We start from the raw sequence: 122971 nt of genomic DNA, 5'->3' as shown, positions 1-122971 counted from the left end.
CCCGCGTGGGAAACCCGGAAGAGGCTCCTGGCTTCGGATCGGCATAGTATCGGCCCGTTGCGCTCACTTGGGGAGTGAATCATCGGATGGAAGATCTTCCTCTCTGTCTCTCCTCTCTGTATATCCGCCTTTCCAATGAAAAAATAATAAAAATAAATCTTTAAAAAAAAAAAAAACCCCTAGGCATGGATTTGAACTTTTTTTAACCAAAATAAGCCTATCTCTAAATTCCAAGTGGTCTGCTTCCAGATAGAAGACAGAGGGCAGAATTAATAATACCACCTTAGTGAGGAGCTATAAGCAGGGAGCAGGCATTTGGCCTTGTCTGCCACATTGCAGAGCCTGGGTTTGCTTCCCAGCTTCTCACCAGAACAGACCCTGGGGGACAGTGGTAATGGCTGTGAGGAACCGCGATTGTGTTTCCAGCTCCTGGTTCTGGCCCCAGCTCAGCTCTGGCCTTTGTAGGCACTTGGGGACTGAACCTGTTGGTGGAAAACCTCTCTCTCTCTCTATCTCTCTCTGTCCTTCTTCCTCCCGCCCACATTTAAAAATATTGAAAAATTAAGAAAATAACTAGGTACATTTATCAAAGACTTTCCCTTTTAGATGAAGTAAAAAAAAAATCTGTGGTGATTATGCAGTTAAACACATAAAAGAGGAGAACTATCTGTGGAACGCTCCTTTACGATCTATGTCCTGAATCCTTTGTAATATCTACTGTCTACTTACAAAGGAAGAGCCTGGGATTTTTCTTTGCTAACAGTTGCACTTTCATTTCCTCTAGGAAAGAAAGTGTCAGCATGAGTGAAGCGAGGCTGTCTCCATCTGTTTAAAATTAGTGATTGTAACAGTGATTAGTTCTCAAAGCATTTGTTGTCTCCTCAAATATTTAGCTACAGGGCTTGGCCAGGCCTCCCAGAGATGCCAAGAGCAGTTAGTTCCCTCTGTTTTAAAACAGTGAACATGCAGTAATAAGCGGTAGTGTTTAATGGACACAGAGAAAGCAAATTTACTTTCTCTTGCATAGAGCCCATTCTGAATGCCTGCAGGTTCTCAGTATTTCCAAATGATTCCATGTATTATTGTCAGTATACTAATATTCTATAATGTAGTGCATTTTCTCAATGGCTGCAGTGAGAGGACATGAAAGAAAACCTACCCATTCACGCCAATCGCTTTGGATTCTGGATAAAAGGCTCAGTAGGTATATAGTATTGACTAGAATGGGACGTGGGCATTAGCTCTGAAATTCCTTCCCTGATGTAATGGAAATGGGGACCAGGATGGATGTGACATGTTGGCAGTGTTTACCTTACAGTATTTTTTGAGAGACTAACAACACACTGTCCCTCTTTAAGCCAAGTCTGTGACATTTAGGACCCTTTGCATCACATATGAGCACTGTTTGCATCTTTAAAAAGATGTATTAATGCATTTATTTGAAAGGAAAAGTAGCCAAAAGAGACAAGATGCACAGAGAGAGAGAAAGAGAGAGAGAGAGAGAGAGAGAGAGAGATTGTCCATTTATGGGTTCCCTAAGTGGCTGGAATAACCAGGGTTGAGCCAGGATGAAGCCAGGAGCCAGGAATTCCATCCGGGTCTCCCACATAGGTGGCTGGGATTCAATACTTGACCTATCATCTGCCACTTCCCAGGGACACTAGCAAGGAGCTGGATCCAAAGCAAAGCAACCAGGACTCAAATTGACACTCCAATAGGGATGCCAGCATTGCAAGCAGTGGCTTAATCCACTGTACCACACCATTGGTCCATAAGTATTCACTGTTAATTAGTGATAATGACACATTATATGACAAATGGACACTTTTGCCACCTGGTAGACTTGGTTCAAGTCTTGGGGCCTTGCTATTATATAGTAGTGTGGCTCCTGGTGAGTCACTGAGCATTTCTCTGAGCTTCAGTTTTCTCAAGTATGATATGAAATCATGATAATGGCAGCTGTGTGTCATGAAGGTTTTATTTACATCTGAGGTGGGCATCTGGCACAGCAGTCAAGATGCTGCTTTGTATACCCACATCTCATGTTGGAGTATCTGGGTTCAAGTCCCAACTTTGCTCTCCATTCCAGCTTTCCTACTAGTTTGTACCCTAGGGACACTAGGTGATGGCTCAAATACTTCAGTCCCTGCTACCCATGTAGGATACATGGATAGCCTATCCAAGCCTCAGGATTTGTGGGAGGTGAATCAGGAGACGTAAAATTCTCTCTCTCACTCTGTTTCAACTAAATAAAAAATTAATGAAACTTTCAATAAATTGAAGGCATACTGTAATGGAAGAGACACAGTCACCTGGGTTCAGAGACCAGCTCTGCTGCTTACTGGCTGTGCTCTAGAGCCATTTCAGTCTTTATGGCTGGTTAGGTGCCAGGCAGCAGAGTCTATGCTGCCTAACAGTGACTGACAGACAGCATATAGCTGAAGATACTCCTACGGACAGAGAGAGGACGCAAGCAGGAGCAGGCAGAGCGGGAAGTTGGGTTGCAGTGCAATTCCACTGAAAGTCCCCAGCTGAGCCCCACAGGGAACTCTGGAACTAGAATGGTCCTTCATGGTGATTGCAGATTGGAAACTGCAGCTTGGGCTGGACATGTGCTCACTGGATGCCCTTGCTCAGAGGAAGCATGACCCACAGGGAGGTGATTTTCTTCATCAGAATCAATGTTCAAAGAGGGCTGATGATGGAAGGCCATCACCTGGTAGCCCATCCCATAGGTGGGAGTAAATGTTTGATTCTTGAATGGGGGTTTGAGTGACATATCACCATGTCTATCACTATCTACCTTAGTACAATCATCTGCAAAATGGATATAATAACGTTAAATAGTTGTGATGAGGATTAACGTGCCTAAAATAGCACTTGGTGCCAAGCACTGACTGACTGTTGCAATTTAATGCAGTGAAACTCAATACTGGCAGATGTTCAATGAAGAATAGTTGTGGAGCCCTGGTCAAAATCACAGATTTGTTAGATGTTACTAATGGAAAATGTCTTTGAAACTGTTAGTCTCTCTTCCCTTTCAGATATGGGGGAAGCCAGTGAGAGTAAGTGATTTGCTGAAGTCAATGGTGGAATAACTTTAGGGGAAATCAGAGACACATGGCAACTTGCCTAGAACTAGTGAGCCCTAAAAATGCCAGGTGTGACTGGCTTAGGTACTCAACAAATATGGATTTCAGTTCCTTTACCTCTAAACTCTCAGCTTTTACTCCACTTTGTCTGTGATAAGGATCAGGCAAGAACTAGAGGGATCTGATTCACGTTGTTCCCAAATTACCAGTGTCCCTTTGATATTTAGAATTTGAGCAAAGCAGGCAGCCTAAGTATTTTATGGGAAAGCTCTTGGCTGACTTATGAAGACTAACTGCTTTAACCTCTTGCTGTCATTCCAAGGGTTCTACGCCAGGCAGTGGGCAGGATTTACTTTGCAGGCACCGAGACTGCCACACATTGGAGCGGCTACATGGAGGGGGCTGTGGAGGCTGGAGAGAGAGCTGCCCGGGAGGTAGGGCTCGGGTCCTGGGCCGGGAGTCAACCCATTGGTATATGCTGAGCTGATCAAAGCTGTTTGAGAGCCTGGAGGCCAGCTCCACCATTAACTACCTTCTGAAGATACTAAACACCCATTTCCCCGCATAAGTTCCAGATGGAGCAAGCATATTAACCCAAAAGTAATGGCAAAAATATCTCCCCCAAGGTAAAAAGAACCCATGGGGCAAAAGATCACTCTGGCTCTCCTTGGGCAATATCCTAGACCCAGCATCACAAAATCAAACGTGCATTTGTGATCTTTCAGGAAAATTCCTTTGCTCTCATGCCTACAAAGGCATGCTCCTAACTTAGAAAACTTACTGTGACCCTAGTAGTTGAACCTTGTGAAAGCATAGACAGAAACCATTTTGGTCCTTTTGCAAGGTGGAGTGGACTTTTCTAGACTTCAGCTGGATGTTTTGGGTGGATAGCCCGAGACATTTACTTAGTCTCTTATAGAGCAGTTTGGGAGAAGTGATCGTGATCCCTTTTGCTCCTCACAAAGAGGCTCTTTCATTTGCAGATCCTGCATGCTGTGGGGAAGATTCCGGAGGATGAAATCTGGCAGCCAGAACCAGAATCTGTGGTAGGCTTTATTTTATTTCAAGAATTTAGATGGTTTTTTGTTTCCTGTACAAATAATGACTTGCAAGAACGAATGTGTATATCTGTTCATTCAGTCCATGTTTGAAATAGCATTATGGGTTAGGACAGAGGTGGAAAATTTAGATGAATTTCGATAAATTCGTACGTGCCACATCCATGGGGGATTATTAGGAAGAAAATATGATTTTTTAAAAGATGTGCTTATTTATTTGAAAGCAAGAGTTACAGAGACAAAGAGAGAGCAGAGAGACACAGAAAGAGAGATCTTCCACCTGTGGTTCACTCCCCAAATGGCCACAGTGGCTAGAGCTGGACCCATCCAAAGCCTAGAGCCAGGAGCTTGTTCCAGATCTCCCAAGTGGGTTCACACACGGGAGCCATCCTCTGCTGTCTTCCCAGGTGAATTAGCAGGGAACTAGATTGAAAGTGGAGCAACTGGGACTCAAACCAGTGCCTATATGGGATGCTTTATCCCTATGCTACAGCCCCAGCCCCTGAAAATATTTTTTGATGGGAGACATTTTTAAGTTCTACATATACTAAGAAAACAATAAATGTTTGTTAAATAAATGCCTAACGTGGTGATTTTCAACAAGAGTTAGGAAAAAAAAAAAAACAACGAAAGAAAGTGTGTTGACATTCCATGTCCAGGGGCAAGCAAGTAGAAGGAATTAGAGCATATTTAGATTAATAATTCAATTTCAGTATACTTATAACTTTTGTAATTCAGCCCCTTAAGTTTTCCTGGGCAAAAGGAAGGCCACAGAAATGATGAAGTAGAAACATATTGTAAAAGCCAGTGTTATGACCCAGTGGATTAATCTACCACTTGCTATGTCAGCATCCCATTTGAGCACCTGTTTAGGTGCCAGCTGCTTCTCTTCCAATCCTGTCCCCCACTAATGCTCCTAAGACTGCAACAGAGGATGGTCCAAGTATTTGGGCACCTGCCCTGCATGTAGGAGACCCAGATGGAGTTCTACGCTCCTGGATTTGGTCTGGTCCTGCCCCATCCATTTTGGGGGAGAGAACCACTAGATGGAAGATCTTTCCCCCTACCCCCTCAGCCTCCCTCTGTAACTATGCCTTTCAACTAAATCAATAAATCTTTTCAATGAAAACACACTGTAGAGGACAAGGTATGAAAAGGTCAGAGGTATTCTCTGTGAAGCCCTCCTACAAATGCATCTGCTAAAGGTGGGATTGTAGGGTGCAGGGAAGGACCATGATCCACCCACGGCATAAATATTTACAGCCCACATGTTGTTCATGGACCATTGGAGTAAAGACGCAGCAATGCTTTTGTGGAGCTTAGAGTCTTGGGTGGGGAGACTGATATGATAACCAAAAAGGAAGAGTGTGACGAAGAAGGCATGCTGGGGGAATATGTAAAATGAAAGGCTGGATGCTCAGGAAAGGCTCCCTGAGGAGGGCAGTTCAGTGACATGTTCGCTGGGGAAGAGGAAGGGAACCATGTGTGTGGAGGCAATGTCCCATTTCATGACCTAGAGATTTGCAAACAGGAGTGGTGTTTAGAGCCTTGGAGGAGAGCAGACTTTGTAGAATGCAGTGCACGGGCTTTGTACTAACGGCTGCTATTCTCTCCACTCAGGACGTCCCTGCTCGGCCCATCACCACAACCTTCCTGGAGCGGAACTTGCCCTCGGTGCCTGGCCTGCTGAGGCTGATGGGACTCACCACTGTGTTTTCAGCCATGGCTCTTGGCTTCCTGGCCTACAAAAGGGGATTGCTTGTGCGGGTCTGAAAAGAGGGCATCTTTGTAACCACACCTCTTCTTAACTCTCTGTAGGTTGTAGGTTTGGGGAAGGGGCTGGGATGAAGATCCATCAATACAGAAAGAACGCATAGCATGGAGAGGAGCATAAAGCGAAGTCAGAGCATGAGCACAGGCAACCCACTACCTCTGTCTCCATTTAGGCCCCTAGTTAGTGACTCGGCACGCTATCCCATCCATCTTCAAGATTATCGCCTTTGTACTTAATTAGCCTTGTTGAAGGTCCTGCCTGTCCCACAGCATACCTTGCCCATGTACAATCAGTTTGCCCCTGCCACCTTTATTGCTCTGTGCTTAACCCTCCTACTTGTAACACCCTCGTTTTTCCAAGAATTCTATGTTTGTCTTTAGGAGCCTAGACTGTTATAGCTGGGGAATCTAGCCCTCACTTTCTGTTTTAGAATTGAGCCAACTGAAAGTGACAGAAGTGGAACTTAAGCAGTCACTGGTATTTGGCAGGCTACAACACAAGTACAGGCCTTTCCCCATTTCCCAAGATGTGCAACCACTTCCCTCCACTCCCTGCTGTGATTACAAATGTTGCGTCCTTGGATGGGGTTGTTCTGAACTAGGTGATCTTATGCTGTCCAAATGCTACTCAGTGTATCTCTCTACATCTTGTTGTCTTGTGCAGCGTGCCTCCAGATGAGTTTAATTGTTTGAAGTGTAGGAATCCTGGCTTTCCTTCTTTTTCTGTCCTCCACTATATCTCAACACGAAGGTCAAAACATGCTTAGTAATTAAAAATAAAATTGATTGGCTAGATGTCTGCTGTCTTTTCTTTGGATGTAATGACTTTCAAGGTTTTGACAGACCAAATAAAGATCCAGTGTGAGGCACAGAACTGTGACTTTAGAGTGTTTAGTCAAAATTTTCTTGAAGACTGGATGATGCATGCATTTTGAATGCATAATCCATCACGGATAACACACATGTGAACACTTAATAAATGATTTATAATGATATGGGAAGGGTGCTAAATGCTGCAATCCTTTGCTTTTGCTTCCCTAAATCTGTCAAAATAATTGACATATTGATAAGTGAGATACTAAAATTATTAAAATAATTACAGTATTTCAGTTGACCTTTCCTATTCCTTTTCCAGTGCAAAGCTTTTTACTAGATACACTCATTAATTTAAAACCACAGTGTTATGGTCCATTAAATCCTATTTGATCTACTTTTTAAATGAGATCATCATTTGAGAGCATGCATGCCTCCCAACTTCCAAGGTCAGATTTTATCAGGATGTATTTTAAATCCATGAATGACTGTTCTCACACACTCCTTTAGAAAAAGAAGCTGATTACTCTCAATATAAGTGAAATTCAAGAAACCCATAGGATCAATAAATAATAACATAATGTTTCTCATTTTACAGTGACATTTACATGCATGAATTCAGATTGCAGATTCAGATTACAGTTGTAATACTTAATCACAATTTCAGATTAAATGGGAAAATCAAAGAAGATGGTAAAACTTGTTTTTCTAACATTTTTTAAAATCTGTTTAAAAATGCAGAATACTTGGTTTAAGAATCTCTTCTTTCTAAAAAATTCCCCTAAAATGTTGTTACTGTTGCGGGGTGCCAGAGAGATTATGCCAGACATACATGTAAAATGTACTAAGAAGTCTTTATTAACTAAGCTTGCTGATAGCACTGCCTATTACTGCAGGAACCACCGACATGTTCAGAGTCCCACCTTCCTAATTACTAGCTGCAGGTACTAGGCAACCATTCATCTGGTGATAACAGAAATTAGCAAATGAAAAGTCACAGTGGCAATCCAGTCTGAATCGAAACCCTGAGAGGAAGAAATGGTCATTACTGTGATATCTGCTCATTAAACTGAAGACCTATGTTCCAGAAGAGAAGTACAGGGAAGAATCTGGATACACATACAAAATTGCAAACATTTACCTTTTCCTGGCTTCTCTGTCCACATTCCTTTAATACTAGACTTCACCTCTCCTGGATCTCTTGAAAGTACAAAAATTAGTAATGCAATGCATCTTAACATCTTCGCTGACTCGCCCAAACAGTGAACAGAAGGTGAGGAACACAGACATGCAGGGACCATGCTCAGAGCTACCTTTGTCCTCAGAGTCTATCCAATGGAAACCGGCGAGCAAGCAGGTACTCGGGAATCCTAGACTCAGTGCCAGAGTGATGAAAGTACAGGACCGACAGACTGAGCCCCCTCCCCATCATGGGCCTTTACGGGGGCTTGAAAGCAGAGTGGTCACACAGCAACACAATACCGCTCCCTCCTCAGGTTCCAGGTGATCATAGGTGAGCATCATTTGATTCACAGGTGGGTAGAAAGGATTACAGGGATAGGAGAGGCATGGCTTCTAAGTTCATGACCCTGAAACTGATTGTCCAAAACCATAATAGTTACATTACTAACTCCACCACATCCATTAAGAAAGAGTGAAATAAGAAATTTCTCTCTAGGAGTGGGGTTGTTGCACTGTGGGTCAAGCCACTGCTTGGGATGCCTACATGTGATAACAAAGGGGCCTGTTTTGAGTCTTAAGGTACTCTGTGCTTCTAATCCAGCTTTCTGCTAATGAGCCTAAGAGGCAGTGGATCATGGCCCAAGAGGAGTGAGACTGGTAGTAGAAGACCCCAATGAAGTCCTGGTTCCCTGCTTTCACCTGGCCTAGGCTTGGGACCTTGCACCTGCATGGGAGACATGGAAGAGGCTCCTGGCTTTGGATTGGCTCAGCTCTGCCTGCTGCAGCCATTTGGGGAGTGAACCAGCATATGGAAAATCTTTCTGTCTCTCCTCCTCTATGTCAATCTTTGAATAAAAATAAATCTTTAAAAAATGCTGTGCCCTCTTGCAGAAATGCAATTTTCATTTTTCCTCATATCAATTTTAAATATTTATTCTTATTCATTTGAGAGAGAGAGAGAGAGCGTGCGCGCACATCTGCTGGCTCCTGCCTCAAATGCTCACCATAGCTGGGACAGGGCTAGGCCTAAGCAAGGAGTGCAGAGCTCAGGCTGGCTCTCCTATGTAGGTGGTCGAGACTCTGATACTTCAGTCTTCATTCATTGCCTCCCAGAGTATACGCTAGCAGGAAGCTGGATTGGAAGCAGAGGTAGTCCTTGGTCCCAGGCCCGCTAATATGTGATGCTGGCAGCTCACCATACCACAGTGCTGGGCCCCTCATGCTCATGTTTAAATGGCCAGTTGTTGTACTTTGCTCAAATACTTTTTAAACTGTCAGTAGTAGTTGGAATAGTGTAGCCCTGGCAAAATAGTCAAAAGCAAATGAGATGTAGCAAGTGCTAGAAACGAATTTGCTTTCTATACCATTGAACAAATTACCACAAACCCAGCAGCTTAAAATCACATATATTTTTTAATGGGGGGGTTGTCATTTTTACTATGTTTTATTTGAGGCAGCACTAATAACTAGCTAGGTACAGTATCAGAATGGCTGCTTGAGGAAGACACTGATGTCAGCGTGCACCTCTGTTTGCTGTAGCAAAGGCTGCAGTGAGAGGGTGCAGTAATGTGCAAGAGGTGTTGCACATAGGGGAAATACACAACTCAAAGGAGTTCTATTGAGAGAAACTGTTGGAACTTCATTTTGCTTCTTTCTTTTCTTCCCTTCCAATTCATGCCCCCCTCACCGCTCCTCCCACACATCCAAGGTAAACCCTTACAGGCAAGGTTCATGCTGGAAAGTTGTATAAGACACTGAGGGCTCACCTTACCTGTGGTTTCCTGTTTTCAAAACGTGGTGGGGAATAGATCTTTGCCAAAAAGTTAGCTGTCTTTTTTTTTTTTTTTTTTTTTTTAAGGAACTACAGAAACACGGAAGTAGACAGAGAGGGGTGAGAGAGTGAGGGACTTCTACACTGGTTCACTCCCCAAATGCTTACCGTGGTCAGAGCTGCGCTGCTCTAAAGCTGGAAGCCAGGAGCCTCTTTTGGATCTCCCACATGGGTTCAGGGGTCCAAAGACCTGAGTTTTCCTTTGTTGCGTTTTCAAGCCACCAACAGTTAGCTGGATCAGAAGTGGAGCAGGGCCCAGTGCGGTGGCCTAGTGGCTAAAATCCTTACCTTGAATGTGCTGGGATCCCATATGGGTGTCGGTTCTAATCCCAGCAGCCCTGCTTCCTATCCAGCTCCCTGCTTGTGGCCTGGGAAAGCAGTCGAGGATAGCCCAAAGCCTTGGAACCCTACACCCATGTGGGAGACCCAGAAGAGCTCCTGGCTCTTGGCTTCAGATAGGTGCAACATTGGCTGTTGCAGTCACTTGGTGAGTGAATCATCGGACGGAAGATCTTCCTCTCTCTCTCTCCTTCTCTGTCTATATATCTGACTTTGCAATAAAAATAAAAATAAATCTTTAAAAAAAAAAAAGAAGTGGAGCAGCTGGGACTTGATTTGATGCTCAAATGGGAAGCTGGCACCACAGGAGGAGGATTAGTCTGATACACTTCTATACCAGTCCTGCCATCTAATTTTTTTGATCCTCCTACCTTGGCCACAACCAAGTGCTTGGGTCTTAATGTCTGAACCAATGCACTCTGTGGGTGTCCCATGATTCAAAGCCTCTTAGTGATAGCTGTGAAGACAGAGCGAGCTCTAGAAGAGAGGAGGTTAGTCACTGGTACAGAGGAATAATGGCCAAATCTGAGAGCTTGACAGTAGAGTGAGTGTTATGTCACTTGACCTACTGAGGCATCTCAACAGCTATGGACAATGCTCTAGGATGTCATGTGACTTGACTCAGACCTGCCTGCCTGCCTGCCTGCCTGCCTGCCTATCTGCTTCTTGCCCACTTTGGGGCTGCCTGTCCCTAATTACCAGCTCCTCTGACACTGAATATTCTTAGAAACTTCTCCCTTGGCCAGTCTGTTTGGATGCTCTTATTTCCTTCTTAGCCTTGGCTATAAACCAAGGAATACAGATCCCATATGAAAGCAAGGATGCTTTTTCTCACTCACTCCTCACTTCAGTAATGGGATAAACATTAGAGACAAATGGAATGATGTAGAATGTTCTTGACATCAGAAGGATAATAACTTGGTGAAATGGGCTGGTGGATTTTGGTGGTTTTTCGTTTGCTTACACTTATGTTTAGCTAAGTGCAGAAGAGGACTCTTATGAGTTGAAAACTCTCCTAGTGAGTAAGCCTGATGACATTTCAGCCTGCCAACACTGAAGCCATGCTCCCGTATTGCAAATAACAGAGTTAAAAAGATCCTGAACTTACCCTGCACTGATGCTTTCTGATATAGTTGCTCTTGCCATTTCTGCTGTGACCCCGTGAGGGGTCACTATCAAGTCATATGCCCACACTGCAGTGGGATGACACTTCAGCCCCTGGCTGCCTGATCTCACTGACCTCTTCTTTCACATTTCTTTACATCTCTAAGTCCCAGCCATTTCTTCCCTAAGCATCCTGGTACTGTTTCTTGTCCTTGAAACGCCATTTGCCTAAAAGGCAAAATGCTGACAGCACTGAGGATTTTGAGTTGAATATCTGACTGTCTCACCTCTAGGCCATTGCATGACACTACAGTTTCTTTCCCTTAACTTGCTGCCAAAACCTTTTCAATGACCAAATCTTCCCTGCATTATAGCAAATGGGGGAGCAAACCCTACAGTTGGGTGTGGGGCAGTGGAAAGACAGAGTGCTTCAGAAAAGAATGAAGACTGGCTTGGGCCATATGTCCTTCATTCCCACAGCCATCCTTGTTCTCTGACATGTGTTGTTCTTTATCTGATCTCTTCTTCTACCTTCTGTGCTGCCAAATACTCGGATCCTTAGTCCACTGTACAGAGCTGGCTTTGGATAAATGGAATTGCTTCTAGATTCTGAGACTCAGTGAGGCTGTTGCCCCTTTGGTCTATCTGTATATCTTGATGTTTTGGAAGCACTCTGAAGACAGGATTGTGTTCAGAACTGCATGTTCTAAAAGCTGCTTGTTAACTAAGCACATAGTTATGAGACCTTGAGGAATATAAAAGCCTCCTTGCCAACTCCCTATAGGCCCTGTCTATGTATCTGGAGCCCATGTCCCTTTAGGTCTCCAATGCCATGGGTACTGATTAAGCAAAGAAAATATAACTGATGAAACCTGCAATACAAAGGAGTGCTACAGAAACATGGCTCACAGAGATAGAACTCGATATTACACTGAACAATAGAGGTAAGATTCAAACCCAGATGAGAGTTGCTATAAACCTGGAAATACTCTGTCTACTCCCTGATCTAACCTTTGAAGACCACATATCCAAAATGCCCAGGATTTGATCATTCTGAATTATGAATGCCTCCAAGGCTTAGGTTTTTTGTTTGTTTGTTTTGCTTGAAAGAGGTATTATTTATTTATTTGAAGAGTTACAGAGTGGGGAAGGGAGGAGAGAGAGAATGATCTTCCATCCACTGGTTCCCTAACAGTGACTGGGCAATAAAGGAATATAAAGAACCATCCCAGCTCCAGCTGAAGCCCTTAATTACAATTGTCTCTGCCTTCAACTTCACCCTCTGCACAACTTTGCTTCCTTCACTCCTCCGCAGGTGTTGATCCCAAGGCACCCTTCTGTCGACTTTCTGTATGCCAATCTCCATCTCAGAGCACACTTCTTGGAGAGCACAGGCTAGGGCACATGTTGTGATATGGAGCTCAGACTGCTGTAAGAATGGAAGCAGGAAAGTCCTTGCCTTGAATGAGCCAGGATCCCATATGGTCACTGGTTCTAATCCCAGCGGCCCTGCTTCCCTTCCAGCTCCCAGCCAGTGGCCTGGGAAACCAGTCCAGGATGACCTAAAGCCTTGGGACCCTGCACCCATGTGGGAGACCCGAAGGAAGTTCCTGGCTCCTGACTTCAGGTTGGCTCAGCTCCAGCCATTGCGGCCGCTTGGGAAGTGAATCATTGGATGGAAGATCTTCCTCTCTGTCTCTCCTCCTCTCTGTATATCTGCCTTTCCAATGAAAATAAATAAATAAATAAAGAGAATCATGCTCTTGGGGTCGGTGCTGTGGCTGTACGAGGTTAAGCCTCTGCCTGCAGCACTGGCATCCCTTGGGGACATTGGTTCAAAATAAATAAATAAATAAAAATAAAACAAAAAGGAAGCAGGAGGCTACTTAGGAAGCTAGAGCAGTTAGTCAGTCATGCCAGAGACTCCAGTGGAATAAATGAGATCTTTCAGACATCCGTGGGCATCCAAGTGAAGACACCAGGCTGTTGACTGTAAGTGTTGGAGTTCAGGGGAGAGATGGGAGCTGGTGATGAACTTGAGGTAGAGAAGGGGTTGAGTATAATGGAGAAAAGTTCTGAGGATGAGCCCTTGGACCCCCAAATTAGATGCAAAGTGTTCCATATACAGAGAATCTGTGGGTTCCATATCCATGGATTCAACCAATTCTGATCAAGAATATTTAAAAATTTTTTCATCTCTTCTGAACACATATAGGTTTTTTTTCCTTGTCCTAATTTCTTAAACAATGCAGTGTTACAACTATTTATATATCATTTACAATGTGTTAGGCATCATCAGTAATCCGGAGATGAGTTAAAATGTTTAGAAGGATGCGTGTTGCTTCTATGCAAATATTGTGCTATTTTATACCAGGGAATCTTAGTATCCATGGGGATTCTTGGAACCAATCGCCCCATAGATAATGAGGGACAATTATGTTGCTCAATTACAAACCACTGTGATCCCCAAACGAGACATTTATCTAAGAGCTATCATAACTTGTGTACTCAGATGATGGTGATTTTTCATTGTAATCATTCATTACAAACCCCCATTATTACAGCTTTTCAATGATTCTAATAACCTGCTATTAAAATGCAAATAATTACTTTAGAAATCTTTTAGAAATGTTTCTGTTATATATATATATTTCTGGTGCTGAGGCACCTAGTTAAACAATTTGCTGTTGTATTTATGTGATTTGCTTCTTGTCTGCTACCTCCCAGGGGATTTGAGACAACACCCAGTAATACATGTAAAAATAAAGGTAACAAAAACCAAACAAAAGGAGATAGCATGTGAGCAGTAAGTAGATGAGAAGGAAGACGAACCACTGAGCTCAGGGAAGGCCAACTGCTACCTAGGTTGAAAATAAAGGGACTCCAGCAAGGACTCCAGAGAAGAATGATGCAATTGGTGTGTTTCATTTTTTGCAGTGTCATCACATTAGAAAGCTGCTTGGGTTGGATTGTCTCAAAATGCACATTTGTGCAGTTGGAGCTGTGGCGTGTGGATAAAGCTACCTTCTGCAACATCTGCTGCCAGAGACCAGCTCCAGCTGAGTTCAGAGCTCAAAGAAGGGTGTGTGGGATCGGTGAGAGAAGAAAGACAAGAAAGACATGGACCACTACAATGTAGAACTCATAATGGACAACTCAAAAAACTGCCTTCTTTATTCATGCAGAAATCATCACAAGCTTTTGTGCAAACATTCAATTGTTTCATTTTTACTTCATGGGTAAAAGAATGATTACAAAAACAATTCTAAAAAACATTATTATCATTGACTTCAAAGAAATATTCTCAGCAAGCCATTACTCATTCAGACCTGCAGTCACCTGGCTGAGGCCAGGAACTCCATGGTTGGCAAGACATGTGGTTACATAGTGACAGGTGATTCCTGTATATTCAAAGTCAATTTTCACTAAACTTAAACTAATATTACTCAGAACATCAATAATACAAAACTAAAAAGAACGCTTATAAATGAATTTATACAAACATGTATCATAGATTCTTATTAAGTCGTAATCATACACTAACTACCATTACCTTCACCTAGTACTGATTCAGTTGTTTTTTGTTCTTTTGTTAAAGGGCAGTGAGAAGGATCAGGGCAGCTTGGCCTTTCTATGAATGGAGGGCCTTCATAAGAAACTTCTTTTTATCTTTTCAAACTATTTTCTTTCCCTAAATGTAAGTGCCAATATAAGGTAGAAGTTTCAAACCATTTTCCTGTAGGGGCTCACGATATTTATCTCCCTTTTAGAAGATGCCCCACATACTTTCTGCTTTTTGTGGTGGGAAGCCAAAATGACTGCATCATTCCATGTATTGCAGCAGTTCAAGGCTGTGCAGTAAATAAACTCTTTGTACCTCCATAATTGCCATCTGTTTCTAAGATATTATCAAGCCATTTCTTAAGGAGAACATTACACATCTTAGGGTAAGTTCCAGGACAAAGGTGGGCACATAATAAGACGTTTGGGAACAATATAGGCTCAATTGTACTATTGTATGCTTTTAGCTGTGTCTCATTGTCTTAAGTTGCTAAAGACCCTTTTACCATAACATGATTGATAAAATCAATTTCACAAATTACATCAGTTACAGAAATCACCTCACATTTGCAGAAACAAAATCACCCTCAAGAGAATTTCCAAATACCAAATACCAAAGAGGTGATTGAGTGTCCGTACAATGAGGTGATTAGAAAATCATTCCACCAGGCATTGCCACTCAGCCAGAAACTCCTCATACCCTTGCAAACAGGGGAGCTGTCCTCCTTACATCTTTGAGCCATTTGCCCCCAACTGCACGGCTCCCCATAATCAGCATTTCATATCAGCACCAGTTTCAGTCACAGCTGCTCTACTTCTGATCCAACTCCCTGTTAATGTGCCTGGGAAAGCAGTGGAAGATGACCCAAGTTGGGCTGCTGTTCCCACATGAGAGTCTCAGAAGAAGCTCCTGGCTCCTGGCTTCAGATTAGCCTAGTTTCAATTGCTGTGGTCCTTTGGGGAGTGAACCAGTGAATGGATGACTCTCTCTAACTCTATAGCCACCGTTTCCTTGGACTGTGATCAATGGATGAAATCACCTGCTGTGAGCTTAAAAGCATACAGGCAATACCAAACAAGCCTCCTGTTGTTCTACTACCCTCTGCGTGCTTCACCTAACCAGAAATGTCTTCTACAGCCTCACATGGGGAGTTCTCAAGAGGTGCTGGGGATAGAGGAGAAGGCTGGTTCAACTCTGACCAGCCAGTGTTCAGTATCAGTCCCAGCCCTTGTAGAGAGCTGTGGACAGAGTAGGCTTTCTCCTCTTTTGTGCTTCATTTCGTATTTCAACCAGACATGTAGCTTCCCCTAGAGAATGAGCATGTCATGAATGATCGAATGAAATAAATAATGAATGAATGCTTCTCTCTTGGATTCCAATTTAAATCCAAGGAGCCCTGGAGAGATCTGAGGACTAGTCCTGTCAGTTATTTCTTCCAGACTGACCTCCGGTTACTAATTGGCTCATTTAAATTCCTTCTTTTGAGAGCATGTTACAATGGCAGTAGAATAATTAAAGAGCAGCAAACTTGCATTTGTTGTTGGATCTGTTTGAAGTTATATCTTTACCGTTATGATACTGGGGACCATATGAAATTGTGGTCCTGAAAAATGGTAGGGTTTTAATTTTTTTTCTCATGCAAGTGATGTTTCATAGAAAATCCTGAATATTAATAGTGATCCTTAATCCTTGCTTGACCATATCTCTATTTGAACCAAAAATACCAGCTTAAGGCATTGCTTACCAACAGTTCTCATATCATAGCCTACAGGGAGAAGAAGTATTGCATTTGTAGAGTGCACTGGGTAAAGGGATAAAATTACTGCATGCCTGGAAGTGAGCCATGGGGGAGGGGCGGCATGTTCGCGTAGGGGAGGAAATGCGGCCACCTAAGACTCTGCCCCTTTGCCTGAATCTGCACACACATAACCCACTTGTAGTAGGGCCTACCTATCATTTGAGGAAACACTGAGCAGTCATTTCAGGGGCAGGCATTTGGCTTGAGAGGGACCTGCATCCCATGTCAGAATAACTGGGCTTCATACCCAGCTCTGATCCCGACTCCAGCTACCTGCTAATGCACAGTCTAAGAGGCAGCACTGATGTGTGAAGTGATTGGGTTCCTGCTTCCCACATGAGGGACTTGGAATGAGTCCATTGGAATGACTTCCATTTTGGGCATCTAGGGAGCGAACCAGCAGATGAGAGTTCCCTATATGTATCTCTCTGCCTGTCAATAAATAAGAACTTTTTTAAAAAAAATTCCAATTGTTTCAACAAAAAGGTAATATTAAATCTTATTATTTTAATTAAATCTATATATGGGGTACAAGTGTAATAATTTGACACATGTGCTTAAGATGTGATCACAGATTAGTTAGCATTTTCTTCTTGTTCAACATTTGAAAGACATTTTTCATTAACATAATTTAGTGATTTATATATTTATGGAGCAGCATCTGATATTTCATTAATTCTGTGAAATGTGTACTGATCAAGTCTGGTAATTCACAGTTCCCTCTCCTGTCGCTACTTTATGTTTGGAGGCTTCAAGCTCCTCTCTGTTACTTAATCATGAAATATATTGTTATGAACTAGAATCACCCCACTGTGCTAGGGAACAATCCTATGTATCTGCTTGTGTGTTGGTACTCATTATATAACCTGCCTTTATATGTCTGCCTCTCCCCTTGCACTCTCTTTCCTGCTTCTTGTAATCACCATTCTAAGTTCAGATCAACTTTGTGGAAGCAAAGTAAAAGTAGTGGGACCTAGCATGGTAGCCTCATTCCTAAAGTCCTTCCCTTGCATGCACTTTCATCTAGGCAGTGGTTCTAATCCCAGCAGCCCTGCTTCCCATCCAGCTCCCTGGTTGTGGCCTGGGAAAGCAGCCAAGGACGGCCCAAAGCCTTGGGACCCTGCACCTGTGTGGGAGACCTAGAAGAGGATCCTGGTTCTTGGCTTCAGAACATCTCAACTCTGGCCATTGTGGCCGCTTAGAGAGTGAATCAACAGATGAAAGATCTTCCTCTCTGTCTTTCCTCCTCTGTGCATATCTCACTTTCCAATAAAAACAAATACATCTTCAAAGAAAAATAAACAGTGGTAAGAGATCATGATGGAGAATTAAGCATGGGGGAAGAATTATCAGGAAATGTGTCTCCAAGGAAGCAGCATTTCACTAGAGGCCAATAGGATTTAGACAAGGAAGGAATGGAGAGAAGAACCTTCTGGAAGAAGGACACTGAAACAGAAAAAAAAAACATGGGATATGTCTAAGGAGTTATGAGACAAGCTAAATAGATGGCTGGAAGTTTCTGAGGGAGAGATGAATGAAGAGCTTGAGGCCAAGCAAGGAATAGAGCACGTAAGGCATTGGGAGCCATGGTGTGCCATATCCAAAACACAATGAACAGCCAATAACAAGAACAGATTTATTTTAAAATAATTTTAAAAACTTACCTGAGAGGCAGAGAGACAGAGAAACAACAGCAAGCTCTTGCATGCACTGCTAAAAGTAGGGCTGGACCAATCTGAAGCCAGGAACCAGGAACTCAGTTCAGAACTCTCACTTGGATGGTAGGGACCTAATATTTGGTGCTTCTTGGGAACTGAATTAGCAGGAAGCTGGAGTCAGAGCCAGAGACTGGGACCAAACCCACAAATGCTTGATGTGGAACACAGGTGTCCTCACTGGTGCCTTAAAAACCCCAAAGGCAAACACCTGCCCCCAGATTGAGCTTTCAAATGTCACTGGAGATGCTGTAATGGTGTTGATAATAGGAAAACCAGAGTATTTTTGGCAAGAGATGACTCCACCAAAGACATAGTAGTATTGGAGAGAAGTAAATTCATGATGTATTTTAGAAATGAGAATCGTAGTGGACCATGCAGTGTTCTTAAGTTCTCAATTTTCTGATTTTATATACTCATTTGAAAGGCAGAGACAGGTCTTTCATCTTCTGGTTCACTACCCAGATGGTTTCAATGGTTCGGCCAATGCCAGGAGCCTGTAATTCCGTCTGGGTCTCCCACCTGTGTGACTGGAATCCCCAGATGGATGTTTTCGGGATAATGGAATTCACAGTCCCAGATAACCAAGGGTGCTCTAGAAACTCTAGGTTGGTCCCAGCACAATGCTTCATTTTCTGTTCTTTCTGAAACAGTTTTTCACTCCCCAAACGTGATGAATTACATAGGTATCTAGTGTGCCATACAACTGCCAGCCAAGTTTGTCTTCCTCCCCTCCTTCCTTTCTGGCTCTGTAGCTCATCAAGGCAGATTCTGCAAACCTCTTCTTTTCCCCAGCTCTGCACCTGCACAACCCCAGGTAGGTTTTCTCAAGTTGGTTTAAAACTGTCTTCTACCCACAGAACTCTTTGGTGCCCTTTAAGAGGCCATGCACTATTATATGTAGGCTTTTGATGTTACAGTCATCCTGCTTTCCCACACGACTTCCCTACCATAGGAAAGCAATCCATGCCTCTCAATGTCCTTTAACCTTTCTTTCTGCTGGATGGACAACAGAGACTGAGGAAGCTGAGAGTGCAAACATCTTTCCAAGAGGCTGGGGCAGAGGAAGAGCTTTGAATATAATATACTAAATTGTTTGATCCATGTCAAGACTGAAAAGAAAGCACACTTGGAGGAATCATTTTCCCAAGAAGGCAATATCCGAATACTTTAGGATTTCCATTGGACGGAAACAATAATGTTTGGCCAGAAGATGGCACTCTTTTAAAATAAATTCTCCAGTGCAGCGAACTGGGAGAAAGTGAATCACAGTTGATAAAGATCTACAAGTGAAAGGACTGGGTAGACAGTGACAGAAAGACCCATGGGATACAGTATTGCCAGTGGGGCCTAATGTTTAGCACTTAATTGATGTCGTCTGTTGTCGTTTATCACTATTCCAGGCGATCCTTTTCCTTTTTACTTTCTTACTCTCTCCTATGCCGGGTCCTTACTGTCTGCCCAAACAGACATGTTTATTGGGGGTTTGAGAACACATCCACTAAACTGCCCATGAATCTCATTTCAGCTGTATGTATGCTGTGCTTTTCTGTAATGTAATTTCTGACCAAAGCCTCAGTTCATGAATTGCTTGGCATCTGTGCTCAAGTATGTTCCTTCAAGTGGACTCCTATCTAGCTCATAATCAGTGCCTAATAAGGCAATAATTTTCAAACAATGCAAACAGTGCACTCTTTGCATCTGTTCTAAAAGGATGATGGGTAATAGCTAGTACTTGTTTAGTTGCTTGCTTCATGAAGCCCTTACCTGCATTATCTCACTTTTTTTATCAACTCTATAAGGCAGATGATTTAACTCACAGCTTTCTAGGGACATGTGAGCAATAGATGACGCAAGATTTTTTTGAGGGGGGTGGCTCTAATTCACCCTGGTCATACCAATCCATCAAGATTATCATTTGGGGGTCTTGCGCAGTGGCCTAGTGGCTAAAGTCCTCACCTTGAACGTGCCAGCATCCCACTAGGCGCCGGTTCTAATCCAGGAAGCTCCACTTCCCATCCAGCTCCCTGCCAGTGGCCTCGGAAACTAGTCAAAAATGGCCCAAAGCCTTGGGACCCTGCACCAATGTGGAGTTTCAGATTGGCTCAGTTCTGGCTGTTGCAGTCACTTGGGGAGTGAATCACCGGACAGAAGAACTTCTCTCTGTCTCTCCTCCTCTCTGTATATCTGCCTTTCCAATGAAACAAATAAATCTTTTTAAAGAAAGATTGTCATTTGGTGTGCTAACTCATGGTATTTCAAGCATCCCATATTGTCTTTTCCTTTCCTCCACCCCACTACATCTCATCTGCGGATCTCAGTGGTTTGTGGAAAAATATCCAAGGACCATAAATAGGATAACCTGGTTCCCCCTGAGGTGTGAGGCTTTTTTTTTTAATTGGCATCATTATTTTTCATGATACAGTTCTGTAGGTAAAAGCTGCCATGGCTGAGGGAAGCATTATTTCTTAATGAATAGTTCTGGTCTAAGAGGGCTTTTTTCTATCCTTGTTTTCTATCTTTTTGCCCTTGTGGACTTATATTACCTGCTTCATGTAGTTTTACAACAGTTGTCAGTATTGATACTAATTTCTCAGAAAATAAAAGGCATCCAAAAAGAATTTGTCATTTAATTGCTACAAAAGCAAGCTTTGCATTTATCAGAGACTTGAGGACAATTTGGACATGTGAGCCAACCTAAGCCAAGTGTGTTTTGATTGGTCAGCAGCCTTTCAAAGGAATTTCAATATAAGTGTTCTTCAGAAGAGTACATCGTTCCTTCCTAGGTCAGCTGTGGTCTTCCCTAGTCTCTAGTGGCTCATGCCTGCTGCCACTCATTTTTAGCTAATTGAATCCTGAAGACATTTTGGACTCGTGTTTGTGAATGCATTTTTCCTTTTGAGATTTCTGTAAGTAATCTGTAGCTGGGGCTCATTTGTTAAGACAGGTATTGAATCACTTCCAGTGTTCCTCCCAACTCTGATTTTTTTTATGCCATGTAAAATACGGTATAAAATATGGTACAGAAATAAAACCTTCTAAATTAAGAAGCTGACTTATCTAAAGGGGTAGGTTCTCAGAGATAGCTTCATTATATCCATAAAAGCAAAACTAAAACCAATGTTATCTCATATGTGACAAGGTAATTTTCTATTTTGTGTGAAGGATAGAGAGGAAACAGGCAAAATACTACAGTTCTCAGCTGCAAGGAGTAAATGTTAATCTCAATTTACAGCAGAAATTGCTCTTGGACCTCCCTTTCCCAAGGACCATCCTCACAGATGATATGTGATGAAGGGACACAAAGGCCACCTCCTTCCCTCACAGGGCCTTCCGCACTCCTCATTAGGATCTGCTGAGGCCTCTCTAGCAGCTGCATATAGCAGCTGATCTTCCCCCCACCCCATCCGCATCCTGTTTGGCTCTCTTAGGTGTATTTCCTGAGAGTTTTCTCCAATAAGCTTTCTGCCTCAACTCTGCATCGCAGAGTCTGTTTCCAGAGAAACCAGAAAGAAAGAATGGGCCAAGAAAGAGAAAGGTTGCATGTCTTGCCTCTGCCTTATCAATAGGCAGAAAAAAAATCCCTGACAATTTAATGCATAAAGCACATAATGCAACCAAGGAAAGAACCCTTAGAAATCATCTCAGATGGGGAGATTAAGACAGAGAACCCAACTGAAACACTCAAGGCATCAGGAACTAATTGGGTGAGAAATCTTGAATCAGAATCCACCTCTTTAGTCCAGTTAGGCAAAGCACAGTATTGTAGAATTCATTCAGTTTCCAGGAAAGTTCATCAATACATGAGAGTCAAATTCACCTCTGCAAATTGGAAGTCAATACCAACACGGTTTTTAATAAGCCTCATGTGGTGATCTGCTATAAGCCACTGGACCTTCCCAATGCAACCATCATCTGTAGAGAAAAGCCGGGTCTGAATCAGGAGTGGTAGTGTACTTTATTAACAAACAAAAGAGTACCACACAAGCAAATTGCACTTCAATGACAAAACACACATATAGGCATAGTCCCACATGTAGCACGGGGGGGTAAATTTTAGACATGGAACAGTAGGTACCAAGTTCATAAACAAAACAGGGTTTACAATCCTTCAACATATTCTTCTTCAGTGGAGTATAAGATCTTATTTAGCAGTCAATTGTGACAAACATGAAATTTCCAAATCCAATTCTCAACCTAACTCTAGAATGAAGCCAACTTCAGCTTTCAGAACTGTGAGGGGCATGCCTTACAGGGCAATACCCTATCAGCCATCTTAAACTGTTGTTTGTCTCTTGGTTTGGAGAAAATACCAATGTTATCTTCATGATGGATGACCTCACATATGGTGGGAGTTCCTAGGTCCAATTTCACGTCTAGGCATATCTGGACTGGCAATCATTTTAAGACCCAAATCTAGAGCTTAACAGGACTGGCTAAAATAGGATCAATCAACTGGCTTTCTAAAAAGTGGAGAAGAATGTAAATGGTACACTCAAGAGTTCTTCAACATGCAAGACTTTAATGTTATCTATTTGATTACTGTTAAAACTGTTGCTAGTTCAGAAGTTTAAGTCAGCAATTCCCAAAAGGTGTGTCAGGACTAGGTTAACCATTAAGTGAACAGAAAAACTGCTTGAGATTTGAGGTGAGATTTCTCAAAGCAGTTTGATATAATGTGCAGTAATGCTTGATGGTACTGGAACATATCCAAGATGTTGTCGAAACTCCTAAGTTAGCTAAAATGCTTTTGAATCACAAGATAAAGAGTGGCAGAAAAAATCCAGCTCTTTGCTCTTAGGATAAAAAAACCTTTGGAGGACCTTGAATCTTCATACCAGGGTCCAGAGACTACGTTTATATTTCTGATAAGGTTAATAGAGTAATAAACTTGGTACGGCTGGTTTCTTTTGGCACTCTTTAACTCTCCTTAAATAAAAAATATATTTGTAGTTTTTAAAAAGAAAGCTTTTATAATTGAAATATTTGGCAGGAGCTTTAAAAAAATCTGGCAGTTTTAAAAATGGCCAAGGTAAGTGGTGGGCACCAGTCTGAGCCCACTTTATAAGAGAACTCAGTTTTCAGATATAAAATCAGTCAATTTTGTTTCTGTTACAAAATTTAGAAATGAGGTTATCATATAGAGCCCTAATTTCCTTTCTTTGTTGACAGTTTCAACAAGTAATAATCAGAAATTTATCATACATATTTCAGCATAAATTGGCATGCAAATACTTATGCAAAATAGCTACATTTAAGATATATGAGTTAAAAGATACACTTCTAAGGTTATAAGAATAAAGAAAAATATATGCCTCTAAGAGCCTTCAGATATGTGGGGGCTACCTGAAAAAAAAAATGCAACAAAGCTTTCCTGAAATCTTTATGGAATGAAATCACTGACTGTCCAGCCACCTTCCACGCAGAAAAGATGCCCACTGGAACTGGGCTCATAGGGAACTAGTCAGGGAGGCCTCATCAGGGACAGTCCTGCTGTTCTCTTCTGCTGCTCATTTGAGGAGGTGCACACAAGTCCCAACAAATCCATTTCAGCATTCTAACTCAGTAAGTGCTCATCTCGGGAAGAAGTGAAGGAGCAAAACATGCTGGAGTGCTGAACCTAGGTAGCTAAGTCATAGGAATCTGCTTAGGGGATTCCTGTGAATTAGACAAGCAGCCCACAAGATGCCCCCACCCTAAACCAAGAGTCCACACGTCCCACTCCACTGTGTCTCATTTAGCATTTGCTGATCCAATGTAGGAAGTGCTCACCTCAGGAAGCTAAGAAGCCTCTGGGCTCTGCACTAACACATCACAATTGTTTAAGTGGAAAAGTTCAGCCACAGGCTGGATCTTAACCTATTGCATACTGACAAAAATTTGAACTCATTACTTTTGAAATTATCAGATACTTCGCTTTAAAGAAAGAAAAACAAGGACACAAAAATTGTTTCTGAGGAGCACTTCAACTTTAACGTTTTGAAATTAAGAGGCAATCACAAGATTTTATCAACACGAGCTAGTCTACATAAACAAAGTAGTATAGAATGTTACTAAAATGAATTGATTGGTTCTTTGGGTGGGTTTTATATTAGCACAGACTAAAACTACATTGCAAATGGTTAAATCAAGTGCACTTAAAACTGGCCCGATACACAGCTTACAAATGGCCAACTTTTTTTTTATAGGTTTGGGGTAGGACTAAGTAGAATGCATGAGGCTGAAACTTTAGGGACGTGGCAGCAGCTTCAACTTGTACAGGATAAAACACAGAGCAGTTACTGATGTAGACACCCCGATAATCTTCATGAGGCCAGGAACAGATGGCAGATTTCTTTCCAGGAAGGTAGGTGTGATTTCCAATGATGGAACATCCTAGATGAGTGAACAGAGATCATTAGCAGAAAATCCTTGTACTTCCCAGGAGGAACAAAAGATATGTGTAAAATCAGTGCATGGGTATGCCCTAGACAGACACATTTTTAATAAACCAGGGGCCAGAAGAAGAGAGATATGAGTTTTATGGTAAACTCACCTCTGACTCTGGTTCTGGAACCCATATGTCTTTCTTGGCCACTTTCCCCAGGGCATTCAAAATCTGAAAAGAAAAAGTGACCTTAACGTTACAAAATAAAGTTGTAAAGATTCAATAGAGCCAAAGCCCTGCAGGCCATGGATGATACCAACGCAGAGAGAGAAGCAGAGAAGTAGACATACATATTCTATCAGTGTGAAGAACTAAACAAATAAGTGGATAAAGAAAATGTGGTAATGTGTATATAATAGGATACTTTCAGGCATCCAAAGGGATGAAATACTGTCATTTGTGGCAGCATGGATAAGTCTGAAGAATGCTATGTGAAGTGAAATACGCCAGTTATATAAAGACAAATACCATATGTCCTTCCTTATATGCTGGAACTAAAAAGTTGATGTCATAGAAGTTAAGGGTAGAAAAGGCCACCAAAGCCAGGGAAGGGTAGAAAGTGAGGGGATTTGAGAGGATGGGTAATGGCTACCAAATACAGTTAGATGCAAGGAATAAGTTCTAGTGTTCGACAGTGGTGCATGGTGACTACAGTTAACAATAATTTGTTGTATGTTTCAGGATAACAAGATGAGGATATTTTCAAAGTTCTCAAAGAGGTGATAAGTGTTTCAGGTAATGGAAATGCCACATTGCTTAAAGTATTGAAGTATCACCTGGTACTCTACAAATATGTACAATTTTTATGTGTCAGTTTTTTTAGAAAGCAAAGATTCAGCTTCACATATGTCATCAATGCATCATACAAAGGAAAAGAAGAGCCAGAAATATCAGATGGCAAGAACACTGCTCTGCCTGAGGAGGGCAAGTGCCCAGCTTCCTCCCTTACCTCTCGAGCAGCCCTTTCCCCGGCCTCCACTGCGCCTTCCATGTAACCGCTCCATTGGGTGGCTGTTTCTGTACCAGCAAAGTAAATCCTGCCCACAGGCTGACGAATCACCCTTCAAGGAACAAAAAGCCACACAGAGTTACTCGGGAAGGCTCTGAAGGAAAATGAGCAAATTGCTGCCCTCATTTTATTTCACTGAAGATAGGAAAACTCTAATTGTGGGGAAAAAAAAAAAACCAGCCAGGGTGACACCACCCCAGGTGACAGGCTGCTCTTTGTTTCATGGTGGCCTGCACACAAGGATCTAGACAAGCCAGGGAGGACAGGGCTGTCAGGTCATTCATTACCAAAAGCAATGCTGACCTTTTCCAAGTCAGCTAGAGTTGGAATTGAGAACATGCATCCAATCCACAATCAGTCACGCTTGATGTATGCCCTGTTTGCGGTCCATTTTACTGGCATACATTGTCTTTCTGAGCTCTCACAGCGTTACAGAGCCCAGCCAGTCTTGTGGGCACTTTCAGTGTCTCAGGAGGAAATACAGTGGTGTGTGCTTAGATAGGAATACTCATGGTCATTTCTGGCAAGGGGAGACTGGAAGGATTACGTAGATGTGCCCCCTTGAAAGACAGCCTTTATATAGCTGATTTCTATTGATTTTCTAGGGACTGCCTAGAGGCCAAGGAAATGGGTCTCCCCTTTCAAACAGGGCTTGCCAATGAGAAAAGAGGAAGGGTTGGGCCAAATGGACAACTCTTCCTTCCATCTATTTGGGTGTGGACTACTATTACATCTGCAGGCACCATCATGAACTCTCCCAAACTGCACCCTACGCCCCCACCCCAAAGGCCTTCACTGAAGCCCACTGGTATTTCTTTTTCTAATTTAGGACCACTGGAATTCATTAATTCCTAATCCTACTTCTATTTTCTTTCTCCTTTGACTCCAGAACTAATCCAGTTCATCAATCCTGCTCACTAACAAAGAATATTTGATTCGATTAAGTGGGGGGGGGGGGGAAGACAAGTAAAATTCTCCTGAAGGAAAGAGCTAATAAACAACTCTTCCTTCTTGGTGAACAAATGTGACTTTGCATTAATTTCCTAGCTCTGTCCCTTGGAAAGCAGATGTAGGTGTAATTCTACATATGTGACCAGACAACACTGCTTATGCTAAAAATGCCTCTTTCCACTCCTACCTTGATAAACGGCATTGAGGCTTGGAAAACTGCCAAAGATTCCTTCTAGGAGGCTATCCCTTTGGGCTTTCCTGGCTACTGTATTCCTGTAACTGAACAATTGATCCTGGACACTATGCCTATAATGCAAAATATCTCCAGCTTCTAAAGTTAAGGTGAACTTCTATAGTCCTCCAACCCAGGTTCTCACACTTTAACTGCACACAGTAAGAACTGCTCCCTCTGAAGAACTGATGCTGTGTTGGAAACATGGCTGCACTGGATGAACACACCCAATGTCCCTTTGTGTAGACTAGTGCCAAGGAGTCCAGCATAAACTATGTGACACTATATGTTGATCTGAGCTCCGGAAGGCCCCTTGGCAGGCACTGCATCTTCCCTCACTCCCACAAGCACTGCCAACATCTTAAGTCCCCTGTCCCTACCTCAGTGCTTTCCTATTGCTCTATGTGCCAGCAGCCATAGTTCCATTTAATAGCTTCCTTATTTTCCTATGGACATCTAGAATTATGCAAATTGACTATCTAGAATATTAGCAATAGGAATGCTCATTCTATTTCCAGACTTCCCACTAAACTTTGTACATGTCTTGTATTAGTTGGTATGGTGCTTAGGTAGTACCTTCCGTATTGACTCATGATGCCAGGTGGGAAATAGGCTGTGTAGCAGCCTCCGGAGTACTGTTCTTCACACCAGTTCTTCTCTTCATAATGCACCGGCTGCAGTTTAGTGGAGAAACAATTGTAAAGTGAAAACAAAGCAGAAATGCTGCCAGACAACAACAAAACCACTTGTGTGTTTTACTTCATTAAAATTTTTATATTAAAGAAAGATGACCCCGCTGTTCTAACTTATTAAAAGGGAAATATCAGGCCCAGCATTATAATACAATGGTTAATACTGCTTGGGACGCCTGTATCCCATATCAAAGTCCCAGGTTTTGAATCATGGCTCTATTTCTGGCTCTGGAAGGCAATGGTGACAACTCAAGTACCCAGGACCCTGTAAACTGAGTGGGAGACCTCGATGGTGTCAGCATGGCTCCACCCTAGGTGTTGAAAGCATTTGGGGAATAAATTAGAGGATGAGAAATCTTTTTCTCTGTATCCTTCAAATAAAAAAGACCTTTTACAAACAGAGGAAAATATGATAGCAACAAAATATATACACTTTGATTTTCCCAATATCTTGATTAGAGTTAAAGTTTTTAGACCAAAGTCCACAGAAAACCCCACAATAAATCAGCTTATAGGATGGTCTGCTTGAAGCTTTTCTAACTCCTTCTCTAACATGAATGATGGGAATACTGCTTTGAATGGAACAGTTAAGATGAAATTGTTCCCCAAGGGACATGAGAGAATCTTCTCTGATTTTCTTAAGACTAACATTCTGAAAGTTTATTATTTGAGCAGTTCAGATATAACCTCCTAAAAGGGCCTCCAGGTATTGGCAAGTTCTTCAGAAACAATTTCATTCTCCTAATCACTTTTGGTGGTGAACTGAAAGCTGAATGTCCTAAATGACCTGTGAATTGAGTCTATACATGGGAAAATAAATTAGTATGACTTGGAACTTGCGCAGATAGTCCAGGGTTAGTGAATCTTGTCATGTAAATACCACTGTTCCTTCACGAACAAATGATGACATACATGTGGGGTTTTGTTTTGCAGCAGGCAGTTGACACTAACAACAGGATAGGACCTGTGTCCTGGGAACCACTTTCACCCACCCTTGACATAATAATTGTGTCTCCTGGCTCTGATCATAATTGGCTGCCAGTTATTCAGTGAGTACCTAAACAGTCTAAGGAGCTGCTATGTCAGAAACTCCATGCACCTGACACCAACTTTTAATGGCCTTTTGTGCTTGTTGAAGTTAATCTTCCAAGTTAAGCATAACCCTTTATACACTCTTCGTAAGACTGTCAGGAAAGCAGAATCTGATTTGCTTTGCCACTTAGAATAAACAGAGCTGAACATGCTAGGAATTTATGCCAGGGATTTCTTACATGTAAAGCTTCTTCTGATCCCAGCACTTTGGCATATAGCTCACAAATTTTCCTCTTCCTATAAAACAAGAACCAAAAATGTTATGGAAGTATTATGCTGATGGATATAAAATATATATATTTACAGAGAGAGAGTCAGTTCTAGGGCTCTTGCCAGTAAATCAAATGGAGTACAGAAAAAAATCAAATCAATGGCTTTATGTACTGACACAAAATGAAAAAGCTCAATAATGAATCTCTGTATTCATTCAATTTTCTAAGCCTCAGCATAGCCATTTGATTGCAAGATTGAAGAAAATTCACTTTCTTTTAACATTTTTTGCCTTCCATATCTAATTCTGCATCAATTTGAGTTGGAAATAGATAAAATAATTATTAATTAAATTTAGTTCAGTCTTAGGAACTGTTTCTGTATCATTTTTCTGGAACTCTATAATGAATCTTTTTATATCCATATAGTACATTTGATAATGTCTTGCAACTTATCCTGTATCTCTTTCAAATAGCTACAAACCTACAAAGCTGATTTAATCTTTTGAATGTCACGTAAGAGATAGTTTAAATGTATAAAACTGCTCCAAACTCTGTTAAAGTTTAACAAGTAATATTTCTTTTAAAAAATATAGCAAATGTAATACAAATCTGTTTAAGACAAGCATAAAAAGCAAATGGCCACAAACATACAGGAGTTGGGGTGGGAGAGTAGAAATCATGCTTACTGATAATAAAAGAAATAGAAGTACATACAGGAAATTTTATGTCATCAATTACATTAGAAATTATTTTTTAAATATTTCCCTATTTTTTCTGAATACTGTGCGACAAAATATAATCAGAGAAATGGGTCTAAATCTTTAATTTACATAATTTGTATAGCTTTCAGAACTTCTATAACATGGGTATAAAGTCTAAAAGAAGAGGTAGAATTAGAAACATGGGTTATTGCTACTATTTTCTCATGGAAGGTTTTAGGGAGAGACATATGCAACTCTTGAGACCATGTCACATAGCATCAGGTAGATGTTTAAATTCCTGTTCAAACCACACATCAAAAAAATCATAAATAAAACGGGCAGGCATTCAGCTCAGCTATTAAGCAGCCAGCTGCAATGCCTGCCTCCCATACAGGAATGTCTGGCTTTGAGTCCTGACTTGATTCCCAGTTCCAGGTTCCTGCTAATATACATCATGATAGCACAAGTAGCTGGGTTTCTTTATGGGTGATAGCTCAAGTACTTGGGCCTTTACCACCCATGTGGGAGATGTGGGCTGAATTCCTGTTTTTGTTTGTTTGTTTTTGTGTGTGTTTTTTTCCTAGTCCAGCAAGAGATATAATGGATATTTATGGAGTGAATCAGCAGATGTGAGAGCTGTCTCTGTGACTTGCTCTCTCTATATCTCTAACTTTTCAAATTAAATCGATAAATACATACAATTTTTAAAAGAAAGAAACATCCACTATGGAGTTTCGATACAATTAGTCCTGGAAAATCTCTGTTTTTGTCAATAACATATTCAGTAAGGGTCTTGCTTTCTCAGATATTTTGAGACATTTAGCCACCATGTACAATCATAACCAAATGTCTACCTCCAGGCTGCTATTTATTGTATTATTAATAAGAAGAGCAAGCAGGAAATCCAAAAGAAAATGTCAAGCTTAGTGGGTATAATGAAAAAACTATATGTAATATGCTATTTCTGGTTTCTATAGTTGGAAAAGTACATGTCCCTTCCAAAATTCTTATGCTGGAACTTAAGAAGAAATATAATGGCTTAATGAGACAAGGCCTTTTAGGAAGTGATCAAGTCACAAAGATTTCCCCCATTCAGCTTATCTTTTCTATTGTTTTTCTCTATTCCTCTTACAGATAAAGTCTACCTTTCAACTACTATAAATGAATACTAATATGTAAACTCATTGTGGGGTTTTGAGAGTATCTGTAAAGTATTTTTTCCCGATGGTATTCTATTGTTGTCAGTGAGACAAACAAAATATGAAACTGACCTTTCATCTCTTTTTCAAATGATACAGTCTTACCTGATTTCTTTATGAAGCTTGGCAAGCCGATCAGCTTTACGGGCAAGAATGAAGCTAGAGAGAGAGGTTACATTTGAATGATTAGGTCACTACCCTTCTTTTGAAATTGTTTATATCTCTATGCACTCAGAATTAAAGAACTCTCCTAGACCTCGTCCTCTCTCAGAGGAAATGTCATGTGGCCTTTTGTTGTCTGCTGTGTCCAAAATCTCTGGTAGACTGTGGGCTCCTAAATGACAGGTTATCTCCACCTCAATATTTGATGCTCAACCCATAACAGTTTTGGGCACACAATGTGCTGGCTGAATTAATAATGTTGTGCTACATGAAGACTTATTTGCTGCCAAATTCTTGATCAAAGCTGGGAAAACACATAGAAGTATATGTATGCAGTCAATGTCATGGCTGGGTCCTCATGTCTCTCTGTAGGACCGTTAACTCACTTAACAGAGACCTGCTTGGCTCCAGCTCTTAACCTTTCCAGAGGCAACTGATATCCAGTGACCTTGGGTCAGTTTAGGACAAATCTGAGACCCAGGGTTTCCCATAGGCTGAGGCCTTTGCTGGGACCACATTAAAGCTGAACTTCTCCCTCTGTCTAGTCCTGATTCCTTCTGCTGCCATAGGTAACAATCCCCAGTCCACTTCCCAGTAAACCTCTTGCTCTCAAGTCTTCATCTCCAAGGCAGTTTCCTGGGAAAATGATCTAGCATAGTCCCTACATAAAGTATCTCTATTAAAAACTCAGTCATAATCTGTCTGCTTCCCTTTAATCAAATAGATTCTATTTATTATACTGGCATTACTAATTGCCTACATATTTTAAAGAATTGAGTTGTGACATAAATTCCTTAGTTATACTATTATTAGAAAGCTTTCAAAAATCCAAATGAGCTAAAGGACAATGAACTTATTTATCCAACAGAAAATAGTTTTAAAACTGTATTTCTTTTGTTCTAGATCCAAAAGACAAATAGATCAGGGCTAAAAATGCAAGGGCTGGAAGCAGATATTTCCTCATCTCTCCACCCTGAAATTAAACTGTTCCTCAATTTGATTGACAATGCTTTTAGAACTGTTATTTAAGACCATCCTGGGAAACAGAGACACAAAATGTGTTAACCCCAAAAATAGCTATCTCAAAAGGATCTACGGAATATTTAAGAAATCCAAACAACTTAACATTATGGAATAATCATAATTTGATTGATTTAACACTTCAAGTCATGGCTTGCTATGAGTGATTTCAAATTTCAGGTATATACAAGAATCACTCAATATAGATGTATGTAGTATTTAAAAGATAACAACTAGTATTTGATGAAAGGTTTAAATGATTTATATAAAAGCTTTTTAATCCTAGCTATTTTTGTAAAATTTCAAGTCATCAATTAAATAACCTCTTTGACCTCATTATAAAAACAGACGAATATCCTTTTACTTTCTTTGGTTTTTTATTGTGGAAATTTTAAGAGCTGGCTGGCTTTGTGTTGGGGATATCTCACAGCTATAAAGCACAAGGTCCTTTCCAGTTCCCAAAAGGTGCTGGTTATTACATAGCACAGGCCAATTACCACTCCTATCTGTGAGGTTCTCATGGCCAAGAGCAAACAGTAGAATGGGATCACGTCTCTACAAAGCTTTCATTATCAAGAGCAAAGAGCAGGGTAGAGGCAATTGTCTTGATAAAACTGGAGAGGTTACTCAACCAGTATGAAGGGGAAAAAAATAAACGTTTCCCTCATCCCCAATAAATCCCTCATAAATACAGGTTTCTGTAGCAAAAGACAGGTTAACAAGAGAAAGGTGGCTAAGACATGCAGTGCGTATCACTGGGGAGAAACCTGAATGAATACTAACTCAAGGCAGTGGCTTAGGAGTGTTGCCTGATATAGGACACCTAACAAAGAACCATAAATTCTAGATAAGTGATCAAAAAAAATAAAAGCAGTCCCAGGTTTCTAAAGGCAGGAAACAGTGAGAATGTAAATATCTGGAAAGGCACTGATGGAGTAAATTCTTCTCCACTTCTTTGAGCTGATAAAGGGTTGTCTCCAATAAGGGAGAATTTACATCCTACATCCTGTCTAAAGATGGGAAATGGGGGAGAAAAAGACCTTTCCTCTTTATAAATCTCTCTCTTGCTTTTAGAGGAGAAGGAAGACAGTCTCCACCCCCCTCCCCATCTTAACTAGCTTCAGCTCAGCAATCCTTATTTTGGGGAGGTAGTTCTAGTTTCCCTCAGGTACAGAGTTAAAGTTAGGAGCAATAAGTTTTGGTGATCTCCTACAAAGCAGGGTAATTAGTTGATACAAATATAGTTTATATTTCAAACTATCTAAAATGGAGGACTTTACATGTCCTCATTAAAAAGAAATGATAAATATTTGAGATGATAGGAATCCTAATCAGGCTGATTTGATCACTCTACAATGTATACGTATATTGAGATATCACATTACACTCTATATACTTTTCTTACAATTATTATTTATCAATTTCAAAGAAAACTAATGAATTAATAAATACAGGTGCCAATGCTGTGGCATAGTAAGTAAAGCCACTCCCTGTGGTGCCAGCATCCCATATGAGTGGTGGTTCAAATACAAAACAACTTATGTCCTTCCTTTCTCAATGCAGCTAGAGATAAAGGGATGTATTATTCTTATAGTCATTACTCTGTAAGCACTTGCCCTTCTCAGGGATGCTGGTACTATTTCTCATAGCTACAGTTAGTGAAATGGTCATAAAATGTCTTGCCAGAAGTCCAGTAGCTCAGCCTGCTTTCTAACTGCCTTGGGATGTTGATTTGCTCCTTTGGACCCTGTAGATTTCCTTCAATGATATGATATACATGAGCTCACCTCTCCTTCTGGCAGGAGGCATGTATTCCCAGGAGCAAACGGGGAAGATACTGGTGTCTAAAAGTCACTGGACTGCTGAGGCTGCATTCTTTTATGAAAATGTGGCAGAAAAAAATAATTTGTTTGTATTGTTTTTGACTGACTAAAGAGCATGCAGCTGGGAGGTTAGGGTGCTGCTTAGGAGGGTCTTTGTAACAGGCTTACTTCTCTCTCTGGAACCCTAGCCTTCTACAGGCAGGGGAACCATGTGTTGGGATGAAAGGAAATGGGAAGGACTCCCTCCTGTACACATAATCATCCTGCACCATTCTTGTACTTCCACAGGTGGAGGAAGTATCGTTGGTGAAAGATAACTATGGAAAATCTGACAGAAAATTCAAGCCATCCACTCAAGGCCCAGCTCTAGTTCAATCTACCCTTCCTAATTGGACAGCCATCCTTGATCCCAGTGTAACAAACTAACATTTATTCGAAGCAGATGTTTTCGATGGAGAAAAAGTTAAAGCTTTAAAGCTCAAAAACTTGAATATGATAGGTTTTATAGGGTAAGATGTTTACATTCCACAATGGGTACAGACCTGCTATCTCTAGGCAAAGCTGGCTACCATATCATCTGTGTAGCTGTTCTTTCCATTTCTACCTCAGCATATACATTTTATGGGAGGGAAAAAAATGGGCACAAGTTCAAATGGTGTTAAATTTGGAAAGATGTCCCAGTGTTCTCGTACCAAACTCAGATATTACTATAATGTTTTAATCCGTGGAAACATGATACAATTTTGTAGGGATACTTATCATTGCCCTAACTCAATTCCAAAACAATATACTTGGCCAAGGTCTACACTAACCTACCAATATAATATGGAAAATGCAAAACTCCCAGTTCTAACTTACCCCATTATGGCAGGTACCGATCCATCTGGCTTGGTGTCATCCAGGGTTATTGCAATTGGAGCATCTTCATCTTCGATGAGCATGCAACCACAGTAATCTTAACCAGGAAAAATTAATAGGAGATTGACACCAACCTCATCACAGACATTGATACACATATAAAATACATATGAATTATTTTTGTAAGAGGAAGGTAAAACTTATCTATTATTCTTTGATCTAAGCCTAGAAGCTACTTCCTGTTGAATATACACATTGGCTATACAAGGATGTCTATTTACCCCCACATATGGAAAACAATATACCTCTATCACCTTTAACACAGAGGGTTTATGACCAATACACAGCATAAACAAACAAACATGGCCCTGGATCCTAAAATATACAGGAGGAAAGCAGAGATATTATTAGAGGGAATCACCCCATCTAAAATCAGTCCTGAAGAAATGGTGAAAAGGAATACCGTATGAGCAGAAGGCTTTTCAACAGGAGCTGCCACATCCAAGAATTATATCCAGAACACCCTAACAGTAGGGATTACTGTTTGCACTTTATATTTAAAGGACCAATGCTGGTAAGCAAGTGAAACCCAGGGATATCTGACCTCAAAGCAATGATCTTTCTATAGTGTCCCTTGGCATTAATTTGCAAATGAAGAGAAAGTAGCAAGACAAAGACCAGAAGCCAGGGTAGTGGTGGCCTTACAACTGGTATGGTCTTTTCCTTTCCTCTCACTGCCAACAAGTGCCTCTGGGGTCACTTTGTGTTGCCAGAGCTGTGGTCAAGTTGGTAGAATAATATTTCTGAAACTTTCATTACCATTTAAAAACAGTAATTTTTGTTATTGTTTTTAGAGCATTTTGCTCAATATTTCTAAGAGATCACTGTTCTTTCATTTAATTCAGCTAAAATCTGAATAAGAACCACCTACCCTTCTTCTTCCAGAAGGCCTCCTTGTAATACATCATGCACTTAATGACAGCTCCCATGGGAAGACGTTGAATTAACTGGTTTCTTTCTGATGGAAGCTCCGGTTTGAAGTGAATTTTAGCAGTCAAGATTGGAGGGATGGCACTAATCACATATTTGCACTAAAACACACGTAAACAAAATATCACATTAAACATGAGCTGCAGTTCTTGCTGTCAGCATGAAACATCTTTAATATTTTGAATGACACCAAGAAATAACAACATACAAAATGAGGCCACAAAACAGACTTAGGTCAATCAATGCTAGTAATTAGGGAAACTGAGGCAGAAATATGTCAGCATTAATTATGCCACTTCTTGGATTATTTCATCAGAAACTGCAGAAGACACAAGGCCTATTTTATACATATATATATTTCCATATGTGTGTATATATATATATATATACACATTCGTATTGAAATCAGTTACCTCATAGGTTTCATGATTCACTGTCTCAACTATGATGTTGTCATTAGTTTGATCAACATAGGTGACAGGACGATTGAGTTTCACTCGGTCTCCAAGAAGTTCCATTATCTTCTCACTTATTTGGCCAGATCCACCAAGAAACTTGCGTTCCTACAAAAGTCAGTAAGAAAGGGAAAGTTTAAAAATCCAAAGGAAGGAAAATCATACTGGCACCAATTAATTAACCTCCAGAAAGTCACAAGTTACAACTTCAGCCTCTGCACACTTGACTGCTGGGAGAGCTCACAAAGACAAAAACAACATGTGTCAAGATTCTTCAATTATTCTACACACAGCTTCCAGCAGTGAAAAACTGTTATTAGTTTACAAAATCATAGAATCAGAAGAAATTTTCACCTAACATCAGTGATGCTCTGATCAAATGAAAACATTTTAGCAAGTCTTTGGACCACAAATGTCCCAAGAGTGTGATGCATAGAAGGAGCCCTGGAAAAAGGAGGGTCTCACACTTTTCCCACAGGATGTGGTTTCTAACTGTACTTGGCTGTTCCCAGTCCTAGGTTATGATTATCTAGGAAGGCAAAATGTAGGCAATGCACTTAGAGTGTCCTACCTGTCATTATCAGATGAGGTTCTCAGAATAGGAATCTTGGATCCTGAGTACCTTTATACAAAACTGTCTGGAAGTTTGACAGCAGAGGCAGAGGGACTAAGGATAAGCACCTTATTTGTGTCTTCAGTACTATGTCCACTGCCATCTGCTATGCTTACCATGGAAACTGGTCCAGCTTTATCTGAGAAGGTAAGTCCTCAGTACAGTACATTTGGTAAGAACCAGGATGATGCTTTTACCTTGCCAGAGAAGATCTTTTCAGTGGTTAGAAAAAGCACATCCCAAAATTTGAAAATTAAATACTCCAATCATAAACACACAGTGATTTTTTGCACTATCATAACTGGCTACTCCTTTAATGATACCACTAAAGCTCTTCATAAAAATATTCTGTTAGTTATTCAGATATAAATTCATAATTTGTCCAAGAAAACTAGCATCATTTGATGTGTATTCTGACTTACATTTTCTACGAGTTTCTTGAAGTTTAATATAGTGGAAAGACCATGAGTTATCTCTATCTTGTTCATGTTTACTCCTTCATGCTTAGTATTTGGTGAATTATATTACTAAAGGACAAAGTTAAGTTCTTCAACAAAGCTATTATGTTAATAGATTGACATTCATAAGCTGAATCTTACTTTCCCAAAGGTCAAGTAGAGTTTGGCTTTAAGTATTGTAGCTTCTCTGAATGTAGAATACAAATATCAAATATCAATCAAGATAACTCAGAAAGTAAAACATGGGTTAGAAGGAGTGGTGTGCAATTTCTGCCTGGTAAGTACAGACATAAAATGAAACTGCTTTACATTTGTCAAAGATAAGGATCAAATGGGCAATAATTTTGGTGTCATAGAACAGCTTAGGGATTTCCTGAGGAAAGCGATAATTCATGTGCATAGAAAGTCTTCACATTTCATACTGGCATTCAGAATTTAGGGAATCAGAGAACAGAGCATAAGTTATAAGTGAATTGCTACTGGTTAAGCTCATCTCATCTAAGCACAGCATTCTTAGAAATGTTATCCATTTACTCTGGACAAGGAGGAGCCTATAAACAAAGAATCGCAGAGTCTGAAAAATCAAGGGATTAGGATTCTGGTTTTGCCACCAGTTTGCTGTAGATCCAGTCAATGAATCGAGAGTTCCTTTGTTAATAATGGGAATGTGATGGAAGCTGGACAAATGCAAGTGGGTAGCTAAAATGAAGAATTTAAAATACAGAATTTGCTCTTGCCTACAGTAGCCATAAATTACTTTTGTGACTAGAAGGTAGAAAAATCACTTTCATTCTATCACAGTTAACCCAAAATATCTGAGAGGAACAGGCAGGTCAAAAACTTTGTTTGACTTTTCCAGTACAATGATTTTGTAAATTGAATTTATTTCATTCTAGGAATTTAGCTTCCTACATTTAGCCTATTTTTCCTATCTAAATATGTAAAGAACTTGTTTTCCAAAACCTACTAGTTCAAAAGGAAATAGCTGTTAGCTGTGAACTTTTCAAGAATGACAAAACAAATAGAAAAATTTTCAGAAAAATTTTTTAGATCATTTCATGCTGCTAATTGTTCATATTTCAAAATACTGCTATGGGTGAAAGTGAAACCACACAGGAAGTTAGAGTCTCAAAACAGACATGGCATACCTGGCCTCCGTTGGTAACTGAGAAAATCCGAGTGGTGCCACCACACTGCTTTACATACCACAAGAACCATAGGGCAGATACCTCGTGGGGCTCGGAGGTCACATTGATGTTAACAAAAAGATAGGCGAAGTGTCTGGCAGTCCTGCTCACAGAACAAGAGTGTAAGTCAGCAGTTTACATATACATGAGCCAAAGAATTATAAATTTTGAAAATATAAGGTATTTAGAAAGTAATTTCATTGCTTTTGAAAAAAAATCTCAGGGCTCATCTGAAGGAATCATTTTTTGTAGCTCTTGAGGGGTGGAACAAGGTATTCTTCTGTTTTTAAAGATTTAATTTTAAGAATTTTAAGAAATTACAGTTTAGGTCCAAATGTTTAGAATCCAGTCTGTCTAAATTGTCACTATGTTTGCCAGTAATCAAGAGGGACACTTCTCATCTGTTATAACAACCATCCTTTCTTCTCCCTCTAGCTGCTTCACCCTGCTCCCAGGTTACCATGTTCCCTCATTTTGGTTACACCAGTGGTGGATACTATTTGATCATCTTCTATTCATTCCCTCGTGAATTCTTTTCCATACTTTATAAAATAATCAATGAGGTCTAAAAGTGCAAACTCAAAAATCTCTCTGCCTAAAACCCTTCCACAGCTTAAAATGGAGAAAGGCCAAATCACAAATGCCTACAATGTATCGTGTAACACTGGCTGCTACAGAAATACTGCAACTTTCTCTAATACTGCACACTCTTGCCATTCTGTGATCCTGGCATACAGAGCACTCAGTTGCTACAGCCTATCAGTCTGTAGCAGGAATCACAGGAGGTTGGTTCAACAATCGCAGCAAACTCACAGAACTGTTTCAACAATCATTCTGCCCTAGAACATACCATTCACTCAAAGTCCCTGTGAGCCATTCCTAAAGGACACCCCTGAATACTATCCACCTTGCCAGTCTGGGCCCTATTCTTTGTGTCAAATATCATCTCCATTACAATAGTCACCTACCCTCCCAGTTCCCCTCACTTCTCCTTCCTGTACCATGTGGGTGATTTCTGAAAGATACTACTCTCTCTCAATTAGCTACCCACTCCTGCTACCCATTACCCAGGTAGGTCATTCCTGAAAGATAGCATCTTGTCAACAACACTAAGTATCTTTCTCATTGCTTGGAGATATCCCCTTACATTATAAGTTTATTTTTATTCTCCCAGAAAAAAATGAATTGTTCCTAGAAGATACAATTGCTTCCAAAACATCCACATTTCCTGATGCTCATCTGATCCTGTGGATCATTCGCAGCTCTAACTATTCCTGCCTCTTCTCAACCTGGCTCATTCATGGAAGGTACCTGTCCTCAACATCATCCATTGACTGTCTCCTCCCAGCCAAAATGGGTCATTCCTGGAAGATGACCTCAGTTTTGCCATCCTCAGTGGCTCATTCTCCAGATAGCAGTCCTTCAAACCCATTCACCCTTCCTTGTTTCATCCCAGCCCAGAAACTATTCCCACTTATCAATAATCACCTTCCTAATTCCCCCTGCAACTCTGGAATATCCTTGGAAGATACCATACCGATTAAATCAATATTTCCCTCCTCCTCCAGGTTAACTGATTTATTCTTGGAAGACACCACTCTCCAAGATACTATCCTACCAATTTCTTTTACCCACCCTTTCTCCCCTGACTGGGTGGGTCATTTCTGGATGATACCATCCCACTATATACACTTTGCCTAACTCCCCTTATCGAACTATGGTTCAATCCTGAAAGATGCCATTTCCACACATACCACTTATCTGTCTTATCAGTGCCTCTGTGGTTCATTCCACAATGCACTATGACTCAGACATCATCCCAGATTCCCTGTCTTGCATTAGCCATTCAGGTCATTCCTGGGAGATATCATTTTCTTTTCTCTAAACTACACAGTGGATTAGTTGCAAAAGATACTATTCTGCCACAGTATTTACCCTTCCTGTTTCTTCCATCATACAGGTTATTCTTAGATGATATTATTCCCCCAAAGCATTCATCCTCTGTGTCTCCCTTGACCCCTGAGGTGCATTCTTAGTTGAGGCAATAACCATAATTTCAATTTTAAAATAATGCATTATTGAATGTTTTCTTTTATCCTCAGACAAGGTAAGCTCCTCCTGTTGCAGGCACTATTCTACTGTTAGGTCATTATGTGGTCACTGTGAGTACTTCTTGCTAAAGGAATGTGAACTTCATGAAACTAGTTATAATTTCTATTTAGTTTACCACCATTCCTCAATGCCTGGTATAGTGTCTTCGCATATTAGGCCTCTAACACATATCTCAAATAATTATATAAATATTATACACACTAATACATAAGCAAGTACAGCCAGGCACTGAAAAACGGTGTTTTCGTCAATGAGGGACTATATGTATGATGATAGCCTCAAAAGAATACAACACCTAGGGATGCTATAGATGTCCTTGTTCATGTGAATTACATTCTATGATGCCTACCCAATGGCAAAAGTGCCTAGTGAAGTACATACTGTCTTGTTAAGCAAGGAGAACTATATTACTGAAATGTAAGTAATTACATTATTAGTACAGATTTGAACACATATAGTTTATATTTTCTATTTATACAGGACTAGCCATCTATGTGGACTTACTTTAAACTTTTACAAATTGCTTTTGTGGCCAATCTTTATAAAGTGTAAAACACAATTATTGGTTTTATTAAGCTCACAACACTTTTACTAAAAGAAATTCTACCTCATTTACTTATTTTTTTAGGGCACAGATTTATTTCCCATTGAAATCTGCTCTGAAATGTCTAAAGTGGTCTCAAAGTTGCTACTGACTGAAAGAATATTAGGATTCTTCTCAACAAACTTCCTGTAAATTATTAAGAAAAGCAATATGGCACAAAACATAGTAGAAAACACAGGAATGGAAGATATAAAAGCAAATTTAAAATGGTCAAGTTTACTTTGTCCAGCATATTTTATCGATAAGTTCTTTCATGGTCATCTTGTCCCACTCATCAGCATGAGGTGCTTGCCAAGGAGCATCTGCTGGAATCTGCAGTGAAAAGAGATCCCAAGTAATGGTCAGTGTCATGGCCCAGCTGAGAGGCCCACCTGAGAAACTTTGAAAACTGGTCTCCTGGTCTCCTGGTCTCTATTGGAATGTGTGACTGGCACAGAATTGTACATGGAGATCAGGGAGGAAAAGAGCTGTTTGGATTCTGTGCCTTAATGCTACTGCCAAAACAATAATATTTATAGTATTTATATTTTGCTAGCTATAATATTTATATTGATTAATGCATGATTTTGTATGTAATTGGATTATTATGACAATGATCATTATCAATGTTTACTATTATTGAGGATTAATACCCATTTGGGGATGCTAAATTACATTTCAGAGTGTGAAATTATGGAGCCTGTGGCCAAGAAAAAAAATCGTTGGGGCAGCAACTCTTTTTCTCCTTTACTAACTATAGAAGCATGAGACAATGGTAATCAACTAGCAAATGAAACTTAAAGAGTAGCAATGGAAAAATGAAGGCTCTGTGACTGTCAAACAATTCTCAATACTGGATTGTGTATTTTATATGTGTGAATTCTATTTAAAGTAACATGTATTGCTCCTATAAAATTATTTAAACTACATCTCTGTAATCTAGAGCTCACTGAGAAGGCAGTGTGTTGGTAGCCCTTGATATATATCAGTTTAATTAATTCATAAATATTTTATGATATTTTTCATGGGTACCCAGGTAAGTTTGTAAATAAAATGTTTTATACAGGAAACACAGGTACCAAAAATTAGTTTGAAAGACATATGTATGCCTTGATTCAGTTGACTCTCTCTGATTCTTAGCTGCTAAACTGGAGTATACATATATCAAAAGTCATTATTGTACACCACATATAGATATAACTTTTACTTGTCAATTATTTCTCAGTAAAGCTGGTAAAATGAAAAGGCTAGTTTAAATGGAAAAAAGTCGAGATATATAAGAAAAAAAATATGTCATTTAAATGCTCAGTTACTTAAAGGCCCACAGGCATCAGTATCAGAGAGAGGGTATTTGAATCCTGGTTTCTATACTGTGTAGTCTTAGATATAACATAACTTTTGGTCACTCATTTTCATCATTTGTCAAAAAAGAAATACTACCAGATTCCACAGTTCTTATGGGTTAGAAAAAAAATGCATCAATATACAGTGCAATGTTCCCTGTACTACTTTGGATGGATATTATACAGTTGCCATTGCATGGGGTTCCCCTGCTGGACCACCAGTCCCACTGGAGAGCACGAGTTGGGATGCGGACAGAACAGGCCAGGTAGGACTACAGTAACATCTGTTGGCCTCATGTGAGCTGGATCAGGGAAAAGTCAGGTTGGGTTGACTGTTCCTACTGGTGCATGCACAAGCCAGAGTGAGTGTGGGTTGGTTGGGCAGCATCAGTTGGCAGATGCTGGCATGGGTTGGGGGGAGAGAGGGCAGGGAATTCTGTCAAGTCAAACTACAGAACCACCTGGAGAGTGAAAAATCCAGGGGTGGAGTGGGCCCAGTAGGGAAATAGTGGGCACCTCCCTCTTGGGTTGCCACTCCAACTGGTGAGCATAAAAACCAGGACTGGGGCAGGCATGGCTAGACAGAGAGTAGCACCCACCAGCATGTGTGTGGGCTGGATAGTGGGGCTGGTTGTATTGAACTAGGCTTCAATGCCCATTGACATGTATAAGAAATGAATGGGATGTGGGACAGACTGTACATACTGGCAAGCACGGGAACCAGGGCAGAGGGCATGATGAGGGTTATTGAGGGTCACTCTAACTAGGCTGCAGCTCCCACTGCTTTGCGTGAGGGCCAAGTGTATGGTGGGCAGAATTGGGCTGGGCTCCAGCACCCATTGGTTTGTGTAGAAGACAGGGCTGAGGGTAGAACTGACCCATCAATTGTAACCATCAATGTGTGCATAAGCTGATTGAGGCGATGGACTGTGCTGGACCCTGTACTGGCAAACACACACAATCATCAGGTCTGGAATCACCTCAGATGAAATTTCTATGGGGATCCCTCAAACTAAACTGCTGGAATCAGAACCCCAACCATGAAAGTTCTATGGTCTGATCATGGAGTGCATGTATCAGAGCTGAGCCTCCTCAGTGGCTCAGATGGAGCAGTGGACAGCATATCCAGGTGCACATGGAAGATATGGCAGTACATTAGAGCCTGCAGAGGACACTGGTACCATGGCAGAGGACAGAACAAATTGATCAACTACCCCAGCCAAGTGTTGGCAGTGAAAATTTGAGTAAACGGAAACTCTAAGGTGGACTATAGCAGCCAGTGGATTCTGAAGAGATTTCATTGTGTTTGGAATGGCAAGACTGGCAGCAATTCAGAACTGTTGAACTATTGAAACCACTTGAGCAGTGCCCTCGGAGCATGCCCCATATCGGGGACCCTGGGATGGTTGGGAGGTGGGTGTGGCTTCTCCCTTTATCTCCCCACTTCCCTCAGATATAGGAAAGAAAAAAGAGAATGTGGAAACAATGGTCTTACCCACTTTCCTGTAGCCCTTGACTCTTTGTGCTCTAATAACTATGTAAAGATCATCAAAATAAAATAATAATATTTTTTTAAGTTGCCATTTTATTTCAGTAATGGGCCATGTGCAAAGTCAACAGATACTTTTACCTCCTTTCCCATGTTGTCCATGGTGCGCCACAGGTTGTTGTAATCTAGGTAGGCGATGGGATTCCATACTGGAGGAAAGGCACCACGAAATGGATAAGTTTTCCCCTGGTACATAAAAGGAAGAGTAAGCAATTGAAAAGCAGTAGAAACTAAGAAGCATTCCAAAAACAAAACGAAACAAAATAACCAGTTTAAGTCAGCCATTTTTTTTAAAGATTTATTTTTATTATTTTTTCATTGGAAAGGCGGATATACAGAGAGGAGAGACAGAGAGGAAGATCTTCCGTCCAATGATTCACTCCCCAAGTGAGCGCAACGGGCCGATACTATGCTGATCCAAAGCCAGGAGCCTCTTCCGGGTCTCCCACGCGGGTGCAGGGTCCCCAAAGCTTTGGGCCGTCCTCGACTGCTTTCCCAGGCCACAGGCAGGGAGCTGGAAGGGAAGCAGGGCTGCCGGGATTAGAACCGGCGCCCATATGGGATCCCGGGCGCACAAGGTGAGGACCTTTAACCACTTGCGCCACTGCGCTGGGCCCAAGTCAGCCATTTTCAAAGTGACAATATCCTCTGTGGCAAAAGGATTTCCTTAAATGTAGCGAATATAATTTAGCTATATAGGCCTCAATTACAGTGAGATTAGCAAAAGTTTTCCCATTGCTGTGTGACCCTGGAATAGTCTCCCAGATATAGAAGACAGAAGGGTCTGTGGTTTCTCTTTTCCTGTGGCAGTGTGCTAGGAGATGCTCCTTGCTAGAATGACTACAGTGCCTGCTCCTGCCTCTAACTTGCCAGACCTCTCCTGCTCTCTGCTCATCCTCCAGTTTCATGTCAGTTCTGTAGGGTCTCTCACAGTCTTTCAGTAGATTACTTCCTGTCACCCCAACTTGGATTCCATGGCTTGGTACAAAGACCTCTAACATGAAGATGTTTCATTATTGGCAATTATTTCATTTTACTGTGTGACAGGCCCTGTTTTAAGTAAAAAAACAGAGTGAGTGGAATGTGAATACTTATAAAAAGAAGAGCAGGTCAAGGTAGCTTCTGTGATCTTCTCTGCTAATTTAATTCCTTCTACTTCTAAAAAAAAAAATGTCTTGGGGAGAATATCCGGTCCAGTAGTTTAGATGTCCGCATTCCTAATCAGCTTCACTCCAGATTGCAACTTCCTGCTTATCTGTGCTCTGGGAAGCAGCAGCTCGGGTATTCAGGTCCCTATCACTCATGTGGGAGACCCACCCAGATGGGGTTTCTGCATCTTGCCTTTGACCTGGCCTGCAAAAACTTGCAGGCACTGGAGAATGAATCAACAGATTGAAAATCTTTCTGTGTGTCTCTCTTTCTACCTTTCAAAGAAAACGAAAATTAACAAACTAAATAAATGTCTTCTAAATATTCATAAGGTCAAGATTATGTTTACTATGATAATTTTGTAAAAAAATATGATTATTAGTCAAAAAAGTATTTATAGAAGCCCTTTTGTGTGTATTGCATGATATTAAAAGTTGCATTTTTTAAAAGCACATAAAAAAACTCTAAATCACCACAAGGTATAACAACACACACACACACACATTGTCCAGCTGAGTAAGAATGTATGGCAGCCATTAATTGACAAAAGAAGTAATTTTCCCTTGCACATAACAAAAATCAAATAACCTCAGCAGATTGTGCGATCTGATTTCTATCAGAAAATGTCATGTTGTAATGCTGCAGTACAACTTTTCAAGACACCAAATCCTTTATCATCATCGCCACCATCATCACTAACATTTATTGAGTTTTTTTTCCCATGCCTGACACCAGCTAAAACTCCTCATATGCGTTATCTCATGTAATGCACATTCCAGTCCTGTGGAGGCAAGCACTACTGATGTTTTTATTTTATAAATGAGGAAACTAAAGCCCAGTGACAGTAGCTAGTAAATAGCAGAACGGAAATTTCCTGCTCCCAAAGCCTAAGCTCATAAAACATGCTTTCCTGACTTCTATATGGTTGATGGAATGGGGAGATAGCTTTGTTCTAGAGATATTTTAAGCTTCTCATCTGAAAGAAAGAGAAACTTTGAAATGTGAAACTTTTATGTCTTCCACATGCATGTTTCCCATTTCTAGGAAGTAAAAATAGAAACTAAAATTCCCTAGGGATGTAAGTTGACTGCTGAAGAAAGAGGGCCAATTTTGGAAAAGGCTAACGTGTGTTCTGAGAAAAATGGGTAGAGACATTTTACATAGAACACAAAAATAGTTATGGGGAGGACAGAAGCTGTGCTAAGTAATGGCTTGGGCAGTCTTCAGAATAGCTGGTTCTTGTTATAATTCTTCCCTTAAGAGAAATCTGAAAAAAGTATGTATTTTCCTGGGTAGAATGTACATTTTATACTCAAAGAATATCTTCCTACAAAACTGGTTGCTTCAAAAGTCTTATTAAAAACTTTCATGTTCTCAGTCACTAGGAACATTAGGAAAAGCATTACAGTTTAACAAAATGTATTCCACATTCCTAATGCAGTTCTTTACAGAACAATGCCAACTTGAACATAATTCCATGAAAGGTCTTTATGATTCCATGATCTGAGCCTTCATAACAAAAAGGTGGCAGAAGTGCAAGCAAAGAAGAGAAGGTAGTCTGGTAATCTTTCTAGGAACAGGTGCCATGGAATTTTTTTTTAAAAGATCACAAAAGCCCCACTCTAAGAAAGCTCGACAGAGGCACCAAGTAGATAAAGGATTTCGTTCTCTAGTTTTGCAACTATCCATTTCTGAATTCTTATTTCACAGAAAATCCAAACCTGCTAAAGAAATGTCATGTGTATGGGGTGCCGGCAACCACACAACACTGCCTCTGTCTTACAAAGTGTCCAGAAGGGCTCCTTGTTCCCATTGCCTACTCCTATATTAGACAATTTGAGACTACTTTGTGTGCGTGAGTGTGTGTGTGTGTGTGTGTGTGTGTGTGTGTGTGTGAGAGAGAGAGAGAGAGAGAGAGAGAGAGAGAATCCTTAAAGTAGTTGAGAGAGAGAGAGAATATACATAATGTAGTTTAGAACCAAGGCCAGGGGATGTCTCTTAGCTGAATGAGAACTACCTTTACCAAGATGTCAGCCAGTTTTCAATCTCTAGCCACTTTTCAGCAAGAAAAGTTTCTGTGACCTAAGGGTATGCATGGCAGAAGCTCTTGAACACTACTTGCAAATGATCACTGCTCTTCAGTAACAAACTTGACTATTACTCCAGAGTTTTTATCTCCTTATGTTTTATGCCTATACTCCGAAATCTTACTATCTTTCCAAAGTGCCTTAGAACTGACATAGTAGAAATGGCTGATGTTTAGCAGAACACAATGTCCTTGGAATTGTGCCCCAAATACTTAAGTCCTCTTGAGAAACCAGTTTCTTCTACCAGTGTTCATAATAATAGAAGTTGTTACCAGGAGATGACAATTTACGGCTCACACAAAACTTTTTATTATTTGTCCTATAAGAAAAGACAAATTTGTAGTATAAAGTAGCATTTACTGATTGGCACATTACAGAACTGCATCTGTATTCTTACATTTTTCTTTAAGCAAAAGGGAATATTATTAAAGTATCAAAGGTCACTGGGAAAGCTGCCAAATATCTTTGTTTAATCATCTTGAAAATAAACAGATGCTTTATTTCTGGATTGTTTTAGGAATATGCCTGTCTAGCCCATATGAATTGTTTGGGACCAGAATAGTCCCACTGCATTAGACATAATTGGTAAGAGATCTTTTAAAAACTTATTTATTTGAAAAGTAGAGTTACAGAGAGAGAGAAAAAGAGAAGGGAAGTAGGGAGGAAGAGAGGGAGGCAGAGGGAGGAATGGAGGGAAGGAGGGAAAGAGAGAGACAGCTTCCATCCACTGGTTTGCTTCCCAAATGGACACAACAGATGAAATTCCATTTGGGTCTCTCACAAGCGTGTAGGGGACCAAGCACTTGGGCCATCTTCTGCTGTTTTCCCAGGTGTATTAGAAGGGAGTTGAATTCAAAGTACAGCAGCTGGGACTTGCAGAGGCACCCATACAATATGCCAGCATTATTGGTGGTAGCTTAATTTGCTATACCACAATGATGGCCCCAAGGGGAATTTCAAAAAACATATATTTCTATATTATTTATATATTTGAAGGTCAGGAGCATATAGAGAGAGGAAGAGAAAGAGAAGTTTTCCATCTGTTGGTTCATTATCAAAATGGCCCAATGGCCAAGGGCTGGGTCAGATTGAAGCAAGAAGGTTTATCCAGTACTGGGGCCCAAGTACCTGAGTCATCTTCTATTGCTTTCCCAGACACAACAGCAAGGAGTTGGATCAGAAATATGGCAGCCTGGACTTGAACCAGTGCCCACAAGGGATGCCAGTACTGCAGATGGCAGTTTAACATGATGTACCATAGCACTGACCACCATCCCTCTCCACAGAGTGATCTTTTGAGGTTTCTTTTCTGTAGTCCTTAACAATGCTTTAAATAAAGCAAGCACTTAGGGTGCTGGTGTTGTAGCACATTGGCTAAGCTGCTGTCCATAAGGGTATCAATTCATGTCTTGGCTGTTACACTTCAGATCCAGCACCCTGTTAATACACCTGGGAAAGCAGTGGAAGTTGGCTCAAGTACCTGGATCCTGTCACTCATAAGGGAGACCCAGACGGAGTTCTAATGTTTCCAGTGAGCTCCATTTAGCCATAACTGAAGGGACATAGCCATCCCATTAATATTTGGCTTCATCTGACACACCCCAGCAGATGGTGTTGGTTTTCCCTTCACCCATCTACCAAAGCCTCCAGGGTAGAATCCACACTCATTTCCTCTTTCTCCATCCACTCATTTCCTATTTCCCCAAAGAACTTCAGCTGCCATCTGTTTGTTATTATTATATTTGCACTATATTGTGGTTTATATTTTTCTACCTCTACTCCCTCTATATTTATTATTACCAAACTGTTATCCAAACTCTCACACATTCAAAGACTGATAACACATTCCTGCATGCTTGCTCATGACCTGATATTTTATCACATTCTCAGCTCCTTTCTAAAGACTTGCATGGTTGCCAGCCAACACAGTGGCACCTGAATCTTGCAGTTCCATTTCTGGAAAAGGGGAACTATTGCCCTCCAGAAATAGAAGAGGCCATGAGCATAAAGAAAGAATGGTTTGAGGGACCTGTGTGGTAGCACAGTAAGCTAGTTCTCTCAGGTACTGGGTCAGGGAATGACAGAGAGATTTAAATGTTGGCATCCTATATGGGCACCAATTTGTGTTCATGCTGCTCCACTCCTGATCCAGCTCTATGCTTATAATCTCGGGAAGCAGCAAAGGATGGCCCAAGCCCTTGGTTTCCAGAACCCATGTGAGAGACTCAGAAGAAGCTCCTGGTGCCTGGTTTCAGATCACTCAGCTCTGGTCATTGTGGCCATCTGGGGAGTAAACCAGTGGATGGGAGGTCTTTTTCTCTCTGTCTCTCCTTCTCTCACTGTAAAATCTGCCTATCAAATAAAAATTTTTTTTAAAAAATTTAAAGAATGGTTTGGGCCTGGCAAGGTAGCTTAGCAGCTAAAGTCCTCGCCTTGCACGCACCAGAATCCCATACAGGCACCAGTTCTAGCCCTGGCAGTCCTGCTTCCCATCCAGCTCCCTGCTTGTGGCCTGGGAAAGCAGTCAAGGATGGTCCAAAGCCTTGGGCCCCTGCACCCACATGGGAGACCCGGAAGAGGCTCTAGGCTCCTGGCTTGGCATTAGTTCAGCTCTGGCCATTGTGGTCACTTGGGAAGTGAATCAATGGACAGAAGATCTTCCTCTCTGTCTCTCCTCCTCTCTGTATATCTGAGTTTCCAATAAAAATCAATAAATCTTTAAAAAGGATGGTTTTTAAAAGAATAAGCATGGTATCTTTCTCAAGGAATTCAAGTAAAGCAAGCAAGGAAATTAAGCTAGAAACAATACAAATTGTTCTGGAAGCTCTTGGGTAATTACAGGAAATTAAAGGTTTTTTTAATATTTGTTCCTTTTTCGCAAATATCACTAACAGTAGAAATAGGCAGGTAAAATATTAAAATGTTATACTGTGAGGATAGATGGCTGCTTAACTGCATTATTAACATATCATATATTTATATATAATTCATTGATTTAAAATGTACAGTTCAATGGAATTTAGTATATTCTCTCTGTAACCATCGTCTCAGCTAATTTTAAAGCCTTTTTATCACTTCAAGTAGAAGCTTACTCATTTGTAATCGCTTTTACTCCCCACACCATTTGACAGAGCTGCCAAGTTCTTTTTCAAAGCAGCTGCCTATTTCATAATCCTATCAGCAATTGTCACTCATGGCCCTAACTATTCTCACTACCGTAATGAACTGATTTGTGAATATGCCTTATTTCTCTATCCACCTCAATGTACTTTGGAACAGGGACTATGCTTCCTGTGTATTTATATCTCCAATGCTGACTTGTGAGTAGTAGAGTTACAAGAAGTATCTGCTAAGTGAAAAGATGAAGTAGGGAAAATGAAATGTTTGCTTTCATACCCATCCTGTATCACATTTATTCCCCTATGTCACGGATTGGGTCTAGTCATCTTCTACACAAATGACTTCCTCTCTTTGCTAAATGGAATGCCAGTTTAGCATTAATATCAGTTCCATATATAATCCTTTCCAAAAATGGTCAAAATAATCATTACCATCAAATTCACTAGAATTCACTATATACTAGCTGTTGCAAGCAACAGAGAAAGATGGAATTCCTCAATCTTTAGGAAACCTAAATCTCCAATGCAACTTCTCTTACATTAGTATCTCTCACTACGATATTTATGGACACTATATGCAAATGTTTCCATTTGCTGGGCCTTATAAAACTTCTAATTTGCTAAGGGAATCTTGACTTGCAAAGTCAGGGACAGAATAGAGAACACTTGTAAATTTTGTGTAACTAGTAAACCTCCTCTCCTGCAAGGCATTTTGAGATTAATGCTGTTTAGAAAACACTATTCACCTACGCATTCTTTCTTCACATTCTGGTTTGTACTAGCAAAGTCTTGAAATAACACAGGAAAATAAGAGATGAAAGTAAAGCTGTGATAAGTAGAATATTTACTTTTCAAACACTACCCATGGGAAAATACTTTCTTGTATTCTTCCTGGACAATAGGATGTATAATCTCACCACACTAAATCAAACAGGAATGAGCTGGCATTTGTCTGCATACCTACTAAAACTGTGAATATATCCTGGGCTCTGTGCTGTATTTGCTCTGGATCCTTTCTCCCTGTAACAGCGCAGTCTAGTGAAAAAGTGTCAGAGCAGGTGGAGAGGACTGAGGGCCAAGAAGTACCTCTTACCAGGTAGGCTACTAACGGTATCCCTCTCTTGGATAAAGTTATTGTCGTGATGCCTCTGCGGGGAGTAGGAGGTAGCATGGACTATAAGCCAGCACTCTCAGAACAATCTTCCCAGAATTTGCACATCAGAAAAGCATTTTTAAAACATTTACAGATAAGAAAAAGTCATAGATACTCAGGACTACTCTGGTGGTGCATGTGCAAATTATTATATGGATTTTGCTGGCCAGCAAGTGAGAGCCACAGTGATTTCCTCCCATTGTCTCTGAAGTCTGATTTTTTTGTTGTTCAGAGAAATTTATATGGCTGTAGAACTAGGTCACTGGATACTTTGCAAACACACAAAATTAAATTTTAGCTCAAAGTTCATTATATATCATTTAACTCTGACAAATTATAGGCAAGCTCCGGGAATGAAAGGAAATGGATGACTTCAGTAATCATTCCTTTTGTTTGAAAGGGAATAACATGAGGAAAATCTTTTAAGCAAAAAGGATTCAGTCCTGCAGCCCCAAGATCAAAGCATTAACCACACTGAACCATAATTAACACTCAATTTTTTCCCTAATTCCATTTAAAAGTTTCTTGTTGTGGTTGTATGAAATCTAAACTCGAAGCAAAACAGAAATGACATGTTACAAAAATAAAACTGGAGTGTTTATATATAAAATATTGACATTATTGCAATGTGTTATTTCAAAGTAGGGATAATTAACTGAAATTTTTAAAATATCATCTAGGTTTTCTGTGTCGCTAAATTTGCCACAGAAATAAAAAAGCTGAGTTCACATTAGAGAAATAGGGCTACATAGCAGCACTAATCCTGCTACATGGTAGGACAATGCAATGACAAAAGGACTTTCTAGCTGGTCAATGTGCATTCATGGGGCAGCTAAACTTCTCTTCTTCTGGAAGAACCAGCTGATGAAAGATCTCTCCTTTCTCTGTAATTCTGCCTTTCCAATAAAAATAAATACATCTTCAAAAAAATTAAATGCCCCTATGCAAAAAAGCATTCTGAAGTAAAGGGTCAAATCTGCTAAGCATTAAGACAAACTAACACAAAACAACAGCTTTTACCTTTTTACACAATCTACTGGCTAAATCAAGAACAGTGCTTAGCAACAGTGACAAAACACTTAGTATTCCAGAACACACTCACTCTCAAAAGCCCTTCATTTCAGCTGTTGGCATAGAAACCTGGAGTACATGGCTGTAGGAAGAGCAGGATCAACAGCAGGAAAAATTGCTTACTGAACGGTTACTATCTGGAGAGCTTATGTATTTTTAAAGTAAATATCGCATCATTCTTTAAAAAAGAATATGTGGTATAAAATTTATAGTTTCAAAGTTTATTTACAGAAGATGTGAAAAACAAGGAGAAAGTGAGAATGTTAATTTATTTTCAAAGTAGCTGTTGTGAAATGTCTTGCTCCATTCCTAGCTAAGTGCCCCCTTTCCACATCCCTAACACTACCTGTATTATGATCTAGATTAGGAAAATCCAAGGAAAGCATAAAAAGGAATCAAGCAATTCCCCTTCCTCTGCAAGAACTGGCACTGTAAAAATTTACAAAAGGTGTCCACAACTCAATGACATTCACTGATAAAACAAACTCAAGGGCAAATCTTTTTTAGTAATTAATCTAATAGGGGATTCAGGACCAGTTCCATCTCCACTATCCAAAGAGCAAGAATTTATAGAGAATATTTTTAAACATATATAGCTGGGATCATTTAAAAATCTACCTTTTAGATTCAAAACAATACTATTTATATCCATTTCACAGGATATAGTCTCAAAAATCACTTCAAACTCACAATATTCATAAAAACGTTTACACTATATAAATGGGTCAGGAATTTACTGCACAAGAATCAGAATCTAGGGATAGGCATTTGATGCAGTAGTTAAAATGCCACTTGGGACATCTACATCTCATCAGAAGACCTAGGTTACAGTCCTAGCTCTGCTTCCAATTTCCTTCTAATGTGCTCCCTGGGAGGTAGCAGGCGATTGTTCAAATACTTGGGTCCCTTATATACCCATGTGGGAGACCTTAGACTAAGTTCCCAGATCCTGGTTTTTCTTGCCCAGCCCTGTCTGTTGTTGGCACTTGAGGAGGCAACCAGAAGATGCAAGACTTTTTCTCTGTCTCTCTCTGTCTGCCTTTGAAATAATAATAATGAAAAATGGCAGAGCAAGGGCTGAAGCTGGTGCTGCCTGGAGTCCAGGCTGCACCCTATGTGTACATGCCAGGCTGTTGGCAAACCAGGGGCCAAAGTTAGTAGCATCACCAGAGTTCTAAGCTGCACCTGCAGTGCATACACCAGGCTGAGGAGGGGGCCCACAGATGATCTTGGCATCAGCAAGGAATCTGTGCTTTGATGTCCTGTTAGCCTCAGATGTATCAGGATCTCTGATCTCTGGGACTGGAGTAAGTGTGTGTGTGTGAGCGCGTGCACATGCATGCATGTACACATGCGTGCCCTGGCCTTGGCACACATGTTGTATGTTAATACCACCTGTGTTTTGACCCCTGTGAAAAGGAAAGGAACATACCCAGGAGTACACAAAAGATAAGTAGTTTACACGTGTGAAGCAACCAAAGCCCTCAGATACCTCTTAGACAAAAGGCAAAAAGATAAGTCTTTGCTTTCACCATACCAAGGCTATGGCACTTAAAGCAGGCACATTTTTTTCTACTTCTCTTGATCTTTTATGGCAGCTGCTATTAGTAGGAAAATTCCTTAGTGAGTTCTTCTAATATAATATTAGAAGATACTGGTATGCCATATGAAGCTAGTAAAAAAAGAAACAACCTTTGCTTTAGGTAATTTGGCTTACTTTTCAGTTCAACTTTACAACAAGTACCCAAGTCTGTGGACACTTTGTCCCAAGTTTAAGCAAGGACAACTGACAGGCCTGAGAATATGTAAATCTATAGAACAAGGATCAGCCTGTGTAGTGATTAATGGAATCTGTAACCTCTACTCTAAAAGTAGTCTGTTCACTGAAAGGGACATTAAAAGTCTCTATGCTCAAGCTAGATGGTTTTACAATGCACACAAGGACAATCTATCATCATCCAGAACTTGGGAAATAATAAAATGTGAGCTTCCCTTCTCAAAGAGTACTCCACCTGTAGCTTGTTTCCTTCCAATTTTGCTCATGCTTATTAATAAAATTGTCTATTTCAGAAGCCAACAACTTCTCAGTATAATAAGGATGATGCAGAGGACACAGCTACTGGCACTCACTGGAAATTCTTGGACTTGTGAGATGAATCCATTAGATGACATTAGGAGATTTCTTCACCTAAATAGACAAGCCCCATACCCCTAAGTCAGTAGCAAGTAGCTATGGGAGGTATGATGAATCTGCATCCCTACACATCCTTCTGCATCCCTCTTATTCTTAAGAATAAGGGCTGAAAATCTTTGGGGTGGAGTGCAATGGGACAGAAAGCTTGCTAGCTTAGGGTCACAAGTGGGATGCCACGCTTCTCCCACTCTATTTAATTCCATCTGCCCACCTTTTGTTTACCATTGTATCTGTAGCTTGGAACATCAGGTTCAAAGTAAATATTTATTGAACTGATGGATGAGTTTAAAATAATGATGTGAACCTTTGATGAACAAAGTAGATAGGCATAGTCTCCTCAGGAAGGGAGAAGGTGGGGAAAGCATCACTAAAAAATATGCTATCCCCAGTGCTCAGCTAAGATGCTTGCACTTGGATCTGCACATTGTCATATCAAAACTCATACTGTAAATCAATTTTTACCAAATATGAAGAATAGTTATTTGGCAAATACTAAAAGTCATCCTTGTGTGGGTTGAAGCTACATGCACTACAGACTGCTGACATAAGAAATAATTTTGACATTCTTTAAGGTTGCACAATGGGCAGATTTAAGAACTGAAGAAATCTGGATCATAAAGAATGTGGCTTGGATTATCTTGACAATGACAACCTTTCTGTGATTTGCTCACTTCATTTCAGTGTTATTTACAGAAATGAACACATTATATTAGATTGTGGTGATGCAGAGTGTCAGAAAGACAATTTGCATTAGTAACTGCATACATTAACATGTTGGGAAAAGTTCATTTTTTTTCACTAGAACTGAAGAGAATAGTGAGAACTCAGATGCATTTAAATAGAGTGATTTTTCACCAGAAAAGCCTTCATGAACAATCTTATTTGGAATAACAGAATGAGCATCTTCCTGTTTATTCCTCATATAGCCTTCTCTGTTTACAGTTTCACAATCTTCATAAAAATACCCACTATACCGACTACTATTCTAATATCATAACAGGTAATTATACTGCTCTTTCAGGCTTCTAAGACAAAGAATACACCAAAATGATTGCCGGCGCTGCATGTGGGGAAGAGAGCTGCCACAAAAGCCCAGGACAAGTACAAACTCTACTGGAGCCTCCTGGAGTCCACAGTTCATGACACTCTGGCATAGTAAGAGACTATACAGAAAAAATCCAAACACCTTGACCTAAATTTACTCACTTGGCATGTTATTTGACCACTGAACTATGATATGGTACTACAGGTCCTAACTTAGGATCCTGATAAGGGTGACAATCCTGGCACAGGGCCTGGAACAGAGTTCAATAAAGAAGAGCCATCCTTATCATTACTATGGGAATGATGCTGACCTTCAGAGATCGACTATTGAGGCTACAATTTTAATGTGTGCTATTTGTTGTGCAAAGTAAAAGTAAAGCATGAGTCTTATCACCAAACCTGACACATGCTGCAAGTTCAGTAATGAAAACCTCATCTAGGGACTGGTATGGCGTAGTAAGTTAAGCCTCCATTTGCAGTGTCAGTATTGTATATGGGTTCAAATACCAGCTATTCTAGTTCCAATCTAGCTCCCTGCTGGTGGCCTGGGAAAGTGGCCAAAGTCAGCCTAAGTTCTTGGGCCCCTGAACCCATGTGGGAGACCCAAAAGAAGTCCCAGACTCCTGTGTTCAAATCAACCAAGCTCTGGCCATTGTGGCCATTTTGGGAGTGGGCTGGTGGATGGAAGATCTCTGTTTCTCTTCTTTCTGTTAATGTGCCTTTCAAATAAAAGAAATCCTTAAAAAAATGTAACTCTTATACTAATGTGCATGGCTATGTGATAGCAAACCACCAAAAGTTAAGAATTATATGATTGAAAGCAGCCTCAGGCTATCAAGACCAGTGCCCTAACAAGATGCCTTTTTCTACCAGGTTATGTAAGTAATAGCTCAGCCACATCTACTGTTTTGTAGAGGAAAGTATAGTGGAAGTTGAGCAGCTAGCTCCCACCTCCAGAAAGCTGAGGCTGTGCTTCTTAGTAGGAACAGGCTTTAGGGACAGTGGTGACCTAGCCTTAAATAAGCACTAAACAGCAGCAACAATGAAAGTGACTCAGCACTCCCTTTAAATTCTTGCTACTTAATTATGAATTCAATGTACTATGTAGCATTTCCTGAGGTCTTCCCATGAGACCATCCTCTACTGCAGTTTGCAGCAGCCGCTCTTTAAGCAGAATGGTCACACCTGGAGCTCTAGAAGCAGGGTTCCTTGCGAAGTCCAGAAATTAGACAGATATTAGAAAGCCCTAAACGTCACTAAAGATAATTAGTGTGTAAGATCATATCAGAAAAACTGCACAGCAGGCTATGATTTGTTAATAACTTTCAGGTAAAGCAAAAATTTTTGAAACAGCACTTTCTTATTTTAATCTTACCTTCATCAAGAACAATGAGGAGCTGAATTAGAAAAGTTAAAATCTTACCTTGGCACCATGTTTTAGTGTGGGCAGAGCGGGGAGCTATGCAGACACCTAGTTTGAGGACATACCTATAGTGCAGTTTTCCCCAGTTTTAAAATATGTACTTAAACTAGCAGAGACAGTAGTCTTTCAATAACTGCATCTACTCATTGTGTGACACACATTTGAGTGAAGTGGATGGTGAGATGCTTTACAACAGCCATATGTTCTGTCAAACACTGAAGGCTCAGCACACTGTTAAGAACCCTCAACTTCACACAGAAGGGAAAAAGAAACAACTGAAGCAGGTGTCCCACCCAACTTCCTCCATACCCCAACCCTCCCACCCTGTCAGAGGCACACACGGGAGTGCCTTCCTCTCAAAGACGAAAGTAATATTAAAAAGAAAATAGTAATTTTTAAAAGAACTCAATTTTATTTTCTGGATCAGAAATAGTTGGTGCTATGCATTCGCAGGTTCTGCACCCACATATTCAGCCAACCATGGTTCAAAGAAATTGCGTATGTAATTTACTCCTTGTCCTTATTCCCTAAACAGTACAGTAAACATTTATCTGGCATTTACATTATATGTATTAGGTTTACTGAACAGTTTAGAGATGATGTGATGTAAAGTATGCAAGAGGATGTAAACAAGGTCTATGCAAATACTATGCCACATAAGGAACTCGAACACCTGTGGATTTTTATATCGTGTAGCAATGGTGGCAACAGGCGGGGGAGTGTCCCAGAAGCAGTCCCTGAAGGTTACCAAGACACAATTGTATTGGGATAATGAAAAGCATGCAATCAAAGCTTAGTAAGCAGCTAGTAGTTCTATTGCCTTGTCATGTCGCTTAGATCTTTGAACTTGAGCTTTCTCACCTGTCTAGCAGGGTGGGCATAATGACTTTATGCACAGAAAGAACTTAGTTGTTGCTGGGTTTTGGGTTTTTTTTTTTTTTTTTTTTGCAGCCTCTAGTAAACAGAAATATCTAAGTACCTGATTCTTCAGGAGAAAGAGACTATATGCATGAGTTGCCAAGATTCCAGGAGAATCATAACTTTCAACTCCCTTCCAGCCGGAAGGCTAGTGAATTTACAAGATAACTTAATTGCTAGGAAAGCATTTGGCCTCCCTCCTCATATTAAATGTAAATAACGTAAAAGGGCTCAATAAATGTCAGCTGCTATCACTTTTACTCTTCTTATTTACTAATAGTTTTCCTTTGTGACCTTGGACTAGTGATACCAATGATCCTAAACATTTGTACAATTATTAAAACATATTTATTTTTATTGGAAAGTCAGATATACAGAGAGGAGGAGAGAGAGAGGAAGATCCTTTGTACACTGATTCATGCCCCAAGCAGCCGCAGCGAACAGAGCTGAGCTGATCTGAAGACAAGAGCCAGAAGCTTCTTCCAGGTCTCTTACGTGGGTACGGGGGGTTCCCAAGGCTTTGGGCTCTCATCAACTGCTTTCCCAGGCCACTAGCAGGAAGTTGGATTGTATGGGAAGCACGGATGCCAGGGTTAGAATTGGCACCCATATAGGATCCTGATGCTTGTAAGGTGAGGACTTTAGCTGCTAGGCTACTGCGCCAGGCCCAACATTTGTAAAATTATTTATACCTTCCTCATTCCTTCCCTAACCTCTGAACCCACAGTTTTCCTAAGGATATGGGTTTTTTTTCTCACATGTGTCACTGACAGATTCTCCCAAACATTCCAAATCATGTGGCTATCAAAGTTTGCCAAGATTTCTGATTTCCTGAATGGGCATCCTTTGCGCATACAAGTATCCTTAACTCAGCAGGTGTTTAGCCTGTCTATCAAGATGCCAGTTAAGACAGCCATCCATTTCCCAGATCACATTAACTGGATTCAATACGAGGCTCCAGCTCTTGATCGCAGCTTGCTGCTAATGCAGACCCTGGGAGGCCTGGAGTGTGTTACCCAAGTACCTGGGTTTCTGTCACCCACATAGGAGATCTGGATCAAATTTCTGGCTCGTGACTTCAGAATGGCCCAGTTCTAGGTTTTGCAAGTATTTGAGGAGGTAGTAGACAAAAGTCCTTTCTGTCTGTGTGTCTTTCAATTTCTCTGCCTCTTGTCAACCAAATCAAAACAAAATTATTATTTTTAACTCCAGGGACATTCTCAAAGCTCTACAGCTTCCAGACCAACAGTGCTTGCCTGAGGCTAAGTGAGGTGGAGATAAGTGCCTGCTTAGAAGTGATGTGATCACTGCTGTGGAAATCCTGACCTTAGAAGGAATAAATGATCCCTGCCATAGTAATACTAATGGCAGGAAGTGGGCTGCAGTCAGACTGGAAACTTGATTTCTCAAGGCAAGTTTTCAGACCCCAGTCACTTGCTCCTTGTTTGGTTTTAGTAAGAAAAAAATGACACTGGCAACAGCTGCTAGTTCTTGGGTGGATGTCAGCAGCTAGAGTTTAAACAGTCTTTTGTTTAAACAGTAGGAAGCTGCACAAATGAGTTAGACTTCCCAAGAGTCAAAGCCTGGTACAGAGGAAATAAACAAAGTGTTAAAGACCTGTTAGATAAGAATGAGGTTGAATAACTAGTTCAAAAGCTAAAGGAAGTAGCCTCAAAGGACTGCGTTCCTTGGGGACTTAGAGTAGCCTCCTAGGTGACTTAGGGCTCAGGGGTTGCTTAGGGCTAGGGGTTTGTACGTGTATTCATGCGATATATATCATAAATTTCCCTCTCCTGTGCCCTTTGGCTGCATCAGGAGGGAGTTAAGAGCCTTCCGTGCCTATTCCAGTAGGGAGGCTGTGAGGACCACGGTGGGGGACGAAGTATGCTCTCCCACCATGATTTCAGGAGTCCTTAGGGCTTTTTGAAAAAGAAAAAGGTAGGTAGAATACAATTTTAAGGCCAAGAAGTCTATTGCTATGCTTTGAATAAAAACAAAACAAAACAAGTAAAATCAGATATTTTCTCAAACAAAATGCTCCATCATTAGTCATTTGCATGAAAAGTCAGGCTTACCTTGACATATTGAACAAGACGCTCACTGATGTTCACTTTGTATGTTTCTATACCCAGTTCCTTTGATAAGCGTAAGATTCTGTTCTGAGTCGGTCCCACATAAGCTCCACCAACATCCACATAATTGACTTGTTCATTCTGCACAAAGAAATAAAGGGATCAGAAGTGCAATTAAAACCTAAGAGAAAAATGCCTTTATATGTCACGAAAAATGAACTCCACTGCTCTTTCACATTTAAGTAGGCTGCATATCTCTCTTAGAAAATGCTATTGGGGCCTGGCACAGTGGCCTAGCTGCTAAAGTCCTCACCTTGAACGCGCCGGGATCCCATATGGGCGCCGGTTCTAATTCCGGCAGCTCCACTTCCCATCCAGCTCCCTGCTTGTGGCCTGGGAAAGCAGTCGAGGACAGCCCAAAGCCTTGGGACCCTGCACCCGTGTGGGATACCTGGAAGAAGTTCCTGGATCCTGGCTTCGGATCGGCATAGCATCGGCCGTTGTGCTCACTTGGGGAGTGAATCATCGGACAGAGAGGAAGACCTTCCTCTCTGTCTCTCCTCCTCTCTGTATATCTGACTTTCCAATAAATAAATAAATCTTTTTTAAAAATGCTATTAAAAACAGCCATAACTTCTCCTCCATTCAAGAACTGGAGCACAGCCCTGTTGTCACTCTTAATAAGGCATTTTCACCAGAGCTAACAGGGAGGCCCATTCAGCAACGTAATGAATAATTATGTATGTCCTGCCGGTCTAGATTCTTTCCAAAACATCTAAGTCACTATGTATACTCTTCTCTGGGGTTACTGCTGGAGAAGCTACCCTGAAATTTACCTTGTTTTGTACTCTGATTTTCACTAGATGAAATTTTAAGTCAGCCCACCATGATGGGCTCTTGGTACTATGCTAAAATAATTCCAAGAAAGAATTCATAACAGAGGACATAAAAGGTACTAAAATACTCATATGCCTACTAAATTATTTATGCATAATGCAAGCTCTCTCTATTAGACTAAAATTATTTACTTTCCCCTGTTAAACATGGTTTTTCACTTTTTTAGGCCATTCAGTATTTACCAATGATTTAATTTAAAAATTCAACATTGCTGAGGTATAATTCCTCTTTGTTTTTGTGATAGCTTCTTAATGATCTACTTCTATACTATGGCTTGTACTAGTTCTCATGTGTATTTTCTTTTATCTTTGCTGCCTGATTGTTTTTTGTTGTGTATAATTCATTACACTTGAAAAAAAATTGAAAAAGTAATTTGAATCCTAAGAGATGACAAAGAAAATTTATGCTTACTTTTGTCTAGCCTCCGTGACTCTAATAGTACTGCATAAGTTTATTCCATCTTTAATGCCTGGCATGATTTGAAGCTCCACTGAAGTGTATATGTGGTGTAGTCTTTGCAACTCTGTTAGATCGAGCAAAGAGTTGATCAACACCTCCCCGTCCTGTCATGCACGAACATTTTGCTGGGCTCGACTTGATCTTATGTAAACTCAGCTTTGTAAGAATCAGTCTACCAGCAGCTTCGTCAGTGGCTGGCAATTCTACCTTACCATCTACAGAAAAGTAGGTCAATCCATTCCAGTGTTGTTCCAGAGAATCTTTGCTATCTTGTCGATGCTTTACCTATCTGCTGCTTTGAAAGTTGTATATGTGTTTCTGTATATTACAGTTTGTCTAGTATGTACTTTATACAACCTGTCTCATTTATTACCTCGAGGAAAAAAGCATTCCTGACAGAAGAGCGAGCTAGCACAGAGACTTAAAGGTAGAAATGTGCACACTATATTGAAGAAACAACAAGGGTGGTTAGCGAGGTGGCCTAGTAGCTAAACCCTCGCTTTGCATACACCAGGATCCTATATGGGTTCCGGTTTGTGTCCCAGCTGCTTCACTTCACATCCAGCTCCCTGCTTGTGACCTGGAAAAGAAGTAGAGGATGGCCCAAACCCTTGGGACCCTACATCCACATGGTAGACACAGAAGAAGCTCCTGGTTCCTGGCTTCAGGTCAGCTCAGCACCAGTCATTGCAGCCACCTGTGGAGTGAACCAGTGGACAGAAGATCTTTCTCTCTGTCTTGCCTTCTCTCTGTAAATCTGTATTTCCAATAAAAATAAATAAATCTTAAAAAAAAAGAAATAACAATGAAGCCAATGTGGATATAACAAAAATAGGCAAGGAAGGGAGAACCAGAGATAAGATTAGAGAGACTACTAGGTGCCCAGCCAGATAAAACCTCACAGGGATCGCAAAGACGCTGGTTTATCCTATGAACAAAAAGAGAAACTTTTGGAAGGTTTAAGGCAGAGAAGAACAAAGTTTGGCTTTCAAAGATTCATTCTCTATGCCTAAGGATAGATTCTTGGGTGGAAGGATGAATGAAAGTAGGGAAATTAGTCAGCTGGTGCCAGCAATCTGGCAGATATGATGGTTTTTCCCACCAGAAGGTAGCAGCAGAAAACAGGGAGTAGGTGCTGATTCTGGATGTGACTTCCCTGTCAGATTAGAACAGGTGACCTTATTCAGACTTTTATGTATTTCAATAGGGAATTGACAATGCCCATTCTGCCAAAAAAGCACAAATAAAGTGCTTCTCTGACTTCTTTGATCAGTCCCTCAAACTCTTTATATTTCCCTTCACTAACCATCAGTGAAACCATCTATTTGAAGATCAAAGAACAAAACTGGATGCCAAGAAATTTCCAAGCTTTAACTAAGACAGCAAGAGGACTCTTGGGAGTTTTTCAAACATTACGTCTTTAGAATACTGACATGCTCTTTAAAGGGCAGGCATTTGGCATGGCACTTAAAACTCTGCTTGGGATGCACCTGGCTGGAGCTCTGGGCTCCAGGCTCCTGCCTGGTCCAGCCCTAACTATTCAGGGCATTTGGGAAATGAACCAGCAAATAGATATCTCTCTCTCTCTCTCTCAAAATCTCTCTCTCAAAATACCTCTCCTCTTCAAATAAATTAAAGACTAAATAAGTAAAATGACTACTTTTACATGAAGGCATTTTACAGAAAGCTTCTGTACAAAATAGAAATGTTCTATTGGTCTACGTCTCATCACTCAGCCTTCATAAATGCTAAGCTCTAACTCCCAAGATTTATTTCTCATATACTCTCTGGTATTATAATATCATGCCAAATACAAAATAGCAGTGCCCATGTAGTGCTGACATATATTAATGATGTAATATGCTAAAGCAGCCTGGGCCAAAATCACAGATAGGGACAACTATGTTGGAATTCTCATTTCCGTTAAACAAAGAAACTCATTCTTAACTGAAAATCTGTAACATGACTGATGTTTTTATTTAATAAGCAAGAGGTTTTAGAGACTAAAAAAAAAAAGTATAGCTAACCAACAGCTTCACAACCACCTCCAAAATGAAGGAATATTTTTCAGAAAATGACAGAAAAATCATATCTAACAAAGGCATATAGGCATAACAGGCAAGCCTGTTTTCACATAACTGAATGTTGTCTTCAATTAGAATTTGAAGATGGAAGGGAGATTCTTGAGGGATATCTAGATTTCATCTTATTGTCAGATGAAAAAAATGGAGATGTAGTATGTTTGCAGGCCTTATCTGAGATAGCATGATAGGCAGTATGGGGCTAGGATCCCAGTCTCCTCATTCTAAGACCATAACCTTTCCAACAGACTATATCTGAGGGACTACAAAAATGTAATCCATATATAGCTTTTTCATATTATGCATTTTCCATGAAGTTTCTGAAATCCTAATATATAAGTACCAAAATCACTTACCCTCACAGTATATGTTCTTCCTCCAACCCTGTCCCGGGCTTCCAAAACCAAAACATTAATATCATACTCAGATAAGAGTTTGGCAGCCGCCAAACCTAAAGGAAAAATAATAGAACCAGATTAACATTTAAACATTAAATATCTAAGATTTACACAGGTTTACACATAAAATGAATGTAAGGTATCACATATAATCCATTTATTCTGCTTTGTTTTTAATAGATTCCAACCATACTAATCAACAGAAATATCAATTTCATTTTTTATCATAAAGGATTCCAAAATGACTGATTTTTTTATTTTGTATTTCAAGGTGGTTGACATACATAACCTACAAAAAAAATTAAAATGTGTATCTTATTTTCTGGTAAAATCAAATCCCAAATTCAACCTTTTGAGCCTTGAAGCAACCCCGATAATGCCTCTCTTCCAGAAATCCTGTTCTTATGAACCTAAGAGCATATTTTCTTAACAACTTTTCATGTTCAGACTAGCACTCACTATGCATATGGGCTTTTTATTCAATCTCAAAGTCTTGTACCATTCTGGATCACAAGCTTTATAGACCTTTTTCCCTACTACTTTCTCAGTTGCCAACAGGCAGGAATCATGCTTTATATCTAATTCATTGGCTCAAATCTGAAAACAAATTTTAACATGAAAATAAAAGCCTTAATAAAAGATAGAATATTTTAAACGCAAAGTAGTGTCACCAGGAAAGTTGGAAAAATCTCCTAGTGCAACATTGTACCAAGGGTGTGTGCTAGCAACATTATTTGTCAATGATGTTGACCTTGACCTGATTGCCTAGCAGAGAAGGTGTTTCTCATGTCTCCCCACTATGAAGTTAACTCTCCAATCACCTTCCATACTGCACTGGCTGGATGGAAGGCTCTCCTTAAGCACAAATCTGGGGAGTAGGAAGCTAGAGTGCTACCTATTTGAGGGTACAAAATCTATATAAACTATTTGGAATTCTTTTGCACTGGAGAGTTGTCTCTTCTTCATATTACTCAACTATTTATATCAGTATGAATTCACAATTTACTTGACATTTTGGGATATAATTTGGTACTAAAGTATTTTGTGGCTCACTTTGCTCCATCTTTGGTCATTGGGAGCTCTTTCAGCTGCTTCTGTGCCCCTTTGACAATCACCCTTTGTTAAACCTGCGTATGTGTGTGTGCATATCTGATCACTTTGTTACTTTCTGGGACTAAAAGATTCCTCAGGCTCATCTTGTCTTTTTCCTGCCTCAGACTTGGACTAAGCCACTTCTCTTGAGTGTGCTTGCTTTTATTAGGGAATGCGAAAAAATGGAACACAGAAAAGTAGTAATTCAGGTATGACACAGGTAACTCTTTAATTACACTGCAATAGGGAGGATGCATTTAAAACAACACAATTCCTCTCCTCTCCTGAATTCAAATAAAAGATGTGATTAATGGATTTGCTAAAAAGGCGAGCTTAAAAAGAAAAGCAAATCTGCTAAAAATATACACCTTATTTGACAAGTTTCAGCTGTGTTAGTCCTAGTTATAGTGACTTTGATTAGGAAAACCTGAGGAGCAGTTTACACAGGCAGAGCACTGTTGCCATAGCAACCTCAAATCAAGCTCCAGCTCCTTAGCCTCTGCTCATGAAAACTGTGTTCCCAAAGAGTTTCCAAAATCCTGAGATGGCTACTGTCCCCAGATAAATGGTCTACAAAATTATTTCACTCAGATAGTACCGTTGGGTGTCAGTAATATCTGTGATGAGGCCTTCAAAGAAATAATCTTTTACTCCCTGGATATATATTTTGGGCATCCTGTCATAGTGGAACCTGATTTCCACACTTACCGCTGCTTTTCCTACCTTGCCAAGAGACAGAGATCTCCTCTATGCTGGCTCACTCCCTAAATGTCTGCAATGGCCCAGACTGAGCCAAGACTAAAGTCAGGAGATGAGAATTCGAGCCAGGTCTCCCATGTGGATAGTCACAGCACACCATAAGGTGTCATCTGCTGCCTTCTAGATTGCATATTAACAGAAAGCTGCAGTTTGGAGTGGAACTGGGACTTGAACCCAGATATTGCTGTACAGGATATGGATATCCCAACTAGTATCTTAACGACTAGGCCAAAGAGCCATACCAATACTATGTCATAGGAAAAACATCAATTTCTTTTGATTCACTGGTGCCACCCTTTGCAGTTCCTGTGCCTTGATTCAGTGGCACACATCCAACTGAAGAATATTCTTAGGAAAACAAAACAAAAATCTTGTAATGAACTGAAAAGAAAACATGACTGGGGCAGGCTCCCATTTGATCACCCTAGTACGGTTTTTCCTTGTCTCAGTATTCACAGGAGATTGGTTCCAGGAAACCACCCCCCCAAGATACCAAAATTCATAAGTGGTTAATTATCTCTTATAAAACGGCTTAGCATTTGCAAAGAACCTATGCACAACAACTTTAATTCATTCCTAGATTACTTATAACACCCTAATACAATGTAGATGTTACATAAAGAGTTGGTATGCTCTACTGTTCAGGGAACCATGATTAAAAGAGTATCAACACAGCTACAGTTTGTATGAATATTTTCAATCCACAGTTGGTTGTGTCTGTGAATGAGAAACCAGTGAATATCGAGAAACATCTACTATATGCTGAAGAGCTCCTGCTACGGAGCTAGCACACTTTGGAATCATACTTCACTATTTAGTTGGTGATTATCTTAGAAAAGTTTCCTTAAGCCGTTTTTGCATCTCTAAGAGGAAATGATAACAGCTCTGCCTTGCTGGTTGATGTGAGATTAAACAAGGTAACATGTGTGATTACTCAGCCAAGTGACTCATGCATGATAAATGTTCCATTAGTACGAGCTGTCATCAGCAGCATTAAGGTCACCAATAATGTCCTTTTTCTACGGCTCATGGGTTTACTTCAATCCTTAAATTCCCTTGTATTCTAATTGCTATTCCTGATTCATATATCTGTAACTTTAGTGTCTTCCTTAAGCAATACTTCTTTAGTACTGATTTTCAGCATTTCCCAATGGGTGTTATACAGAAAAATACTTTCTTCTGGTGTACATAAGATTATCTTAGCACTGTTCAATAAGACAAATATCAGATTAAGTTCACTGCATTGCAGGCTATAAAGCTAGATTTTGGGGGACTATATGGCAGGAGTTTTTTAAGTAGGAGACTGATTCATCCTACTTTAACTTCTTAAGGAACCATCCTGCTTATGGTGAGGAAAATAGACTGTAAAGAAACAAAAGAGAAGGAAGCGTGGGGTCTAGTTAACAGGCAGATCTCTGCCCAAGAGACCATGGTGACTTGGCTAACAGAAAAAGTACACAGAGGCTTGGGGGATGCCTGTAGTTATATTAGTGAGAAGTGGTCAGGTTGAGGGCATATTTTGAAGGTAAACCAATAGGACTTGCCATTAGAATGGATATGGTAGGGGGCCCAGCGCAGTGGCCTAGCTGCTAAAGTCTTCCCCTTGAACACGCCAGCATCCTATAGGGGCGCCAGTTCTAATCCCGGCAGCTCCACTTCACAACCAGCTCTCTGCTTGTGACTTGGGAAAGCAGTGAAGGATGGCCCAAAGCCTTGGGACCCTGAGCCTGCGGAGGAAGCTTCTGGCTCCTGGCTTTGGATCGGAGCAGCACCAGCCATTGCAGTCACTTGGGAAGTGAATCATCAGATGGAAGATCTTCCTCTCTGTCTCTCCTCCTCTCTGCATATGTGACTTTGCAATAAAAATAATATAAATCTTTAAAAAATAGAACAGATATGGTATACAAGAACAACAAAAAAAAAGGAGTGAAAAATGGCTTAAAGATGTCTGATCTGAGAATATAGGTAAATGGAGGTGTTATTTGCTAAAAAAAAAAATAGCAAAAGGAAAAATCAGTTATAAAGTAACAGCAAGTGTCCTATTTTAGACATATTAGGTTCAAGATGCCTAAATGACCTTGGCATGTAGTATGAATTTCTAGAAAAATAGGAATGGGTCATATATCCTTCCACTCCTAGAACAGAGCTTGCTATATCACAGGTACCAATATGCTTGCTGCAACTAGTACAAGAGTCACACAGTGAAGAAAAGAAAACTATGCTAATGGATGAGAGCAACAAGGTAAGTTGCTAATGCCCTTTAAATTATGTTTATCTCAGACAACTAAGAAATATTAACAACGTTAAGGTGACAGGCCATTTTGATCTTCACACCTAAATAAGCCAGCAGGTTCTAAATAGCACTAGCATATTCTCTCATCATCAGGCCAGTATTGCACTTCTGGCAGAAGAAAACAGACTCGCAACATGCATACAAACTTGTTCCTAATACATACAACTGTAACATCTCATCTCTACCCATATCCATCTGCATTTTGTGCTTCCTCTCAAAGAAACAATTTTCTGCTTTGGAAAAGGTCAAATCTCCTAGTCCCTTTAATGAGCTAAAAAGAAAGGCCCATTTCAAATGATAAATAGATGAAAGCTAACAATTAACTTCAATTTGCCCTGAATTCAACAGACTGGTTGTCTAGACAGTCCTAATTTATTTGATTATTGCCCAGCATTCATCTTCACTTTATATAAACGGATGTCAGCCAGGTTAGAGAATGCAATTACCTCTTAATTCATTATTTGTGCCATTCTTTCACTGAAACTTGAAACACAACAGGGACCCTCATACTGCTCTTATTCTGTACACTAGGATGGACTATGGTTTGAAGCAATACTTCTGACAATGTTTTATGAAATGTTAGTCCTCAAACAAGATGCTATGGGGGGAAAGTTTATGGACATTGAGACAACTAATGCTAATTTTTCCCTCCAGAAATGCTTGGTGCACATTATGATAATCAAGGCCTTGAGAAGTCCTACAGTAAAGAAACCCATTTAAATCAGCATTTCTGCACTTTGCCATTAAAAACAACAACAAAAATTATATCTCAAATCAAATATTGGGAAAGCTGGCTTCATTCCTTATAAGATTGTATAAATAGATATGGTAATAAACTCCTATAAGAGAGTCCTAGTAAAACAATGCCTGCAGAAATATCTGAGAGGGCCCGGCGCGATGGCGCTGTGGTTAAGGTCCTTGCCTTGCACGCCTGAGATCCCACATGGGCGCCGGTTCTAATCCCGGCAGCCCCGCTTCCCATCCAGCTCCCTGCCTGTGGCCTGGGAAAGCAGTCCAGGACGACCCAAAGCTTTGGGACCCTGCACCCGTGTGGGAGACCCAGAAGAGGCTCCTGGCTTGGGATCAGCACAGTACCGGCCTTTGCGCTCACTTGGGGAGTGAATCATTGGACGGAAGATCTTCCTCTCTGTCTCTCTGCCTTTCCAATAAAAAAAAATAAATCGTTAAAAAAATATATCTGAGAGCATCAGAACCAAGCTTTGCTATAGCTATGGCTTATGCTTTGCCACTCATGATAATACTCCTTTATTCCAAAAAGTGACATTTTTTTCCTATTTACCATTCAGTACCACCTAGGAACAGGTATAGAATATATAGAATAATATATTTCTTAAGTTAATTCTCTACTATTCATTTAAGTGGTCTCTGTCCAACATAAATCTTATGTAACTGCACATTTGCACTCTTGGACTGAACACTTCAAGGGCAATAAAAGCTCATATTGACATTTTTGAAGCAATATTCCCAAAGCACAAAAGCAGAAAACAAAACTCACATTTTTACTTAAGGCACATCACAAGCACTCAATTAACAAATATTCACTAAACAACTGAGTAAATAAATGCATATGCAAGTAGGCATATATGCAGCATGTCTTTAACTGAAATCACAGCTCACAATTAACTGATTTAACCTGTAAATGGTCACCTTCCAAGCCATCTTTTTTGTGTTTCAGAATTTATCCACAAATCAACACTTCGGCTAAGTATTACTTCCTTTCCCAAATCCTTTACCTGTAATTTCTTCTTTATTAATTCTTTACCTGTAATTTCTTGCTACCTAGAATTTCTTCGAGATAGAATTAACTGCTTCCTTGTTAGTGCCACCTCTGGACTTCTGAACCAATATCAAGCACAAGCTGAAAATTTTACTCAAAATACTTGAGACCAGAAATGTTTCAGATTTCAATGTTTTAGAGATTTTATAATATTTACATACATATTATGAGATATCTTGGGGATGGAATCCAAGTCTAAATCACCAATCATTTATGTTTCATATGGTAGCTTTATACAGCAATTATTACACACCAATGACTGAGATATAACAGATGAGGTTGAGGGGGGAATCCAATGACTCACACAAGTAATTCCTATATAAATAGGCTGACAGAAAAATGGGAGAATATTCTCAGACCAAATTTTTCCTGTTTCACATGAATCTGAATCTTGTCAAATTCTTTCAATAACCAATGATCTAATAAGCTACAACAATTGCAGCTTAAATCAGAAATGCATGTTTGATAAGAATGAATTCATTTGAATATGCAAAACATTTACATACTGATCTTGGAAAACTACTTTTATAATACATAAAGCATATTACATTCAAACTAAAAATATACAAATATAAAATACTTTTATACTTTACATAAATATTAAAATATTTATAATTTAAAATTAAAATTTCACAAAGAAATAACATGCATGTAATCTATGAGCAAACTTCAAACAGTTAATAGATCATAGAATTGAAAGGTTAGTTTTATTGCAAAGAAATCTGAAATTTATGCATAGATTTCCATAGGGCACATTTTTAAAGAATTTCTAAAATGCCCCTTGTACACATGGATTTCAGCATTATTTTTACCAAAATAAACTCATGCGTTGATTTCATTTTCCATGATCTAGTGTCCTGATATTCCAATGTATAAATTACTGTTAAGCAATAGTTACAAGGTTGTAGAGCCACATGCTTCAAATTAAAGCAATAAGTTTTACTACAGATACATGAATAAAGCTATAGAACAAATCCAGTGAACTAGAACTTAATGTACTGTCCTAGAAGTTAATCGTTTAGAGTTCCGAGGTCAAGTTATGTCATTAAAACTATCATGGCATTGGGTAGTTAATGAGATTTTCCAAGCTTCCAGCTCAGGCCCTTCAAATTTTTTCAGGTGGCAATTCTGTGAATATTACACATGGTTAATATGTAATTAACTCTCAAAGCTTATCATGCAGGTTTTAAGTTCTTATTGACACTCTTACATCATCAATCAAACATTTTATTAAATGAGACTTTACTTTGGCCTCACAACTTGGAAAGTTGTTCTGATTACTCAAACTAAAAACGAAAACAATCATATCATCATGAAATTAGTCTCATACATGTAACCATGAAGGCACTTTTAAAAGTCCCTGGAAAAGCAGAACTAGAAGTTACTTATTTTGGTGCAAAAATTTTTGGAAATCCATACATAATTTTGTTCATAATACATGTGTCCCATGAACTTTCAAAAGTAACCACATATAACCACACAGCTACTTAACGAGTGTCTATACTTTTTAAATCACAGGGTTAGGTACTCTTGGAAGCCCCTGTGTATAATATAAAATTACAATACAACCTCACATTTTCCAGGTATATCTAAATGCAAATATCATAAGATTTTTCATATGCTAAAATTATTTCTATGTCACAACTGCGTAAAGACTGTAAGACCCAATATTAAATAATAATGACCTTCCACGTTTCTTCTCCTCCATCATTAGTGTCTGTGAATCACACAATTATATTAAGATCTACTGTTAAATACATTTTTTCACATTAGCTGAAAATCATGCATAAATTCAAATTAAAAATTATTGACTTTATAAATGCTAAAATTACTTGTTAAATACCAGGTAAACTCAAAAGTTCACTCAACCACGAAGATTAAAAAAAAAGATCCCAAATAATTCTATTTCTTGTCAGCATAAAGAAATTTTAGTAAGTATTCCAGTTTATTTTTGAGGGAAAAAAGTACCAAATATAAAATACAAAATAAGGAAAAGAATTGTCCTAAAAGGCTCAAAACTAATTCACAGGACATACTGAAACTCAGAATAGTTATAAAACTAAGGTACCAAAAATTTTTAATGGAATTTTTAAAATGGAAGCTTTTCTGAATCACCATAAAACCATACAGTACACTCTGCTAAATTCTGGGTTAAAATGTCTAAAACAGTACTAGCAGAAGTTATCCTTATGGTTAATATGTTTCAGCAAAAAGAGAAATGGTAGTATAGTATGAACTTAATTGTCAGAACCCAGAACATCAGTCATTCTCTTACAAAATGGCTTTTCTGGATGTTGAAAAAGCCAACCCTCGCAGCTTCCATACAACCTGATTTCTGGACAGTTACTGCTCCCAATTCTTTAAGTACAGCCCAGCCTGTGGATCAAAATCTGAAGCGATTCGGTTGCTTAGGTCCTGTTGGATACTAAGAACTCTGTCTATACAACACTCAGAATTTAAGTGCAAATAACAAGGATGAGTTCTACTCACCTGTGGCCATCCCAAGTCAGCATTGCTTCAAGTGTCTTTCACTGTGTACTCAAACCATTCACAACTCACACATAGGCACAAAAATCTTGTACAGATGTGGCATGCCAGGGTCACTACAATTAGCTACCAGGATCACGGGAGGCATACATGGGAGCAACTACCATCCTTCCTTGGAATTCAAGCTATGTGCTGAAATTAAGTAGTATTCATGTCTAGCTGATACCTCATGACTCCATTTCTGGGCTCTTCACATCTTTCTCATCTTGTATGTCTTTTTTCTACCCTCTTATCTCTACCTTACTTCTTGAAAATCTTACTTCTTTGAAAGTAAGATGAATGAACAATAGGAATCATGATCAGACTCAGATTTTGTAAAAATCTGAAGCTTACATAATTTGGTTGCCCTTTGGAAGACACGGGAAAGCAAGATTGTGAATATAACATTCAATATTCAGCTATTTATTTTGAATAAGAATCAAAAGGGACCCGTAGTTTGAAAGGCCATCAGGTATGAAGCCCATCAGCTGCATGCTAAATCTGCCTCTGCTACTGACCAAGTAAGTGCTGGGGAGTAAAGCGTGGTCAAAAGGGAGACAAAAAAATAAAAGACAAAACACTCTTTAGGTATTCCTGGAGACATACCAAGAAAAAAACACAAGAATCAAATCTGCCCCACCCCCCAAAACACTGAATTTATTGTGGAATACGGATGGTATAGAAATGGGAGGGAAGGCATAACTCATAATTAATTTATACAACACATTACAATCGTATTTATTCCCCAATGATCAATAATCACACTGCATCTAGGAGGCTTGCCTGGAAAGCCCAGGCTTTCTGGAAACACCAGTCCACTTCTTCACAGTCACTCAACAAGTGTAGGCTAAATAAATGAATGATGAAAGAATAAATGAAGGGAAAAAACGAAATGCTCCTTTTTCTTACTATTCACGCTAGGCTCTGCTTGCTTCTGATGATGACCCACCAGAGACATGCTTTCCCTGGTAGAGGCTGCCATTGTCAAAGCAACACTCCAGGCCCATCTTTTCTCTGCTGATCGACTGTTTATCCTGAACAACAGAAGTCAAAAGCTATCTGCACCTATAATTAATTTTGTAAGCATGTTCACAGTCTCCTTGCAGGGACTATGCAAAGGGATTTCAAAAAGTTTGTGGAAAAAATAGCATAAAAATGTAAGCTTATTTTGGTATAAATCCATCTTAAAATATAGCAGAGCTTTTTTTAAATTTAAATTTAAATTTTTGCTGATGTTTACATAGATGATCAGGATGGGAAGCAGAGCCTTTTTATAATGCTCAGTTTCCATGGACTTTTTGAAGACTTATATACAAGAATTAATACATTTTTTTGCACCAAATTAAACTTCACACTTTATTTCCATCTCCCATAAATGTAACACTGGCTACTGTTGGGCCCATTCATTCCTCCACCTTCTTTTCCCTCTTTCTAAATTATTTAGGAATCTCTCCGAAATGTTTAAGATTTCAGAGAGCAGAGGGACAGGTCAGAGTAAGATGATAGCTGGGGGTTGAAACACAATTTTGACATTTCAAATATGCTACCAATTCTGACAACACACATGATAGTTTAAGGTATCAACGACATGACAAACAGAAGTCTCACACACCACTCATCTGGTCAGCCACAAACCCAAACCAGGAACACCGGGCAAAATTCAGGCAAGTGGGAGTTCTTCATCAAAGGGCATTCCCAGAGCTCCCCTGGGCACCTGCTTCATAAAGGAATTACTTGTGGGCAATGAATATCCTACACTTTTCTGAAACCCCTTTAAAAGGACCAGCAAGTTCTGAAAACTAAGAGCCCGCCCCTCCCCCACCGCTGCCTTTTTGTTGTTGTCTTTGTTGAATTGTAACTTTTCCTGAAGGCTTCAGCCTCCTTGCTCCTGGTCTACTGAATCCTCTCAGCAGTGCTTAGAGCCGTGCAGCATTGAAATTCTATTGCTACTACTACTGCTCAATACTACAGAAATCCTATGCTGAGCTTTCTGCTTAGGGCAAGGGCTATGAAATCAGTGAGACATCGGGAACTGGCAGTATGGGTCTTGAATGGGAGAGAAAGGCGTCAGCCCCTCGCCAGCTAGGCAATTTGACCTCAGCAGAGTGAAGGAAACTCCCAGACCCCAGCCGCTTGGCTTTGGGGAAGCAGCCGTGCATTTGGCTCCCACCTCACAAAACTGCAGGATTCACACAAAATGCTAACCGTAACTGCATAGCAAAAGCGAATTACATATTGCATTTAATAGAAGCACTAACTGTCCTTGTCACCCCCAGAGTACATCACCCACAGGACTGGTCCAAATCCCCCTCTTCCACCTTGCAGGATCTGAGCCTGATGTCGGGCAACAGAAAGATCCCCCTCCCCAAATCACAGCGCTGCTGCCCCCATCCCAGGCCAGCCAGGGCTCTTCCTTCAGGCCATCACTAAATTCACACTGACCTGATATACCGCCTCCAATCACCACTACGTCGAACATGTGGATCGCCTTCTCTTGATTCGCCATTCTTGGCTGCTGGCTCTCCCGGGGCGTGGGTATTTGAGCCGGCACTGGCAAGGGTGGGGCAGACCTTTCTGCGGACACCCGGGGGCAGCACGAAGGCGGAGTCGGCCTTCTTAATAATACCCAGTGGGGGCCGGCCACCGCGGGCGGGGCAGATCCATGTGCTAACACCCAGGGAGCGCCGGGGGGCGGAGCCGAGCCTTCTAGAGACAGGCGGTTGCAGCCCGGCGCTGGGAAGGTGTTGGGCCCTTGCAGTGACGCCCGTGGGGTGTTATACGGTACAGTAGGCACTGGGATCGATATCTGAGACGGGAAATTACGTGAAGGTTGTTCTATCGAATCCCGGCTGGTCATCGAGTGCTGGCCAGACCCATGAGGGGTGTTATGGGGTACACGGGGCCCTTGCACAGACAGTTGGGAAAAGTATCTGGGAAGAGGGGGCCCTAACACTGACACCCACGGATAACCAGGCGCCGGGGGATTGTGGAATCCCTGCCCTCGGGTTCTGTTACGAGCTGTCGCAGTGGGTGGCACAGAGGCCGGTGAGGGGCGGTTCTCTGTGGGAAGCTCTGGCTCCGATAACCAGCGATAGCTGGGCTCTGAAGCCGGGATGGGCTCTTCGATCAACCCTCCCTGGGAACCGGGCACTGACCCTTCATCAATAGCTTCTGAACGCAAATCACCCAAACTAGGGGGGGTGCTCAATAAAGAGGGCTGTGAGGATCCTTGAATTGACATAACAGAATCAGAAAGCGGGACGATAGTTTGTGCTACCGGTAAGCCCAAAATGTCGGTGTTTGGGTTAGTGGGAGGAGCAGCCCCCTCCGAAACCTCTAAGTGAGTGGCGGGCTCTAAGATCCGATTCCTCGGGTTGAGGACACTAAACCCCCAACGGCCAATCCTAGTGTCGGAATCAGTAGCCCGGCTAACACTGCTGCTGAGATGAGCGGACACGCCAGAGCTCCACGAGTCGGCCGGTTCCCGTGAGGACGTACTCGACTCTGAGGAAACGAACGGCGGCCGCGAGAGCGTCTGCCACTCAGAACGGATACTATACTCGGACGAATCGGAAGTGGAGGGATGGCCCGTTTCGTCGCTTGTACTGGGCACCGGGACAGGTGAAATCCCAGTTTCGGTAGCAATGACAACCTCTCGCTCCCTCCCGCCAACCCCGCCGCCTTCCCTGATTCTGGCCCTGCCTCTGCCTCTGGCCCTGCCCCCGCCCCCGGGAGAAGCTGACTGACTGGGAGCGCTCATGGTTCTAAATCGGACGGACTGCGGGCGTAGCTGTTCCGCCCCCTTACAACCTGCCCCAACCGAGCTCGCCTCTCAGACCCAGGGCTGGGCCTGTAGTCTCGAAGACCCGCCCAGAAGCGGCCGGCCCACTGGAGGGCGGAGAGCGCCAAGAGGCGTCGTCGCGGCCAACGCTCCGCCTTCTCCTTTGGCGGGCGGCGCGCTCTGGAAATTTGACCGTTGGAGACTAGGCGATACCACTTCAGGGGGGCGCCCTGTGAACACGCAAGCGTAAGGGAGTGGATGTAGGTGCGGGCCTGCGGGGTTTCAACCACATTCATAAATTCTAACGATTTAACTAAAAGGAGCGTACACCGAGTGGGCGTATGTAAGACGTATTTGAATAAAATGTACACAGAGGGCAATATTGTGACCCCCATATGCTCTACTTGGTCTGGTCCAGCTGCGACCTCACGTACGCTCAGCGAGATCTGCGTAGCCGTACGTCCTCCCCGGGAGAGGGGGAGGAGCTTAAGCTCGGAAAGACGTGTTGCTTCACTGCGTTTTTCAGGCTAAGCCAAGCAAGTAAGCCAGAAAAATGCTATAGTTGTCACAGTTTATGTGAAATTACGCTGTAAAAATGAAAGTCGAGGGGTCGGCGTTGTGGTTTATCGGGTTAAACCTTCCCTCCCGGTTCCCCCGTATTGGCGCGGGTTCGAGTCCCGGCTTCCCCACTTAGAGTCCGTTCCCCACAATGCACCTGAGGAAGCAGCGGGAAACTGGACCCCTCTGCACATGTGGGAGACCCGGATGAATTCTGAGCTCGCGGCTTCCTCACGGGCTAAGCGACTTCTTCAGGGGGCGGGGAAGTGGGAGGCGAAATTGTAACTCTGCTTTTGCAAAAGAAAAAAAAAATTAAGTGAACGTCAAGGAAAGTAAAACAAGTCTTTTCACATTCTTTCGGATATCAGGTGCATATATAAAAAGTTTGCGTATTTATTTGAAAGGCACAGTTACATGACGGCGATGGGGGAGAGGGTGGCGGCGAGAGATTCTAGCTGCTAGTTCACTCTTTAGATGCCTCAGAGGGCTACAGCAGGAGTCTGCACCCGGCGGGGGTGTCTGATGTGCGTGGCAGGGGTCCGAGTACATGGGCTATTTGTAATGCCTTCCCAGGCGACTTGGTGAACTCGGGACAGAACCAACACCGATGTGGCGTGATGTATCATAGGCAGCAGGTTAAACTGGCTTGGCCACAGTGCTAGCCCCAAGTGCATATGTTCGTGCCAGTTTAATCCTGTCCTTGAAGATCAGCTTTTCCTTATTCTCCTAAACCTGAATGTGTTATCCCCGAAGCCCTCAGAAACGACTGTAAGGCGTAATGCTTTTATTTGTTATCACCATAGTTATTTTTGATGCTAAAATTGTCTCTATTGGCAAAACAAAAGTGCCATCTCATCCAGGTGCCATAATTTTGGCTTCCTTGAGTGTGGTGACTGTTACCATGTCCCATATGAATAACCCTAAAAATATGCCTATTCCTATAAGCATAAGATCGTTAACCCAGGCTAGGTTACACACTTGCCTGATATGAAATTTCTTTGCTTGAGCCTGAGCTACTGCTTCGGAGACTGAAGGGAATAGCCACACTTCAGTTACTTGGTGCACTCTGACCTGCTCGTAAGACTCTGTTGCAGATAAACACTGGCTGTTGCCCTGAAGTGAATCATGGTCTTTGTCCTGTATCCCGTGCAGCAGATGGATGCCTCACACAGTTGGTAGTTTTTGTGAGACTGGAGGCTTCGGTGAACCTATGAAGACTTGCAATGTGAGCTGAACTGTATTTTTTAAAAAGTGAATACTCAGATAAATCTTGCTTCTCTCCATTGTTTATTAACAGGACAGTTTGGTGGAAGTGATGCTGTGTGACTTCTGAGGCTAGGTCATTTCTAAGGTCTGAATGTATGTGTCACCCACCTGCCCAAATTCATGCTACTGGGCCTGGCGCAGTAGCTTGGCAGCCAAAGTCCTCACCTTGCACACACCAGGATCCCATATGGGCGCAGGTTCATATCTTGGCAGCCTCTTCCCATCCAGCTCCCTGCCTGTGGCCTGGGAGAGCAGTCGAGGATGGCCCGAAGCCTTGGGACCCTGCACCCGCGTGGGAGACTTGGAGGAGGCTCTGGGTTCCTGGCTTTGGATCCGTGCAGCTCCAGCCATTGTGGCCACTTGGAGAATGAATCAGCAGACAGAAGATCTTCCTCTCTGTCTCTCCTCCTCTGTATATCTGACTTTCCAATACAAATAAATTAAATCTTTAAAAAAATTCACGTTACTACCTAACCCCTATGATGATGGTATTACGTGATGGTGCCTTTGGAAGATAAGCCTTGTGAAAGAAAATAATTCCCTTTTAAAGTTTAATTTTTATTGTCAGTGTTTTCTAAATTTGCTTTTATTAGAAAGGCAAAGTTGCAGAAAGAAGGAAAGACAGAGAATCTTCCATCCACTGATTCACTCCCCAAATGGCTATAGTGGTCAGAGGTGAGTTGATCCGAAGCAAGGAGCCAGGAGCATCCTCTAGATCTCCCACGTGGATACAGAGCCCCAAGACTTTGGGTCATCCTTCATTGCTTTCCCAGGCCACAAGCAGAGCTGAATGGGAAGTAAAGCAGCCATGACACAGGCTGACACACATAAGAAATCACAGCCAGAGGCTTAGCTTGTTATGCCACCACATTAGCCACCAATGGCCTTTTAAAAATGCTCAAGGAGCATGTTTGCGCCTTTATATGAGGACACTTCCATGATACGAGGACACATAGAAGGTGCCATTTGTGAAGAACGAGCCCTCAGCAGACAGTGGTTCTGCTGATACCTTTGATTCAGACTTCCTATCTTCTAGATCATGAGCAGTGAATTCTGCTCTTTATAAATCTAAATGTCTAGGAGTTGACATTTTGTTGCCTGTGATGTTGACATTCCATATGAGTGTTGGTTCCGGTCCTGGCTGCTCTACTTCTGATCTTGTTCTGTGCTGATGCGCCTGATAAAAGCAGCAGACAGCCTGAGTGCTCAGGTCCCTGCTATCCATGTGACTTCCACCTGGGCCGGTCCTGGCCATTGCAGCCATTTGCAGATTGAAACTATGAACAGAATCTCTCTGTGTGTCTCTTTCTCTGTTTTTCTGCCTTTCAAATAATTATATATCTACCTATACCTATCTATGTGTGTGTGAATCTATATATATACACACACATACGGATAGATATAAAACACTCTAAACTATTTTAGTATAGCTGCCAGAACAGATCAAGACAGGCACAAAAGTCGTGAGATTTCTGCTTGCTTCTTTTGCGGTGCTTGCCCTGAGAAGCTGGCCACCATGTAGAAGTTCCAAGAAGTTCCACTGAGATTTCCATGCCGGAAAGACTGTGTGTTAAGTATTCTGGTGAATAGCCTAAGATGAGCTTATGGCTAAAAACTACCATCAGCTGTTGTAGCCATGAGTGAACCATCTGGGCCATGCAGTCCAGCTGTGCCTTGCGAGCACTGTAACATAAGCTAACACCTATCTGCAGTGACTTTGGAGGTTTCAAATAAGAACTCAGCCAACTCCTTCCTGAAGTCTCAATGCACAAAGATGTGCACAAAATTCAGGGGTGGCTAGTTTGTACTACTATGCTTTAAGATGATAGGATGTGTTAGTTATACGGGAAGAGTCACCAGAACAGCAGGTGAGAGATGACAGTGGCTTAAACCTGGTTGTGTAACTGGAAGTATTTGGAAGTACTCATATTTGGGGAATATTTTCCAGCTAGAGCCAACAGAATTAGGCATTAATATAAGGGGAAGTGTGGAGTCAAAGATGGAAATTGTGGTAGTCCTAGCCTATGAGAGTAAAGCAAACAAGGTGATTTCCTGAGAAACAAGGTTGAATAGAGCATAACCAATTCAATGATCTAGTAGATATTTTAGTTCAATATTTTAAAAAGCAAATGCAGGGGCCAGCCTTGTGGTACAGCAAATTAAGCAACTACCTGCAATGCTGGTATCCTGTATGAGGACCAGCTTGAGACCTGGCTGCTATACTTCTGATCCAGACCCATACTAAAGTGCTTGGGAAAGCAGTAAAAGATTGCCCAAGTGCCTGGGCCGATGGCATACATGTGGGAGATCGGTTAGAGTTCTAGGCTCCTGGCTTCAGCTTGGCCCAGCCCCGGCCACTGCAGCCATTTAGGACGTTAAACAGTGCATGGAAAATCTCTTTCTTCTTATCACTCTGCCTTTCAAATAAGTAAGTAAGTAAATATATCTTTTTAAACATGCCCAAAAAACGTGATAAGCAAAATATCACATTTTTTAAAGGACTTTATTATTCACGAGGCAGGAAGACAGGGACCAATCCTGTATGCCAGTTTTGTTCTCTGAATATCCATAGTTTTCAGGGCTGGAGTCAGGCTCTAAGAACATGACACAGCTCTCCCACGTGGGTGGCAGGAACTCAGTTGAGCCATCATCTGCTGTCTTCCAGGGTCTGTATTAGCAGGAAGCTAGGATCAGTAGAGCGTGATATTGACGCCCAGGTTTCCAATATGGAACTCAGGCATCTTTCCCAGCCTCTTAACCACTAGACCAAACACCCAGCTCAGCATAATTTTAAATAAAGGCATTATATTAATTTTGGTATTTTTTTTCACTTTCAGGCTCCAATATGACCATGTGTAAGCACTGTTCCTTGGTCTCCTCAATATGCTTCTGTGGTTGGGTAAGTTTTCCTCATCTCAGGAGGTAAAAGATGCATGGGCGTCAATCTGTTCGCTTTCACTGTGTAGCTTTGCTATTTAAGAGTTGTCCTGGGAGCCTCCAAATGCTTCATTTGCTTTTCTCTCTTCCTTGAGCTCTGAGGTCTGGGGACTCGCACTGGGGGCTGTCAGAACAGGCCTGTATTGTGCACGTGTTTCGGTCCCAAGCATGAGTGTGTGTGGGGGGGAAGGCCCCACGCTAGTGTCGTGTGTTAGTAGATCAGACCTGGGGCCACACACATGCACTTGCGTCCCAGGCCAGCATGTATGCCAGAAGACCACGTGTGGATCAGGTCTTGGGTCCCCAGTGGACAGGCAGAGGTCTAAGCCAGCACACTACCTTACTGGAAGACTGGGCTGGGGAACCCGTGCACTCTGGTACAGAGGGACTGTGGATTGCTCAGGGAAGGGGGTATGGGAATGTGTGGGAGGGAGGACTGCTGAGGGAGTATATTGCAGGTGAGGAATGACTTCTGGGGGACTTACACTGATAAGGCCACTGTACTTGCAGGTAGACAAAAGGGCTGGGATCAAGTGATTTGAAAGGCGGAAGCTGGAGGACCTTTTTGGATCAGACTGATGCACTCACCCACATGGGTGACTTGAGCTAGGCTAGTTAACACTGACCACCACTGACTACCACCCACTGGCCCACACTAAAGCTAGGGCTGGGGGCCTACCTGGCAGGGCTAGATCATAGTACCCAACAGTGAGTGTTGGAATAGGGGTACAGGCTAGGCTGGCCCAGGCTGCAGCGCCTGTAGGCACACTCAAGAGTATGGAGAGGGGTGGGCCAGGTCACAATATTTACCAGCAAATACAAAGGCTGAGACAGAGAGGGCAGACTATGCTGGGTAAGGGCCTAGCACTTACTGACACATGTGTGATCTGGGTCTAGGGGTGGGCCTGCTAGGGGAACTTACGGAACTCCCTTGGTGGGCTAAAGTTCCTGCTGGTGAGCACTTGATTCCCAAGCCTGGGTGTTGGTCAGGCTGAGCAAGGCAACTCCATTTGTTGGCAAATGTGTGGGTTGGTTCTGGAGGGGGTGGGATGGGCACGGCTAGGCCAAACAATGACACCCTGGCATACAGTGGAGCCAGGATAGTGTGCAGGATATGCTGAGCTGTCACACCTACCAGTGTGTGTGAAAGCCAGGGATGGATGCAAACTGACCAGGGCTGGGTTATAGTACCCACAAGTGAGAGTTGGGACTGGTGACAAGGGGCAGGCTGGGCCAGGCCAGGCCAGGCTGCAGCATATGATGGCAAAGGCCAAGACAGGTGATGGGCTGTGCCAGGCCGGGTCAGAGCAACAACTGACACATGCAAGTTTGGGGGTGAGAGCAGGCCTGATCAGGGAGCTAACGGGATGCCCTGGCTGGATTGTGGTTTTCACTGGAGAAAGCAAGACCTGAAATGGGGGCGGTGGACTGGACTTAACATGGCTAAAGTGTAGACTGGGTACCCACTGGTGCTTGTGAGAGCCTGGATAGATATAAGCCAGGCTGGGCTAGATATCTGCTCCTGCTGAACCATGCGAGAGCTGGGGGTGTGGGTGGATCGGGTATGGCTGGGCTGTAGCACCCAACAATAAGAGCTGGAATAGGTGTGGGCTGGTCAGGCAGGGTTGCTGTTCCAGTCAGGACAGGAGTTAGGCCAAGTGAGACGTGTCCAAGGACCCACTGGTGTGTGTGAGATCTGGCACTTGGACATGAACGTATGAAGGAGCTTGGGGAACTCTGTCAGGATGCAGTCCCTGCAGGTGAGTGCAAGAATCAAGGCTGGGAGCAGCCCAGACCAAGCCAGGTTATAGTACCCACTGGCATAGTATGGATCAGATCTGGGGGCAGGACAGGCTGGGCCAGTTCATAGCACCCACTGACAGATCTGAGAACCAGGATGAGGTGTAGGACAGACTGGTTGGGTCACAACACCAGACAGTTCACATTAGGGCCAGGACTGGGGGCTGGCTGGGCTGAGCTAGGCTGTAGCACCCTCCAGCATGAGCTGGAAACAGGGACAGGCTAGGCCGAACCAGGCTGCAGCACCTGCTTATGGATGCTGAGGTGAAGCGAGCCATGCCAGTCTGGGCCACAGCTCCCACCAGCACATGTAAGATCTGGTATAGGGATGGTGAGCCCAGCAGGGGCACTGTGGGGCTCCCCTGCTGGGCCACTGCTCCTACTGGTGAGCATGAACACTGTGACTGGGGTCATACCAGGCTGGGCAGGGCCTTCATAGGAGCTGGGTAAAGGGAAGAGCCAAGTTGGGCTAAGTGACCACATACATTGGTACTCGCATAAGCCGGAGTAAGTGCCAGCTGGTTGGGCTTTGCCGCAGTGTGAACTGGCAGGTGTTAAGACTGGGGCAAGTCCTGTCAGACTAGACTGTAGAACCACCTGGAAAGTGCAAGATCTGGGGCTGGGAGTGGGCCCATAAGGAAACCGTGGGCACCACTTTGATGGGTTGCAATTCCCACTGGTGAGCATGAGAACCAGGGCTGGGGGCAGGTCTAGCTAGACAGATGGTGACGCTTGCTGGCATGAGTGTGGGCTGGATAGTGGGAGTGGTTGGGTTTAGCTAGGCTCCAATGCTCATTGGTATATACGAGAGCTGAATGTGATGTGGGACAGGCTGGGACAGGCTGATGCACATATTTGCATGTGCAAGAAACAGGGTTGGGGCTAGGCCTAGGTGGGTTATTGGGGGGTCGTTCTAACTAGGCTCTAGTTCCTGCTGATGTGTGTGAGGACAGAATGTATGGTGGCAGGTTAGTTTGGGCCACGGCATCCATTGGTTCGTGTATGAGATGAAGCTGGGGGACAAAATTGACCAGGTGACTGCAACTACCAGTATATAGGCTGATGTGGCGCAGCTGGGTTTGGGTCCAGTGCAGTAGCCTAGTGGCTAAAGTCCTTGCTTGACATGTACCAGGATCCCATATGGGTGCTGGTTCTAATCCCGGCTGCCCCACTTCCCATCCAGCTCCCTGCCTGTGGCCTGGGAAAGCAGTCAAGGACAGCCCAAAGCCTTGGGACCCTGCACCAGCATGGGAGACCCAGAGGAGGCTCTGGGCTCCTGGCTTCGGAGCCATGCAGTTCCAGCCATTGTGGCTGCTTGGGGAGTGTATCAGTAAATGAAAGATCTTCCTCTCTGTCTCTCTTCCTCCTCTCTGTATATCTGACTTTCCAATAAAAATAAATAAATTAATCTTAGAAAAAAATAATACAAAAAAGAACTGGGTCTCGGTTATTGAAGCCTGTCCAGCAAACAGCATGCCCAGATGCATATGGGGACATCACAACCAGTTCATCGAGGCCTGCAGTTGGGGACATGACAACCAGTTCATTGAGGGTGACATCGGGGGACCATCCCCCATTCCTGGGTACTGATGCAGTTGGGCTGCTGGGAGTGGCCCTCTCTCCTCTCCCCACCTTCTGCAGACATAGGAAGAAAAACGGTGATCAGAGGCAGTTGTCTCATCCACTTTCCCTCCCCACTCTATTTGGTGGTCCACATGGGCATGCATCCTTCTCAACTATTAAACATCATCAAAAATAAAAGGTATTTTATATATATATATGTATTATATATAATATATAGAAAACACCTTTTATTATATATTATATATCTTTTATATATAAAATATAAAAATACCTTTATATAATATAATATAATATAATATAATATAATATAATATAATATAATATAATATAATATATATGAAACTTATCTTTTCTCTGTTATCTCCCCAAGGGATAAGCTGAATCAGGATTCAGCCCAGATTGAACTAACTAGAGGCCAGAGCAAATACTAACCAGTTAAGACCAGACGAGGCAGCCTCTCATGTCACGAAACAGTGTGGAAAAGAGCGGAGTGTATATCTGGAGTGGTAACTAGAAGAGACTAAAACACCTGGAGGCTTCAGTTAGGGCCACACTATGAATCAGATACCTTGTTTTTCACAACAAAGCATCAGGTTTGCCATTTTCAGTTCCAGATTTCAGAATCTGTGGCTCCCTTTTTATTTTTTAACTTGATAGTATCTTTAGGCTCTGTCCTTCTGCTTGTAACAGTGTTAACTGGCAAAAATAAAGTCTCCAGGTGTAAGTGGAATGAAGGAGCTGGTAAAATCTATAAGGGCTTTCATTTCCTAAATTCTCCAATGATTTTCTCTTTGAAGTGACTCTTCTTATGTTGTTTCAGAAATGAAAAAGATTGCAATGAAAAGCTCTCTTAACTAACCTTGAGATCATACATTGGTGTAAATTCATTAACAAAGCAATTTAGCAATGTGTATCAAAAGCCTTACAAATGTTCCCTTTTACAGACTACCACTGCTATTTCATAAAATTCTTTCTAATGATACAAACACAGGGCCCGGCACAGTGGCCTGGCAGCTGAAGTCCTCGCCTTGAATGTGCCAGGGTCCCATTTGGGTGCCAGTTCTGATCCCAGCAGCTCCACTTCCCTGCTTGTGGCCTGGGACCCTGCACCCACATGGGAGACCTGGAGGAAGCTCCTGGCTCCTGACTTCAGGTTGGCTCAGCTCCAGCCATTGTGGCCGCTTGGGAAGTAAATCATTGAATGGAAGATCTTCCTCTCTGTATATCTGGCTTTGCAATAAAATAAATAAATCTTAAAAAAAAAATACAAACACAGGCAAAAGATTTATGTCAAAAGACTTTATTTCAATCATTTTATTTAAAAATTTATTTATTTTTTTAAAGATTTATTTTTATTGGAAAGTCAGATATACAGAGTAGGGAGACAGAGAGGAAGATCTTGTGTGCACTGATTCACCCCCCAAGTGTCTGCAATAGCAGGGCTGAGCTGATATGAAGCCAGGATCCAGAAGCTTCTTCTGGGTCTTCCACATGGGTATAGAGTCCCAAGGTTTTGGGCCATCCTTGGCTGCTGTCCCAGGCCACAAGCAGGGAGCTGGATGGGATGTGCGGCTGTTGGGACATGAACTAGTGACCATGTGGGATCCTGGCGTGTGCAGGGCGAGGACTTCAGCCACTAGGTTTCCATGCCGGGCCCTATTTCAGTTATTTTTTAAAATATATTTATTTATTTATTTATTTGTTTTTATTTCCTCTGCCTCCTCCCCAAATCCCCTTCCCCCACTGAATTCCCCTATATTATTACTATAGCATAGCTCTTCATAAATAGTCACATGTTCATCATTGCAGATATGAATAATGGCAGACAGTCCAGCCTCCCATTGTCAAGATACAGCTAATAGTTTCATTTGGAGTCCATTTTGATCTGGAAGTAGAGATGCACACTGCACTGCATCCTCACATCTGGACATGATAGTCTCCATTACAGTCACCACACATCCCCCTTAAATGAAAAGCCACAATACAGAATCAACAACAGGAAGAAAAACAGAAATTTACAACACCATGAATTTCTCAAGAGGTTTTTTTTTTTTTTTTAATCATTGACTTCATGATTTATTGAAATCATATCTTGAATATCATGGTTAAAAAAATGTATCACCGGAATGACTTCACCTGTGCCTTTCCATTATTCCTTTTCTTTTTTTTTTATTGTTATTAACATTGTATTATGTGATACAGTTTTATAGGCAAGTTTTGATAGTTCAACAGTCCTGAATTGCTGGCAATCCCGCCACTCCAATCACGATGAAATCTCTCCCGAATCCACTGGCTGCTATAGTCCACCTTAGTGTCTCTGTCTGCCCAGATCTTCACTGCCAATGATTGGCTGGGGTAGTTGATCAATTTGTTCTGTCCTCCATCCTCTGCCATGGTACCAGGTGTCCTCTGGAGGCTCCGATGTACTGCCATATCCTCCATGTACATTTGGATATGCTGTCCTCTGCTCCGTCTGAGCGACTGAGGAGGCCCAGCTCTGACATGGAACCTGCAATTCTCTCCATGGTTAGGGTTCTGAGTCCAGCAGTTGGTAGGGAATTGTCCAAGAAACCTCATCTGAGGCCATCCCAGATCTGATTCTTGTGTGTGTTTGCCAATACAGGGTCCGGCACAGTCTGTCACCCAAATCAGCCTACGCACACACTGGTAGTTGCAATTGCTGGGTCAGTTCTGTCTCCAGCCCTGTGTTTTACGAAGCCTGATGGTGTTGGAACCCAGCCTGATCCTGCCCACCACATACTCAGCCTTTACATAAACCAGTAGGAGCTGCAGTGTAGTTGGAGTGACCCACAAAAACCCCCACCAGGCCCGCCCCTGCCCTGGTTCCTGTGCTTGCCAGTATACAGCAGACTGGTCTGGTCTGTCCCACATCCCATTCAGCTCTCATACATGTTGATGGGTATTGAAGCCCAGTTCATCCCAACCAGCCCCACTATCCAATCCACACTGGTGCCAGTGGGTGCCACCATCTGTCTAGGCCATGCCTGCGCCTGACAGAATTTGGCCCTTGTGCCAGCATCTACCAGTTGATGATACAGCAAAGCCCAATCAATCCACACTGACCCTGGTTTATGCATGTACCAGAAGGTATAATCAGCCCAACCTGACTTCCATGATCCAGCTCACATGTAGGCCATTCGATGTGGCCTTGCCCAGCCTGATCTGCCCCCATTCCAGCTCTCATGCTCACCAGTGGGAATAGTGGCTCAGCAGCAGGGTGGGCGCTATCCCCATCACCACCCATGTTTCACATGTGCTGGTTGGGCGCTGCGGCCCAGTCACAGTCCCCTCACCTCAGCCTGGTGGGCCAAGCCAGGCCCACCCCCAATTCCAACTCATGCTGGTGGGGGCTACAGCCTAGCCCAGCCCTGCCAGCCCCCAATCCCAGCCCTCATGTGGACTGGCTGGTATTGCACCCTGACCCGGCCTGACCCACACTCCATTCTGGCACTCGGATTCACCAGTTGGTGATATGGACTGACCCAGTCTGGCCTGCCCCTGACCTGCACCAAATGTATGCTAGTGGGTACCGTATTTTGTCCTGGTCTGGGCTGCTCCCAATCTTGGTTCTTGGGCTCACGATGGGCCAAGCCCTTTCATGAAAAACAGTGTGGCAGAGTGGGAGAGACAGATTTTTTTCTATTCACCAGTTCACTCCCTAATGGCTGCAATGGCTGGGGAAGGGCCATACTGATGCCAGGATCCCAGAACACCATCCTTCACTCTTACGTGGATATCAGGGGCCCACATTCTGGTGCCATCTCCCACTGCTTTCCTAAGTATTATAACAGGAAGCTGGATCAAAAGTGGAGCAGATTGGACTTAACTTGCCATTTTGATAAGAGATGCTGACATTGCAAGTATCAGATTTAATCTGCTGAACCACGATGCTAGCCGTAGAGTACTTTCTTGGAGAGGTGAGTAGCATAGTGGCATGTTATCTGAGCAGACACAGTGCCTTACCCTTCGTGTCCTGCTATCGTTCTTCTGAAATTGTTAACTTCTTTTTTTTTTAAAGATTTATTTTTTAATTTTTTTTTATTGGAAAGGCGGATATACAGAGAAGAGAGTCAGAGAGGAAGATCTTCTGTCCGATGATTCACTCCCCAAGTGAGCACAACGGCCGATGCTATGCTGATTCCAAGCCAGGAGCCTCTTCTGGGTCTCCCACGCGGGTGCAGGGTCCCAAAGCTTTGGGCCGTCCTTGACTGCTTTCCTGGGCCACAGGCAGGGAGCTGGATGGGAAGCGGGGCTGCCGGGATTAGAACCGGTGCCCATATGGGATCCTGGGTGTGCAAGGCGAGGACCTTAACCACTGCACCATCGCGCCAGGCCCTTAACTTTTGTTTTAAAAATGCATTTTTAAAGATTTTTTTTTTTGTTTGAAAGGTAGATTTACAGAGTGGAGAAAGCACACACACATACCCCTTATATCTGCTAGTTCACTCCCCAAATGGCCACAGCAGCTGGAGCTGAGCTGATCCAAAGCCATGAGCCTGCCCTGAGTCTCCCACATGGGTGTAGGATCCCAAGGACTTAGGCCATCCTCTCCTGTTTTCTCAGGCCATAAACAGGGAGCTGGATGGGATGTGCAGTAGAATAGGCGGGAGATGAACTAGTGCCCACATGGAATGTTGCTGCTACAGAGAGGATTGTCCTGTTGAGCCACCATACTGGCTTCCTAAACCTACATTTTGTAAACAAAGCCAGTGAAACTAGGGATATGGAGTATGCATATGAGCTGAAGAGACTGGGGTAGTTTGCATGTCACTTGTCATCCAAAATTTGTTCCATTTGCTTATAGCCTTATGGATGTCAGTTTTGACCAAGGAGCTCTGCCTTTCCTTTCCCCCTGAGTCATGCAAATCATGTCGTTGGCCATGATAGCAGTAGCTCTTCTTGATTGGGCCCAGCTGTGAATTAAGTCAGTCCCTGAATGGTTTGTGGAAATTACATCTTCTATATGTAGTACAAATACAAAGGGCCTTATTATTTTTTATTTATTTTTAATTTTTTTTGAAAGGCAGTAGTGTAGAGACAGAGGGAGAGAGAGAAAGGTCTTCCATTTGTTTGTTCACTCCCCCCAATGACTGCCATAGCTGGGGCTAGGACAGGCCAAAGACAGGAGCCAGGAGCTTCATCTGGGTATTTTATGTGAGTAAAGGGACCCAACGGTTTAGACCATCTTTACTGCCTTTCCAGGCATACTAGCCAGGAGCTGGATTGGAAGTGGAGTAGCCTGGGCTTGAAGCAGTACCCATATGAGATCCCAGCATTATCCCTTTATGCTACAGTACCAACCCCTAAAATGTTTGTGGAAAATGGAATTAAACGATGCCCATATGGGATCCTGACGCATTCAAGGCAAGGACTTTAACCACTACACTATTGCACCCGCAACTAACTTCTAATCAACAGATAGTATTGGAAATGTCAAGTCAAACTTCCAAGTTTTCTTTTTCTTTTAATATTTTAAGATTTATTTTATTTATTTAAAAGGCAGAGGCGGGAGAGGGAAGGAGGGAGGGAGAACAGAAGAGAGAGAGAGAGATCTTCTATCCACGGTTTTGGTCATCAAATGGTTGCAGCATTCAGGGCTGGGCTACACCAGTGGCTGGAGCCATGAACCCCATCCATGTTTCCTGCATAGGTGGCTAGGACCCAAGCTTTTGGGCATCTTCCACTAGTTTCCCAGGTGCGTTATGTTAGCACGGGGCTGGATTGGAAGTGGAGCTGCAGGGACTTAAACTGGCACTCGTGGGATGCCAGAATTGTAGGTAACAGCCGAATCAGCTGCACCACAATGCCAACTCCAGAAGTTTTTTTTTTTTTTGTAAAGATTTATTTTTATTGTTTTTTTATTGGAAAGGCGGATATACAGAGAGGAGAGACAGAGAGGAAGATCTTCCATCCAATGATTCACTCCCCAAGTGAGCGCAATGGCCGATGCTATGCTGATCCAAAGCCAGGAGCCTCTTCTGGGTCTCCCACGCAGGTGCAGGGTCCCAAAGCTTTGGGCCGTCCTCAACTGCTCTCCCGGGCCACAGGCAGGGAGCTGGATGGGAAGCGGGGCTGCCGGGATTAGAACCGGTGCCCATGTGGGATCCCAGGCATGCAAGGCGAGGACCTTAACCACTGCGCCATCGCGCTGAGCCCCAGAAGTTTTCTTACAGGGAAGAACTGCCCCCTCTCATTTCCTTCCTCCTTCCTGCTCCTTGGCTTATAGACACAAAAGCAAGAACACACATTGCCACCTGAGACCATGAGCTAGAAGGAAGCTGGTACACTAATTGGAAGGAGTGCATGCATTTCTAGACTTATTTTATATAATATGCTTTTTTGTTAAACCACTGTTATTTAGGCTTTTCATTCACAGTGGTTGAGCTCAGTCCTTCTTTTATAGTTCTTGAAATGAAAATGCAGCAGTTAAATGTGTGTCTACTGTTGTCTTGTTCAAGGAGCATAATTCCAGCCAGTCATGTTCAGTTCCATTTTACTGAGGGCTGAAATTCTCTTTTCTTATCTCCTGCCCTCATAGTTTGGTTGGATGGGAGCAGGGGTGAGTGAAAGAGACTTTGAAATGTCTGATACTGTTGAAGTGTGGTTGTCCATAGGTTATGAGCTGGCAGAGTTGGCAGAAAGGGACTCCACGCTCAAAACAGCCCCTCTGTTTATTTTTATTTCAGTCTAATCATGGTTATAGAAAGTTTCCTGCTCCCATTCTAAACTCTTTCCTCTTCCGTTTGATCTCCATTTTACCATCTCTTCCAATTTTTTCCTATGCTCCGTCTCATCTAATCTCTAGGAGAGAATGTTTCTTAAAATGGATATATTCGAGAAGTAGAGACAGGAAGAGAGAGTCACAGAAAGAGAGCTCCCGTCTGTCGGTTCCCACTCCTAATGCTTGCAAGTTGTCAAGACTGTCAGGCGGAAGCTGAGAGCCAGGAGCTCAATCCAGGCTTCCCAGAAGGGAGGCAGGACCCCAGTGAGTTACTCTCATCACCACCTCTTGTCAGGATCTGTAATTGTAGGAAGCTGCGGTCATAACCCAGAGCTGGGAATTGAACCCAGGTACTTTGATATGGGACACACAAGTGTCTGGATTATTATGCTAGCTACTTACCCCTGAATATTTTTTACGTACCATTATTTGGTCTTCAGTGTAGCGCAAATGAGTGAATTTGGTCCTTGGGCCCAGCATAGTAGCCAAATGGTCAGAGTCCTTACCTTGTACATGGCAGGATTCTACATGGGTGTTGGTTCTAATCCCAGCAGCTCCACTTCCCATCCAGCTCCTGCTTGTGGCCTGGGAAAGCAGTAGAGGATGGCCTAAAGCCTTGGGACCCTGCATCTGCATGGGAGACCCACAAGAGGCTCCTGGCTCCTGGCTTTGGATCAGCGCTGCTCCATCTGTTGCGGGAACGGGAGATCTTCTTCTCTGTCCCTCCTCTTCGTATATCTGACTTTCCAATAAAAATTTAAATAAATCTTTAAAAATAATAAATAAATATTTTTTTTAAAATAATGAATTTGGTCCTTACTGTATCAGTGAGAATGAAGAGGGGACAGGGACAAAAGCACACGGGAAAAAAATAATAATCTGAAGTATATCCTTATATTGGAAGGAGTTTCCCAGACATAAGAAAAAGAAATGTATGTGGTTAGATTCCTTATTAAGTGACGGGTGACTTAAACTCAAGAGTGAGGCACTGCATGTGCCATGTGGCGACATAGGAAGTGCATCATCCCTGTTGCCCACTGGCTGAAAGGCAAGTTTCTGTTGGGACCTCAAGAGCTGCTGGCCCTTCGAAGAAGTCCTTGTGTGCCAGGCAACGGATCAGGGAAAGGTAAGAGTTTTTAAACACATTACCCTCAGCTCTTTCTCAGACTTTTGGTCCTTAATGATATTAAGGCAAGCCCTTTGGATGCTTTTTTTTTTTTTTAATGCTGGCTCTGGCTGTCTGCATCAATAGCTCCCACAGGGGCTATGTCTGACATTTATGAACATGTTTACTCTTCTCTTCACCTAAATAGTCAAGAGCCAGAGAATCCTCTGAATCATGTAGCTCTAGGCAATCTTAAGTTCAGGTTCTTCTTTAAAGCATCCCTTTAACTTTCATTATTTCAAGACGCAATTTGAACAGCAAGAAGGACTTAAAAAAAAAAATCCAGGCAGTGCCCTCCCTTTGAGTGATAAGCAATTAAGTTCAAATCAGCCTCAGTTAAGAGGTTGCAGCTCCAGGCATGCCCACTGACTGGGACCAGGAAGGCAAAGTAAAATGGTAGGTAAACAAACAATTATCTACACAATTTGATCAATATGGAGCTCTCAGCAAACAAGATCTCTCTTAAAAGCATCATCGTAAGTGGGACTTAAATTATAAACCAGATAACTGCCTTCAATTTCCTCAGCCTGTTTTTGTATCAACAGTGTTCAAAAGTGCTGAGGGCATATGCTGGTCTTTCTCCAGTCTTCCCTCCGCAGTGTTTTTCCACCCTTCTCTGCCCTGCTCTGACCCTCATGGCATGCATCCTGTTGGGGGTTACTGCTTTTTAGCTTCTAGTTGGGTTGGACCATGGGAGTGCAAGACTAAAGGGCAGGAGAGAAGGGTCAGGGTGTTTATTCCATTATTATCAGCATTTCTCAGTGCCCTTCATCCCCTATTTAGCCTAGGTCATGGCCATAGTTGCCTCCCTGTCACTACAGCTTCACTTGCCGCCGTCTGTAGCTCTAGCTGTTAGCTGGAATCTCTCTAAAAGAGTGATTGCTTGTTTGTTTGATTCATTTATTTGAAAAGCAGAATGACAGAGAGAGGGAGAGACAGATCTTCTGAACCAAAACTTCAGTGAGGGATTCCCATGTGCCACAGTGCCGGCTCCTCAGCTATGAGTTCTCTTTTCGATTTTTAAAGATTTTTTTATTTGAGAGGCAAAGTTACAGTTTGGAAGAGAAAGAAAGAGAGAGAGAGAGAGAATAAATCAGTCTTCTATCTGCTGGTTCACTCGCAAAATAGACACACCCAAATGGACACATCTGCTAGTGCTGGGCCAGGCCAGATCAGAAGTCAGGTGTTTCTTCTGGGTCTTCCACATGAGTGCAGGGTCCTCAGCTGCTTTTCCAGGCACGTGTGGAGAGACCAGGACTCGAACCAAGGTCTGTGTGGGATGCTGGTGCTACAGGAGGCAGCCCAATGTACTAGACTGCAACCCCTACCCAGTTGTTACGTTTAAGCAACATTACTTTCCCCAAGTAGTGGCTAGTTTTGGGGTGCTTTAGCACCCATTGATGGTTCTTTTAAGTCACACTGTGGAAAATATTTCCTCCTTTTAAAGTGTATTCAAAAAGCCTCGCTAAGTTTGTCATGTATTTTTTTTGCAAGTTTATTATTATTATTATTATTAATTACATTGCATTATGTGACACAGTTTCATAGGCTCTGGGATTCCCCCAACCCCTCCCCATACCCTCCTCCCATGGTGGATTCCTCCACCTTGTTGCAGTATTACAGTTCAAATTCAGTCAAGATTCTTTCATTGCAAGCATATACCAAGCATAGAGTCCAGCATCTTATTGTCCAGATAAATTCAACGGTTTCTTGGGGAGACCATCTCTGGTCTGAAGGCAGAGCTGGCAGAATATCATCCTGATCAATTAAAAGCCCCAACATAACATCAACAATTTACAATATTGTGGAATTAATTGACATAGTATTGAGTAACCAATATGTTAAAAAAATGCAAGTTCTTAACCACATCCTGTGACTACTTCATTGACATTTCAATTTTAGTTTATATACAACTGGCTTCTATCCACCTTAAAATGGCTATAGGGTACTATTCAGCTGTCTTGTGTCTATTTTCATTTTAGTATTTAGCAGTTTATAGTGTTGAAGCATAATTTTACTGAACTTGGTAGATTTTAGGATAGTCTAAACTGGCTTATAACTCTAACAAGGCATATGTCAACAGTTGAGGTGCAGAACAGTTTTAGGAGGGGTGTGCAGAGAAATCTTCAATACCTTAGTGAGGAGTAACTAATTTTTGTGTCCTACCTAGTAAGGTGTGTGTGAGTCCACGCTGACCATTTCCTGTCTGGTTCTAAGCTTTCCTTGTTGTTCTCTGTCTATCTAGTCTAATTTTGGGGGGGAGGGCGGGGGGCCTCCGGAGTGACCCTGATGGTCATTGCAAGAGAGGGTAGGGATCCAAAGTTGGAACTAAGTAAGGACCAGAGAAAGCTCCTCTCCCTAGTCCCGAAGGAAGTTTACTGTTCTGTTTCTGTGGACTGCTCAGGGCTCCTGGCTGTTGTTCTGATGACCTTGGATCCTGTGAGGAAGGATTTGGGCTTCTTCCATCCCATGTGGGAGATCCAAATGGTGGTGGCCTCCAAAGGCACTCCAATTCCCTGTGGTCTCCTTGGCAGTTGGGATGTAGAAACCAACATGCACCCCTATGTTCATAGCAGCACAATCAATAATTACAAAAACTTGGAAGCAACCAAAATGCCCATCAACAGAAGACTGGATAAGAAAACTATGGTTCATTTACTCCATGGAATACTACTCAGCTATTAAAAAAAAAACAACAACAACGAAATGCAGTTCTTTGTGGCCAAATGGGCCCAACTGGAAACCATTATGCTAAGGGAAATGAGTGTCATGTATTTCTTATCACAGTTGAAGCTGATCGATGGTGAGCTGTCACAATGCAACCTACAATGAATATGGTGGCAGCAAGATTTTGTAGCTGTAGCCATATTCTATGTTGTATTTTTTTTTAATTTAAACTTAGCAGTTTTTTTGCTTGAGTACATTCCAGGTATTTCAGAGCTGAGGTTGTAAACATGGTGTGCATGCGCAGTGAGTGTCCCAGCCTAAATTTGCTGAGTTGGAAAAGAATGTTCAAAGGAGAAATTGTGACCTGTTATCGGTCACGAGAATCTTCGCATGAGGGTGAAAGTTCTTTAGAACAGTTTGAGTGGGTAAATCTGGGCATGACTAAGCTGGCTATCATCATTAATTGCTTTCACATTTGCAATAAAGATTTGCAGCTAACAGCTAACAGCTCTTATCTATCAGTGTAGAATACTGTGTCCGGAGAAATCCTTCCAGTTTAGATTTGTGGCAGATTAAGAAAAAAGAATTAAAATTTTTTTCCCAGGAGAGAAGCAAAAGCTGAAAGCATGATTGCTGCAGTTCAAAGTGTCAGTGTTCTAGGCAGGGCTATCAGAGACAGGGCAGTTATTTATGGGTAGGAAACAGATCCTGTGTAAGCGGCAGAGTTGTCAGGCTTTGCCTATGCTCATGACCACTTAAGTATGATTTGAGGATGCGAGGGTCTGGAAAGGCTTGATTATTATCTCTGGATAATTTACTTAGTGTATAATGGGAGTTTTGTCAGGATGCAGAGAACAGACCTAGTATGGGAGCTGTGCAATAAAACCATATTTTTTATAACCAGAAGCTCATTCATTGAGATCAGTTTGAAGAATTCAGGGAAATCCAAGATCTTTTTAAAGGTTTTTTGTTTTGCTTTGCTTTGTTTTTTTGTTTTTTTGTTTTGTTTTGTTTTTTTGTTTTTTGAAAGGCAGAGGAGGGAGAGCGATTGAGATTGAGATTTCATCTGCTTGTTCACTTCATAGTTGAGAGCAATGGCTGGGACTGGGCCAGGATGAAGCCAGGAGCCTGGAACTCCATCCGGGATCCCCATGCGGAAGGTAGGGGACTGAGCACTTGGGCCATTTTCTGCTGTTTTCACAGTTGGATTCCAGGGAGCTGAATGGGAAATAGAGCAGGGGGGACTTGAAACAATGCCTACATGGGATGCCAAGGTCACATGCAGTAATTTAATCCACTGTACCACAACACGGGCAACAAAGCTACAATCTTTTATAAAAAATATGTTTATTTTTGTTGGAAAGTTAAATTTACAGAGAAGGAGAGACAGAGCCGTCTGCTGATTCACTCCTCAAGTGGCCGCAATGGTCAGAGCTGAGCTGATTCGAAGCCAGGAGCCAAGAGTTTCTTCCGGGGCTCCCATGCAGGTGTAGAGTCTCAAGATTTTGGGTCATCCTTGACTGCTTTCGCAGGCCATAAGCAGTGAGCCGGATAGGAAGTGGAGCAGCGGGGATATGAACCGGTGCCCATGTGGGATCTTGGCACATGCAAGATGAGGACTTTAGCCGCTAGGCTACCACACTGGGCCCAGCCTATAATCATAAACATGAAAAATTTTACATCTTTGTTTTCACTGGATTTTAACTGAAATGAGCATTTCTTTTAATTATGAATGTAAGTAATCAATGTCTACAATGTTAAGAATACCAGTGATTTTCTCATCAACAAAACCCACAGACATTTGTCATACAGCAGTGTTTCAGATAACTTGAAAAATCCGTTGTGATCATCATAATACTTTAAAATTTGTCATGAAGCTAGACCCTGTTATTTAAACGCACTAATAAGAATCACATCTATTATTGTATTATGAAGTTTTTTAGTACTTTCATTATTCTGTTTTGTGTAATTTGTTTCCTTTTGTAATCTTAAATCTTTGTACTCATTTAGAAACATTTTCTAGACTGCTGAAGGGCGTGTGGCACAAGAATCTTTTAAAATAATTGCTTTGACTATACTATTTTTTTAATATAGTGGAAATCAGTGGGGAGACGGGAAATCCCTGAGTCTATGGAACTTTATCATAAAATAAAAGATAATCTGCTTTGGATTCCCAGCCATGACTCAGGAGTCATTGGATTTTTTACTCTGTTGCCTTTTTATCCCAATGATTCACTTCAGTCATTATCCTTTGGATGGTCACAATAGATGTTTAGCCCAGGAAGGAGTAATTTCCTTGAAAAGGACTCCTAGGAACACTGTCCCCAGGCATAGAGGAATTCATACTCTATTAATTTTTCAATAATCTGTTTGAAAATCTCATTTGCCCACAATTCAGGAACAAAGAACAAAACTGACAAATCTGGGCCCAGCACTATGGTTCAATGGCTAAATCTTCGTATGGGCACCAGTTCATGTCTCAGCTACTTCACTTCCCATCCAGCTCCCTGCTTGTGGCCTGGGAAGGCAACAGAGGATGGCCCAAGGCCTTGGGACCCTGCATCCACATGGGAGACCCAGAAGAAGCTCCAGGCTCCTGACTTTGGATCAGCTCAGCTCCAACCACTGCAGCTGGTTGGGGAGTGAACCATTCAGATGGAAGATCTTCCTCTCTGTATATCTACCTTTCCAATAAAAATAAATAAGTCTTTAAAACAAATCTGCCGGGCCCGGCGCAGTGGCGCAAGTGGTTAAGGTCCTCGCCTTGCACGCCCGGGATCCCATATGGGCACCGGTTCCAATCCCGGCAGCCCTGCTTCCCTTCCAGCTCCCTGCCTGTGGCCCGGGAAGGCAGTCGAGGACGGCCCAAAGCTTTGGGAACCTGCACCCGCGTGGGAGACCCAGAAGAGGCTCCTGGCTTGAGATCGGCATAGCATCGGCCATTGCGCTGACTTGGGGAGTGAATCATTGGATGGAAGATCTTCCTCTCTGTCTCTCCTCTCTGTATATCTGCCTTTCCAATAAAAAATAATAAAAATAAATCTTTAAAAAAAAAAACAAATCTGCCGAATTTAAGAGACCAATACCCATCATGGTGTAGGAGGCTAAGCCTCTACCAGTGTTGTCCATTCCACATGGGTACTGTTTGGTGTCCTGGCTGTTTCACTTCCTATCCAGCTCTCTGCTTGTGACCTGAGAAAGCAGTGGAGGATGGCTCACATTCTTGGGCCTCTGCCAACCACACAGGGAAGCTGGAAAATCTCGTGGCTCCTCGCTTCAGATCAGCTCAGCTTTGGCCATTGAGGCCATTAGGGGAATGAAGCAGAGGATGGAAGATCTTTCTCTCTGTCCTCCCTTTTCTTTGTAATTCTGCCTGCCAAATAAAATATTTTAAAAAGCCTGGAAATAGTTGTTTATTTACCAATACCTGCTGTCCCAGCAGAAATAGCAAGTAGCACATTTAAAATTTTTTCTGCCCTATTATCTTTGGATTACATGAGGTTACTACTGCAGTTATTTATCCAGCTGTTCCAACAGGATCCTTTCCACTTTGAGCTCTTACTAAGCACTTCAATTATGTACTCACTTCTTCTTTGCCGTTTCTAATGTAACAGACCACAATATACCATCCCAACATATGCCTCTTTGGCATAAGGATTATTTTGAGTAATAGCTGCCATTGCAGAACTTCTGAAAAGAAGTTCCCTTTTTGGAAGGGAAATTGCTATGTATAAAGAAAATCTCTAATTCTTTTGTTTCTTGTTTCTTGTTGTATATGTTTGTTGCTGTGGGATGGGGAACTGCTACCCGATGTCATCACAGGGTCCCTATTATGGAACATTTTCTTTTTTCTTTTTTTTTTTAAAGATTTATTTTTATTATTTTTTCATTGGAAAGGCGGATATACAGAGAGGAGAGACAGAGAGGAAGATCTTCCGTCCAATGATTCACTCCCCAAGTGAGCGCAACGGGCCGATACTATGCCGATCTCAAGCCAGGAGCCTCTTCAGGGTCTCCCACGCGGGCGCAGGTTCCCAAAGCTTTGGGCCGTCCTTGACTGCTTTCCCAGGCCACAGGCAGGGAGCTGGAAGGGAAGCAGGGCTGCCGGGATTAGAACCGGCGCCCATATGGGATCCCGGGCGTGCAAGGCGAGGACCTTTAACCACTTGCGCCACTGCGCCGGGCCCTTTCTTTTTTTTTTTTTTTAAGATTTATTTTATTTTTATTGTAAAGTCAGATACACAGAGAGGAGAGACAGAGAGGAAGATCTTCCGTCCGATGATTCACTCCCCAAGCAGCCGCAATGGCTGGAGCTGAGCCAATCCGAAGCCAGGAGCCTCTTCCGGGCCTCCGAAGCAGGTGCAGGGTCCCAAGGCTTTGGGCTGTCCTCGACTGCTTTCCCAGGCCGCAAGCAGGGAGCTGGATGGGAAGCGGGGCTGCCGGGATTAGATCCCCATATGGGATCCCGGGCGTGCAAGGCGAGGACCTTAACCACTACACCATCGCACCGGGCCGGGCCCAATGGAGCATTTTCTGAGGGTTCTGCTCATGTGGTTTCAGTAGTTCTGAGATGCTGCTGATATCACTGCTCCAAGGATGAGGAAATCCTTCCAAGGTCAATTGGCTGTCATAGTCCACCTCAGAGTCTCCATTGACCCAGATATTTGCTGTCAAGCTTCACTGGGGTAGTTGATCAGTTTGTTCTGTCCTCCATCCTCAGCAAACCAATGCGTGTTTCAGCCCAACCCAGCCCTGCCCAACATGTGCTCAACCCTCACGAACCACAGGAGGAGCTGCAGCTTAGAGTGACCCCCAATAACTCTCACTGGACCATCTCCCCAGCTCTGGTTCCTGTGCCTGCCAACATGTGCAGTAGACTGGTCCAGTCTGCCCAAATTCTCATTTAGCTCTCGTATACATCATTGGGCATTGATGCATAACTCAACCCTACCAGCTCCACCCTCCAGTGCATACTCATGCCAGTGGGTGCCACAGTCTAGCCAGGCCTGCCTCCTGTCCTGGTTCTCTTGCTCTCCAGTGGGAGTTGTAACCCATCAGAGAGGAACCCACATTTTCCCCACTGGACCAACTCCCTGCCTTGGATATTGCATTCTCTAGGTGGTTTTGCAGTCTAGCTTGACAGGACTTGCCCCCAGTCCCAGTACTTGCCAGCTGATGCTGCAGCAAAGCCCAACCCACCTGCCCTTACTCTGGCTCATGCCTGTACCAGTGGATACAGTTACCCCAGCCTGGCTCTTCCCCTAACCCAGTTCACATGTAGGCCAACAGGTATTATAGCCCTGCCCAGCCTGGTCTGCCCCTAGTTCCAGCTCTCACGCTCGCCAGCATGAGCAGTGGCCCATAAATGTGACCTCACTGCTCCCCTACCAGGCTCGCCCCTGCCCCGGTCTCATATGTGCTGGTGGGTGTTGTGACCCAGTCTGGCGTGGCCCGTCTCACCTTGTCATTTGCCAGTGGGTGCTGCAGCCTGGCTTGGCCCGGTCTGCTCCCATTCTAGCTTGTGCTGGCTAGAACGACCTGGCACAGTCAGCCCCCAGGCCTGGCCCTAATGTGAACTGGCTGGTGATGTGGCCAGACCCAGCCCATCCTGCACCCTGTCCTGGTTCTCAGATCTACCAGTGGGTGTTATAAACTGGTCCAGCCTGGCCTGCCCCCATACCTGACCCACATATGCTGGCAGGTACTGTAACCTGGTCTGCTCTGGGCTGCTCCTTGCTTTGGTTCTTGTGCTCACCTGCAGGGACTGTGCCCTGACAAAGGAGTTCCGCAAGCTCCTCTATTGGGTCTCCTTTCAGTGGCAGATCTTGCACATACCGGTGGGTCCTTGGCCTGGCCTAACTTAGTCCACCTCGTATCCTGGCAGGACAGCAGGCTTACGTAACTGGGCCATACCCAATTTAGTTCTTAATGTTGAGTGTTACAGCGCAGCCACATCTAGTCCATTCCCTGCCACAGCTCTTGTGTGGCCCAGTGAGTGGAAACCTAGCCCAGCCTGTTCTACACCTACTCTGACTCTCATGAGTACCAGTGGCTTCTAGAGTCTAGCCCAGTCATGCATGCCCCAGACCCTGTCCATGCCCATGCTGAGGTTCACTGCAGCTGCATCCAGGCCAGACCACCACCCCTGTTCCAGCTCTTGTGCTCACCAGTGGGAACCATAACCTAGCTGGAGCTTCCCCTTAATTCCCCAAACAGGCCTGTTCCCAACCTAAGATCTTGCACATTTCAGTGGATGCTGTGACCCAGCTCTGCATAATTAATTCCCTGTCCTGACCTTTGCCATCAGCTGCTGCAGTCTGGCCTGACGTGGCCTGCCCCCAGTCCCTACTCTCGCTGGCAAGTGCTATAGCCTGGCACTGCCCAGTCTACTCCCATTCCTGGCTCATGCAAGCCAACAGGTGTGAGAGCGTAGCCCGGCATGCTCCTCGTTCCAGCCTGGCTCCTGCACTTACCAGTGAGCTAAGGCTGGCCTGGCCCTGCTCAGTCTACTCCCTTCCAAAACCACCACACACACTTGTGGACAAATGGAGCTATCCTGCCCTGTCTGACCAACAACCAGGCCTGAATCACATGCTCAGCAGTGGGAGCTCTGGCCCACTGGTGGAGTTTCCCAGGTTTCCCTACCAGACCCACCCCCAGACTCAGATCTTGCTCGTGCCAGCCGGTGCTAGGCCATTATGAGTCATAGGATACCCCTCCATCCTGTATATGTATGAGTGATGGATATTGTGGCCTGGCCTGCCCATACCATGTTCTTGGGTGTGTCTGCAGATGCTACAATGTACACCAACTCAGCATGTACACAACTCTACCTATGAGTGTCCAGGGATTCCATGGTCATGCCTAGCTCAGCCTGTCACAACCCCCAGCTCCAAGCAAACCAGCTAAAGTTGTAGATCATAGGGGTGGGCCCACATACTCCCACAGAATCTGCCCCCGTACTCAGTTTTCTTGCATGCTGGTTAATGCCATGGCCCAGCCTAACATTACCATCCCCTGTTTCGACAGTCATTGGTGAGTACTGTGATGTAGCCCTGTCAGGTAGGCCCGCTGCCCTAGCTTTAGTGTGCACTGGTGAGGGGTATTCAGCATTGGTCAGTACTGAGCTAACTACGCCAGCTCTGCTATGCTGCTTGGGCCTGAACCTTAAAAGGTTGTTATGTTCCCCCCTCAAGATCCCACCACCAGGTGGCACAGGTGTCATTGGTGCCTGGTGAAGCCCTTGGGCCACCCAGCCTGAGCCATGCTGCCTGGGAGCCCACCCCTGGGGCTAGCTGGCCCCCTCTGGTTCTGAGTACCCAGCAGGCCGATGGGCTCAGGCCTTCAGACCCAAGCCCTTCCCCTAAACAAACTGATCCACCTGGCTCCGAGCACATGAAGAGCCAATTGGTTCTAGCCTCCAGACCTAAGCCGCATGCATGGACCAGCTGAACCACCTATCTCCAAGTTCTGGCTGATGGGCCCCGGGCCACCGAGCCTGAGTCATGCCACCTGGGAACCCACCCCCGGGGCTAGCTGTTCCCTTGGACTCTGATCAGCCAGCAGGCCAATGGGTTCAGCAAAAATCTCTATTTCTAAGTGTGTCTTTCTCTATTTACCAGGGATAAAAGGATGGCTAGATCACTAGAAGCTGATCAATGAGAAGATTCTAATGTGTGTGACAAACCTTGTATTTGTTCACTGTGATGTCCTGGACATATCCCCAAAAGCAGTCTGTTCAAGTGGCCGCGCAGCCAGAACTGAGCTGATCTGAACATCCAGGAGCTAGGAGCTTCTCCCATGGCAGGTGCCTCTACTGCTTTCCCAGGCCACAAGCAGGGAGCTGGATGGGAAGCAGGGCCACTGGAACAGGAACCGGTGCCCATATGGGATCCTGGCACATGCAAGGCAAGGACTTTAGCCACTAGGCTACCGTGCCAGACCCTGTTCTTGCCTTTTTAAGCATGGGCACCAATGTGGCTTAAGAAAGTGGTAAGGTTTAGTTAAAAGGTGGGGTCACAGACACACATGGGACACATCAAAAAGAGAGTGAGCTAGAAAGGGAAATATGGTGGAAAGAGACTTGTCTACCTGTCTTGTGCATCTATAAGAAGAGAGAGAGAGAGAGAGAGAGAGAGAGAGCCTCTTCCTTGCCAGACTTCTTGTGAACTTGGAAAGTAGAAAGGGAAGTAGCTACCTGTTATTGCCCTCACATCCAGTGTGAGGGGAAGTACTTCCTGTGTTATTTAGGGAGATGGAAAGTGTGGCTTCCAACTTCTGAAGCTAAACTAGCTAACTACCTGCATCGTATCAGAGGAGGTATAAAATACAACAGCAGTCTCTAAGTAACATGAGCTACGATTTTTCCCTTGCCTCAAGAAGGAAGGTAGAGGCAATAATTCCAAATTATTTTAGGCTATCTGCTTCCTGGCACATCAGGTCTGTCAACATTCTTTTTTTTTTTTTAAGATTTATTTATTTTTATTGCAAAGTCAGATATACAGAGAGGAGAGAGACAGAGAGGAAGATCTTCTGCCCATTGATTCACTCCCCAAGTAACCGCAACGGCCAGAGCTGCGCTGATCCAAAGCCAGGAACCAGGAACCTCTTCTGGGTCTCCCACGCTGGTGCAGGGTCCCAAAGCTTTGGGCTATCCTCGACTGCCCTCCCAGGCCACAAGCAGGGAGCTGGATGGGAAGTGGAGCTGCCGGGATTAGAACCGGCACCCATATGGGATGCTGGCACATTCAAGGCAAGGACGTTAGCTGCTAGGCCATGCCGCCGGGCCCAAGTCTGTCAACATTCTTTAGTGCTCTTTTGACCGACTCTTTCCCTCTTTTGTTCTCTTTGTATTTTTTTTAACTTCTCACCTATTCTGTTTTTTGCTTTAGTTTGCCTCTAGATGAAGAAATGGAAATATTTCCATTGAGTTTTTAAATGTTGCCTTCTAATGGAAGCTTGAGGAAATTGGCTATGTGTAGGGGTTAGTTTTTTAAGGACTATTTATTTATTTATGTATTTACAAGACAGGGTTACAGAGAGGGGAGGTTGAGATCTTCTTCCCACTGGCTTATTAGCTAAATGGTTGCAAAAGCCAGACTCTAGCCGGGAACTCAGAACTCCACCTGAGTCTCCCTCTTGGGTGACAGGAACTCAGGCTTCCATGGCCTTCCCAGGTGCAATAGCAAGGATCTATGTTGAAAGTGGAGCAGCCAAGACTCAAATCAGCACTCATGTGGGATGCCAGTGTTGCATGTGATGGCTTAGCCTGCTGTACCACAATGTTAGCTGCAACATATGTGTCCTTGCATGAGTTCCTAAACACCATTTTCTAATTTATTTAATCTACAGTTTGTCAGGTGAGTGCCGTCTGTGGAGCCTAGGGAGCCGTTTGCCTTCCTTTCTCTTGGATGCAGGAACTTTAGATGTTTTTTTTTGAGCAGGATTTTATTTTATATATTTAGTTTTTAAAAAATGTATTGACTTCAAAACCTTTGTCAGGGACATATTTCTGGGGCGGGGGTGGCCTTGGCCTCCAGAGCTGATGTTATCCCTTCCTCAGGCTGGTGGCCAAGGCCAAGGCCAAACTGAGGGTGGATGGGGGGACTTGGGCCTCTCTGGGCTGACTCCAGATGGGAAGAGTTCAGCTGCTCTAGTGGAACAGCAAAGTTGGGGCTCTGGCTTCCACTAATTCTAGAAGAGAGCAGGGCAGGGGGGTCCTAGGGGATCTTCAGAGGGTGGCGAAGCAAGCAGCCACCTCTCCATCTGGCTGCAGGGAACTGGGAGAGAACCCATGAGGGAACCATCTGCTTTCGCTGGTCCTGCCAGCAACTCCATGCAGCTTGGGCAATGGAACAGGATGTGGACAGATCTTGCATGGGGTAATGGCGGGGAGCTGGGCATTTGCTTTTTTTATTCGAAATAAACACAACTATACATATGCATTGTTTCATTTATTGAAGTTCCCACAGGTGGGAAAACCGGGAAATGGGGTGTCAGGGGAAAAACGGCGTGGTGTCAGTGGTGGGCCGCAGTGGTGGCCTCTGGGCTTCACTTTGGCTTGCATGTAAACACGGCTGATGACATGATGACTGCCGAGGCCAGGCGATGGTTGGCCTGATCTCATCTCCTCCTGAATTGCTGTTGTTAACTGTCCTCAAAACTCTGGTTCAGGAGAAGATTGGCAGCTAGATTTTCATTCTTTTCACATGCAATGTAGGCCTCGATCGCGACGCTCTCAGTGAAGCCCAGAGCCTGCAGCCTTTCGATAACTTCTTTCTCCTGTTTTGTCACTTCGATGTAGTTGATTTGTGTTGTTTCTTCGCATGTATCCTCCATGTCCTCTTCCGTTTCTGAGAGATCTGCCAGCTCCCTGTGGGGTTCAGTGATGTTTTGAATGTAGGGCTCATGCTGGCTGTTCTCCTCAGAATTCTCCTGATCAAGCTGCTGGAAGATGGTGGGCAGCAGTTCCCGGTTCTGCTGAAGCCCCTGCCGCAGATTTTGGAGCTGGTGGTGGTTGCGCCTCCGCTCCAGAGGGATGACTCTGAATGCCTCTGCCGCCGAGGTCTGTTGGCACGGCTGGACCTCTTGGATGGAAATACGATCCAGCTCTGAGTTCTCAGGAATTCCGGTGACCAGATATTCTACGGCACGGTGCGGATTGTTGTAGCTGGCGTCAAGGGCGGCTATGACCAGTTCTTTTTCATAGCCCATAGACATGAGTTCCGAGATGATGGTATCGTACTGCGGGCCGGTCACCAGGGTGGAGGCAGCATCTTCCTCATGCCGGTTGTTACTTGAAGAGCTCGCTGCGCATGGCCAGTATTGTGAGGATGTCGAGCAGTCTGACGACTCTGACGAGTTGTTGCTGTCTCTGCGATTTTGTGAGGACTGAGACATGCTGGTGGTGTTGCCTGGTGCGAAAGATGGAAAACTTTTCACAGAGGTGCGAGCGGCAGCGGCCGAGGCTTCTGGCGGTAGTGGGAAACTGGCTGGACTGGGCCTTGGTCACCATGACGACAACAAAGTCTATGTAACAGTCGCCAACTGGGACGTCATCAGTCAGGGCCCAGCTGGTCTAGATGAGTTTCTGTCTAGCCAGGGACAAATGCGGTAGTAAACATCACTGCCCTTCTTGGCTGTTAGCTTCTGCTTTAGCACTTTTACTGCCTCTTCAGGCTCCTTTATGATCTTGAGTAGTTTTACCGTGATGGGAGCCGCCATGCTCCCCCTGCCTCACCCCCAACTCCCCCGGCGGCCATTTTAGCTCTTAGCACTGCCTGTATCAGAAATTGAATTTCTCATTATTATACTTTGTTCTTGCCAAAAATCTGATTGTTGTGCTGTTGCTGACATTTTTAAATGACATTTCTAAATGTCCTAAAAGCCTTATTGCACACCCAATGATGTTATTACGTAGCTGATGATACAGTGAATAAAACCATAGTAATTATCCCTTCCACAAGATTATTCAAATTTTATCACTAATCATTAAGCAGCTCCCCAAGCAATTCTTCTGTTTAAAAAAAATATTTGTATTTGAGGGTGAGGCAAACAGAGAGACAGAGAAGGGGAGAGAGAGAGAATCAGAGAGAGTGAATGGGTGTACATCCGTTTGCTGGTTTACTTCCCAAATAGCCACAATGGGTAGGTCTGGGCCATATTAAAGCCAGGATCCTGGAAGTCCATCCTGGGCTTCCTCATGGGTGACAGGGGTCCAAGCACTGAAACCATCATCTCCTACCTCCCCAGGTACATTAGCAAGGAGCTGGATGGGAAGTGGAACAACTGGGACTTGAACCAGTACTCATGTGGAATGCAGGCCTTATAGGTGATGGCTTAACCTACTGTGCCGCAATGCTGGCTTCCAAACAATTCTTAAAAATATTGTGGAGGGGTCCGGCACAGTAGCCTAGTGTTTAAGGTCCTTGCCTTGCGCTTGCCAGGATCCCATATGGGTGTTGGTTCTAATCCCAGCAGCACCACTTCCCATCTAGCTCCCTGCTTGTGACCTGGGAAAGCAATGGAAGACAGCCCAACTCCTTGGGACCATGCACCCATGTGGGAGACCCAGAAGAGCTCCTGGCTTTGGATTGGCGCAGCTCTGGCTGTTGTACCCGCTTGGGGAGTGAATCAGTCAACAGAATATTGGGAAGTGAATCAGCGAATGGAAGATCTTCCTCTGTTCCTCTCTTCCTCTCTGTATCTGCCTTTCCAATAAAAATAAATAATTCTTTTAAAAAGTATTGTAGGGGCCATTCTTGCAGTATAGTCAGCTAAGGTTCAATTTTTTAACACCAGCTCCTGTATAGGTACTGTTTGAGTCTCCACTACTGCACTTCCCATCCCGCTCACTACCAAGGAACCTGGGAAAGCAGCAGTTGATGACCCAAGTCCTTGGGTCTCTGCACTCAGGTGAGAGACCCAGATGGAGTTCCAGTCTCCTGCACATTTCTGGCCCCTACAATTTATTTATTTATTTTGTAAGTCAGAGAGGAGGAAAGATGGAGAAAGAGAAGAAAGATTTTTCCTTCTGGCTCACTCCTCAAATGTCTGCAGTCTTCTTATTTAAAAGGTTGTATTCCACCAAGAAGACATAAGGCAATAAAATTTATATGTAAAAAGTAAGAAAACACAGGTAATGATGTTCATTTTTTAAGACTTATTTTGATTTTTATTGGAAATTCAGATATACAGAGAGGAGGACAGACAAAGAAGAGCTTTCATCCATTGATTCACTCCCTAAGCAGCTGCAAAGGCTGGAGCTGAGTCAATCTGAAGCCAGGAGCCAGGAGCTCTTCCAGGTCTCCCATGCGAGTGCAGGGTCCCAAGGCTTTGGGCTGTCCTCGACTGCTTTCCCAGGCTGCAAGCAGGGGACTGGATGGGAAACGGGGCCACCAGGATTAGAACCAGTGCCCATATGGGATCCCAGCACATGCAAGGCGAGGACTTTAGCTGTTTGGCTGCTGCAATAGGCCCAATCTTCATTTTATTTTTTAAGATTTTTTTTTTTTTAAGGCAGAGCAATTGAGCACGGGCATGTGAAATAAAGAGATCTTTCATCTTCTGTTTCACTCCCAAAATAGCTACAGTGTTTGGAGCTGGGCCTATCTGAAGTAGGGAACCTAGAACTCCATACTCATTTCCTACATAGATGACAGGGGCCCAAGTAAGTGGGCCATCTTACACTTATTTTCCAATCACATTAGCAGGGAGCTGTATTGAAAGTGGAGCAGCTAGGACTTGAATTGGTACTTCCATTTGGTATGTTTGTTTATATCAGTTTAACTTTCTGCACCACAGTGCAATCCCCTATAAACTTAATTTTTCAGTGGCTTAAATATTTTAATATATTAAGGATGAATTTTTACAGCTATGTGAAAAGAGGACAGCTGATTTATTTCTCACCATAATTTGGAGTTGAGGTGAAAAAAACTGAGAACTAAGACATTTCTTTATAATATACAAGTGCCTTTTCTTTACATTCCTTTGAGTGTATATATCATACTCGTGCAAGGCAATGAGACTAAGAAAGTGTGTCATAAATCAAATTAACTGATAAGCATTTCTCCCCTCAAGAATTATTGTTCTCTGAATAGAAGAATATTATTGAGATGCCAGTTAGGATACCTGTTTCCTACATTGGAGTGTCTGGGTTCAATACCTCATTCCAGGTCCTGACTCCAGCTTTGTGATGATGTAGAGATGGGGAAACAGTCTTGATGATTCTAGTCATCAAGTTCTTCCCATGGATGTAGAAGACCTGGACTGAATTAACATTGCCCAACCTTTGGTTCCTGGCTCAGCCCAGGGCTGTTTGCAGGCATCTGGGGAGTGAACCAACACATTGGAGTTCTCTCTCACCCTCTTTGTTTGCTTTCCATTTCTCTGCCTTTCTGAATAAATTAATATATTAAACATCTCAAAAATTATTTTTCTGGAGCTTGCATGGTGGCATTGCATGTTAATCTTGTACCCTGTGGTGTGGCATCCCCCTATTGGCTCCAGTTTGTGTCCCAGCTGTTCCAGTTGTGATCTAGCTCCTTGCTTGTGGTCTGGGTAAACAGTGGAGGATGGAGCAAGTCCTTGGGACCCTGCACCCACGTGGGAGACCTGAAAGAGCTCCTGGCCATATGGGGACTGAGCCAGAAGATGGCTGGCCATTTCTCTGTTTTGCCTTCTCTCTATAAAAGCTGCCTTTCATAAACTAAAAATAATTGTTTTCTATGACTATAAAAAATATAGTAAAAATATTTCTGTGTTTTTAAGTACCTTACTGTGGATTTTTCTCTAAAATATTTGTGTAAGCCATAAAACCATTACCTTCTGGCTGTACACTGAGTGAGCAACACTGGGACTAGCCAGCTGATGTTAAAGAGATAGCTTTAAGTGTGGCTCTTCCTGCCACAGCTTATGCTACTGGGTGTAGTCTCCTGCCAGAACACCCTTGAATTTTCCTGTTGATGGTTTTTTTGGGTCAAGTGACATTATAGCAAAGTCCTCTTGATAGCTCAGTAAATGAAATCTTTTTACTGCATTTTTCTAGAGCAAATACATCTAGGGCAATGATTCAAAGAACTTTGGAGTGGTTAAAAGCTGTAAAATTCTTGGAATCCACTGCATAGTAGAATAATTTAATCTGCTGCTGTGTTGTATTGCAAACAAAATTCCAGTGAACCATTCATTGTGATTCCTAGATAAAGTTAGTATATCAATTAGTTATAACCAACATAAGAATCATCTTAAAAGTGAGTAAAACTAATATAGAAAATATTCTTTCAGTATCTTAAATTGTCAAGAAAAAATTGTTTAAATGCAGAGAATGATCATTTACAAGTAGTGTCTGGTCAGAGACATGTTCTACTCAATGACAGAAAATAGATTTGGACTATATGAATATTTCACATTAAATTATAAACATTCTCCAAATTTTTATGAACTCATTTAAATTACTTTCTATGGTTGTGGAGCAGCTCATCAATTGCATACTATACATATTTATTTGTTTTCGTGTTTTTCCAATTTGAATTAATGTCGTGATAAAAAGAATACAGAACAAAACATTTCCTGTATTTGCAGTTGTTCTTTAGGATAGATTCCAAGAAATGAAATTGTCTCAACAATGAATGTTAATTTCTTGGTTTTAATATCTCATGTTTAAAAAAGGACTTCCCATATTGCTTTGTTTTAATTATATTCTTCTGAGCTGGAGATTGCTGTTATTATTTGCTGCTTTTTAGTTGCTTACTCTCACCATTAAACACTTATATCTTTTGAAGTATTAATGCTTTTATTTATTGATGTATGAATATATAAACTTCTTAGACATTAAAAAATATCAACCCTTGGTCTATCCTTACAAAATTTACCACAAATCAAAACTCAATACTTCTGCCTGGGTCTCCAGTTCTAAAAAACCAGAGGAACAAATATCTTTAAAACTATGTCTAAGTTCAACCTCTTCCCTGTTTCTTAAAAAGATTTATTTATTTTTATTGGAAAGGGAGATTACAGAGAGGAGAGACAGAAAAATCTTCCACCCACTGGTTCACTCACCAGGGGATTGCAACAGCTGGAGCTGATTCCCCAAGAGGCTGCAACATCTGGAGCTGAGCTGATCCAAAGCAGAGAGCCAGGTGTTTCCTCCAGGTCTCTCACATGAGTGCAGGGTTCTGAGGCTTTGGGCCATGCCCTACTGCTTTCCCAGGTCACAAGCAGGGAGCTGGATGGGATGTGGACAAACCAGTGCCCCTGTGGGATTCTGCACATTCAAGGTGAGAATTTAGCCACTGAGCCATTGCACTGGGCCCCCTTTCTCCATTTTGAATCGCAGCTTGTATAGACCTCTTTTCCAGTTTACCATTTCTAACGTTTTCTAAGGCAAGTGTATTCTGCTGAATTCATATCTTTAGAAATTTTATTTGAAGGGAGACAGTGAGAAGGAAAGTGAGAGGGAATGTGAGAGGAAAAAAGGAAGAGAGGGAAGGAGGGTAGGAGGGGGAGAGAGAGAGAGAAAAGTAGAACTTCCCCACTGGTTCACTGCTCACATGCTGGCAACAGCCAGGTCTGTTTGGATCAGGTCAAGCAGGGAGACAAGAACTCAGTCCTGACCTCTGGTAAGGTGGCAGAAGCCCAGTGATTTGATCTGTCACTGCTGCCTCTCAGGGTCTGCATTAGCAGGAAGCTGAAACCAGAAACCAATGAAGGAATCAAACCTAGGCACTCTGATGTGGGGCTGAATGCCCATTGTCTACATTAATAGGATTTTTGTTTTTTTAAATTTTTTGCTATCTCTACATATAGTCTTCTGTTTCCCAAATTTGTAATGCCTTTTACATTTTATAAGGGATTGTGTGGGGTCACATTCCATGTTCTCCAGAAAACTGACTGCAGTCCAGAGCTTACTGTATAGAGGAAGTATTTGAAGGACCACCTTTAGGATCAACATTTGGAAGAGGAAAGTGAATGTCTGGAGTGAGGAAGTGAAGGAAGAGTGAGGTATACTTTTCAGCAAAGAAAAAAAAAAAACCTCAGCTCATTTTTAGGGTTGCTTCTGTGTGTATTTATTACTATCTACAACCAGGCAAGAGATAGATGCACAAAGCCCCTTAGAAATAAAAATTGGCTCTACTAAGAGCCTAGGTATATGTAAGGTAAGACTCATTAAATGTTATTGAAGCTTAGTTTCATTGCCAAAAAGAATGCCATGTACCACTCAAGAAAATGGTATCCTGCCCCACCTTCTGCCAGGGAGAATAAAGATTAGCCACTGGATACAACTTTGAACCCTTATGTCCTGGCCATGGGACCACAAGAATCGACCTTACCAAGTTTTATTAACTAGGTTTTATCATGCATTTATTTGTGCTCCTTCAAATTGCTGCCTCTGGAGATTCAAAGTCCTTTTCCTTTGTCTTATCACTTCTTGAAAGGTTTATTGTTGTTTGTTGAAGATGCTGTACAAGGTAGAATTCAAGGCTATCTCTTTGAGAACTTATTCCCTGGGGTTCTCCCATGTATACAAAAATTTGCATTTTTAACTTTGGTTTTCTTTCTTAATTTGCGGTTTTGACAGAGATCCATTCTATGAACCTATGTAGGTTAATTATTTTTCTTTCCCCTACACCTGCAATTATTGCTGCTTCTCCTCCATTATATTAATGAATAGTATCCTCTTGTACCTGGCTAAAGCACCACTTTTTGTAGGAAGCCTTATCTCATTGCCATCGCTGGTTTAGCTCTCTTAGTCATGTGCTCATTTGATTTCTCTCCAGTCTTGGCAACTGTAACATTTTGTCTTTGTTATTTTACATATGTATTTTAGAGAAGTTATGGTTTGCTTGTTTTTGTAATTCTAACAACTGGAGAAGAAACCCAAGAAATATACATATAAATATTTCTAGTGCCAGCCCAAGAAATTTTTTTGAAAGATTTATTTTATTATTTTTTATTGGAAAGGCAGATATTCAGAGAGGAGAGACAGAGAGGAAGATCTTCCGTCCAATGATTCACTCCCCAAGTGAGCGCAACGGGCCGATGCTATGCTGATCCAAAGCCAGGAGCCTCTTCTGGGTCTCCCACGCGGGTGCAGGGTCCCAAAGCTTTGGGCCGTCCTTGACTGCTTTCCCGGGCCACAGGCAGGGAGTTGGATGGGAAGTGGGGCCGCTGGGATTAGAACCGGTGCCCATATGGGATCCCGGGCGTGCAAGGCGAGGACTTAACCACTGCGCCACCACACCGGGCCCAAGAAATTTTTTTTAATGAATGAATGCAATATGTTAGTGTTGTAACTAAATCATGTAGAATAGTCTGAGGGCTCTCTAGTATGAATAAACTGCAGGGGATTTAATGCATAAAGTTTTTTTTTTTTTAGGTGACTGATGACAGGATTGAGGAAAAGGCGTTGGTTTTTATTGTGTAACAGTTAAGAAAATGCTACTTTATTCCACAATGTGGGAAGTTTGTAAGAAAATCAACCTATATGTTCCCAGCCAAATATGTAATAATGCAAAAGGCGTCCAGCTGCTATGCAACATACTTGGAGAATGTGCTTAATAATCCCTCCAGCTTGATTTTTATACTTCAGGATAGCTTTGGCTATTGGGAGTCTCTTGGGTTTCCAGATGAACTTTGTATCACCTCTTCTATTTCTAAGAAAGTTGTTGGGATTTTGATTTGGATTGCATTGAATCTGTATATTATTTTGGTAATATAGACATTTTGATGATGTTGATCCTGCCAATCCAGGAACATGGTAGATTTCTCCATCTTTTAATGTCTTCTTCTATTCCTTTTTAAAAAAAAATGTTTTGTAATTTTCATTATAGAGGTCTTCCACATCTTTGGTTAGGTTAATTCCAAGGTATTTGAGATTCCTCTCCACTATTTTAAAGGGGACTGTACTTACAATTTCTTTCTCAGCCATGGAGTTATTTGTGTATATTAGCAGCATCATTTACATGCATTAATTTTATATCCTGGTACTCTGCCAAATTTTCTTATGAGTTTTAATAGTCTCTTGACTGAATCTTTTGCTTTTCCTATCTAGAAAATCATGTCATCTACAAACAGGAATAATTTCAATTCCTCATTTCTAATTGAATTCTTTTAATTTGTTTTTCTTGCCTAATAACTCTAGCAAGGATTTCTAATAATATATATATTATATATATGTTATATATATATTATATATTATATACATATGATCTTTACATAGTTGATCAGGGCACAAAGGATCAAGGGCTACAGGAAAGTGGGTAAGATCATTGTTTCCACATTAATATTATTATTATTTTTTCCTGTATCTGGGGTAAGGGGAGAGATAAAGGGAGAAGCCCCACCCAGCCTCCCACCCATCCCAGGTCCCTGACATGGGGCATGCTCCAAGAGTCCTGCTCAAGCAGTTTTGATAGTTCAACAGTTCTGAATTGCTGCCAGTCTCACTGTTCCAAGCACAATGAAATCTCTTCAGAATCCACTGGCTGACATAGTCTCTTCATGGTTGGGGTTCTGAGATCAGCAGTTCAGTTGGAAGGATCTCCAAAGAAACTTCGTCTGAGGTGATCCCAGACCTGATTCTTGTGTGTGAATGCCAGTACAGGGTCCAACACAGTCCGTCACCCCAATCAGCTTATGCACATGCTGGTCATTGCAGTTGCTGGGTCAGTTCTGTTTCCAGCCCTGTCTTCCATGTGAACCAATGGGTGTTGCAGTCCAGCCCAATCCTGCCCACTTCACACTCAACCCTCACACAAACCAGTGGGAGCTGCAGCCTAGTTGGGACGACTCCCCATAACTCCCACCTGGTCTTCCCCCTACTCTGGTTCTCATGCTTGCCAGTATACACCGCAGGCTTGTTCAGTCTGTCCCCCATCCCATTTAGCTCTCCTATGTGTCACTGGGCATTGAAGCCTAGTTCAACCCAACCAGCCCACACACATGCTGGCGGGTGCTGTTCTGTCTAGCCACCCCTGCCCCAGTCCTGGTTTTCATGCTCTCCAGTGGGAGTGGTAACCCAAGAGGGAGGTGCCCACTATTTCCCTACTAGGCCACTCCCACTCCCAGATTATGCACTCTCCAGGTGGTTCTGCAGTTTAACTTGACAGAATTAGCCCCAGTGCCAGCCTCTGCCAGCTGATGCTGCAGCAAAGCCCAACCAACCCTCACCCACTCTGATTTATGTTTGCACCAGTAGGAACAGTCAGTCCAGCCTGGCTTTTCCCTGATCTAGCTCACATGAGGCCCACAGGTGTTGTAGCCCTGCCTGGTCTGGTCTGCCCCCATCCCAACTCATGCTCTCCAGTGGGAGTGGTTGTCCAGCAGGGGAGCCCTCCACATTCCCATGCTGGCTTTGCCCCCTCCCTCCCTGGTTCTCACGTGTGCTGGTTGGGTGCTGCGGCCCAGTCTGGTATGGCCCACCTCACCTTGGCATTTGCCAGTGGGTGTTGTAGCCTGGCCTGGCCCGGCCCACCCCCAATTCCAGCTGATGCTGGTGAGGGTTACAGCCTAGTCCAGCCCAGCAGGCATCCAATCCCAGTCGTAATGTGTACTGGTATGTGTTGCGACCGAACCTGGCCCGACCCACATTTTGTTCTGGTGTTCGGATTCGCCAGCGGGTGATGTGAACTGGTTCAGTCTGATCTGCCTTCGACCTTTGCCAAATATATGCCAGTGGGTATCTTTCTCTGGCCTGGTCTGGGTTGTTCCCTATCGTGGTTCTTGTGCTCACCTGCAGGGACTGTGTCCCAACAGAGGAGTTTCCCAAACTCCTCCATCAGAACCTCTCCCATTGCCAGATCTTGTGCATACTGGTGGGTCCATGGGCCAGCCCTACTTAGTCCACCTCCTGTCCTGGCAGTAACAGTGGCCTTTCCTGACTGGCCTTCAACCCATTCTGGTTCTTACTGTTGGATGTTTCAGCCCAGCCAAGGCTTGTCCATACCCAGACACAGCTCACACATGGCTCAGTAGGGGCAGAGACCTAGCCTAGTCCATCCTACATCTACCCTAGTTCTCATGAGCACCAGATGGTAAACTGAAGTCTAGCCCGGTTAGGTGTGCCCAGCCCCAGTTCATATTTGTGTCAAGGGAGACTGCAGCCATATCTAAACCAGAGCCCCAACGCCAGCTCCCGCACTCACCAGTAGGAACCCCAACCCAGCAAGAGTGTACTCTCATAGCTCCCCAGTCGGGCCTATTCCCAGCCATAGATTATGCACATGCCAGTGGTTGCTCTGACCCAGCTTGGCACAGCCCCTCACCTGTCTTGGCCTTTGCCTTCGATGCTGTGGCCTAATGACCCTGGCTCATGCAGACCAGTAGGTGTAAGAACCTAGCTCAGCAATGACCTGTGCTCCAACCTGATTTCTGTTCTTCCTTGTGAGTTAAGGTTTGCTCAGCCCTGCCCTGTCTGCCCCCTTCCAGTTGCAGCCCGGCCCACCCCACACCCTGTTTTAGGATGCACATTTGGGTGCTGCTGCCTTGACCTGCCCAGACTGTTGTTGGTTCCTTTACCCATGAGTGATGGCAGGTTCCATGGTCACACCTAGCTCAGCCCATCACCACCCCAACTTGTGAGCTAACCAGCACTACTTGTATTTCCACATGGTTAGGCCCACACAACCCCACAGAATCTACCCCCAGACCTGGTTCTCTCACATGCTGGTTAGTGTCTTGACCCTGCCAAGTGTGACCCATTCACTGTTCCACTACTCAGTCAGGTACCTAGCCCTGCCAGACAGGCCCCCAGCCATAGCTTTTGTGTGATTTGATGTGTGGCAGTCAGTAATGCTCTATGCTAACAGCCCATCTCAGGATTCCCATGTGGGCTGGTGAATCAGTCTGACCCAAATAGATCTTATGGACTCTCCCCTCCAAACCACCAGATCTCAGTCCCCATGCTTGCAAGCAAGTTCTGTGACCCTGTCATTGGGAGTCACACAGGATTCATCCCTCACCTACACTCACACTGGCCTTATCCATGGATGTCCCTAGGCAGCAATTACATACCCTAAAAACCCTAGAGCTCACTGCCAGGCAGCCAGCAGGCAGAGCCTGGCATCTAATTGGGGCACTGGCTGCCCAACAGCCTAGGACTCGCCTAGGCTAGGGCACCTTCGCAGCCACCATGCTGCAGAGGGTTCCTTTTGCACCAGACCCCTGGCTAAACCAGGACTTCCAATACTATTTTGAAAAGTAGTGGTCAAAGTGGACATCCTTGTCTGATTTCAAATATTAGAGGAATTGGATTTTTCATGTATGGCTTTGATTGTGTTATAAAATGTTTCTTCTGTACCTATCTTGTTTAAGGTTTTTAGCATGGAGTGGTGTTGGATTTTGTCAAATGCCTTCTCTGCATCTGTTGAGATGATCATATGGTTTTATTTTTCAATTTGTTGGTGTGGTGAATAATCTGCTATGCTAAAAATATGTTTCAAATGTGGCCTGCTAGCTGCATGTCTTTTGGCACTCAGGTTGGTGTCTTCAAAAACATCAACCTGACAAGCCCTTACTGTCCTGCAAAACACTGAGAGCTACCCTTGAGAAACACATATCTGTTTGGCTCTCCTGAGAAATGTCTTATAACAGAAATTGATAGGGAGTTTATGTTCATAAGTGAAGAGGATAATGTAAAATTCCACAGAGTATAATGCGACCCCCGGCCCCATGCCCTGATAGAGGATGCACTCTGGCAGGTGACTTCTGTAGCCAGTTGCCTTCTGAGTGCTTGACCATTGGTTAATTTTTGGGGCCATCTGCTTTGTGTCAATTCTTGTCTACTAGATAATGCCTTAGTGACACCCCTCCCCTTCCCCCAGAGTTTGAAAGAGCAAGAGGTGATGTTAATGTTAGAGACCGAGGGCCAGCCATTCAGTTTTGGGGTCAGTTGCTACTCAGTCATAAGGAACTTATTCATTGGTGCCTCATAATGAGTGGATAGAGGGTGAAGAGCTGTTTTATATGAATATTCATAGAAGGGGGTCTTTTATGTCCTTTCAATGTTCCGACTGTGTATTGTAGCATACAGAGAGCTAGGAAACCATTCATTTGTAGGGAATTAAGAAATCAACATTTTTAAGTATTGGGGAAAGTCAGCAAAGCTTGAATTTTAATTTGTCTCATTTTCATAAGGCAGTGCCACCTTTGTGTTATTAAACAAATCTTGGAATAATTTGCTTTGTTCTTTCTGTAATAAATGACATCTCCAAGGGAGTTAGTGGCTTATTAGAGTTGAAAACCTGGTGTGATTCAGTGCTTTAGTACTGTTCTTCAAATTTATGTTTAACCTAAAATTATATTTAATATACTAACATCCAAGCCTTTCTCTTCTTTCCCATGGAAAATTTGTTTACTTAATTTAATATTAGGCTTAAGCCAAACTTCAAGGGACCTCAGTGATTCAATAATTACAGCAGAACTATGATGAGCAGTGCTGTAGGCACAGCAGCAACATAATGCAATTAAGTAAATATACTTCTTGATATCATGGCCTGTCTCCCGTGTGGTCATACCAGAGTCATAATTTCTCCTGATGGATTTAATGTGAGTTCCAGCATGTTGTAAGGAAGAAATATTTCAGCTTTCAGTAATTGTTGTCACAGTCCTATGTTTCCATCAAAAATTAGCTGAAAATTGTGAGGGATGAATATATGACTTGATTCTCTCAACACATTCACCCACACAAGTAGCATAGAAAGGCTTTAGGACCAAACACACCTGACTCAGTCTCATAGATAATGTCCTTAAGCATCTGTATCCTCATCCTTACAATGTGAACATACTGACTTTGACCTCACAATGTTCTTGTAAAATAATGCACACAAGAATCTCACACCATTTCTTTTCCACCTTTATTGATCATTGCACACCTTCAGTTATACTTCCTACCCAAATGTACTTCGTCAGATTGCATTGTGCCTTTTTGCAGTACTTCTCAGTGAATGTTTACCGAGTCCATAATCTTCTTAGTAGTATTGAAAACACGTTGGAGTTCTTTAAACTTTGACACAAATAACTGTTATTGACTACCCAAATTGGTGTGTGTGTGTTTATGTGTCTGTGTGTGTGGTAATAATTATATTTGTGTACTCCAAAATGTTTATAGAAAAGGAAATTAAGAGATTAGTTTATTCTTGGTGCCAAAATTCTTGAAATTCATGTTTTTTTATACATACATTTTTATGTGAACTTTCTGAAGAGCACTCCATACTTGGATTTCAAATTTTTTGCATTATAATGAAGTTATCTTTTAATTCCATTTTCTGCACACCTTTTGCAGTACGCTTGTACTACCTGATGTATCCTTGCCAACACAAGTCACTGCAGATGGAGCCATGGGAGTAGAGATAATTCTTCTCTTTAGAAATTAGTATTTGCCTTTATGGTTCACTAGTTATTTAACTTATCTTTTAGAAACACACTTTGTTAGAATATTCATTAATTATTTGCTATTGTTATTTGGATATCATTTTTGTGTTAACTAAAAGCAGAGATTTCCTTGAGCTTGTAGGAAAATCTGGTTCCTCATTCTTTAAACAAAGCTTTGTGTCTATTCATTTTTTGGTTTTTGTTTTTTTTTTTTTATTCTCCTTCAACCAGTGGTTCTTAAATTTGATATTAGGGCACTGTAGAACCTTGACATTGGAACCTTAATAGAAACAGACACCTGGAATCTGTGTCCTCCCAACTGGATTCAGTAGGGTTGTAGAGGGGCTCAGGAATCTGTGTTGTAAAGAAAAAAAGCTGTAAGATATTCTAACGCAAAAGTTTCAAAATTGAAGAAATAAATCTTCATTTTAAAAATTGAGACTATGGTCATTTACAAAAAGAAAACCCATTTTTAAAGCTTTATTCATCGGGCCCCCAGGCTTCTCCTTATAATCTAGAAGGCTCCATATCACTTGGTCCCTGATTATCACTTTTGGACTTGGACTGCTTGCTTTGTTTGGCGTATTGGTCAGTTTTTTGTTACCACAATACAATACGTAAAGGGATTAACTTACTATAGAGGAAACGTTTGTTTAACTCATGGTTTTGGAGTCCAAGGTCAGGCAGTGCTGTTCTCTGTTAGTGGCAGTTTACAATGGCAAAGGTTAGCTAGAGGAAGGAACACAAGTTGTGTCAGGAGGCAGAGAGCGGGGGCAGGGCTGAATCCAACGGGACTTTTATAACTAACCCTCCTTTGAGAACTACCTACTTAGGGCACAGCTCTAACAATCATAGGACTTTGCCCAAGCCTGACTTCCTAAATACCATTACTAAATACGTTTTGACTCTCTTTTAGTTTATGAGTTTGGGAAGAAGTCTTGCATGAATTTGGGAGCCAAATCATGTTGAAACCATAGCACTTTGTGTGCTTTAGCTCCACTAGTTTTCACTTGTTCAACATAACATAATCTGTTCTCCTACCCCAGGGATTTAATATAAACAGCTTTTTCTGCTTGCAAAGTGTTTCCCTTTCAATGTTTGTGGGGCTGATTCCCTCCTGATTTAAGTCTCGGCTCAAATGTCATCTTCCCAGTGAAGCCTTCCCCAATAACCTTTTCTAAGGTACAGTTCCCCCTTCCTTCCATTGTATTGTATTTCCTATATCAGCCCTTTATTTGTCTCCTGTGAAGACTCAGTAACAAACTTAGAGTGATTTTATTGATATCTGTGTTTAATAGATTTGCCTCTCTCTCTGCAAGATGAAAACTCCATAAAGGCAGGATGTTTGTCTTATTCCCCATTATATTTCCAGTACTCTTTGCATCTTTTAAAAAAGATTTATTTATTAGAAAAGCAGAGTTACAGAGTTGGAGGGGGTGAGAAAAAGACAGAGAGGGTTTCCATCTGCTGGCTCACTTGCCAAGTGGCCACAACGGTTGGAACTGGGCCTATCTGGAGCTAGAAGTTTCATCTGATCTCCCACATGGATGTGGTACCCTCAAGAACTTTGGTATCCTCTGCTGATTTCCCAGGCCATCAGAAGGGGGCTGGGTCAGAAATTGAACTGCTGGTCTGTGAATCAGCACTGCAGGTGGTGGCTTTATTCACTGTACCACAGCACTGACATCTGCTCTTTGTATCTTACAATGAATTATATGAAATATTAGTTTGCCTCATCTCTTCCTCCACCTCGCATCCAGCGTATCTTTGTACCTTTTCTCTCCATTTTTATGTGATGGACAAAGAATGATATAAAGTTTTTGATAGACTCAGAAAAATCATTTGATTTGATCTATGATCCTTGGCTGTTTCAATAAAAAAAGCTTTCACTGAATGAAAACTGTACAAGCTTGCTAAAATCTTGTTTCCTGTCCAGGGGCAAGCCTGTCTCATTGCCCTGTTTGCACAGGTTGACACCTCAGGAAAGCACACTTTCTTGTGAACAGCCTTAAGAATTGCTCAGATATTTCCTAATTGGTTGAGAGACCACTAATTGGAATGTGTTCCCCACAGGTTCCTGGGCAGACAAGGAGAAGTCAGGGAACCCTTTAAAACCTAAAACTTTTCCAAATTCTGGTGTCTCTCCCTTTCTCTTTGTAGGAGACACCCCATCTGCTGGTTCTGTGGTGGGACGTGCTTTCTCTTTCCTTGTTTTTTTCCTGTTCATCTGTTCGCCTCACAGACAAAACTTCTCTGTCTGCAACCAATCCCTGGCTTTTTAAGTTCAACACTAAGCTGAGGAAAAAACCCACCAAGCTTTGCTGGTGTAACACTGAGTTACCTGGACAACTTGGCAATGCAGCATGCAAATCAGTGGAGTTAAACCAGGTGGCTTTAAAATACTTTTAAGCATCAAGAAAAGCTTTAGAATATATTAGGGAAAGGGAGCAAGAGAACATTAGCTTAGATATGTCTCAAACTTAAGGCTGGAACACTACTAACAACAACAAAAAGGAAAAGGTAAATCATTTACTGTCTTCAAGGAAGTACTAACGAAAAGGTCTTCTAGTACAAGATAGATTTCTCAGTAGAGTTAAATATCCACCAAAGTCTTGCCCAGGGATCCTCTGGTTGCCTTGTCATTATGAATCCTTAGCAGGAATGCCTCACTGCAGAAGTGTCAAGGGTATTTCTAAGCACCACTAGGTGTTTCTCAGCAGACACTCTGGCTGCTATAACAGACTGCTAGTGTATCTTTGGAGAACTACCTACAAGTTAAACCGGCATTATTTCTTGAGACCTTCCAGGCCTGCTGAGGTCTTGGCCACACCTTCAGGTGGGCGGCACCAGCATTGCCCACCCATTTCCTAACTAATTAAGAGACCACCAATGGGGAACATCTTACCTGTAGGTTCCTGCCCAACAAGGAGGGGTCAGGGAATGCTTAAAATCCCAAGACACTTCCAAAGACCCCTTTGGTGTCTCTCCCTCCCCTTTCAAGAGGCACCCCACCTCCTGGCTTTTTCTCCGGGATGCTTCCCCTTCCCTCTCCCTCCCCTGTTCACCTGGTCCCTTTGCAAATAAACTTTTTATTTCTAAAGGCGTTTCTGGTAACATTTCTTCCATGGGCCAGTGGAGTAGCAGAGATTGTTTGAAAGCATTAGGAAGAGGAGGGAAGGTGCCAACAGTCTGTTCGGTGGTGAAGGTTTCCCGACATTCCTCCTGAAACCCTCTACATGGACTTCAGAATCCAGTTACTACCGGAGTAGAGGGGAGATGGGCACACAGGGCCAAGTCCCACGGAGCCCCTTATTCCCTCCCTTTGAGAGAGGAGTTAGAGTGGGTAGTAGGCAGTTAGGGTATTCTGGGTCCCTGAGTAAAAGAGAATCCCCCCCCCGCCCCCCCCCCACCATGTCTTGAACTCACCAGAGCACGTCTCTTCCAAGGGACAGGGGTGCTATTAGCATATCAATTCCCCACCTGAAGTATTGGCCACTACCTCTGGCCATTGTGGGAGGGCCTCAGGCTGATCTCTTTATCATTGAAAGGAGAGCAGGAAGAAGTAATACACATCTGCCTAAGGCCTGGAATGTCCTATGTCTGGCACCTCTGTGGCCTTTTGTCCCAAGGCCAGGTACCATGGAAACCAGGAATTTTCTTTGTTCATGGAGAAACATCTTTGAGGGAAACCTTTAAAAGGTGCATTCCCCACCATTAATACGGGTTTTGCTTCTTGTCCTCCTGCCACTATGGCAGAGGACTAGGGTTCTTTTTTACTTTTCCTCCTGCCACTATGGCAGGAGGTAAGGGTCCTTTCTATCTCAAAACCCCCTCCCGTCGCTAGGACGGGAGTCTTCTCTTCTCAACTTTTCTAATAAATCTTGCTTTAAAACTAAACTGTGTCCACATGAAAATTCTTCTTTCCTGCGAGACAAGAATTTGAGGTTGCTGCCATACTCGGAGTCAAAATTCCTGCAACACCTTCATGTACACAGCTCTGTTTCTAGAAATGTCCTTCCTCTTCATAAAGGAAATCTTTCCTGTGTGGCAAGCTGCTTTATGTGAGGGCTGTTTTATGACACTGGGCCTGAAGCCCCAGGCCTCATGAAAAGGCTCTGATAGTTACTGTAAAGGCAAT

The 122971-nt window shown here is 42.5% G+C and overlaps 3 protein-coding genes across 3 annotated transcripts; 1 reads left to right on the top strand and 2 right to left on the bottom strand.

The window, feature by feature from the left end:
• The first annotated feature begins 3419 nt into the window (after positions 1-3419).
• Positions 3420-6710, top strand: LOC121166708 (amine oxidase [flavin-containing] B-like). The gene is made up of 3 exons (XM_040995958.1): positions 3420-3526; positions 4076-4138; positions 5771-6710. Exons 1-3 carry the CDS (start codon positions 3485-3487, stop codon positions 5921-5923), a joined length of 258 nt encoding a protein of 85 aa, XP_040851892.1. The 5' UTR covers positions 3420-3484; the 3' UTR covers positions 5924-6710.
• A 15496-nt stretch (positions 6711-22206) lies between these two features.
• On the bottom strand, positions 22207-76228 carry LOC121166706 (amine oxidase [flavin-containing] A). Its single transcript, XM_040995957.1, has 15 exons — positions 74911-76228; positions 63959-64053; positions 60169-60306; positions 44017-44121; positions 41285-41376; positions 38310-38451; positions 36049-36198; positions 35577-35736; positions 34646-34742; positions 30888-30941; positions 28850-28907; positions 27463-27560; positions 25644-25755; positions 24803-24865; positions 22207-24642 (listed from the first exon to the last, which is right to left on the bottom strand). Exons 1-15 carry the CDS (start codon positions 76226-76228, stop codon positions 24496-24498), a joined length of 2829 nt encoding a protein of 942 aa, XP_040851891.1. The 3' UTR covers positions 22207-24495.
• A 28886-nt stretch (positions 76229-105114) lies between these two features.
• On the bottom strand, positions 105115-105867 carry LOC121166709 (UV excision repair protein RAD23 homolog A-like). The gene has a single exon (XM_040995959.1). The coding sequence runs from the start codon at positions 105865-105867 to the stop codon at positions 105115-105117; it is 753 nt and encodes a 250-aa protein (XP_040851893.1).
• Between the last annotated feature and the right edge of the window lie 17104 nt (positions 105868-122971).

Source organism: Ochotona curzoniae, unplaced genomic scaffold, assembly GCF_017591425.1.
Source record: "Ochotona curzoniae isolate NIBS_2020 unplaced genomic scaffold, NIBS_Ocur_1.0 patch215, whole genome shotgun sequence".
NCBI classification, from domain to species: domain Eukaryota; kingdom Metazoa; phylum Chordata; class Mammalia; order Lagomorpha; family Ochotonidae; genus Ochotona; species Ochotona curzoniae.
The sequence above is the reverse complement of the archived record's forward strand: the minus strand, read 5'-3'. Positions and strand labels throughout refer to the sequence as shown.

Excerpts from the sequence above, each read along its gene's own strand:
- LOC121166708 (XM_040995958.1), top strand. The coding sequence starts at position 3,485 with ATGGAGGGGGCTGTGGAGGCTGGAGAGAGAGCTGCCCGGGAG. Across the intron at positions 3,527-4,075 it reads GAGAGAGAGCTGCCCGGGAG|ATCCTGCATGCTGTGGGGAA; the intron begins GTAGGGCTCGGG and ends TTTCATTTGCAG. Across the intron at positions 4,139-5,770 it reads AGCCAGAACCAGAATCTGTG|GACGTCCCTGCTCGGCCCAT; the intron begins GTAGGCTTTATT and ends CTCTCCACTCAG.
- LOC121166706 (XM_040995957.1), bottom strand. The coding sequence starts at position 76,228 with ATGAGCGCTCCCAGTCAGTCAGCTTCTCCCGGGGGCGGGGGCAGGGCC. Across the intron at positions 24,866-25,643 it reads GGGAAAGGGCTGCTCGAGAG|ATTTTGAATGCCCTGGGGAA; the intron begins GTAAGGGAGGAA and ends TTTTCTTTTCAG. Across the intron at positions 24,643-24,802 it reads TTCCAGAACCAGAGTCAGAG|GATGTTCCATCATTGGAAAT; the intron begins GTGAGTTTACCA and ends TCACTCATCTAG.
- LOC121166709 (XM_040995959.1), bottom strand. The coding sequence starts at position 105,867 with ATGTCTCAGTCCTCACAAAATCGCAGAGACAGCAACAACTCGTCAGAG.